The 144,179-nt window shown below is 35.5% G+C and overlaps 1 protein-coding gene across 1 annotated transcript; it reads left to right on the plus strand.

The window, feature by feature from the left end:
- The first annotated feature begins 21,706 nt into the window (after positions 1-21,706).
- Positions 21,707-63,597, plus strand: mdfic (MyoD family inhibitor domain containing). Its single transcript, XM_006633454.3, has 5 exons — positions 21,707-22,031; positions 22,308-22,465; positions 29,298-29,429; positions 52,843-53,106; positions 61,079-63,597. The coding sequence occupies exons 2-5, from the start codon at positions 22,369-22,371 to the stop codon at positions 61,324-61,326; spliced, it is 741 nt and encodes a 246-aa protein (XP_006633517.1). The 5' UTR covers positions 21,707-22,031; positions 22,308-22,368; the 3' UTR covers positions 61,327-63,597.
- The last annotated feature ends 80,582 nt before the right edge of the window (positions 63,598-144,179 follow it).

Raw genomic sequence — 144,179 nt, forward strand, 5'->3', positions numbered from 1 at the left:
TCCAGGAACTCTGGTTTCCTCGCACAGTCCAAGGATGTACAGGTACAGTAGGTGAATTGGCTTCTGGGAAAATTGGCCCTGTTATGAGTGTCTGTGTGTTTGTGTCTGGGTGTGCCCTGTAATGAACTGGCATCCTGTCCAGGATGTACAGTATCCCGCCTTGTAACTGTTGCCTGTTGCTTGGGCTTAAGCTCTAGTTTCTCCACAATTAAACTAGTAAACAACCATATGTTCATATTATTATTGATATTATATGGGTTCATGCAGTTGGTATCTACCTTAATGGTCCATTTTGACTATATTTTTAAAAGCAGATCATGGAGAAAGTATTGTATGGAATGGTATTAAAGACGATTCTAGGGATGGAGAACCATGTTCATTTTGTTTTGGAAACCTATGCAGACTTTTTTTTTGTTTAGTGTCCTCAGGATATACAACCATGGTCTTGTGTTTGTAAAGAGTACACCATCTCTATCAGAGCAACACCTATCTGCACATCTGCATGTGGTACAAAATGTGTTTAGGTGTTTGCCCTGAGCATCACATAGGACTATAGGCCTCACAACCCTGATGCAATTGTTGTTCTTATTGAGCCATAAAAAGTAAGAAAAGTAAATTAGTGTATTTTTCAGACCCAGACGTACAATAGATGCAAAATATCCCATTTAAATCCATCCTGTGTCAAGGAAAGCTAACCCCAGGAGAGACGTGCATGACACAACAGTGAGAAGAGACCAATTGCTTTTTAAAATATGGTGAGGGCTATTCTAATTTATTTATTTATGATATTTATTTAAATATATTTATGAGGAATGAACCCTCAGGGAGTGACTCCCATTTTACTAATGACATGCAGATGGAATCTAATGTACTATTTAGATTCTACAATTTTGTTTTGACTGAAGTTTTATCTGGGTTTTTAGTTGTGTGCAGCTGACTAACACAGAGTAAAAGGGTACAGTGCAGTATGTTTAATTCAAGTGCTGTATGTGGTTTAGGAAATTTAGGACACAGATTCCAGTGAGGAGTTAAACAGGCCTTAAAATAGATTTGGAACCCTAAGATGGTTTCTCAAGATTTGTCAGAGTGACAAAAAAGTGTAAATTGAAACAATGATTGAAACAAATTCCCTACCTTTTCTGGTTTGTGTTTTGTTATTTTTTATGGAGACACCAAAGAAGTGACACTTTTATATTGTGCATGAGTGAGGGTTCTTTTGTGTCACAGATACATTTTGCTCCATGCTCCTGTGCTTGACAGTACAATTTATATAAGCAACTTATGCGTCTGTCACTCCAGTATATGTTGGTAAAAATGTGCAGTATATACTGTACAGTATCAGTATCAGATTTTAATTTAACATATTGGAGAATTGCAAACGTGATGCTTTTACAGTATGTCCTTGTCATTCGGCATTAACGAGATGCAAACGTTGTTACCACTGGGAGACGATCTTAATGATATTTTTTTCTGTTTCTTCAATACGTCTGTGTTACTGAGGTCTCAGGGTGTGGTGTCAATCATATGCCAAAGAAATCCAGCCTGACAGTGTCTCACAGTTAATGTATGTGTCTGTCCAGGACAAACCAGCTCAAAGGTGGTCTTATTGGAAAAATGAAACAACACTATCTTTAGATGGTCACATGCACTGTAAAAGGGGTTATGAGCTATTTGAAATAAACATGAATCATAAGCGATAATGTGAACAAGAAAATCAAGCAATATGTTTCACGTGGATGAGTCTTAGACACATTGAGTTTTCAGCTGTGTATAGGATTTAAGAAACAAAACTCAATAAAAGTGTTTTTGTCAGTGCTGGAATTGTGGAGGTAAGAGAAAGCCCTGCCTCTGATCATCTATTTTTCAATTCAGAAGTGCCCGTTCACCTAAAGTGTAGCTCATGTAGCATTAGGATCTTCACTGTTCGCTGTCTGGACACCACTTCCACTTGTGATGGCTCGTTGGACAACCTAAACCATGTAGCACCATCCTACATGGCAAACAGTCAAAATCATACCCAACGGGTCAGAGCACACTGTAAGGCAAGTGCAATCTGTTTGCATACAACTTCACAATTCCTGGGTTTAGCAGTTGTTTGCAAATAGTAGAGGGGCTGAGCACAGCTTCACTGCCTTTAGGTAAAGTCATCTTGCTTCGATACCACCAAAATGCTATCATACTTTGGAACAAACTTTGCCTCCCAGCTTAACAAATAATGGAATTTAACATGGGTTCTTTTAACTTTTGGGGTTATCGAGTTATTCAGCCAGCCTCCTAATTAATCAATGCAGACGAAAAACAAAAAATTTAGAGACACTGCCTTTTCTAAAATAAAAAATCCCCTTTGTGTTTGAGATGTGCTTAAATCATAGACCTTTGAAACAGGCAGGTTTTCAAAATTTAATTAAGTAATCTGGGTGGCACAGTGGTTGGCATTGCTGCCTTGCAGAGCTGGGGTTGGACCCTGGGTTCAGTTCCAGACTTTGGGTGCTATCTACATGGAGTTTCTCCCTGTGTTTGCATATGATTTGTAAAACTTGCAAAAATGTGTGTTTGCATTTCCTCCTGTTGTTCTGGTTTCCTTTCACAGTCCAAAGACACACTGGTAGATTAATTGTCTTCTAGGAAAACTGGTCCTGGTGTGAGTGTATGCGTGTCTGCCCTGCAGTTAGAAAATGGATAGAATAATATAATCTTAGATAAATATAAAAAAGCAACTAGGTAGCACATAACCTTTAATCACAATTTCTGTTTTTTGCATTTATTTTTTTAAATCAAATTTCTCACCATAAATTGCTTTAAAGCATAAGAAATATAATTTGCTTTAAAGTAAGAATAAGAATTTTGATTTATTTACATGTATTAACTTTACATATTGCAAAACCGCTAACATTTGTTGAGTAAATAACAATACCAATTTACCTGAAACTACCGTCACACAGTCCTAGAAAATCCCTACAGTTTTCATTAAGTTCTTAAATCCATTGAATTATATATTTTTTCATCTGTGTACACATATAACCTTCCTGTTGCTGATGAGGCATTATAGCATCATGTCATTGAAAGTAATAGACTTGTTTTTCAGCACAAAACCACATATGGACTAATTAGACACGCATTATGAAATGTATTTTGCCAGTACAATTTTAACAGAGCATATAAAGAAGACTATGAATACAGTGATGGTGATGATGATGATAATTATTTTAATTATTTATTATTACTGTTGTAAATGACCTTAGTACGTTTGCTCAAATTTCCAAATGGTGTTCATACTCCCTAGTACACTTACCCTTTCTTGCTTCATAAACCTCAAATTTTCTGATTTCATTGCCACGAAGTTCCCTTTAATTTTACTGTGTCCTCAGGTAATACAAAATGTGGAAATGTTAATTCAATTGCTTTTCTGTGTTTTCACTTAATATATTATTGTTAAGGTTTTTTTTTTAATTCAAACCAACAGTATGGTTCTCTTGTCCCTGAGAGAAAGGACACTCCAGGGGAGACCATCTCCTTTGTTAGCACTGCCTCCTGCTTTCCCTTTCTACACGATGACACTTACACATGGCCACCATTCTTTCTTTAGTTTCCATGTGTCAAGATGTCAAAGAAAGCTTTTCTCTTGTATAAAGAGTCCCCATACTACCTGTGTCTGAAATGCAGTTTATCAACCTTATCCATCTGAATTCCCTTTTAAAAAAATGCAGGAAGAAGAATCTAAAACATAAATAAGACAGTACTGAGTTCTTTAGTTTTATTTGAACCTTTGTTCTTTCATCTAGGAAGATAACTCAATCGCACAAAGGAAATAAAGGCATCATGCTTTTCCCCAGCCCAGAACTGCTGAGGTTAGCATGCATTCTTAATGGGACTCACTGGATAACATTAAATATGGAAGCCATACCAGGGCCTCTCACTATCCTGAGGAAGATTCAGAATAATTTTTCAGTTAAACTCCATCCTTTTTTAATTCTCGCTATACAGGGTGCCGATGAGCCGGAGCCTCACCAAGTAAACAGAGGTCACAAGGCAAGATATCTAACCTGGATAGGGCACAGTCCATTGCTGGGCACAAACACAAATGTCACTTACACACAGTGTATAGGGCCCAACACTGAGATTTACTGTAGAGAGCATGCATTTGGATTGTGAAAGGAACAAAATGCCGGCAGGTAGAATGGGCAAATTCCGCACAGAAGGTCAGAACTGAACCCAGGACGCCAGAGCTGTGAGGTGGCAGTACTTGCCAACACACACAGTTAAACAAGTTCCTTTTAGATGTCAAATATGAGCCTGTGCGAAATATGATACCTTGGAATGCTATTTCAGGCACTGAAATGTTGAGGAAAATACAGTAATGGCAGTATATACCAATCTCCTATCAAGTCACCTAATTATTTACATCATTAATCCTCTAAATGTCAAGTTAACTACAAAGTGTGTTGATTTGCATAAGGTAGAGATCAGCTAACAATGCCAAGCATAGTCCAGTTTAAGATTTCTACCTGAGGAGGTCTGGCTGTCAGTCTAATGGACAATTATTACTTCCAAAAGAAACAAAGCTGACACATACAGTACATGTGCCTTAGCCATGAAAGAGTGGGAAATAAGTCTTATTCAATCACAGCCCTGCCTGCTCTTCCTCTTATTGTGCCAACTTTTTTTTAAATATGCATATGCAAAATACAGTATATGATTGTCTGCAATATACAATGTAAACTTTATTACTAAAAAGTAAAAATTAACATTTTTGATTGGTTAGTTGATTCAGTTGACAAAACTACTGTATGTACAGTACTTATCAATCTTAATGATTTACATGTCAGGTCCTGTAAAATTCACTCATGAATGGAAAAATTACATGAAAAGTATGTTTTCAGTTCAACACCCCAAGATATTGCTCAAGTCACTAGAATGAAACTGATCTGAAGCACTGCCTTATATAGAAAATCCATTGCTAATATAGTTAGTTTCTACAGTGTTTGTGACCATTTACACGGCATTGCACTTGAATAGTCCAAACATTTAGCTCTTGCCAGCCTGTGTTCTGTGATGCACAGTTTAAAGGTTCAACTCTTGTTGATTCCAGAACACTGTGAGAAACCTTTGAGTTTATCAAGAGTTCCACAGGTTCACAGCCCATGTAGTTAATAATCAAAATACATTTATTAAGAAGAGATTTTTTCAGGAAAATGTGCTCATGTACTTTTCATTTTATGATTTAATAGGCATGATACAGTAGATACAGTAGGTCACCAAAGTATGTGACTGATATGGTGACTTCAGTCCCTAAGGCTCCTATGTGGATGTAACAAATTTTACGGTTCTTGGAGGAGGCTTGTTGTGTCTCAGGACAAGGAGACAAATGCTCGAGATGCCAGATAGAGACAGAAAATGCCAGATTTCTGGGGATGAGCTTCCATATGACACTGGAAACTCATAGATGATTCCTGCTGCTTTCCTTTGCTCTCACTAAAATTACGTACCGGGATTCACCCTGTTCCATTAAAGGTGTTACTACTTGTATTTTTCTCTTTCAACTGTTTAGTTCTACATTCCCTCGGGAGGGGGATCAGAATACCTCCTGGGTATCCCTGCCTGTCGTAAGAGGCGACTAAAAGGGTTGTGTCAGGAAGGGCATCCGACGTAAAACCATCTTGCCAAAACCATGGTTGCAAAGAACACAAAGCACATACCGGATCGGCCGGGGCCCGGGTTAACAACGTCCGCCATTAGTGCTGTGTCCCAACAGGGTACTAATGGAAATTATGCTACTGTGGGGAAAACTGTAGAGTGGGGGCTACAGAAAAGAAACAAGGTGAAGGGGCCTGGAAGGAATGTTAAGTCAATGAGAGTGGGGAGTTGGAATGTTGGCACCATGACAGGGAGAGGGAGAGAATTGGTTGAAACTATGGCAAGGAGAAAAGTGGAGATCTTGTGTGTGCAAGAAACCAAGTGGAAAGGAAACAGCTCAAGACACCTAGGAGAGGGATACAAGATTCTATATGCTGGAAAGAGTACCAAAATGAATGGAGTGGGTGTGATAGTGTGCAAAGACCTAGCAGACAAGATAGTGAGGGTGGTTAGACACTCAGACAGGATTATCAATGTACAGGTGGCTTTTGAGAGTGGGTTATGGAATATCATCTCTGTATATGCACCACAGGTAGGAAGACCACAGGAGGAAAAGGATAGCTTTTTGGAAGATCTCGAAGAAGTGGTTAGCAGAATCCCAGGAAATGAAATGGTGGTAATTGGAGGAGACTTCAATGCACATTTAGGAGAGAAATGCCCAGATTATCCAGATGAACATGGTCAGAGAGGGCTAGGAGAGAGAAATGAAGAAGGAGGAAGGCTACTAGAAACACTCCAAGCTCTTGAATTGTTTGCAGTGAACACAGGGTTCACGAAGAATTATGAGCAAAAGGTGACATACAGGAGTGGAGGCCATGATACCCAAATAGATTACATATTAGTGAGAAGAATTGATAGAGCGAAAGTCCAAGATGCTAAAGTCCTGCCCTATGAGGCTGTTACCAGACAACACAGGCTACTGGTGATGGACATCACAATATTGAAGGAGCGAAGAATAAGGCAGAGGAAACACCCAGCACGAACAAAAGTGTGGAAACTGAGAGAAAACAAAGTAGATTTCAACAGGCTGGTGAAAGAAATGAAAAACAACACAGAGGAAACAGAGGAGCCTTCAGTTGAAGAAGAGTGGACTGAGATGAGCCACATCCTAGAAGAGGCTGCTACCAGGGTTTGTGGAAAGACAAGAGGAGGCAGACCGAGGGAAAATGAAGAGTGGTGGTGGGATATGGAAGTTCAGGAAACACTGAAGGAAAAGAAAAAAGCATACAAGGCACTGAAAGATGGCACTGGAGAATTACAAGAATATAAGAGACTAAAGAAGGTAGCAAAAAGAAGTGTAGCAAGAGCAAAGGAAAGAGCCTGGAAAGAATGGTATGAGAAACTTGAAACAAAGGAAGGAGAGGACCAAATCTACAAGATTGCTAAACATAGAGCGAGACAGAAAAAAGATATTATCCGGGTGGCGGTACTCAAGGATGGAGAAGGCAGAGTCTTGATTAAACAAGAACAGATCAAGCAAAGATGGCTGGAGTACTTCAAAAATCTGTTAAATGTAGAAAATGAGAGGGAGAACCTAGTGGAGGCAGACGTAGTGTGTGGACCAATCCAAGAAATTTCAGTAAAGGAAGTGACAGAAGCTATCAAAGAGATGAAAGTGGGCAAAGCAACTGGACCATCAGGAATAGCAGCAGAACACTTTAAGAACCTCGATGAAGAGGGGATTCAGTGGCTGACGAGATTGCTAAACAATATTGCAAAGGAAGAGAGAATTCCAGAAGAATGGACAAAAAGCAGTATGGTTACCATCTACAAGGAGAAAGGAGACCCAATGGAGTGTAAAAACTATAGAGGAATAAAACTTCTGGAACATGGATTGAAAATCCTGGAAAAAATTCTGGACAAGAGACTCAGGAAGATAATCAGGATCCACAACTCACAATTTGGATTCTCAGCGGGGAAAAGCACAACAGATGCCATTTTTGTGATGAGACAGTTACAGGAGAAGACACTAGAGAAAGGGAAAAAGCTGTATGTGGCCTTTCTGGACTTGGAGAAGGCATATGACCGTGTGCCCAGAGAGGTGGTGTATTGGTGCTTGAGGAAGAAAGGAGTACCAGAAAGCATGGTGAAGTTAGTCCAAGCAACCTATAGAGATACAACTACAAAGATGATAACACAACAGGGAGAGACAAAAGAGTTTGAAATCACAGTTGGAGTACACCAAGGATCAGCACTAAGTCCTTTCCTTTTCATAAACATTATTGACACACTGACAGAGGAGGTAAGAACAGAAGTGCCTTGGGAACTCATCTTTGCTGATGATGTGGCACTGATGGCAGACTCAGAAGTAGAACTACAGGAGAAAGTGTTCAAATGGCAGAGGAGTCTGGAAAAGGGTGGACTGAAAATGAATGCAGAAAAATCTGAAATAATGGTAATGGAGAGAAGAGGAGATACTATGACCAATGTTGAGGAGACAAATGGAGGAAAACTGAAACAAGTTGATGACTTTAAATACCTTGGATCAAAACTGGTAAAGGGAGGAGAAACACTGGAGGCAGTAAAACAAAGAGTGAAAGCTGGATGGAACAAGTGGAGAGAAATAACTGGAATAATCTGTGACAGGAAAATTCCCAGAAAGTTAAAGTGCAAAATGTACAAGACTGTGATTAGACCTGTATTACTATATGGAGCTGAATGCTTGGCAGTTGGAAAGAGGGAAGAGAACTTGATGAGAAGAACTGAAATGAGGATGTTGAGATGGATTCTGCAGATTTCAATGAAGGATAAGATCAGAAATGAAGAAATCCGTAGACGATGTAGGGTGGTGGATGTGGTTGAGAAGATGCGAGAAGCGAGGTTACGGTGGTATGGACATATCATGAGGAGGGACGTTGAGGAAGTAACAAAGAGGGTAATGGAATTTGAGGTGGAAGGTAACAGAGGAAGAGGCAGGCCTAGAAAGAGATGGATAGATTGTGTGAGAAAAGATATGGAGGTATGTGAAGTGAGTGAGGAAGATGTGCTCGACAGAGACAAATGGAGAAGAGCAACCAAAGCAGCTGACCCCAGGACAGTCTGGGACTAAGGCTGTGAAAAAGAAGAAGAAGAAGAAGAAGAAGAACTGTTTAGTTCTACGACATCAGGGGTACAGTGGGTGCAGGATATATTGGACTATATTTTTCATGATTTATGGAGACTTGAGGTTATTCACAGAGTGTCTTCAAACCCTACATTCAACCAAACTTTCAGTGGGCTTTAAAAATGTGTATTCTAATCAAGATGGTGGCCTAGTGGTTACAGCATTCACTCCATATTCAGGCCACCAGTCTTTAAATCCTGTCAGATGGCAAGAAAAAGAACATTTGAGGTCTTTTCCCTTCACACACCAGTGCTTGATGCAGGAATAGGGTAATGTTTAGGGAAGAATGTTTACTGTTTGATATTGAAAGATACAGTATTTCTTGGCTTCAGGTGACACATTGTGCAATCTACTAGTGTATGTATTAATATAATACATATACAAATATTTAGTTATATTAATATATTAATGTACTACTGTACATAATATGTATATTCTATAATATACACTAAGCTTAAAATGACCCTTGCTTAGTTTGCCGCAGCTGTCACATTTTCTTGCTGTGAACACAGTGATTTTAAGTGTTCTTAAAAAAAATAGGACTTTTGAATATTTAATTTCACACATAGCATGCAACCATCTTACCTCAGACACCCACAGTAACCTAGATTAGCACAAAGTTTCCTTCATATTTAAAAGCATAAAAAGATACCAAGTCACATTGTGTACGATAAGATGGTACTGCCTGTTCCAGCCAGCAGAGCTTATTGGAATTCAACTGTACAGGTCAGTCAGTCCAAACAAAGAAATGTGGGACTCTCAGGATATTTGTCTACTAAAACCAGTAGACATGAGAGGAAATAAATAGTATAAATAAATAAAAAAAGTTATTTAACTAAGACACATCAAGTGTTGATTAGCCTCAACACTTGAGGCCTCTTTTTTTCACGGCAGTAAAGTTTTGAAGAGTTTTACCTTTGCTTTTCACATACTGTATGGTCTAGGTTTTTTTTAAAAAAAGAATAATGTTGATTGGAATAATCTTTTCATAGGTTGCTTAATGTTGTTTTGTTTCTTTGTTAAAAAGTCACCCTGCTAGTTTGATTTGTATGCTATTAGACACTAAATTATTGGAATAATACGGCTGGAGTTCACCTTTAGAAGAGAGACGTAATGTTAAGTATGAAAAATTTGTTTGATCATCACTCTACAGCAGCGCAAACCTATGGGATGACATTAACCATTATACTTTCACTTCACAATTTACTTCTGGGGTAATGAAGTCAGTCTCACCAACTCTGCTCACAGGCCACAGATTTCCCAAACATTTAATGAAAGTGAGAATCAAGTATGACAGAATTGTGACGTACTGTAACATCTTTTTAAAGCATTAATAGGATTTTTTGCCATCTTCAGGCTGGTTAATAGCCTTATATTTGGCTTTATCTGACCAAAATGCCTTTGCCAGGCTTAAGTGATTAAAGTTTTATAATCCTTTTGCCATGTTAACCTTTTTCATGTCTTATTTCTTACTTTACAATTATTTAATCATATTCTAACTGTTCAGTACTGTTGTAGATACTTCAAGACATTGTCAATGCAAACATATACAGTATATTTACTTCTTAATTTCCCATTTTACAAAATGTACTGAAGCAAACCAGCTAATTAGTAAACAAAAGACAGAAGGCGAGTACTCACTGGACAGGAAGTTCATTTCAGGGCACACAAATGGAAGCACACTTAGCTGACTTAGATACATCATTTAGCCTTGCCAGCATGTCTCTGGATGGTAGGAACAAATCAGAGCACATACAGTATTTAAACATACAACATCAACATAATTTCACATTTTTATTACATGCTCTAATCATGTGATTTGCTTACATATTTTCTTAAGTATTTATGCAGTAGTTTGGTTATTTTTTTGTAGGGCATATTCATTATCATTGACAGATGCCTCTGTTAAAATGACAATTACTGTACTCCAGGCTCCGCAGTGTTGCCCTCTCATTTTTAAATGAAAAACAATTCTGCTTTAGGTTTGATCTTGAAACACTTTAGTTGTAGAATAGTCATATCTATGCCCTGTTACTGAATGTTTTATAATTTGTCCACAGTTATTGTGTCGATGAATTAACCTGTAGACCACTCTTGTCAAAGTGTCCAGTCTAGCATATAGAGAAAAAGCTTGTTAGGACTTCTTGATATTCATCTTATTCCAGTTAAGCTGTGAATCTTGCTGGGCTAACCTTAACACAGCAATAGACAGCCAACTTATATACTGTACTAATACTTCCCTTTGGTAATTTATGTAATATATAGAGAACTAGAAGAAACTTATCATTTTTTAAGGGTGGATGTACAGTAGCAGAGCAATACCAACCAAATCAAAGTAGGTATATTCCTTTTTTTCTTCCAGTATATTCTCCTTTGTTTGGAACTGGAAACATTTCTTCTCCTGTGACTTTCGCCACTTCATACCTATTTTCCAAATTAGGATTTTACGATGACAAGTCTCTGTTACCGCACAAACAAGTCAAAAGTAAAGTATTTTGATTCCATTTACAGAGACAGTTACACTCCTGAATACAGGAGTTAAGAAATAATTGTTTTATTTTCTTTAATCGTTTCTTCTGAGTCTTTTACCAATTTTATTTTACCAATCTAAATCCTCATAAGGAGATGATTCTTATGCCTTTGTATGTAGCAGTCCAGTCTTAGTTTTAAAAATTAGCTAACTTTTCTTCCCCTTGGGAATTGAAAGATAGCTTTTTCTTAAATATAAAATGATGTTCAAGGTTACAATTTCATTTTCCTTTCTCAATCACTTCTAAATTTTATTTGGTAAGAGCTTCACCAAAATTTGTAGGAAGCATTTAGTACATACATACAGTAAACCAATGTCCAGTAGTTTATATTTTATATACTGTATCTCACTGTTTTCTAAAGAACTAAAGTGCAATCCGTTCTGATTATCCTGCCTGGATACATCATTCCAGAAATAAAGTGATAACCCAGTTTTAGCCAGGTTTATCTTTAATTATTGTCAGAGCTGCATATAGTGTCTACTTCATCAACTAGATAAATATTTGACTGCAATTCAATAAATTGCATTAGTTTACTTTAACTGTGTGCTCAGTCTTACCCCACCATCATACATTAGGAAATGCAGTGGTAGATCGCGTCTCCACAGGTGACCAGAGCTATTCTCCATATGAGGTAAATTAAAACTCATATTTTAAAAATTAAACATTCTTGCACTTCATGATTTCAATATTTAATTATAACCTATGTCAAAGCCTAATCTCTGACTTAGTCAGGCATTAAATTAATCAAAATAGGCAAAAATGCTTAACATTCTTTAGCAACATTTTAATAATGTATAGGTACTCCAGTATGTGTGTGATGTGACTTCTTTTATCTATCTCTACCAATTTTTATAGTAACCCAGGGGTAAGCTAACTGGACTCTGGGGTGTAAGTCTATACTACTTCAAACTGCTCAAAGATGGACTTAAATTGGTACAGCTATTATCATTTTTTGTTCCCTCAAAACCAGGTGAGGAGTAATAAGGATACCACACTGTAAAATAATATTGTGTTATCATGAGCTGTCCATTAAAATCCTGAATCAGGAATATTATTTACCTGTAGAGTTGAGTATACTAACCAGTATTTCATTAAGACCTTCCTCTACTAATCCCTAAGACAGAAATATTGGAAAAATAGATTTTATTTTAAAATATTTTGTTGTATAATAATCATTTTTTTTTATCTAATCTAAGTCAAACTCATTAAGAAGTCCATTTTTTGTAAAGATATATAGTCATTGGAAACACACTGATTTGCTTAATAACAGACACAGTACCTTCAGTTCTTCACTAATGGTTATGATTCATTGAAGAGCAGCCTTCATCTTGTTTTTTGTTTGTTTTTAGTATAATGACGTGACATTACAGTTATTTTAGTTACAGTTCCCATAGTCTCAGATGTCCCTGACATGTTCATTAATATAGTCTACAACTGCAATGAAAACTGGAGGGGGGGTGGGTCTGACAAGGAACATACCAGGAGGCAGCTCTCATGCAGAAAGTAAGAGGCACAGAGCTTCAGAGCTTCTGCACAGTTGCCAATCAGCACTTTTCAGAGACCTCCTGTTCCATTTTTCCCTCACATTTTTATGCAAGAATAGAATGTAACTACAGTAGCGGCATTTAAAAATGTTGTGAAGACTGTAATATATTGTGCAACATAAAAACCACATTGTAGTACTGTTTTTAAATTGTATAAAATGTAATATTCTGATTATGAACATGACCATCATAATGCAGTACACATGCTCTGTGAGCTTGTTATTTATTTATGTTGTTATATGAGCATGGTGTATGTTACATGTATTGGACCTGACTGTTCCCTGTATCTGTATTTACGCTCAGTTTAATAGGGTGGATGTGTTCCAGTGAAACACCTGCTGTTATGTTTTATGCTCACAGCAGCAGACAAAGACAGGTTGCCTGTTTCTTTTATTTGTTCAAGCATCTTCTTAAGGCGAAAAAATATTGCTCCACGTCGAAAAAAAGAAGAGGTGATAAATTGCCCTCATAATATTGTGCTTTAAAAATTAGTGTAAATCATCAAGTAGCGTGTGGTTATGGGGATTATCAATTGGCTCAATTTTCGTTCTCACACTATTTGTAACTAACCTATACATGGTCTTTTGAAATCTGAATATTTTAAAGCATATGTCAATTTTCATAAGCTGTCGAGAAAAAAACAGCACTTCATATGTGTGTCCCAATTTGATCTGATTTTGTTCAGAAAATCTGTGGAACAGAAACAAACCAAAAGTTGGTTCAGTTTCAGTCAGTTCAATTCCAGAGTGAATAAAGATGTGCTGTTGAACCACTTTGTCAAGTCTTCTGCTCCATCAGGGACAATCACCAACCTTTTCTGTTCTCCACACCACTAGCCAAAACAGGGATTTCTGTTTACATGGCTTTGTCTGGATTCAAGTGAGCAGTAATCCAAAACCCTGCATGCCAGAAGTCAAGATGGAGCTCCTAGCCTTATCAGTTTACTGATGTTGTATGAACCTTACCCTTTCCAGGTCTGTTCCTTTTAGCCTTCCCATTTTACTCAGTAAATGTTTACAAAACACACAAAAAGTAGTCCATGTTTTGACCCCTGTGTTTGTCAGCTGACTTTTCACAAGTGAACTCTGCTGTGAAATATCAGGCTATACATTTTCTTCTACTGACAAATCTGGGCTGTCAGTAGTTTTCTTCACAATTTATTGCACTTGAAACATTTTCTTTTCTATGTATAAAAAATACATATTTATGAAACCATGAACAGTTGATGTGAACATATGTGGTTCATTATGTGCATTCTTAAGTGGTACCAAATTCTGTTTCCAGATGTGTAAACGCAGCTAGTGGGAAATTGTATTTTACATTTTTCATGTATTTATTTTCTCAATAGTTAAGGATTTTTTGTAGTAATAAATATGGAATTTATAATTATAGAACTGGAAAACCACATATTAAAACACTGATATTTTTGTGGGAGGTGGGTGGCATTTTTCATCAGTTTTGTTTTTGCACTTTTATTTATTAAAATAATATTTTAGAAAGTACTGTATGAATGGCTTCCTTCACCACCCATGTAAGGACTGAGCCATTTCTATTAGTAGTATTGATCATATGGGCAAAGGAAAGCATGTTGTAAAAATAACTGTAATTCCATGTCTCATGTGGAGCATCAGGCTTCATCCTGATTTATAGCACAGCTTGGAATTAGAGTTTTTAAACTTCAAAGCTTGACTTATTAAAGTCTTTTTTTTTCTTTTTCTGGCGAGACATCTATAAGAATTCTTTGAAGGTTTGATCAGCTACTGATGTGTATTGTAGCTCTAGTTCAAAGTGACACCTTTCTTTTGCTGGCCATTATCGCTCAGACAAGAAAAAAATAAGTTTCATAATTCAAGTCACTGCACACAAGTGAGAATAAGCAAATTAAGGCTAACTAGAAAATGGTAATACAGTAGGTTTTCAAGAAAGGCCTGACCAATTTACTTTAAGGGTGAACTGTGAGTAAACTAAAGGGGAAACTTGAAAATACATTCCAAGCTTCAAGATCATTGGCCAAACGGTTTTTGAGGAAGAGCAGTTTGTGGTACAGGGTGTGTTTTTCCAAACAGGTGGTGATCTGGTGTGAGTTTAAAAAGTATCACCGCAACGCATATGATGCACGTCTGAAACAGGTGTGATAAAACCTTCCAAGTTTCAAACCAAGAACTACAGTAGATTGAAGTTTGAGAACAAAATGGCAATCAGATAGCTGTCTTCGTGTATACTGTACAGGAACTATTTTCCAACATACGTGAAGTATATGTCAATTTTTTCGATTTAATTGAAAAAATTGAAATAACTGGCCAAATAGTTTTTCCTCAGGAGCAGTTTGTGAAATGAAATGTCTACCAGCAAGAGACCACAGGCAGGCAGGGGAAATAGACTCAGTCCAGATTTGTAGTCTTAACACAACGGGTTGGAGGCAAGTAAGCAATTTTCATTACTGAGTAAATCGTAGCTCAAAGAGAATGTCCAGGAGATGAGGTCTAAACAAAGAAAGTCAAGAATCCAGGCAAAACATAAGACAGGAAACTAGATATGTACAGAACTGTAAAACTTGAGAGGCTACAAGCGAACACTATCACAGAGCCCAGAGCACTGCCGGATCGACCTAATTGACGTAATTGCCCAGTGATGAAACAGGTTTCCTGTCTGATTATCTAGCCATGGCAACAGGCACTGACAGGTGAGTAGAGGCATGACTGACTGCTGTGGTAACTCTCCACAGTGTTTCAGCGGGGGCAAGCATGGCAACTGTATTGTACATGCATTGTAACTAGAATGATACTGTAGATACTGTACCTAAATCTGAACAGTGTGAGAGGAGAAATTATAAAAGCTAATAATGAAGTACCTGCTTGGGAACAGCTGTGACAGTTGAATGCAAAACTTGTGAGTTTCATCAACACTCAATAGGATATTTCACAGTTTGACCCAAACTGTTTTGAGTAATCCAGTAGTGGGTCCTTAAATATGAATAAAGTGTAAGTTTTGGGATCCTTTTATGATGAAAAGTGCAATAGAAAGCGCAATAAAAATTTGATGAATGAATGACTCAAACTTGCTTCAGGTTTCACTTGCTTTGTACATCACAGATTGCAGTGATGCACTCATGTTCTTGGTGAAACACACCGTGTCATGTTTGGCTTCTTAGGCATCATTCTATTTACAGTACAACGACAGTATGTTGATACAAGGCCCGTAATCCAAAGCACTAGTGCTTAAAACGAGTTGATGCTACATTGCTCTACTTTAGTGTATCATGACACTGGGACATCCTTTAAAGCATTCAAAAGTGTTTGCAGATTTCTAGTTTGATTTTGCACTTTACAATTCAAATCAATTCGATGCAGTACTATTTCTGTAGTTCACATTTTATTTACGCATTTCAATAAATGGTCCCTGAATTCTTTATTGACCCAGAATATAATATTTCCAGTATACCATAGATGATAAACGTTTAGATCTAAGATTTGATTTGACATGTTAAGAAAGCAAGCTGTAGTTAAATTAATTGCTAGCTGTAGTTGAATCAAATTTTGTTAGCTGTTAGTAAACTGTCACAAAAATATTGCAAAATGAAGTTTATATCTCCATTATAACTTATCGTTACCCAGAAATAATTTTTGTGTATCTCTCTTGCATCCCGCCTGCCTCTCCATTTTCACCCCTGCAGCTGCTCCCAGGCTCATTCCTTGAAACAGTGAGGAGGCTTGGGCAGCCTTATCCTCATGGCTAAGCTGCCTTTCCCTCAGACACCTGATCATGCCAAATACTCTCTACATAGTTCAGACTTTTATCAGGATCTAACTTGACTGTTGAAGTAGTTTTTTACCAGTCTTTCAATAACCTTATTTTCCCATTCAGACAAAACTCAGAAATTAGATTTTTTGTGTAAAGAAGGAACGAGTGTTTTATTTGTAAAATTACCCACTGTTGATGACCAGCCTTTTCACAATCAGTTTTAATTCCACAATTAAAGAACAAATACTAAAGTTTTCAGGAATGTCCTTGTAGATGTGGTACTGTAATTACATAAGATCCTCTGCCAATACTACTTCAGCAATCAGGCAGGGTACCCAAGAGCATCAAAAGGATTCTGATGGAAACATTTCTAGAAGCATCACACAATCTGAACATGGTGAAGCATCTGCTTGAGGTTGTCAGTTTTAACTAAAATTCCAAAGGATTTCACAAAACGCAGGTTTTGTCTTCTGTAGATTACCATAGCTAGGCAGCATCAAGGAAAACAATCAAACATAATGTATTGGATGATTAAGTTGGGTTTTTTTTAACGGGAACCAAAAATAACTACTAAATCATGAACTTTCTTTTTCATAAGTCTAGGTTCCAAATATTCACTAATTAGTTGGGCTCCTTCGCCTACTAGATGCCAGATGAATTTTGGCTGCAATGCATGAGTGCAGAAATCAATACAGCGTGAATGCTCAAGCGCCTGCAAGAATGCTGATTACTGGAGGAAGTGATTTTGGCAGGACATCATTTAAGTGACTTAAATATGCATACCATCATGAACTGACATTTAAATTAGCCATGACCCAAAAATGCAATGCAATGCAAATTTAGATTGTTTAATTAGATCTTCACTACTCTCTTGATGTCTGTGGTGAAGACTTACTATGGAAGCTTTAAATTGACCACTATACTGGCCTTAGAGTCCTTAGGGATAGAATTTAACATTGAAGAGGGGAGATTTCCCCATAATCAGTCTGTGACATGTCCTGGTTTGGGGTGTCATAAAACAGGAACTTTGATAGACAGGTCAGATGAATCATCACACAAGGCATCCTTGTGGTAAAAATAAGTTTTTTTCGCTACCTTCACATAATACTCTGTACTTGTCTACATTAAATTTCATCAGCCAGGTGTTAGCCCTGTCTTGGATTTGGATATCCTTTGCTAGTTTTACAATGCTAATCATCCTATTTTGGTATAATCAGCAAAATTTGACTAACTATACGAAAACCTACAGAACATCAGTGGTCCCCATCCCTGTTCCTGGGGGACTGCTGTGTCTGCAGGTTTTTAATTCCAGCTGAGCTCTTAAATTATAGGTGCTAATTAATGCCTTTAATTGATCTGCTTGTTTATTTAGCTGTTTCTGCTCTCATTCCTTGGTGTCACAAATACTCTATTTCAAGCAGTTTCTGACAACTTCAGCACTGAGAACACTCTTTCCCCAACTTGCCTTTTGAGCTTACTCACTGTAATTCCGACTCTTAACAGGAAAACAATTTCTGATGAACAGAAACAGGTGGGAGTGACAATGTATCAGACATGTCCATAGTGAGCAGTTTTGAGTTTCTCCAGAGGTCTACTTGATTACTTTTCAGGCACAACACCTTAAGGAGGGAAGGTCTGAACCTCAGAACTGTTATACAAAGTATAAATCCCAATCAAATATTTAGAAGGTGAAACCAATTTAAAAAATGTACCTCAAAATGACAACCGAAATCAATTAGCATGTGATTAAGAACTGGTTTGAAGAAGAATGGTAGTATAGGAGCTGTGAGCTCTGGGCATGCAGCTGTCATGAAACACTCAGGGGGAAAAGAGAGAATGTGAATGGTGAAACTACAGGTAGTTGAAGGACTTGAGTGAATGAATGCCTTAACCACACCCAGTAGGTGGGATAAATAGGAGCAGTTTCCTGTTATTTTGGAGTACAATTGCTGTGAGTAATGTAGGTTAAGTGCATTTCTTTCTGTTACATTATCTTATATTAATAAAACTGGTACACACTGTAGCTTATTTAACTCAGGTCTGTGTCCTCCTGTATTTGCCAATTACAATTATGCTTAAGTGTTATGGTTCCTTGACAATATAAATTAGTGAAGGTAGTTGTCCTAATACAGATCCCAGTGGTACTCCAATAATGGAATCCCCTGATTTTAAACATTAACCCTTTTTCTGTATTCACAGTTTCCCATCCATTAATCAATGCTTATTTCAAAGATCTGTGCTATCTTGACTGCCTGATACCTACTGCAATTAAACATTAGTCTGTTGTGTCAATTGTTATTAAAAACCTTCAGAAAGTGTAAATACTGTATATTGTATCTAATCTCTGTGTGTTCATTACTGTTGTTCTTGGTTCAAAGAACTCTAAACTGCAAAATGTACCACCTTATAAAGTAGACATGCCTATTGTAAATGAGCCGTGCATCCAGAGAAACATCTCTTTATTTCTGTATCTATATTTTTATAAATATTAAGTACATAAATTTAGGATGTTTATCTCATCTTTTGATTAATTGTTCATTCATGAGTGACCATGCTTGAGTGACTTTGACTGTTATATAAGCACCAAATGACCTCATTGGTGAGAGGGATGATTGGGAACAGGTTAAGAAGTGATTTAACCTGCTGAAAGTCGAGTCTGGTGAAAATGAAGGAAGAAGAACATGCAAAGGAACCCAAATGTCCTGCTTATTAAGAAAACAATGGGTTCATGGTACTGGTAAATTGGAGGCTGGACTGAGTCACTTTAGGTGGATTTTCCAATAATGGTGTCAACTGTTTAGCGATGAATCAGCGTTTTGTGTAGACCACCTTAATGGATGTCAGTGTGATATACAACAGACTAATTGAAGGGAGGCCCAACTGTGATGGTGTGTGTGAGATTGGCAATAGTGTCTCACTGCTACTGGGACCTCACTTGCTGTTATTCTTGTGGGTTTACCTGGAAGTAACAATGCACACATGTTCTCATGCTGCTCAAGTAACCATGGGTTTTTTCATGATGAGAACGTGACAGCTGTACTTACAGATGCCAAAATGTGAGCCCCATTAAACATTGTGGGATGAGTTGGCAGGGTTTCTGAGTACACTCAGAAAACAGTGAACAGGAGCATGCTTGTCCAGACTCTTCAAGAGTAATGGGACAGCATCTTTAACCTGGTGCAAAGCATGCATCACAAATGTACAGTTTGTACTGGCACCAACAGTGTCCTCAGCATAAGGAATTTACCAATGTCACATCCATTCAATAGTATGATAATGTATGTTCTAAAAACATTTGACCATTTTCTTGAAAATAATATGAATTTGTTGCAGCAAAACCAAAAGGATTTAATTTCAGCTCATTGTATATGGGGTGATGTCTGTATTAAAAAATGTGAATTACATTATGTAATATCCTATTTAGTGCTTTTTCTACAGTTTAGAGATAAAAACATCTTTGAAAATAAGGATGTAAAGTACACACATAAAAGGATGCTATTCTGTCCATTTTGCTCATTTGGTTTTTAGTTACTAAATGATCCAAGGATATTGCTACTGTTTGAAAGAAGCAGGGCTTGACTACATACAGTAGGGATAGCGTGTTCCACGTTCTGGCAATGCCCGTCTCTAAACCTCCAGTGATGAACTATTCTGCTTTGGATATTCATTGGTTTTGTATGAAGAAGACTGAATTTAGTAAGATAATTATTAAGGCAGAGGCATTTAATAAAACTGTCATTTATCACAATGCAGAGAAAAAAGACGATGTACTGTATGTGGATGCATTTTATGCATGTGGATATAAGCAATTCATAACAGAATTTAGAGAAGCTTGCATAATAGAAATGTATGATTTATGAGAAATGTATTATTTCCACTAACATTGCAAAATTAGGGAAACGTGTAGTATTGTGGAATGCTGTGTAGTGCACCAGACTGCAGGTTGTTGGTTCAAATTGTGTGTGGGATACTGCTGCTGAACCCTTTCTCAGGTTACTTCACTCAGATGTCTCTCACAAATGCCCTGCTGTGTAAACTGATGCTCTCCAGGTCATCACTGTAATCAGAATTTTTCCTCAATTGTCTTATCTGGTTAAGTGGTCCTGCGTAGCTTTACACAAGGTCATAAGTGCTGATGATAGATTTTCCCTTTATCTGATATACTGTATTTTTACCATATTGCTCCTTCCATACAATATTTACAAAGCCTATTCATTTACCACTTCTGCTCTTTCAACAGGCAGCAGTTGATTCTAAAAATGAATTATGCTACATTGTGATTGAAGTTTAACATTTCATATGGCCATTTTTTTAAGGGCAGTGACTTACACAGTACAGTACTGTATGTAGTCATGGTAAAAAAACAACTTTTATCCTGTTATCCCATCCTGTTGCAGTAAATATCTACTAAAAAAAGAATTATGAAAACTCAATTATAATGATTTACTGAAGAGTTCGTGTTTATATTTTTTACTCGAATTATTTGCATTATTAATAAAAAGACAATCCTTGATATCAAGTGTGACACCTTAACCTTCAGCAGCCGGGAGTGATAAACTTAGATTCTTTCAGTTTGCTGTTCTACTCCGATATCGCTAAGACATCACTGATCAGTGAGACTAAAGTGCAAGACGTTTATCAGTTTTAGTGAGTGGTGATTCTCACACTATATTGTGCGTCTCTAACGCTTCCACAGCGCACACACAGCTTCAGAAAACTTAAGTGGTAATCGCCGTTTTCAACATCTTTCAACGAGATAAGTTTTCTGAACGCCGGGAACAGGTCAACTGTTAGCACTGTTTGGCAGTGTTTACCCACGCTTTGGTGAATAAATTGTAACTTTTCCTAAATGCATACGATATTGATACACAGAACTGTCTCATAATTGTACTGATAACTGTTAAAACAAGCAGGAACTCAATAAAATAACTTTTTGGCTTTTTTTTTCTTAATGTGAACATCATCTAAGATTGCAAATTAATAAAGTATTTTTCATTCCCGTTACGTCGCACAGAAAAAAAAAAAACTTTTTTTTTCTTAATAAAGATGTCCAACCTCGTCAAGTGTCTTTTTTTCCTTCTCGGGGGACAGGATCCTCCTAACAGCCAGTTAATTTGCATATCTAGCGGTCTGCAGGACCCTGCAGGAACCGTTTTCTCTCACTTGAGGCTGGAAGCCAGAGCTAGTTGTTTTCGGAATCCGGAAATGATGAAAAATGTTTCAGAGCGAAAAAGTCTTTTTGGTGAAAGAGCAAAAGTGACGGAATGGAGAAGACTGGGGTGATGTTGCGAAATTCGTGAGAGCAGCAGCCCAGATTGAGTGTAAAAAAGGATCTGGGAGGGGAAAAGCAGAAGAAAGATTTCTTTCTTGCGCTAAGAAATTAATGAAGGAGGCGCTAATGAAGTTTCGCTGAAAGGAAAAAAAATGAAAATGGGGACAAGGCGAACTTGAACTTGGAGCAGTTGACATGTGTGAAAGGTACCTATGGAGTGGGTCTTATTGGTATAACAATGGTCTTTTTGCACAAAACAGTGTGCGATAATTGTTTTATTTTCATGTTTGTTGTATTTTCATATATTGCCAAGAGAAACATCTTTATATTTTCCAAACTTTTTAAAGTGTGTTATGCAATGTACATAGTTAGCCGTTGTTGTTGTTGTTTTTTCTATTTTAGCGGAAAGTTTTTAACCATGTACACAATGTGACACGTGAAGAGGGCTCTGTAAGCTGAACTGTTACACTGTTTCGCTGTAGGGTCGGAGAGTGACTTTCTTGCAAGGTTTTTCACTTGATCTCAAGGAGAGAGACCTGGCCCATGTCCCAGGAGACAGACGCGCCTCCTCCTCTTGGGCCTGCAGGGCCGGGGAAGGAACCTTCTCAGGAGACAGACCTGCTTCTTTCCAGACCACAGGGTAAGACCACCTCAGCACCCCGCCTTTGAGCGGACACTCGCCTCTTCTTCTTTTACCGGCCCCCTCAGTTTCTAGCAGCTACAGTACGCGGCTGCTCGGCTCCCTCTCATGATTAGATCGCAGTTTATGCTATGAAAGATTTTATTGAAATGGCGTTCTATAGAGGGTGTTTATACCTGGATTAGACAGGTGTGTGTGTGTGTGATATTTCTGCATAGTAATTTTACAAAAGGAAGCAAAACGTCCAATATTGTACCACTCAATTCTTACATGAGTAAAATGTAAGAATTGAGTGGCAAATGAGGAACGGAGGTGGTGGGGGGATTAGATTAACGGACTGCGTATGCATTTTAAATTTGCCATATTTTAGCCTGGGAGGCACAGTAAGTTAGAAAATATAATACACATTGTTGTACAGGACTGAGGCTGGTCATCCCACTGCATCCATTAGCATCAAGGCTCTGATACTCCAGTAATATTAATATTGTAAGACTGAACGGTTCAAGACTTGTGTTCACTTGGTTGTCACCTATATATTTGAATTAATCTGAAAACTGGAAAAATCTGCAGTACGAGTACGTTTACTAAGACTTTATGAAATTAATATAAATTTTCAGTAGTGTGAATCATTGTTTTCATTGTTGCATACTAAAGATTTATAAGTGGATACTTTTACATTTCTTGATTTTAAATTAGGTAATTTTCAGTACCTACTGTACCAAGCAAACTAGTTCTAAAATTGCAGTTTTAGAACAATGATGCTGCAATTGTTTTTTAAATATTGCAGTTAAAGCTTAAAACCTACACTATTCATGCATTGAAGTTTTCTTTTGTTTAAAGGATTTTTTATGATTTTTGCAAGCCACAATAAATGTTTCAACTACACTTTTATACTTTTCTATTCTCAGAAAATATTGTCTTCTTCTTTTTTCTGATGATAATATTTACAATGAGCAGCTGGCACTAGCTTTTGCAATAGCTTTGTGTTTATTATATCAAAGGTATCTGAACTGTCAAGTTTCAGGTCTATATTTTACAGATTCAAACTTTTACAGCAGCATATGACATGAGTTGTGAAACCATGTTTTTGATCCACAAAAAACATGAATTCTCTCATCTGTCTTAAATATGAATCCTGATTGTATCCACTTATTTTTATCATTTTCTAAAATACTGAAAGGCTTGTTCATGAAGTTCTGATTTTGCCCACTTTTTATTTCTTATATTTTGTTTTGTTTCATTCAAAATGTTTTTGCAGGTCTCTGAATTTTTAAAAGTGATTATAAACCATGCTTTTGTCAGGCCAAATTAGGAGGTGCCCTGATACTGGTACAGCTTTTCTTCATGAATGTAACTGAGAATCACTTGGTGCTTCTTTGCAGGTTCTTAGAAATGATATTAATATAGTTTTATTGGTCTACTGTACTCATAAACAGGCATTAGGCATAATAATGTTTTCATTATTTCAAAATACAAATTGGAGGAACGCCTTGGTGCCTATTAGCAGCAGCCACAGCCAATTATAGTTTTTAATTAACTTTCTAGTTGCCTTTAAGATTATCTTATGCAAAATAAGCTTGTCCCCATTTTTAATCAGTCACTGAGCCATTAACCATTCTGTATATACGGAGAATCATTACAGCACTGTCAAAAATAGTAAAGCAGGACAAAGTAAGCAATCATTAGAGCTGATGGCAAATGGATTTTTGCAAGATCATCAAAGGTTCACATTTGAGAGTGGTTTTTACTTTTGAAAAACGGAATGTTTTGAGAACAGACCCCTAGATTTTCAGAAATTATCGCCTCATACTGCATATACTATACAACACACACTTCTGTTTTAGCAGTAGTCTGAGTTCACACAGAAACCATAGCACCGAAGTAGAAAGCTGCAGGAACCCTACAGTACCTGTTGAAGCTGCAGCATCAGCTTTGCGGAGCCTGTTCTGATCAAGGGTGTGCACAAGCTCAGTTTCTGAATACTAATGCCCAATAGTAAAATAGTGAATTGTGAAGGAAGTTGTTAATTTAATAAAGCTATGTTTCGAGCTTGCAAGTGGGACGTCTGAAACTGTTCGTTACAATGGGGCATATTGACATGAATTGGTTGTATGATGCAGATACTCGAATGGTATTTTTCCAAAGGTTACTTTTCTGTTTTTTATTGCTGTTTTGTGTCTGAAACAATAGAGAAGACAGACAGGAAATAACATGGAATTTGTTTAATGTTCTGAAATCTGACTTCCTTCTTTACAGCATCCCCTCTTAAAATGTAATTGAAATACTTACAGTATATGACAGATGGCTTTTAAAAGAACAACACACTCTTGTTGACATCAGTAAGTACAAGTTAACACTCACAGTAGTGAACATCTGTAATGATAGTGCCAATTAATTTGCTTAATTGTGTTCAAGAGGATACTATTAATGTGGGTTTCCTGTCTGAATAGGCACAGTAGTTCAGAGTTTTTTTGTTTTGGTTCATGTTTGTTTAACCTATGTGCATAGTACTACATTTATTTGTATAGCTTATAGCAATGATTAGTTTGATTTTATTCTGCAAAAAAGCCCAGATTTTTAGAATATCAGGACAATCTTAATATTAACGAATTCTGTGGAAGTTAAATGCAAAACAAACAAACAAAGACCAATCTGCCTCTGCTGAGCCTTTGAAGAAAAGCTGTCATTGCACAGTGCTAAATTCAGTGTTTCAAACCTGAGAATGAAGTATACAGTATGCAGAATGTTTCAGGGCCTGTAGGCACAAAAAAACAGGAGCCCAAATTGCAAAGTGGGTTTTGTAGAACATTATTGATAGGAGTATTTCAGATTTATTAGCCCCAGCATTGAACGTGTATTATTTGTCTCAAACAAGAGATGGAAACTAATATATAATGGGACATACTGTTCAGAGCCTATAATGTACTAGTATAGGTTCTGATTTTTGTAAATTGTAAAACTAATTTCTTACAAGTGTGGGTAAATAGAATAGGGGGTGTGTAACAGAGAGTACCAAGGTCTTTTCTAAAAATAAGATCTCTCCTGAGAAACAGGGATTAAATAAAAATGTCCAACCGTCTGCCAAGTACGAATTCCAAACAGGATATTTGATGTGAGTATGCTGTTGGGTATCCACAAGACCACCCTTGGCAAACCACAGGTTAATGAAAGGTGAATACTTCTAATGTATGTTTAACAAGCAGTTTGTTTTGTGATTTATCATTGTTTTTAAACAAACTTACCTATCTTTAAAAAATCGGAATTTTGATGAGTTCTGTCCTTTTAGTTTATAGCTTTGGCAGAGAGCTCTATATTTGGCTTTAAATATTGCATCTGATACTCCCACAGTGTTAGGCATGCATTCTGCACAAAACTTTATCTTTTTTGGCAGAACAAAACTTGTTTTTTTGTGATAGGGACCTTAACAGTTATTGCAATTCTAATTTACCTCCTTATGCACTATTTCAAAAACATTGGATTTCAGCTTATTATAATATCTATGGTATGCATGCTAAAAATATTACCTTTATTGAGTTGAACACTTAGTATCATAATACAAACCATTTAAAATGGTTTTCATTTTATTACCCCATTAAGGTAAGGGTGTTACTGTTAAGAGTTTGAACAAGTGTAACCCCAAGGATTCTGGTATTAAATGTTATCCACTAGACAGACAAGTACAAAAAGTGTATTTCCTTATCTTGAAGTATATGACATCTCCAATAATAAGAAAATGCAGCTTTGTTTCAGCAGTGATAATTATTTTGACATATTATATTTCCATGAGATTCAAAGCTCTGTATAGTAGTGCACAAAATATACAACAAAAATAATGAAAGTGGAAGAAAAATGCAACAAATTACTTTGTGAACCTAAGAGTAAGACTAAATTACATATTAAAAGCTTTTGTAAAAAGATAGGGCTTTAGGTGAGTTTTGAAAATATTGACAGTCTCTTAAGGATTTGAGCAATAATAGTATTACCCATTTTGTGGACCCCAGTTTTCAGCTGAGTAAAGAAGGCCAGAACTGGCATATTAAATGTTATGAACCCTGTTCTATTTATTCAGTAAAATAATCTGGGACTAGACCATTCATTGCCTTCCATGTTCTGTATACAGCAGGTGGAATTGACAAAGGACAGGAGTCATGCTGATGAAGAGTATTTTTATTTTATGTACCTATACAAAACCTGTTCAGCACCTTAGAAGATACCACAGGAAGTAAGGTGTGAGAGTGCTTGAATCCTGATGAAACAGAGGTATTTATGTTATGTTGTCATGCAAGCAGTGCAGGGGACTTAACTGTAACCAAGTGGTGTCATACAGGTGGAGGGAATCTTTTATAACATGAGCTTCAAATGACAGAACAAGATCAGCATTAATACAAAGGGTACTTCTATCAAAGGTAGTGCTGTCAAAAACAAGACTGAAGACCACAAATATGTCAGAAGCCTATGAGCATAACCTTAGTCATATTATAGTATAACTATTTACAGCTCTGTTGCATCCACATCTTAATATTGAGTAATTTTAAAAGTGCACAACGTTCTATCTGATTTAGTCTGCAAATAAAACCGAATGTCATTAGCATAGCAGTAAAACCCAAATCCATGTTGGCAAATACTCTCACCAAGAAACATCAGGTCCCAGGACAGAACCCTGTGGAACTCCATAAGTGAGGAAAAAGTCAGATGTAAAACAGCCCAGATGTATGAATTGGTTTCTGTAAATCAAGAGCCAAATCAACAAACAGATACCTCAGTGATTCCTAGGAAAATTTACAGTAATCCAGTATAATGCACCAGGATACTGTGATTGATATAATCAAAACCACTTAAATCCAGAAAGAGAAGGTTATTAAGTGATGTATAATCAAAAGCCATCAGCAAATCATTAACTGCCTTAACAAGAGCTGTGTATGTGCTGTGTTTCTCTCCTGTCCCTAACTTAAAAGGTTCAAGAGCTCATCACTTGGTAATAGAAAAGATTATAATTCATCTGCCACCACCTGTTCTACATGTTTTTTAAAAAGAAATGGCAAATTGGAAATAAGATTGTAGTTAGGTACTTGGGAAACCTGGCCAGTTGTTTTTGACACAGGTGTGAAAGCAGCACACTTTATGCCTGAGGACACAAAGCAGACTTTCAGGCATGCATTGATGGGATTAGTAACAAATTCATAGCAAAGAGCAGTGAGGTGGTTCTGTGGCTAAGGATCTGCTCCTGTGGCTGGAAGGTTGCCTGTTTGTATCCTCCAGCCAGCAGAGGAATCCTACTCACTTGGGCCCCTGAGCAAGGCCCTTAACCCTTAACCCCAGGGACGCCGTATAAATGGCTGACCATGCGCTCTGACCCCAAGCTTCTCTCCCTGTCTGTGTGTCTCATGGAGAATAAGTTGGGGTATGCGAAAAGACAAATTCCTAATACAAGAAATTGTATAAGGCCAATAAAGTGATCTTATCTTAAATAGTACCCAGGACACAGGTATTAGGTCTCATTTAGGTACCAACTCAATTAAATAAGCAACATCAACAGCTGTAAAATGAGGGCAACACAAACCCATGAAAGCAGGGGAGGGTGAGGTTGTTGTGAGTCCATGACGTGAAGTCAGTTAATAGCTATTATAGTTATGTACGTTTTTGTAAAAGAATTACATGACGTGTACAGTACATGTAAGGCTTACATTGTTTAGAGGAGAAAAGCAAGCCTGTTGGCTAGCTGAAGCATTTAAATTGATTGTGGAGAAAAGGAGTGCAGGATTACTGTGACCATTCTCAATGAGACAGAATGTGGCCAAAGGCATCCATATAGGCCTACTGATGTTGTTTATAGACTTGTAAGTAAATGTTCAGTGCCATATTTCCATGACATTGTCCTTCTCTTTTCATAGGACACAGATCATTTGTGCAGCAGGAGAAGAATGAGACACATTTTTGTAGAAGTTAGGCTACCGATTACTTCTTAGGGTGTTACTGTAAATAGTGGCAGCATGGCCAAGCCAAACAGAAACAGAAACAGAGCTTCATTAAGGGGGATTTTTGTCACAGTCGGTTTACTGTTGGTGGGAAGTGGAAGGAGTGTTCATTTTAGTAAGATGGCATTATAATAAGAGTTCTATGGGTCAAAGGCCAAATCCACAAAAAGCTGAGTCTATAATATGAGTCTAAAAAAGTCTAATGTATGGCCGCACTTAAGTGGTGGGAAATGAATATGCTAAGCAAAGCCAAAACAACCTAGAGTGGCTAGGAAAGTGACATTAGTCAAGCCGTTTGAAGAATCCATATGTATATACAGTTCTCCAAGAAAGTAAAATACTTGCATTGGTTGAGCAAAAATTTAGTAGAAGGCTAAGGAGGAAGGTAAACCTCCTGCCAGCAGAACTGCCAGCAGAGGCTAAGAACCCTTCACGTTGAAAAAGAAGCAGTGGGATACAATGTGACATTCCACACTGGGAGTGTGATGTGTACAGGAAAACTAAAATCTTCAGTTTGTGTCACCATTATTGGGAAATTATTATTCAGTCTTTTCTATTCAATAGTCAATAATTCAAAATGACCACTTGATCATTTTTAGTTAAGTCCTATGTAATGTCTAGAATAAGAACTTAAACCTAAAAATATTCGTTACCCTACATAGTAAATTTTGATATTTTTTAAGTTTAACAATATGACATCTTTTGAAGGTAAATTCTGTTCTGATGCTTTCCATTATTTTCAGTGTTTCCAAACGTTGTCTTACTTTTTTTTTCTCTAGTACAAATCCCGTTTCAAAACTGATTTTTTAGACAGTAATGTGCATGTCTTAATTGCATATGGATTTCTCTTCTTTTAGATGCATCTGACAGTCCCTGTGAACCAGGACACCAAAGGAAAACAGCAGAGGCACTGATTCACAGAAACCAGGCTGCAGATGGGCAAGGCCAGGTATCTTGGGGTACTTCCACCAATGGTGATCTCATTCGAAGTAAGTGGCAACTAAGTCTCAATCAAGTGGCCTATTTAAAATCACAGCTGTCAAAGTACTATGTGCTTCTCTCTAGCAATGGTTAAGCAGACACTGCAATGCCTGTAAATATGATTAGAAGGAAGTTATCTTTGAGTGCATTAACAAAAAACAAATAATTATTTGATTTCATGTAGTTACAGCAAATATGGATGCGTCCTGTATAAATGGATTGTAATTTCTGCAAGGATTTCTCTCTAATACACACTGATGTTATAGAACTAGGACATCCAAATCCATGTCCTTTGAGATCAGAACATATAAATTATGCACCGTCTCACTGAAAGACTTTGATCTTGTTCAACTTTGGTATTATTTACATCTGCACTTGAAAATCAGATTTTACCCTGTATTAAAGTTTTATTGAACTTTTGATTAATATTTTTGGTAGATTTCATCTCTGATTTATAAGTGGTTTATTCAAATATTGAAATATTTAGTGCTAAATCACAACCAGCATCTGCATGATTCAAACTTTTTCTTATAATAAAAGATTAAACATTGATGAAAATTTTGTGTATATTATAGCGTTTTCTACATGTTATATCATAATCATAAAAAATTTAATCAAACATAAAAGGCATTGATTTTCAGGCCAAGCTATTCTATACTGTATATTTCTGCTTGCAAATCATGGCTTGAAAGGATTTTTGGTGGATGTGATTTTTTTTTACAAAACATCTACTGGGTATTTCAGTCATTGTTTCTAAAACGGTAAAAGCTGTTTGAAGGACTGTAAATGGTGTCATTGTGAGTTAAAATATTACCAATGTACCTGTCTGACTTATCTAATTATTAATTACAAGTATTATACAAGTGCTATTTGAATGGTTTTATTGGTACTCAACTAATTGCATTTACAAATTGTCCAAAAAGTGTTGCAATGAATTGTCCATGCTATAGTTTTGATTGTGTGATAATGTTGACGCTACAGAAGCCAACAATGCTCTGGTTAGTAAATACAGGTGAATTTAAAATGGTGAAAAATGGCTTATTGCACTTAAAATTGGGTGAATTATAGCATGTATCCTGAGCCTTAGTGGAAGGATTTATTTTTAAGCCAAGACTTGCCTTCATATTCCACTCCATTGTCATGTGGTGGATGTGTTGTGAATACTGGCCTCGCTTACAGAGAATCACCATTTATTTGCTTAAAGGAGATCTTTATCCAGGTCCATTTATAAAATATACACTAGTAAGGGGAAAACTAATCGCTCAACTTCAATTAAAAAACTAAAAAAAATGTATTAAAGGACAAAGCATAACCTTTTTTGCCACACGGCCTGTGGTTCTGCACTTTTCTGGTAGTCGGGTGTCTTCTTCTATGGCTCCACTGTGCCAGATTTCAGAGCAGGCTGTCTTCCAGTCTTCCGGGCCTTTCTGGGCAGCTCTTTCCGAGCTGTCGGCCCCCGCTCACTCGACTCATGTAAGACCAGATGCAGTGCACTCAAGAAGGGGCTGCTGCCGCCGTGTCCCGTTTCCTAAGCAGCAACAGCAAATTCACTGCTCACCATTTGAACCCCAAGACCTGGAGGGAGGCAGTCGGAATTGTTCACTTTAATTAAAACTGATTTTTTTAAATGCAGATTAGCATGTCATTAGGCACTCTGAGGAAGTGTTCGACTTTAACCGTGCATTGTGTTCTGTGCTCAGACACTCCAACTCCAAGGTCTATTTGCTCAAACATGTAAAACATGACATTTAATATCATTATGAATGCAATTTAATTCCTATAAATTGTGGTTTGCGTAAACATAAGCGATACAATTGATGAACTTGTCTGTATATATTCAAAACTGTTAATTTTCACGTTTTCATTTTTTCAAAACATTTTTTATGAAGGTTCTCTGTGGCCGATTCAGACAGAATATGTTTCGGCACTAATTCAGCTTTTGAAGTTTTGAAAATGTCTTTACTGGGTGCTGAAATTATTTCAGGCTGCAGATTCGCTTCTTCCTTAGGGTATAAGCTTCATGTTATATTAACAGAAAAATGGTATGATGTGTCTCATGATATGAAAATTCAAATAGGTTGTTTCTGCACAAAATCTATGATTGCATTTTTTTTTAAAGTTTGTTTTCAGTCTAAAGTTCTATATACATATATTACTCTGACAAAATTAAAAAAATCAATATATTTGCTGCCACCATATGCATTCCAGACAGATCACTTAAGAAGGGTAAGAAATCCAAGCGTACCAGAGTGACTTGCCTGGTCTTGTTTTGTAGGCCTCTCTTCTCTCCCATACACTTTATAAAAAGTTAATGTATTCATATCAGATTGTGCCTATGTACAGTACTATCGGTCAATGTCTGGACTCGTGTGAAGACAACAAAATTTGAGCATTATTTGGTTATTAAATGTTTTTTTTTCATAGACTATTATATGTCCTTGCTTAAGTATCTGTTTCCCTCTTTGGCTCGAGGTCCCTTGTCATTTCTGTGAACTTTGCATTCTGGAGAGCATGAATGTTTAATGAATATGCAAATATACCTGTCCGAACTGCTGCATAAAAGTTGTTACACAACACTGATCTATTAATTTATCAATTGACAAGTGATTCTAATGAAGGAAAAGAATATACTTCATTATTCATAAATGGAAGGCAGAAATACAGTATGGCAGCATTCAGCCATTCCTGTGTTATCCTGCTTTCTGCCTTAACCTTACTATCAGCACACACCCTGAAATGCCTTTTAGGGCATAATTTTGAATTATATTCTGGTCTTATGTCTTCACATCTGAATAATGTGCTTCCACCACCTCTAATACTTAGTGAAAATGTGTTGTATTACCTTTACTTATTAGAAAACGAATAATTGGCAAAGTAAGAAAGGAACATCGCTCACAAAAATAACCATATCAGTGCCGTGCACATCATCAAATACAAAGCTAATAATTCACTGGTTTCTGCTGCTGTGGGCTTTAATCACCAAAAACAATGAAGCAAGTGGAGGGCACTAATCTTAAAATTAGCATTTTTTGCAGTTGGGAAAGGGAATCTTTCTGTTGAGCAGTCTTTAGGAAGGAGCAAACCTATCACTAATATTAGGGATACATGGTTTAAAACGTGTCATCCCTTTTGAAAACTTTCTGCTGAGTTTGGTTTTTATTTCAAAACTTCACACTCTGTTTAGCTGACAGTAATCAGTTAAAAGTTCATAACTGGTGAGCCAAGTTAGAAAGGTTCTACTTTCAGACTCTTTTGATTTTTCTCTTATATACTGTAGCAGTAACTATTAAATATAGCATTGTTACCACTCACAGCCTTATTTTTCTCTTATTCTTAATAGAAGTGTATCCTACCACCTGTACATGGTATAAATTAAAACATGAAGACCTCTTGCTAGTTTTTATTTCATTTTCTATTATACTATCTACAATACTGAAATTTATTTCCATAGACTGTTTCACAGACGCATCTCCTAATGAACTTGATTGAGAATGTTATAGATAGCTGTAAAAGATCCAGTTGATTTATAGAAATAAAATCAGTTTAAGGAAAGTACCGGCAGGAATGATTTAACATGAAGAAAATTCAGGTTTCAGTACCTAAATGAAACTTATGTGCTGTTCCCTGAAGTAATTTGTGGTGTCTAGTAATGGCAAAATATTGTTTCCGCCCACATAGTTTTTAGATGATTGTTTGTATTTCACACAACAGCTCTTTGTTTCTAAGTTGTAAACTTTTCCAGTTTGAGCCTCATTATATATCTTCTTTCTACCAGTGACGTGCTGTGAATTACATTTTTAAACAAGCAGTGTTGCCAAACCAGTCGAGCCAGTATTGAATTTACTAAGCCTTACTGAACTACAGATATTGATTCTGGCAGAAAGTATAATTTAAAAACAAAGAACAGCAAATAAACATTTCTATTTTCCTTTAGTCTAAACCTGTTTATAGAGAAAATAGCACCTTTGCATCAAGTTTTTAAAATAAAATAACATCTTAAGGACTCTTTTAGGGAAGATCATTTTCTGTTTCTAACTGAGAAAGTGTGACAGTATCACAAATGACACAAATGATGGTACACCATTCTGAAAGAGAATGAAGTTCCAATATAATACACCCCATGAAATACTATAAGTGTTTTCAAAGAGGTACTGTAGTAATCTGATTAAACGTTTTTAAGCAAAAAATGTTATAGTGTATGGTTTAATGCTGAAGAAAGGTTAATATATTTGAATGCACATACAAATTGACTTGTATTTGAAGATATAACCTGAAAATAGTGTTTCACAGAATCACTTTATTAATAGGAAAATGGATGGATGCATCATTATGATTTTCAAATTATTATAATCGTCAATCTCTAAAACTTCTGCACTTGCCCCTGAGTTTCATGTTTCTGTTTCGTGTTGATGTACAGAAGGGATGTCAAGATGGTACGTTTTCCAGTTTCCAAGCTGAAGCCTGTACACAGGGTCTTATCTTGTCATTCAGCGAGCCTTATGGCTTATGGAGGGTGTGTCTGCAGAAACATTTTCTCATGACGACTGAGGAGATAAAATACGGATAAAAGAAGAAGTTGACATAGAAAATTGCTTAGTAAAATACTAAGGATTCCGTGTTTTTTTCTTAGTATGAATTTATGTACAGTATGCAGCTGTTTAATTTCCTTTTTTTCCACTGAATACGACCACATGACAAATAGCCTTTACCCAAAAAAATAATAATATCTAAATCCTGAAAGAGTATTTAAGCAAGAAAGTTCCAAGTCAGTTTCACCACTAATACATTTTTATGAGGTTCTGTACATTGTGTTCATTCCTGATTAGGCAAATTTATATAAACTTTCCAAGCTATTGTTTTTATATTAGTAATTTTCACAGTCCTGAAATGTAGATAGAAAATGTGACACGAAGATAAACTGTAACTTCCCTAGTAATTAATTTTAATTTTTAGGCAGAACCATAGAGCACCTGTCACTTTGAAATCAATTATGGTTGGCCTGTCCATTTTTTAAATATTTAATAATAATAATAATAATAATAATAATAATAATAATAATAATAATAATATGATAATAAACTTTATTTTATACGGTATAGCGCCTTTAAAGGTGGCTTCTCAAAGCGCTTTACAGGATGACAATAACAATAAATAAGAAGATACAACAATAAATAAGATGATTTCACAAGATAGGGCACAATTATAATTACTACAATACAACAATAACAATAGAGGAGACTGTGGAAGTTGGTATTAAGAAGAGCAGCGGGGTGAAGAATGGAACCAGTTAAGTATAGGCTTTTCTGAAGAAGAAGGTTTTGAGTCTGGATTTGAAGGAGTTTGGAGAAGGTGACTCTCTAATATCCTTGGGCAAAGAGTTCCAGAGCTTGGGGGCATAGCAGGAGAAGGCCCTGTCGCCCATACATTTTAGACGGGCTTGGGGGACAGTAAGGAGGGCAGAATTTGAAGGAGGTTGCGAGGTGGGGAGTAGGGCGATAAAAGTTCAGACAGGTATTGAGGTGCCAAGCCATTTAATTTCATTATTGATATACTTAAATAGGTTACATGTAAAGTATATACATATTTGTTATGTAACTTTATAGACATATACAGCATAATTGTACAGTATATCTACAGTATATGGATGAAAATATACATAGAAACTTGTATTTTTGATAGAGTACTCTGATTTATTCTTGATGCAGAAATGTACTGTAGGCTATTTTGTATTGTTATCATTTTGTGTAACAGCTCATCTGAGCCTGTTTGGTGATATAATACTCCCTAGGAACCTCAGCAGCTTTGAGCTTTCTTGCATCAGGGGTCTGGTCCTTTGGCATTGTGGAATTCACTGCTACTGTATTTGGAGGAGGACCTAGGGGGCTGGAACTTTCCGAAGGATTGAGTCCTACCTACAGTATGTCTGAATTATAACATGCCTCTGTTACTGTTCTGAACCTGCAGAATGGTTGCATTGACTTGAAACCCCTGGATAAGAAGTGGTACATATGCATGGAGGCCATTCAGAATTTGGAAGATGTAGTTCTAGAAATCTCCGGAAGCTGCACAGGATACGGCCCATGACACTGCTTTGTGCCTGGTGCTGTGATTTTTGTGGACATTATAATCTGTGGTAATTTACAAACAACACTGAAGGGGAGGAAGCCAATGGGAAGCTGTGTGTCAGGATTTTAGGGGAAGTTTAACAGAACCCATGTCAACATTTTTTAGGTGACTCTATCATTTTTTTCTACAGTATATCTCTACATTTGTTCTTGGTAAATTTTTGTTTTTGTAATTACACTGTTCTGTTTTTGGTTCTGTCTCTTGTTAATAGATTAAAAAAACAGTTATATCAATATAAGGAAATTGACTCCTAAAATGATTCCTTAAATTTAAATGTAAAATTAACAAGACATTATAAACCTATTATTCCATAGACTTCTGTTTTTCAGACTTTTTTTTGTTTGGACTAATTTGTTTTAGCAAATAACAGTGATGAATGAGAAAAGAGTTATGAGCAAATGGCAGTTAATGGGGAAGGTGAAGTAACAAGACAATATGTACTGATTAAAAAAAGAAAATGGAAAGCCTGGGTAATACAGTATGTACACTGTAGGAAGCTTTGTCAGTGGTAAAGAAATTGGTTGACACAATTAAAGCCCCTTTCAAAATTTAAAATAAAAAAATATACTGTATATACTGATTTAAAGTGAAAATAATAGAAGATTAACACTCGTATGGCTTTATTTGTCCCATTTATCCGTGACCAGCTTGTATAAGTAGAAAAACATTTTAAAATCCATTCAGTTATATTTATTTTTAAGAAATGCACCGAAAGTTTCCACTTGATAGTGAAAAGCAAATACAAATAGATACCAGTAATGCAGAGATGCAGATCTTGCTATAAGCTTCCCTGGTACTGTATAATAACTGTTTAGGGATTTACCATCATGTTATTTATTGAATTGTTAATACTTTTAAGTGAAGTGTTCTTGTGTGTAGCAAAGACCATGCTGAAGCACAGATATTTTTATCCATGGAAATTTTGAAGGTCGAGTAATGTCTTCTTGCACATTGCAAAAGAAATTAACCTGCTCCTCGTATAACAGAGATTGTGCGTTTAATTTTCAAATCTCAAGGTTGTTTATTTAGCTGTGTGGTTTCAAAGAAGATATGTCCTAAAGTATAAGATTGCTATTCAATGACAACAGTTCCCTTTTAAGATTGCTTTAATGGACTGATAAGCAGAGCTGTGAAGAATTGAAATGGTTTCAATATGTTAGTTGCACATTTTTTTGTGGGTAGTTTTAATGTTTTTGTAGATTTGTAATGGGTAGTTGTGATCTTTGTAGAATTAAGAATTTTAAGTTGTAGATTTTTTTTTGTGGTTTTGTACTCAGTACCAAAGTGGAAACTACTGTATTATATGCACAGATGATTCCACAGTCTGCACAAGAGTATTCTGAGTACCCTTTCATAGTAGTTAGAAAAGAGTACCAGGTCTTTCGAGATTCTTTTGTGTTTTTACTGAAATCCTCATTTTCTTACAGCTGGGCTCTCCAGATTCAGACTAAAGGGTGACTTGGAAGCAGAATGCCAGCAGGCCTAGAGTAGGACAGATGCAAAATGAGAATGAGGAAGTTCAACTTTATTAAGTAACAACGTAAGAACTTCCCTTGGCTGTGACCATGTGCCCTCACAAGTGAAGAGAAGAACTAGAAGGCAAAGGGAATTAAGGACAATAGGGCTATTCCATTGTGATTGATGTTCGACTTTTAACAACTCAAGGTGATTAAGTCTGAAGTGGCGGAGAGATGTGCTGCTTTTAATGCTTCATCACTAAGGACTTCCTCTGCTTTATGGTGTTGACATTTTGTTCAAGGCACAGTCCGTCAATTTAAGAATGACAATTATTCGTATATGTACATCGATCCACTTTAGAATTGCAACACACATTTTCACCCTAATTATTCATTATTCAACGTCAACCGATTAACCTTTTTGAAAGTGATATTGTAAGAGGTTGTGATACAACTGTAAAAGATGTCACGGCCCCCTTTTGTACTCCCTTGTTCTCTTCTGCTTGTGAACTGACGTGTGCCGACCCACAAAGAGTAAGAAACCAACACTTGTGAGTTTGAGTGTGCCAAAGCTGTGCTCATGGACACAAAAGGGATTTGGGTTCACCAGTTCTGCACAGAAGGTCATTGGAACAGAAAAATTACATGGGAATGTTGCTGGCAAGAATGTATCAATGAAAAGGTGCTTGGGCATTCAGGGCTCATCAAAGCACCATCATCTGACATACTTCAAATGCAATATAGTCTGTGTGTCAGTTAAGACCGCAGATAGAAAGACATCAAGTCATCCTTTATGGTATACTAAGACAAGACAAGCCATTTAATGTAAATTTTTGTGTGCATTGTAATTCACCCTGAATAATGGTGTCTGCTAAAGCAAATACGTATTACAAATAATGATGCGTCTGGTATGTATATCACCTAGTGTGTAGGCCCTCTGCACAATATCTCTTGAGTGGGCTGGCTTGAAAAATTAGTTTGGCAGGTTTCAGTGACTTAATCCATTTATTTTTTGATAAGCTTTATAAGTAAATGAGAACTGTTTATTGGGCATCATAAATGAATTTAATGCAAGTAATTTCATTAACAGGATTCAGCTTAATATCAGGGATGTAAATTTGTCATTTTTGTATTTCTGTTGATAAGTGTCTGAAAATAAGCAAATGTTAGACAGCCATTCAGGAAATGTACTTTATATGTAGTATTTTCACAAAAAAACTAGATATTAGTTAAAGATTAGATTAGATCTAGATAAAATATTTTGTATTAAATGTATTATATTTGATTTATTTTAAGAACTTTCTCAGATCGGAAGCTTCTAAGATTTTCATAATAGAACCTTATAATCAAAAACTATTGGAAAAGAAACTTAATCGATTACTTTTTTTAGACTGTTTTGAGTATTCAGTTTGTTCTGATTAAAATTTTAACGCAAACAATTCTTTCATGCAACTGAAGCTGATTTTTGTCGTACTAGAGCATAATGTCTATTTTTAATCTTCAGACCCCTGGTACCACTGAAATCATCTGTTAAAACTAAGAGCCCATTAAGAACAGAAGGAGTAATTTTCAAGTGATTACTTAGCAGTAGGCCATAGAATCATAAACTGTATAAATAGGGTGAAATGCTAGTACAGGGGTTGATTAAAATGGCATTTGTAATTCTACCTCTGTGGTAATTATTTTCTCATCGTTTTGTTATAGATCTATTTTATATACAAAATTTCTGGGCATGTTATTACTATTCTCTGTGGTATTTGAGCCACTACTAATTTTAGAAATTAAAAAATAATTGTCACAATGATTAAATATGATGAATATTATGCTACATTTCTATCATAGTATCTCAATATTTTCATTGTTTTATAATCATTTTTGCTTATTTGTATTTGCATCAACTGCAAATAAGTATCTTCTATTAGACAATGAATATGCAGTGCCATCACTTTGAAGTACAGTACCACTGAATGTAATTAATATAGAGTCAGTGTCTCTGTTCCTCCTAATACTAATTAATAGTAGCTGTACTACTGCAGTGTATAGGAAACTTTTGAAGAAACCTCTTGTTTAGAAGATGAACTAAAGATATTTGTGCATCATTGATTGATAGCAAAATTAAAAAATAGACATAGATTGCAAGCAGGGCTTCAAATAAGATGTCTGAACATGAAGATACAAACCAATCTTTTTGAACCACAGCCACCCCAGACTTTAGTTTTCATTCCATAATGAAACAAGGAGGAAAATGTGTATACTGTAAGAGTTGAAGTTACTCTTCAACTCTTCCTTTATTCTTAAAAAATATTTTAAGTTCTGATTGTAAGGGTGATGACAGAACTGGAAGAGATTTGTGTGTTATTTGGTAAATGTGTGTAACTTGATGTTTATCAATTTTTCTCAGTGTTAACATGCAAAAGAAATGTGTTGATAAAAAGTTGCTTCCCGTTGTCTTAGAACTATGTAGCAATTGTTTTCAGAGTGTTTTGGAATTCTTGAAACGGAGCAGGTGCTTTCAACATCCAAAATTACAATAACTGCATATAGTGTGACACTTCTCATCTCATCTAAGTGTTGAAAGGGGGATTTGTTGTGCCGTTCTATTGCAGTGGGATGTAGTGTGTAGTTTTCAGCACCACTAAGCCTATCTGTGTAGGGCCAGTCTGGGCTACAGATTAGCAAATAGTGTAGGATTTTTCTGCAGTTATTTCTGGCAAGGTTAAATGATGCCAGTTTGCATCTGTGCTCTGCTGCTTTTATATAAGGATCACACAACATTTCAAATAATGACTCAGTGAACCAGCATTGTTACAGTGAAGTACAGTCACCTCTGAGGTGAACACAATAGCTGTTCTCAGCCGACACACTACCTAGAGTACTGGGACCACAAAAATGGAAATGGCGCGTCGAACGAAAAAGATCAATAGTTTTAAATAGCAGTTTAAAACCTTTCACTTACAGAAATGTTCATATAGCTCCCCACTGCCCCTTCCACGTCAGCTGCTTATCTGGCAGGTCATTCTGTGAACATCACTGGTCACTGGAGGGTGGCCAGAAAGCACAGGGTTGCATGATGAAGTGACAGTGAACAGATGCATTCATTCATCCTGCTTGGATCAACAAAGGAAGGGGCTGTTAACCTCCACCCCATACACAATATAGTCTCTAATCAAAATTCAGAATATGATGAATTAAACATAAGAACATAAGAACTACCTGAAGTAAAGGAGGAAACTTATAAAGTGTTAATTAAAGTTTTTGGGATGGGCACCTAGAAATCCTTTACATTAATGACCTGTTATATGTAAGCTCAATTCATTTTGAAAATTACCATGTCTGTCGTGGTGGTTAATTCCATGGAATTTGTCCATTGTTAAAACAAGCAAGAAAACTGGAAAACAAATCCTTCATCTGCAGCTCACTTATTTTTTGCTCAGATTAAAATATGGTGGCACTTAAATTTTGGATTCTATTGTCTTTTCAGCTCTCAACCAAGTTTATAAGTTTATTTTTACATTTCTAATCAGTGCATTAAGATTTGGTTCATTGTAAAAAATGTAACTGCCACACTCTTTAAGGTTCAGGTTGTTCTTAAATGCCCCACCTGGGGATGAGATATCTGGATAACATTAACAGGTTTGGGTTTTGTGATAAAAAATATTAACCCTGAAGTACAGATCTTCAGCTCACTTTGGATATCTGACATTTGCACAGCCAAAATGAGTAAAGGAGAAATATAATATTAAATTCTATATGATCTTGATCTGAAATATCCAGCATGATGCATTAATCATTTTCCACTCTGAGAAACAAACAAATAGGAATCATTTATCTAAATTTTTATTTTACATTTACTTTTTTTAGTAATTTTTAAGAATGAAACCGTGTGAATAGCTTGACTGTGTCTGTTTCTTTGAAAGGAAATTGTTCATTGTATATTATAATAATTTGGGTTAAAGGCAGATTTATTAATCACGTAAATGTCCTGTTTTAAAATCAGAATATAATTGATGATACTCGCAACTTGAAAAACTGCTGAAAGGTTGAGGTCATAAAAATCAAGCTTCACGTTTCAAGTTTGCTTCTTCACTGTAAAATGTAATTAACCTGAACTGGGAAGTCCAAAGGGGTTATTTTTTCCACTCAATCAGCAGCAAAATTGCCAAATTTGAAATTAGTAAATCCCGGCAGCCCCACATTCTTTGTCATTGTTATCAAGAGAAAGGGTTGCTTGGAATATTAATAGCCCTCTCGTGTGTCAGATCTCTGCAGAAGGTTGCATTTAAAGGAACAAATTTAAATGATTGTCATAAAGAATTAAAAGTATGCCATGCCATGTATAGCTGAGTAATACTGACTGCAAATTTATTACTTGAAAAATTGGAAGAAAATAAGATGTGAAACTCTGGATTTCTTTGCAATGAAATGTTATACATTATGATCAGAAGGCTGGAGGTAGGCTGATAGAGTTATAGCTGTTCTGCCAGGTAACATGTCTTCTTTGTGATGCTGGCTTCTATGCGACAGGACAATTGAGTTCTGACGATCTGGACGGATGGCCTGCTCTACGTAACGTAAAAATAAAGGTCTTTTTTAAGTCTTCCACTAACGACAATGTGAAGAGTTCTGTTTTGATGGAACTCACTTTTGCTGGGGAAAAAAATCTATCAGGGCCGTAATAACATTCACGTCAGGATGCTGGATAGGATTAACATTTTCAGTTGGACATTCAGTCCTAGCAGTGTTGTATATCTTTTCAACATTCCTTAATGAAGCTTATTATTGAAATGCTTACTACAGTTTTGATGTCTTTGTCTGCCTTTTGTCATAGGATGTATTATCAGTATACATATAATCTAGTAAATCTGGTTGAGCCACTTAGCTGCTGCAGTGCATTTTCAACTCTGTCCAATAGCACTGTTACTTCAAGCTTATTCCCAGCTCAACAACAATTCTTTGTTATGGTGTTTGAAGGTCATGGTTTAAATGAGTTAATGTAAGCAAAGGAAAATTATATGGTGAAGTATTTCTGGCTATACGTTTATTATATAATTTCAATATGTTGTTGTAACTATAAACACTGATGATAAGATATGGTTTGTAATATAAAGGGAGGTATGGATTTTGCTTTGAATTGAAACCTACAGTACAATCAGCCTATTGCTGTTTATTAACGAGAGAAACAACACCTTAGGGTGTTCAGAGGACAAAGAATAGTCTCCTTGTAGGTCATTGCATATTCACAATTTTATATTCCAACAATACAGATAAACCAGGGAAGGATTAAAGAGGAATTTATTTGAAAAAACACAGTTCCAAACAAACGAGCAACAAGCCCGATACCATAGTGATCATTTCAGAAATAACTGTGTCTTGTTTCAATAAATGCCGACATATACACTAATGCACTCTCTCTAAATTCGGTTGCAGACTATCTGTAAAGTCCATGTTCTCAATTACAGAGTTTTCTTTATATAAACAGTGCACTGAGGTTAGTTTTAAAGGCTGATGTTGGGTGGGAATCAAATCTTTGTTCTTTGATTCCAAGAGCAGATCATTAGGTAAGTGTTGTGGACAATGTCATAAATGGAACAAGCTGAACTCTTTAATGGAAATACAAAAAACATCTGCAGAGCTTTATTAAAATGTGCATTAACCTGTGGAATTGTGTACTTTTTGGGACAGAATCAGAATTTAACTTTGAGAACAATAAAGCTACAAAAAAGGACATTAATTAATTTGTGAAAGTAAAAAAGTTATTTTGCATCCATCAGTTTTCTAACAGCTTCATACAGTATGGGGTCATGGGGAAGAAACTGGACCACTTGGTGAAAACCCACAAAAATGCAGGGGGGACATACGAGCAACACTCCATGCTAATAGCACCCCAGGCCTGGAATTGAACCCAGGGCCCCAGTGAGGCAGCAATGCTAACCACTGTGCAGTTGTGCTAAAAGAAGTGATTTTTACTTGTGCTTATTATATTTGTAGTGTTTTTTTCTATGTTCATAGCGGCCTCATGTCTTGCTTTGTTGTTCAACAGTTCATTTTTTCTGAAGGATGAACTGTAGAATTATTTAGTATTCTATGATATGAATAAGAAAAGTAATATAAGTAAAATATTTATAATTTTATTTTCTTGTTATATGCTTGTATGGTTCCAAGATGCTTACAGGCATGTGCAGCCTTTAATAATTATTCTTCAATGTCAGTATGCCCGGTGACAAAGGTTCTCTTAAGGATACAGAAACAAGTCAGTTCTGTGCTTTAAGATACAGAACTGATTAATAAAATTGTCACAAAGGTATGTTTATTGCATGTGATATGCTACAGGTTTTACCTAAACAATTCATTATTTTCTTGTAACCTAATTTAGGTTTTCCTGTTTTTCACAATACACCAGTGTCATACATCAATAATTGAAGTAACCAACTATACAGTGCTGCTAATTTTCCCCTTGATGTTATTTATTCCTAGAACTTCAAAAGGGAAACCAACCTTGAGCTGTTTAACTTGACTGAATTATAACACAAAATGACAATGTGAGACCATAGCATAGACATCTGACTGCAAGAGCTATAGGCTGCTTCCTTACAGTGTTATATTGGACATTTTGGGCTTCCCTTCTAGGGTAACGCTGCAGTTCTTAAGTAGTGTACAGTGTGTGAATGATACATTTTCTATACGTTTTGTGCCCCTTCCTGGTTTCATTTTCACGGTCCATTTAAAATGAAAATATGAAGGTATGGATGCAATTATCTTGCACAGTCATCATTGTCTTCATCTTCTTCAATCTACAGAATCGCTGTGATGAAATAACAAAACTCATTATCGTCCTGATTAACAACACATTTGGAGGGCAATACTGATGCACAGGAATACGAAGCAGGGAAGTCGTCATTCCAACACTCCATGGTCAACTTACCATTTCAACTGTGAAAACATTGCAGCTCATTTTAGTGAAATTTTAGTATAACTTGATAAAGTTAATAATAAACTGAAACCGTTTTTTTACTTGTTACTTGTTCAATCTATTTTAAACAATACTTTATGAACGTAAAAATTAAAATGATTTAATCATGCAGAGGCTGTATCATGTCTAGATAATTGCTGATAGCATTTTCCTTCTGACCATCTTACAAGTTTTCTGTTGCCCAGAAAAGGCCAGAAAGACCAGATGTTGTACTTAAGACTTCAACAGTACTTTTTGACAGAAAACACAAAGACTTTAACAGTATATTTGGGCCTGCTGTTTTCTTAATAAATCAATGCAGCTTATTATTTGAATAAGGTGGCATTGAAAACACAAAAACAGAAAGAAGACGACGTTGGAGAAATTTAAGAATGTACAGATGCTGATATTCAGCACCAATTCCCCGTTATGTTTCTGGTTATAGCTGGTGAGGTAAATGTGGGGTTTTGGCAAAAGGGGAGCTCATTCAGAAACTCATTTAAAGTACCAAAGAGAAAATTAAATATTTTTTTTCATATTTTGATACATGTAAAATTAAACTTGTTTTTAGGAATTTGAATAGATATCACATTTTACATCTGATATATGGTTCATTTTGCTTGGGATATCTAACATGTTTTTTTGTTCTCATAATGTCATTTTAAATGTTATCTTGAGGTGGTCTATGGTAGTGGGGAAACATTTCATAGAACTGTAGAGCTGTGTTTAACTATTTTATTCATTCATAGCTTGTTGTGCTCCAACTAAATATACTGATATATACATATGGCAAGTATCGAAAATGCATGTTACCTTGATGTAATTGCATTGTCCCTGTGTGGGGTGTTCAGTGAAAGCTTGTGACAAATGGCAATTATACTTGTGTGTTCTTCATGAATCCATCAAATACTGGCCTTTTGAAAACGTTCCCAAGATATTTGAGCCTGTCAAAATACCATGCTAGGAACCAAATTGGGATGCCACTTACAAAGATCTTTTCAGTCATCCAACACTCACACCCTAACCCCAGTACATATTGTATTTGCTCATTTATTTGAAGAAAATGTTTTTTCTTATTCAGAAATAATTGAACACTTTTAAGGTATAAAAATGTATTGCTGATATATTCAAAGAAAAACTGTTCAAACTGCAGCTCATTGAAGCCACTCTCCTTATGCATAGTATTTCATCTTGATGTGCATGTGGATATACTACTGGAGCTACTACAAGCCGCTGTGGTAAACCACAGTCTTTAAATTTTCATGATTTATAATTCCTTTAACATTCAGGCTATTCAGGTGTCGTGTTTTATTTTTGTGAAATGTGTTGATGCTTTTAAATACATTAAATCCTTTCTTTCATTTATAGAATAATGCTACTCTAAAGAAAATGAATTTCTAGATTTTAGAAATATATATATATTTATGATTGATTGACAACCATAAAAAAGTACTAAAATTCTTTAGTATTTAAAAATTACACACACAAGATGCATTTAGTGCCTTAATTGAGCTAGCAATGAATTTACATAACAGTCTCGGGTAGTCTGAAGTTATCCTAGCAGTGCACATCTTTATTTTAGAATGGTTGCACTGATGGAATGTGTTATTTGCAGCTAGTGGTGAAGGTGTTCTATAGGGCACTTTTCTATCCCCTGAAACACCCAGGAAAACAACCCAAAAAAAACAATTCTCACAAACTAGCTACAAGAAAATGGTCCCATGTGTGATGATCCAAAAATGGCAGCTTCTTGAAACCTACAAATACAGTAGGAGACTGGATATAAACTAGAAACATTATATGTAGGAGCACCTTGTTTGTCATTTGATTCAAGTGTCCTTTAAGTACGTTAACTTTGATATATCTTTGACAGATTTACTGTAGCATTCTTACACTTTAATTGTGGTTTCAGTGTATGAAAAGGTCACGATGCCCGGGTCCTCTCAAGTTCTGCAAAGCATGGTGTAAAAGATTCTCTCTGATGCTGGTGACTATTTGTGTTTGTCAAATATTCTCTTAACCGTTTTTTTACACAGAAGCTGCCTAAAACTGGTCATGATTTTGTTCAGGTGTACTGCAGCTTCTCCTCCTGCTTTTCTTGTACTTTTTTCATTCCTAAATTAAAATGTCCTAGACCATAAATGTTTAAATCTGGCATCATAATGGTACCTACAAAAAGCTGCTTGTGTTGGAAACTGGAAACTGTCATCCTTAAACCCAGTTTTCACTGTTCAAAGTGTTGGCATAGAAGAGTTAAAGCAAGTACAAAGTAATCTGTTCTTTGCATTTGTTAGCTTGTCTTGTACTTAAACCAATGTTTGAGACTGTCATATGGATTGGAAATCTGAAATACTGCTTGTGTTTTCTGGGATTTATGTGGTGGTTTTATAATAACTATTTATATATTTTTTAAATTGAAAGCTTGACTTACCAGAACAGGAAAGGTAATAATTCTGCCAGCCTATTTTAGCTTGTCTTTTATAGTGGATTCTGTGACCTCGGTATAAAAATAAACTGTTTTATAACAAAATGCGTTTTGGGTAATTGCTTTTATAGACAAGTGTCTTTGTCATCTCGGTGCACTGTAGGAGCCCAACTAGGGCAAAAATAGATCCCCAAAGCTCAAATTCAGTGTATGTAGGAAAAATAGGCAGTTCTGCAGTGCAAACCATTAGACTCGTTGTTGCTCTGCTAATATAGGTAGTGGGAAAAAAAATTGAAACACCAATATAAAGTCACATAATAGGAGTAGGGCCACCACATGTAGCCGGTATGACCTGTTGTGCTTTAGCATAGAGTCTATGCTTCCATGAGAAAGTCAGTCAACTCATACGTGGTTGATGGAGGTGGAAAACTCAGTTTCTGGTGTTATACTAGACCAGTGGTCCTCAAAGTGTGGTCCGCAGGCTGACATAATTATTTTTCTTAAAGGAGGTCTATGCTGTTTAAGTCAAAGGAAAGAATATTGTAGTATCCACTACTAAGGGGCTCCCCCTAGGAGCACTGGTAAGAACTGCAAGCTGTAAATAGTAGAAGGATGGACTTGTGTGTTGGTTCTAGGTTTTGGGGTTTCACCGGTCGTTAAGGGGACTGTAATGGTCAGTAATGTCAGTAATGGGGCGAGCATCAGCCTAGTCGTAGGCTTGGCTGGCTTGAGGGTCTGCCAAGAGGGCAAAGTTTCCATTAATTCTCCTTGGCTGTACCCTTCTGTTGCCTTTGTGTTTTGATGAAGCTTGAGTTATGGGGGACCACTTCGCTTCTTCATTTTCCCCATCGGCGCCTATCGCTTCAGTGTTTTAGTTTTATGCACCACGAATTAAATGATGTCACAAATTGAAAACGAGACAGTCAGTCTGGCAGCAACTTCCTTGCCGCTGTGCAGCAGTCTCTTGTCGTTAGTGATGCACGGGTCGGCTTTTGTTTTTACCCGCACCCTCCTAACCCGATTTAAAATGTTAAGTACTGACCCGATGCCGGTCCTAACCCGCTCTATTAGAAATTACACCGAAGAATATTCGAACATTCATTTGATCAACATTTATTGAAACAGCATATCCACATTCTTTGTTTTAAACAGACTAAAGTAGCCTAGTCTCGTAACTGTCATTTTTGAAAAACTGTTTCACAATCGACGCAGATAACATAACCTGTGCTTTTTTGTTCTGTCGTGCTGATTAGCTCGCCAAACTTCTCCCACCTGGCTCTTTTGTCCGTCTCTCTTCTTTATGTTTATCTTGCTGTTCTTGAGTCGTGTCCTGATCTGCTCCAACAATGTTGCCATTATGTTTTTTTCTTTGTAATACACAGTTGTCTACTTCCGTTTTCTCCCGCTTTACCTTGTGAAACAACCAACTGGGGCTTAAATATGGTAAAATGTCAGTTTTAAACCTTAAAATCAAATGATCGGTTTTCTGCTCCATGTACGATCCAAGTGTGTGACATACAGTAGCTCTGAAGCATCTATTACCGTTCCCAACAACCTACACTTGTGAGCTTGGATTTTCGACACTTGTTGGACTGAAAACAAAAAAGAGAAATCGTCTGGACGTGGAGCAGGACATGAGACTAAAGTTGTCCAGCTTGGATCCAGATATCACTTCTCTAATTGCTCAACAAAAGCAGCTCCATTCTTCACTAACTTTTTAAGTAATAAAAACATTTGCAAAATATGCAGCTTTGTTTGTAAAAATATTAGTACTTTTCATAAAATTGTATTCAAGATTAGTTATTTTTAGTACATTAATAGGTGATGATTTTCACAGGGTAAGAAGTGGACATAGGCATAGACGGTCCGCCGCATCTGTGACTTGGTGTAAGTGGTCCACGGACAATAGAACTTTGAGAACCACTAACATCTCGTAAAAGTTCAGTTGGGTTGAGGTCTAATGACAAAGAAGGCCATGAAATTGGGATAACATCAGTGTCGTGATCATCAAATCATTGGGCAAACACATGCACTCAGTGGTTGGGGGTACTGTCAGTCCTGAAAACACAAATGCTGTAAAAGGCGTGAAAGTGATCACTCAATAAGTACTTATTAGCATTGACTTTGCCTTCTAAGGGATTAAGTGCACCCACTTTCATGCATCCTACATTACAGAATCACCAAAACCCTTCACTGCTGGAACTGAGCGCTCAGGGCTGTAAAGATTTTTAGTCTTGCATCACACATACACTTGTCTGTCTGTCAAGAACATGATGAAGGATTATCCACCTGACCATATTACATTTCTTTACTTCTCTGTAGTCCTAAACCTATGCTCTTTGTGCTACTGAACAAATGTGCATTGAAAGGTGGGAGGAGCAGTTTGTACTCTCCAACCTGACTATGGTGTCCTGTTCTTGTTTTCTTCAGGGACTTTTTTTGGTGAAACTGTCTGATCACACCCCAGTTGAATTTTTCAGTCAATTGATCTGCATTTACTGGCCTGTTTTGGTCTTGCACTTTACAAGTTTTGGCCTTGACTTAATGCAGGGATGTCATGATCCTAGAGTATGCGTTTCCACCCCCTGTTGCCCTTGATACAGATGATGTGTTAGCCATAATTATAGACAACTAGGCCTGTCCAGCATTTTTAGACATGACCCAAAGCTTGCTCCGATATTATCTGCTTAACACATGAGCCACACTTGTGTAGGTGCTGTTGCTTTCAGTTTATTGTCCCTCAATAAATCTGATGTTTGTAGGTTTTTTGTTCAGTACCTGTCCATTCAGCTTTTTGTCTTCTGTGTTTTACAGAAATGTCCAATTTCCTGTTACTTATACTGTGCTGTACGTGCTAACATATAGTACATGTGAGTTAGTTCTTAACTAAAAGATGCTTTTTGAATATCAATATGACTTACTGACTAGTAGATTAGGACCAAGAGGAAACAAAGTTTTCATTGCCATTTTGATCAGTGAGAAAGCACTAGAAAAAACGATGGCATTTGGAAGATCTGCTGAGTGTGAAGCACATTTGAAAGTGCAGTGGAATTGCATTTAAATCTGAGAATGGGGGTAGTTCTTTATACAAAGGCTTATGGGAACATGGTGAAACCACCCAGCCACGTTGCTGAAGCCAGTACCTGGACTTTTTTCAGTAATTACCTGTATGAGGTCCTCAGATCAGTCAGCTACTAATTACCAAACAGCCTAGATGGGCCAAATGGCTTCCTTGCATTTGCCGTCTTACTGTATGTTCTTAAAAATGTGCAAAGAATACCCGGTACATTAACAGCCTATAAGTGGAAAAAGTACTAAGTATTTGCAAGTAGTGTATCTATTATACCCATTTTATTCCGAAAGCATATAATCTCTGTAGGAAAGAGGCAGTTGTCAACCAAATTCCTCTGATGAAGACAGATGAAGAAAAAAATAATAAATGTAAAAAATAGAGAACAATTTTTAAAATTATTAAAATTATATTTTGAAAGTTTTACATGTCCTTTTGTACTTTAAGGGTAATGTAGATGATACTTTAATTCAGTTTTTATCATCAGAGGTTGGGAACTCATGAATGGAAGTAACACGGGTTATGAACTAATGAATTAGAATCATTTGTTAACCTGAGACTATTTTGACACTAAGTGGAGACTTAAATTGTAAAAGATTTATTTTATTTTACTGGTTTATCATGGATATTGAAGAAAGATAGATATGCCTTTATTGATCCCAAAGGTAAATTGATGTGTTACAGCAGCCCAGCCCAAGACCAGCCAAGACATATCAGAATAGATGAAAAATTAAAATACGTACAGTAATACAAAATAAATTTAAAATAAATACATAGGCCTGTGCGAAATATGCTCATAGTCACTGTAAAAACAATAAAATATGTGCAAAATATGTTACAGATTGAGTGTCCAAAAAAAAGTACAATGGTGCAACATACTGTCCATAGACGAGCAAATGAAGGCCTAACAGTCCAAGCCTAGGGCAGCGTTATACACCCTGACAGCTGCCGGAAAGGAAGGAAAGGAAAGATCTGTGGTTCCCTTGAACACCCTAGCTGGAGCAGTCTATTGCTAAAAGTGTTCCTCTGCCCAGTAACAGTCCCATGAAGCGGATGAGAGGCGTTGTCCATGATGGCTGTGAGCTTGGTCAGCATTCTCCTCTCAGCCACCACCTCCAGGGGGTCAAGGCTCATCCCCAACACAGAGCCAGCCTTCTTGATGAGTTTATTGAGCCTATTTGCATCTTTTGTCATGATGCTGCTGCCCCAGCACACAACATCGTAGGAGATGGCCTCCCCCACCACTGATTCATAAAAAATGTGTAGCAGTGTTCCACACACACCAAAGGACCTGAGTCTCCTATGAAAATAGAGTTGGCTCTGACCTTTCTTGTACAGAGCGTCAGTGTTACCAGACTAGTCCAGCTTATCATCCAGGTGTACCCCTAAGTACTTGTAGGAATGTACACCCTCTATGTCCTCACCCTGGATGGAAACAGGGTTCAGCGGAGACTTATTCCTTTGAAAGTCCATGACCATTTCTTTAGTCTTGCTGGTGTTGAGCTGGAGATGGTTAAGATGACACCACTCCACAAAGTTGGTAATCAAGCTTCTATATTCCTCCCCCCTCCCCTCACTAATACACCCTCACTAATAAAGGAAGCACATTTTATAATGTATAGTTTACTGTAACTTTCATTTTTAAATATAGTAGTATTTGTAAAAGAAAGGTAGCAGAGTATTCAAGTAGTGAATTTATTTGTTTTATATTTACTTTAAAGGTTTCACTGAAAACAAGCCACAACTGTTTATAAATAAATGCATCTTTCTACAGATTAAGAGATCTTCTGTGTTTATTTTTATTGCATTGTTTTACTTTCTTATCAGATGCCTCTTGGGTGATGTGTTATTAAAAAGCGTGGGCTAGGTTTTCCTTTCTTGTTAACAATAATTGCATTTGTTGGTATGTATGCACAACATGTAGCACAATGTATCTGTCTAATTTGAAAAGTTCAGGTATCTTATAAAACGATACTTTCACAAGATATGATCTGTCAGAAAGTTTGTAGGTGCTTATTATTGTGTGTTATTATGCGCTGTAAAATGCAGAGTTTGTAAAAAAAAAAGAAAGAATCTTGAATATACAGACAAAAAAATGAATAATTCAGAACAACTCATAACTTATACCTTCCACTGTTCCTTTTATAATGCAGATGGAACATAACGTGGAGTTCCCAGAAGAGCTGAATGTGCACAAGTTACACTTCTGAAAATGCCACTGTTTCATTTTATCAGATGGTCCATGGCTGACGTTTCAGAGCTGTCACATATGTAAAGACTGTGGAATAGGGGACATAAGGCATCATGAAAGGAAAGCATCATTACACAGAGAGTTGAGGCCCTTTAACTCACCTGAACATTGTTGGATGCAGGAGATGAACAGCCTGGTTTCCTTTTTCTGTAATGGTTAAAGAGCGGAACAAAGAATGTTGAGTGATTGCTTACTGTAAAGAAGCTTTGCTGGAGTATTATACAGCTTTCTTTGTGTGTCCTCTTACAGAACTAAACGCTTATGACAGTTCTCAATATTGTGACTGCTCATGTTAAAGAAAAACTCTTTATATAAATCTGCAAAATAATAAAGGGAATACAACATGATATTAAAATTCTAACTGCAGAAAGACTATAAAGTAATACAATTTATATAATGTGAGAAAACTCAAAATACCCAAGCACTGCATTAGGATTGAAAGCTCAATTAGTTAGAAACCTTTTTTCATAACGCTTTGTATTTTCTTAGCTGGGCTATGTTTTGATTTTTTTTTTAATTTTGTCCATTTGCTGCTGAGGTTCAGTCCAGTCTCTAACATTTGTTCTTTCAATAAGTGTGTAATATTGGATCCGTTCTATGTTTTTCTTGATTTTCACCTCGCTTCTTTCAAAAAACAACTGGATGAGATTTCTTCCATCCTTACAAGACTTGATATTCAACAGGTTAAATCCCCTCACCACCTGTGCCCAGTCAGCTCCCTCATTAGTGAGGTGATATAGTATTGACATGGTATAGTATAGGTGATATAGTATAGTAAATGAGTGACTGTGCAGTGGACAGTTCATGAAAAGCACTCCAAAATCACTTAATATCCAAACTCCTGACATGATATCTTTCTAAAAACATACATGTTTTGATGCTCACAACAGTTGTAAAGCCCTTTAGATACCTGTAAATATGTGCATGTATAAAATCATATTTTCTGTGTTAAAACTTTAAAAAGCGAAAAAAAATACTGTGTTCAAAAGTGTAAAACTCAGTGTTAGTTAAGGTTTGGCTAGGAATCTATGGTGGTAGAAAAGAGGCATTAGATTGCAGTCGGTAACAATGGCATTGTTTTAAGGGGTTTGTTTGGCTGGTGGAAAATACACGGCTCAAAAATAAACCGTTTTGTTTTGTCAGCCCAGCCTCCACCGAGTGTTTCAGCGCTGGAGCGAAGTGAGGGAGAAGTGGGCAGGCCCCTAAAGGGCCACGCAGGCCTGAGCAACGGAAGTGGGGTTCACAACGGGGTCACGCCCGCCAGGCCCGAGCACAGAAAACTCCCCTCTCCCGTGTCTCAGAAAGTGCACAGGAAGCTGCAGGCGAGCTTGTCCGTGAGCAGCGACGGCAGCAAGAAGAGCGCAGCCAGCTCGGCGAACTCTCAGAAGCCAGGATCATCACCTGAAGGTAAGGGTGGCCTAGCAGTCCGGTGGCCATATCAAGACACTGGGGCTTGAGGTTTTACTTTCTGATCATCGCCTTGGCCCTTTCCCCCTTTTTTGTTTTAGAAAAAGTGTGTCATCCTTGTAGTACTGTATAAAGTTATGAAAATATCGTCGAATACCAGAGTTTTCCAATTAATACATGATCAAATAACAGTGCCCTGTAGAATTTGTAGATGTCTAAAAGGCTGTGATGACACCCAAATCAAGAAAACAGTTCTTTTTGAAAGTCAAACACGAAACACTTTCAGAAGTTTTTTTTTTAATATTAATGATTATGATGAAACCTCAGTACAAAAGCAAACGCGTCTTTCGTTATTAATTCACTTTACCTCTCTTTTTAGAACTGTCCTTGGGAGCACAGCATTTTGCATGTTATAATGAGATCTGTGTTATAATGAAGGGGATTATTGTTGTTAGTCACCAAGGTGTGACCTTATAATGAGGTTAGAGTGGAGGGCGCCTGTAGCGTTCTCATACTACTGCTGCATATGCCGTTCATTTTTAATAGGGGCTGATCATTTAAAATGAATTTCTCATTATGTTCATTTTATGAAATAGTTGGAAACATTTCACCTATATTTAAGGTTCAGCCTATTTTCTTGTTTCTCTTTTCTTGTTTCGCTTATTCTTTTTCATTGTTTTAATTTCCTGGCTACAGTGAGTACACAAAAGTTGTTGGTCCTATTGCATATTGTAAAATAAATCTAATTAACATTGTTTACTGTAATGTAAGGGAAAAGATTGGCCTATATTTTCAAAATAGTGCTCTTGCATTTTGTTCAAAGTCAAGAATCTGAGTGATTATAGAAGTACTATACATCGCAAGGTAAAAAGCTTTTAAAATTAACATTGAAACACTATTTGTATGGAACCTATTAACAAGTAATAAATGAAGAAACGGCTTGTGCTAATGAATGACACCATACCAGGAGAACTGTTATTTGTGGCTAAAAGATTGCTCGTATTCCTGTCTTTCTAATTTGAAATATTCTTGAATTCTTTGACATTTTTGCACCATAGAAAATTTGAATTTTTATGCTCTGCAATTTAAAACTGCAACTCAACACCTGTGGTTTTCAGTAAAAAAAGATCTAGAACAGTCTAGAACAACAATTAATTTTTACATTTGAACGTGACAATTTGGTATTCCAAATCTGTTAATTTTCTACTTAATGGTCATTAAGCTAATAAGATCTATATGCCCTTTAAGGACAAAATGGTTGCTCAATGAAAGGAACAAGCTTTATGTCTATAAATAGAATTTATCTGCTCAGGAATACAAAGATATCAGTAATTCACAAATTAGTGTGCAGAACACTGAGAAGTCTTGTCTTTAACTAAGGCTACATGATTTGTTGCTTCCTCTAGTGCATATGGGTGTGTTCGTTACAATGGGATTGTCTGATTTTTCTACTGTAAAACATTAAACAAGGTTCTTGGATTGAACTGTAATAAGTTTTGAATACAGAGTAATGGGTTGGATAAAAATCAATGGAACCATTATTAGGGGCATTTTACTTTCAAATAAAAAACAGATGTAATGTTTAGGATTTCCACCTGCTCCAGTTACCCTTCTGACTTTTTCAGGCGTAATGTAACGCATTTATTTTCTAATTCTGTTTACTATTTTTTTACTGTAGATTTGTGGTGCAATGTGTCGAAGGCTCCATGGCCTTCTTTTTTTCAGCATGGAATAAACCTATTACTTGTTCCTAATACTGTACATACACTATGTAATTCTTACAGTATATGTACTGTACATATAGTATATGGATTTACAGTATTTGCAGTAAATGGCTCATTGCTCAAGAAATGAGAAATAATTAAAGGGAAAACATGTTAGGCCTTCTCTTTTCCCATGGACCTCCTATGTTACAGCTGTTGTATGGCCTAGATAAGCTTCCAAATGGACCTACAATGTTTTAAGCCTGCTAATAACTAGTGGATTTTAAGGAAGGTGGGGCTCTCAACATGCTCAACCAGGAAAGACGCTCACTCAAGTGCAGGGTCTATGTGATTACGGGTTTGGACCAGGGTCATATCACTGTGGCCATGATTTTCACTGGCAGGGAGAGACCCAGGCAGCCTCCTGGCAGCTGCCAACTGCCGTCAGGAGGGATGTGCCTCTCTTTCGATTGACCCCAGACCTCTGGCAAGGGCTTGTGTTGCCAGTCTCGTGTTCAAAAAGACGAGTGGCTGAAAGGATTCATTTCCTCATTCTCTCCTGTGCACAGTCACAGGGAGTCGCAGCTGCTGTCAAGATGTGAAAAACATAGTTGACTGTTCCAAATGGTGGGAAAATGAACCAGTGGTTCTAAAAAAAGAATGGGGGTAAGGCAGGAAACTGGTCGTGGTTGTCTGCAGAGCAACAAAAAAGAGTAGAATGGAAGAAAAAAGCAAAGTACATAGTCCACTAAAGATTGGACACAGGTTTCTTGCAGAGATGGAAAGTAAATTGAAATAGCAGTCTTGCATTGAGTTTTTGTGCATCTCGTCTTGTAGATCTTGTTAAATCGTGCTGAAAGATTTTTGATTGTTGGAGCTAGATGAATAAGGAATAATGGCATATTATTAATCCCTGTAAGTCTGTTATATCACAGTTATTTATAGCCATCCGTTTTCACATTTTGCTGGAGGGCTTTGGAACTGAAGGGCTGTTTTCATCCTCAATTTATTGTCCTTTCCTTCTAGTCTGAGAAACAAATGTGTGTGAAATCGAATATATTTGGGAAAGTGGTGACATTTCTCTAGGTTTTAGAAGAGTACTGAGTTTTGATGTTAGTTTGAACTTACTGTAGATGTGTGCCCCTGTCAGCAGTTCAAACTTAGGGTCCTGAAACAATTTCATAGGTGCTGATTTGTCTGAAATCTGGCTTCTTCTTGGTGTCCCCAATCTCTAGCTTTAAATACAATTAAATAATCAGGATAACATTTCAAGTAAAACAGTTAGTATTTTTGAAATAATAAAACAACAAATGAAATTGACTGTACACTGTATAGTGTTAAGTTAAAATTATTAAAGATTTACATTAAATAGAAATTAAACATAAAATAAAAACATGTCTATGAGTGTTCAAAATCATTTTTTTTTCTCAAAATATTCAGTATTCAAAATGTCAAAGGGTGTCCAGTGGCCTAAGGTACATTAACCTGATTTTTAACTTTCCTCACCTTGTGTTTCCTTTTAACAATCCAAATACTATAAATGGTGTCACTAAAATGCAGTTTTTTCAAAGGAGTAGGGTAGAAAAAATAACCTTCGTCTGGCTGAAAACAAGTAAATTTAAGTGTTCTTTAAAACCTTATTTAAAACAATTTTCTGTTACAGACATGTTGCTCAAATTAGTCAAGATGAAGTGGATCCTTCTATTGTCCTACAAAGCATTTAACATTGATTTCAGTGATCTGTATTTATCTGAATAGCCTAATACAATAACCTGAATGACATGCCCAGACGTAGGTTTTGTGCTCAAGGGCTGTTGCTATCCTTGTTTTTCTTGATAGAACACGGAAATGGATGAAGGTGTAATAATTTCAACATTTCTATTAAATCCTAATCCTAGCTAGAAAGGAAGGAAAAATAAATGAAGGAAAAATGTAAAAGTCCATCAGAGTCCTGCATATCAGTAATCTTATACAAATGTGATGCAGCTTACAAGAAAACTACTGTACAAATTGAATCTCACTTAATTGCCTTTATACTTTTAACCTCAAATAATTAGATAGTGTTCAAAAAGAATCTTGCAGTCTTTCATACTGTAAATGATATGAATCATTGTGAATGCGACTTGTTGCACTAATCTTATGTAAAATTAATTATGCACATATGTCTTTTTGTCTTTTGTTTAGCTATCTCTAACAGCTTTAAGGCAACAGTTGTTTTGCGCTTCACTAATTCATAAACCTCAAAACCTTATTTCACTAGAGGAAGCCTTAAAGTAAACACTTTCTCATACCAGTAACCAATTACACCACAGCAAGAAATACACAGAATTTGAAATAGCAGCATTTTTCATCAATAATAAAAAGAACTTCACCTTTACAGCTTCACCTCTTCTTGTCCGGTTGTTTTTATTTTTTTGTGTTGGTGTTTCTGATTGATCTGTGTTACCTCAGCTGCGCCGACACCTGTTGATCAATGCAGTCCTCTTGTCCACGTGTTTTTGTGTTTCGTGCTGCCTCTGCTGTGCCCATGCGTGTTGACCAGTGTGGCCCTCTTCTTGTCTCTTGTCTGTGTCAGAGCGCTGTGTTTCTTTGGTTTGGCCCTGTCTCTTCTGGCAGTGTACCGAGCTCGCCCTTGGCCTCCTGGAGGCCGGCTCCTCCTGCCTACATGCAGCCTGCAGCGCCTGCTGTGCCTGCTGCTCCTGTTGCTGTGTGGGCCTGAAGGAAACCCCTGCTGAGGACCTCAACTGCCACATCGATTGTGATTTTGCCCTCTTTGATTCTTGCTGCGAGACGGCTGAGTGCCTGGAGATTTGTTTCGAGTGTTCTGAACTCTGCCAGTATAGCTAGTTTAAAAAGAGAAATGGCCAAGGTCAATAATCTGTAAGTGAACACATTAGCCAGTACAACAGTTACAGAAACCTCTGTCATGTATGACCTCTCAGGGCAACATGAAAGCTTACTGAAATATTGGCTAACTTCCATATATAAACCAGCTGGGGAGATGTATGTCTCACAGGACAGATAGCTCTTTCCTATTTATCAGCCTACTTAAGCATACTAAAACAGCTGATGAGTTCATTCGTCACAAGTACAATACAATACTTGAGCAGCCTAACGCAATCTTCTGTTCCTAAGGAAACAAGGATTTAACTGTGGAGGCTTGTGTTCCAGGGAAAATAATATATGTTCAAGAGTTAAACACTCCTAACAGTATCTGCTTGTCTTTAAAAAGGGGTTGGGTTCAATGAGCTGTATCTTTGTGCAGAACTATTCGGGGGGGAAACTAGTAATATACAGTATAAGGACAGTAGCATAAAAAGGGATAGCTGGATCTGCAGTGCTTCCTGATAGATTGTTTTGCTGAAGGAAGTATATGTAATTTCAAAATATTTTCATACATCACAGCACTTGTGTCAGAAAGTTGACCAGTGCTTTAACTGCTAAAAAAACCTCCAAGTGATATATGTACAATTTTTTCCAAATTGATTTCTTTGAACTTTTTTTTTTCTTGCAGCTTGCATGCTTTGATTCTTCTCGGGTTGAAAGGTTTTATCTTGACTTCCCCAGGACCGCGGTACTCTTTGAAAAATGTTAGCACTTGCCTTCAAATGCTTGATTGCGTGCTCAAGCCTCATCTTATTATTAAGACCCTACAGAATTCACAGGCGAATACGAATGACTGACTAACCTGGTTTTCAGTGTAACTTCAAGATGGTAATCAAGCTACTTATATGAAACTGATCCAAAGAATAAGTAATCAGCAGTTAATTATGAAATATCCCCTCATATTGAGATACAGTTAAGCCTATTTTAGTTTGAACATTTAAACGGTAAGACCTTGCAAATGAGAGACTTACTGCCCCCAAAAGACTCACAAATAATGGAGATAATAGAAAGTATGAAAAACAGTAATTTGCCTCAGACAGACTCTTTTCTGTGCTATGTATACATCCCCTAATGCACTCATCATTACATTTTTTAAACTTTTTGTTTGATTGACCCTCTCTTCACACCAGACATATTCTTCACTAGTTCAAATTAAATTAAAGATCCTCAATACGAAAAACACATCCTGTCTTAATTGCATTTCTCAGTGCCATCTTATACTTTAAGGTGTTTAAATTGATAAAAGTACCTTTTAAGATCAACTACCTGATCTTGGACACAAGTTACGTCAGTTTCCGCAGAGTTAGCTGAAATAATTTCCCTTCATATCTGAGTGCGTTATCAGATGTTTGATTTAATCTTTTCTGCCTGATACTTGAACATGTTAAAACTGTCACATCCTCTAATGTTTCTTTCACAGCTTTATTTTCTGTTCAACAATATTGGAAGCCTTGTGGCCTGGTCGTCCCTGTAAGTGACGTGATTAAATGAAGAATAGTGATGAGGATTGTCATCATCATCTGTCATAGAGTGTCAAATTTAGTGCTACCTTTAAACATACCAGTTGTAGAGTTGCCTTCTAGATGATTTCCAGATTAGAGATGGTGTTTTTGACATTTTGAGTGTTGCTGTATTGAAAACCCGGTCAGTCATTCACATCCACCTTTGGAGGAATTTGCTGCAGCAGAAGTTGCACATTGGCCTCCCACCAAACAGACTTTCCTAATTTTAAGATTTTTATGCTGCTCTTTGGTGTATAGTTGTTCCCTCTTATTTTGTCATACTGTTCTTCTTTTTATATTAGCTTTTGGGTTTTCCTCATGACTCTGTTTAGTTTCCTGACTGTTGCTGGAGCTTTCTAAGTTATTCTAAAGTTGGACTTTTTCTTGAATAGCATAGCACTCAACTTTGATGTTCATAGTGTTTGCAATTCCTTATATGTTTTCTTATGTAATGTGACACATTTTTTGTATTTATTCACAAATCAATAATTATCTACAATCTCCTCATACAGTAGATGTTTTGTGTGAGTTATAGTATCTATAGCCACTTTTTGTGTGTCTGAGTGCAAGTATGATTTTGTGTTCTGCTTTCTAGGAGAATTTTAAAAGAATTTTAAAATGACCATATTTTGCTTTCTCTTTATGGATTGCTTCTTTTTTCAAGTGATGTAAACGTTTTAATGAGCCATTTGTTTTATGAGCTTAGCTTAATCCCAAAATTCACTAACTGTCCATGCAGGATTGAAAGATATGTACATGTATACTGTATTTAATATAGATAGACATTTAAATATTAAAAATATTTGTGCTGGCAACATTATTACAGACAGTAATATGTTCAGAATTATTATGGTAGCATGTATTTTGTAAGAAACATTTCTGGGTAAAACAATGAAGCAAATGATCCAGCTCACACTACACACATGCATATATGGTAACAGGGATATAAAAAATATCTTCAGTTTTACCTAACAACAGAAATAAAGTAATTTGTCATTACACTAAAAAAACACGTAATTCTAAAATGAGGTTAAATGTTAATCAAAAAGGAGAAAAACATCAGCAGTAGTGCAGCAATTTGCTGCTGAAATTTGGGACATTGTTAATCAGCTTTACATGATCAGCTAGTGCGTTTGCATGATAATGTCCCCATTATTAGAAAATTTGCTAATCAGTCCCAAAAGTGTAATTCATTCTTTTGAAATGATTTTCAGATGTCGATTCTTCTGGTTTTCCCCTTCTTTTGTCCCCTTTTCACTGCAAGCTTAAGATTCATTTCAGGAGATGCAAGTTTTCTGCCTTTCGTTCTGTAAATATTATGCATTTGTCATCTGTCTCCCTGTCAGAGCTCTCTTCATACTTCTGTCCTAAATCTTTGTTGAATGTGTCAGTTGAATCACTAAGCTAGCATATAAGAAAGTAAAAAAAAAAATCTTAATGTTTCAGTCTAGTTTAAAAGGGAGATAAGAGAGCTGCTACCTTCTGCTTACCCGAAAGCTAGTGGTGTTCTGTCTGGGTTAAAATAACCTGTCTGTTACTTTATCACATTTCATGTAAAGTACATTGTACTGCAGGTGCTCATAACAAACTGAATTGAAGAGACTACTGCATTTTACATGTCTATGCATTCCTAACATTTTAAAAAAACAACACAATTTTAAATGTCACATGGCCTGCATCAAAGTAATTTGAGAAATATTTGATGAGTGAAAGACCTAACACTGCTTTCTGATATTATTTTATTTTAAGACAAGAAAATACGTTTATTGGACCCGTTTTTCAGTTGTCATTAATGCTGTCTTCTTCCATATTGTTTTCCCCCCGCCCCGTTTAAAAAAAATGGCCAACTGTTTGCTCCCCACCCCCTGGACCCCGTGAAAGACTGCTGTGTTCACTGCATCCTGGCCTGCCTCTTCTGCGAGTTCCTGGCCCTCTGTAACATTGTGGTGGCCCAGGCGTCGTGTGGTACCTGTACCTCGGAGGCCTGCTGCTGCTGCTGCGGAGATGACCTGGGGGACGACTGTAACTGCCCCTGTGACATGGACTGCGGCATCATGGATGCCTGCTGCGAGTCGTCAGACTGCCTGGAGATCTGCATGGAGTGCTGTGGAATCTGCTTCCCCACATAAGCCGCAATCGACACATTCAGCCCTATATAAAGGAGGTGGACAACTAGGGTGACCAGCGTTACAGAGAGATGTACACAGTGAGAGTTTAACTGCTGAAGCTTCATGCATCCTTTTCCTTACTTCATGACATGGACGCAGATTTCAGAAAGGCCTTTGTACTGGAGAGCACGCAAAAGCCGTTTGTGTACGTGGAATTATGCGACAACGTAAAATCGACATGAGCGTACTTTAAAATTGTTGTAGAGTAGTATTACCAACTATGCAGAGCTGAGGTTAAATTTAAGAAATAAAAAGTAATGTTTCAAGCTGTAGGCAACTGTAATTTTAAGTTAACACAGCTATCTTGTCTCTGAGGTTTATTCCGATGTGCTCAAGAAGATCTTTTATAGTACTATTGGCACTTTCACATTATTCTTTGGGTAGGCTCTTTTATGGAAGGGTCTGGAGAGTATTGTAATTTTTTTTTTACACAAATAGAAGGATTGAGCAGGATTTTTGTCTTTCGTTGCAAAGACCATCTAAATACCAGTAAGGTTTTCCAATGAAATGACCAAAAGATGTTCAGGTGGCACAGAGGCTTTGTGATACTCTTATCAGTTAATGCCTTGAGTGCTTTAGAACCCACTGAGTTTCCTGGGTCTTATTTCTAACATTATTGTTAAATTCCCAGGCTTAAAAAAACAATCATAAATGTAAAATATACTGTTTTTAGAAGATTTATTTTAACATTGTCTACTGTAGTTTGGTAAACAGGTTATCTTATGTTTTTATATTATTTTGTATGAATGACAACTGTAAAACTAAGAAAAATAGAAAATACAGTAAATTTATAAAAAAAATGCTTAGAATTTTTCTGTGTTCTTCCATGCTTCTTCTAAAACTTTAACATGTTTTTGAGTGTGTAAATTCTATAAACGTAAATATTCACCCTTATGTGTAAGGGATGGTAATTGATATAGTACCATCTTTAACATTTTCTTTTTAGTTTCCACAAACATTGTCTAAGTAACACCATCTCAACACAATTTAAATTTGATCAATTGTTTATCTTTATAAACATACACATACAGAACATTGGATGTTTGAAAAAATGCTAAGTCTGGTGTGTTCATGAAACTTTTCTAAAGGTTTCTTAAATAGTTTATAGTTAGGAGCATTTTACGTGTGTTAAATATGTGAATAATCATGCTCAACTATTTACAAAAGGCAGGGATACTCGTTTCCTGGGATTGATATTGGATTTGAATCAATGTTTGTGGATTACACAAAGCTGTGGATGTATGATGTATACTCTTTGCTATACAGAGTGAAGTGGGTTTTTTTTTTTACAGTTTTGTCCCACGCTGCGTTTTTGTTTGCTGTTGAGGAGTTTTCTGTAAACTCAGCAGCATTTGTCAGTGCAGCTAACATGCAGCCCTATTATTAGAACTTCTAGTTAAATACTAGAGGAACTTGGTCTTTCTATTCAGCCGATTTCACTTTTTCACTGAATATCACTTTTTTGTTGTTTGCATTTATTTCCTTATAAATATAATTATTTCAGGTCATATTGATTTAAACTTTTCCCCTTTGACTGCTGTTTAGGGTTAGGGACTGGTATTAACGGCCCACTTTTTACAAGCTAAAAAGTGATTGTTGAAGCACTATGGTATTACTGTACATCCTACCTTCGTTACCACCTTGTTAGGCATGTCCATTATTGTATTTGATGAAAAGACTATATAAAGGACCAAAACAAATATACATCTGTGATTTCACACAGAAAATGTCACCAAATTTGAGGAAACTCTTAAGAGGAGATTTAACATGGTGCTTGATATTTTTAATGACTGCTTTACATTGTCTTCTGTGGTCAGTTTCTTTTGTTTTCCTCCATAATATATTAGCACAAAGTATTTGTCTCTGAAGCAGAGAATGTTTAGTAATGCATACTGTATAGATGCTAATAGTATTTTCTACTTAATCTATTCTGTCATTTGTAGCCATTATATTTTTCTACTGGTAGAATTAACATTTAAGTACCATTTATAGTAGAAACTCTCAAACTTAAATGTAGATAATGTGAAAGTACTATTTCCATTGATAAAATATTATTTATCTTCTCTAAAAGTACAGTTTTAGTTTTATACCCTATTAGACTTCAGTGTTTTCTTTTTCTGTTTTGTCTCACTGATCCCCCCCCCAGCATATGCCAAACTTTACTGTGTGTATAACGTTCGGGTGTAAACTGTAAAACTGAATACTGTTGAAAATAAAATGCATAAAGACTTATATTCAGTGTTTTGCATTTTATTTATCTATCTTCAGTGTCTTTATGTTGAACTTGCATTCAGTTATTACAGCCGCTTAAATGCAGACATTCTTTTGTACTTGACTTCCTGTTATGCCCTTGTCTTTGAAAATCGGAGCTGAATCCTTTTGCAGTGGTGACTCATCATAGCTACAGTAAGTGCGTGCAAAACTGAAACTGATTTGGACAGCCACCCTCTATTTGCGCTACGGTTTCCTGTAAAGTAGGAACTTGTAAGGCAGTAAGTACAGCATTGGTCATCAAAGCCGTCTTTACATACTGTACTGTAAAGGTGTGTGAATTTCTAACGCAATACAAAAAAGAGAGGGATCCCTGTGTATCCAAGGTTAGCTCCGAGATCTGTTTAAAATGCTTTCACGTAGACAGTGCTACACAGAGACACCCGTGATCACTCAGGAGGACATATGCTACCTGTTCTCAAGAACCAAAACAGCTCCCCTGCTGGGTAATGCTGTATTCTGACCTTTGGCAAGAACAACCCCCTATTAACCTTTCAATTAACCCCAACACTGTCCTATTTGGCATACCCCCTGCAAGTCCCAGCAAGACATTTCCATTCCTTTTATATTTTCTGCCTTGATAAATTCTGCTCAGAAATTACCATCTTATTTCACTAATGGCATTTGAAAATATTCCCAATGGCTATCACTCTTTTTTAATCGCAAGGGGGGGAAAAAACATCTCCAGGTAAGTGTGCTGTGACCTTTTGCAAAGTCACCCACCTTTATCCTTTTAATCAATTTCCCTCAGTTCATTTCAGCACAAGTGCTTGTAATTTCCTGATTAAGAAAATTCCATTGTTTCTGTTTTCAGTCTCAAGAAATTTAGTGCTGCTTGGACCTGAGGTCATTTCTCTTACAATATTAAATAAGTCATTAGAGGAGCATTTTTTTCACTTCTCAGTCGGATGTTACTCAGGTCCGCAAAATGAACGTCTGGTGCCCTTAGCTACAGAAATATACACATTATAGCTTTTGAATTCTCTTCTTTATTATTTAATAAGGACATTTGTTTTAATACTGTGTTTTTTCCTTTTGTGCATTTGCTTCAAAGCTTTTTGTTACTGTTAACTTAAATACTGTATACTGTATATACACATGATTTTTAATTCCCCAGCCCTGAATGGCTTAATAACAATTTACATTACTGAACCAGATGTGATTGAATGATTCACAGAGTGGTTATGCACAGATCATATTGGAAAATAACTGTTGGTTTACAAAACACAGAACAAAAAAAATTCCAGCAGAGCAAATATCAAGTGGAACTAATTCAGTTTTGGCATTGATTTAGACCAAACAGTTCTACAGTGCCAGTTTGAAAATGGGAGCAAAACCAGCTTTTTTTATTCATTCTCTGCAAATTAACATTCAGATGTAACATGCATAAGAGCTGAGCAACTATGCATTCTAGAGGTTCATTAGGTACTACCAATTTAAGGGCCTATACTTTGCATGTGATGCATAATGTAATAATATCCTTTCTTCTCATTCACATCAAAGTTTGAAGGACTGTTGGTATCTTCTTGAAATCTGACTTGCAGCATGACATAAAAAATAATATGAATAGATCTTTCAGTGGGGTAAGCACAAAACTAGTTGGAGTAATGTCACACTCAATTAATGTACTCAGGTGGTGCCCCCATTAAAATTCCCACTTGTGGGTACAGCTTACTATGCAAATGGGGTCATTACCTGGAGATTTTAATTGGGTATGACATGGGGAGCAGAATGTTTCCTCCTTATATTTATTTGCATGTACACTTTTTTCAAATATAAGTCACATTATTATATACTTTCTTCATATATTACCCCTATTTTAAGGAAGGTCATTTTGGAAAAAATCTTTGATTGGGAACCCAGCATATTGTTGTCAGTGTAGCTTGCTCTTACTTATTATCTTGAATGCTTAAATTGAATAAGGTCTCTATTATAATTTGTGGTTGTACATGTCATCATAATAGAGAGTCCCAGTGGGTTCTGAATATCATGAAGACAAGCTTTGAGCTTATTTAGAGACAATTGTGCATCAATCCCAAATGCAAATTTCTATTCTGCTGATAATGTGTCATTATTATTATGTGTTCAGCTTTTTATTTACTTATTTCTGGATAAAGTTATCAGTCAAATACCTTTTCAGCATTTTGTTTCTTTAAACAAAAGAATCACAGTGGACTGTACTCCTTGAATATATAAAAATATTGAATTGGTCTGAAAATCTGAAACAAAAAATGTAGTGCACATAAATATAAAGTCTTCCTTTCTCTCAGATGTTCTATCTTCAAGATTTTGTAGTTGCATACAAAAAGATTTTTGAATATGGCATGAGAAAAGTAAATGATTTGCTGGTCTTTAATCTTACCTACATGGCCTATTTCAGATTTGTTGTTTTTAAGCATGTCTCATTATATTCAGTTGTAATACTTAAATATTTAAAATCCCTTTCCTGAAACCTTTGCCACTTTACAAGTTCACCTTACCGTGTTTAATCTCTCTGTTACCTTAAGGTGCTACCATGATGTTGTAAAAACCAGCAGGCAGCATTTTGAGAGATCTTGGAAAGAGCAAAGAAATCAGTTCCTTAGTTTAAAGTACTGAGGAAGTTCAAAGTTCCTGCCACTCAGGTTTGAAGTTTTGTACTGACAATGAATGACTTGAAAATGAAAGAAAAAGACTTTATATCAGGGTGCTTTAATGCTTCTGCTTTTTTTCCCCCTGCTCGTGCTGCCTGAAACAGAATTTTATGTGTGTGTAGTATTTTTAAACATCAAGTGGGATGCAAATGTCATGGCTGTGTCTAGGTTTGTGTGCTTGCTTGTTTAGGTTAGAGGGGAAAATGGCTGCTACGAGTAAGACATCAAAATAAAGTGATGCACTTCTAAACTTTTTTCAAAATTTAATGGACCGTGGTAGAAGCAAATTGAGGAGGACATGTGGGTAGAAAATTTCCTGTTTATTTGCTTGAACATGGTCCTTGAACTATAAATTAGATGTCACCATCATTATTTGTCAATTGATAACAGGAATGTGTTGTAGCTAAAATAGCTATGATTTGATTTTCCTTTTTAAAATTACTTAAATGAGCAAGTTGACTGGCGTGAAGTTATCCTGACAGTTTGACAATTTTGTTATTCACAGTGCTTTCTTGTATATTCTTGTATATATTGGTATATACAGTACGGTGACATAACGCTGTCATGTTTCACACAGTAAACTTAATGAAATACACATTGACTTTTCAAGTTTTCAAGAAACAGTTCAAATAAAAACCCTTCTCTTTTGAATTCATTATTCATACGCCATACTGTATGCACACTGAAATATTTGTAATGCCTTTTTGAATTATTATATAATATTAAATCTGGCATTTAAATAATAAATGTTTATTATAAATAAAGAAATAAATGTTTTTGACCTAAAATTTTATTTTATAACACACTGTTTTGTACTTTATCTTAGGTGTGTTTATTGTTCTAACATTAGGTGTGGGTTGCAGCATTATGTAACTATTTTTTTTAGATAAAGGAAGGTCTGTCCCTGTGTTGTTGTGTAAACATGTTTTTATTTTAAAATGAGTGTTGGAAAGAAATAAAAAATATTGAACTTAAATACAGTACTGACAAAGATTGATGGCAGATTGTTCGTCCTGTATGTTAAATGTTTTGCTTGAAGATGTTCTGTATTATTGAGAATACAAAATCGTTTCCGATCGTTTCCCACAAATTTTTAAACTGAACAGTGAAAAATTCTAGACATTAATCATAGTACACATAAATTGCTTTGTATACCTCACCTGGATTTCTAAGAATCTAGGCCTGCTAAGGAACTTTTTTTAGAATCAATCATAAAACTCATCACTTCATAATAATTTAAACATACCTGTGATTGAATCTCCCTGAAGGGGAGAAGAACCGGTGTTAACATAGTCTGTGCCTCAACAGAAGAGTTACAGTAGATTATTAGGGATTTCTGGAGGGAATCGTAAATATGGTACTGTAAATTAACTGATCCTGGACATGTTGCAAAGTTCAGGACAAGGTTGCTCACAAATTTTTAATTTAAATAAGTGTATTCTGTTTTTTATCCGTAACAGTTAAAGTGAACAGTTGTTAACCTTGGTGATCTGGGAAGGATTCAGTTTTGTGAAATCAAGCATAACCGCAGGTCTCCCCGTGACAGGTACATTCAGATAATTCTATCTCTGGTGTCTAAGCACCAAGCTTTCTCAGTCTAAGTCAATTGCCCAGTTTCAGGCAGTGGCAAGTTTAAACACTCTTAAGTGAATGATCTAGGGGAGTGATATCACATACTGTAACTTGAGACTTGTTGCAACACGTTTGACAAATAATATACAGTATGTTCAGACAGAATATTTTCTAAAACAGTGCATTGTCTAATAATACATTATTCTTAAAGTGAAATGAATCAATCAGTGTTATTTTTAAAGAATAAACAGGAAGAATGGACACAAATATAGTGAAAAAGGACAGCCCTGACAAATCTTTTATTAACTAAAAAGAAAGCATTTGTATCAACACTCTTGAGTTCACTTTTGACTTATTAAATCCATACTCCTACAAGACTCTAATGCCCAAGGTATGAGGCTGCCAACTGATGAACTAACCAATCAGAAAAAGCATTCTTCAAATTTTCTGGCGGATCAGCCAATCGGTTAGATGTCTTGCAGACAACATGTGTCCGACCTTGGATTTTTCTCTGTAGGAGCAGTCTGAAGCCTGCCACATTCCTGCTGCTGTTGAAGTAGGAGAAAGAAGGGACATGAGGATTCGAGTGCTATCATTACAAAAAGAAATCCCAAGCCATGATGGTAATCTATTGTTCCTCATGACAGAATACAGATAATGCTGGTAAAGAGGGTATGTGATAAAAAAAGCCCTAGACCTTTAAGTCCTAGAAATTGTATAAAATTAAAAGTGCAAAGTATATTTATACAATTCAATTTTCTGACGAAAGGTCGGACTCTTCAGGCAAACTAGGTCTGGCTGATGTTGCTAATTCACTTTGGAAATTAAAAACAACACAAAGTTCTTCTTCAAAAATGGTTTACAAATCCAAACAAACTGGCAGTATACCTCAAATGTGACTCATTCAGATTGTCTAGAGTATGTTCACGTTTAGTTCAGTCTTTTTTTACAGCAGCAGTGATAAAACAAACCTTTTCTCCAAATCAAAACTTATGTTTTCTCCCTGCTGTACAGTTCTGAAGTCAATTTATTTCAACAACAACAGATCCTGATGGAAGACAAACCTCTCTCATCTCACCTCATCCAATCTCTGCCTGTCGCACAGCCATTTCCTTCTGAATCTTTTTTTCCTTCTCCTTCCTCTTCCTCTGTGGGCCTCTCCTTCTCTTTCCTGCCTTTTTGGCTCTGCCACCACCCTCTCCATCTCCTCCTCTGCTAAAAATCCTGCTGTGTCTCTTGATCCCTCCCTGCCCTATTCCCAACACATAGTCCTATTCTTATCATCTAAAAAGCGCTAATGCCCCCCTTCCTTATCAGCTGATCTACACAGCTTCTGGTGTAGGCCATGATACTCTCCTGCCTACATTATCACACCTTAGTCTTTCTGACCATCGGTCCACTCTAACTCATGGAGAATTTTGCCAGTTGCCTTATGTTTTCCCCTCATTGTTTCCCTCATGCAACTCCTTGACTCCAGTCTCTCTGCCGGCTCCTTTTTGCATCATGATTCAAAACTCTGGTTCTTATCTGCCATCTTCTCAGCCACTCTGCTCCTGCCAAATTTCAGTCTCTCATCCCTCCCCTTTTCCAGAATCAAAAAAGTAGTTCATAGGTGATCCTCCTGTTACTGTAATTAGAGATTATTATTCTTTGTTTTCTTTTTAATCTCTTTCCTGGATGATGTTTTTGCTAAATGCATTTGATAATGCATTTGATAAACTGTAAAAACTTTACAGTTCCAATTCTGTTCCAATTCATATGTTTTTCAGCAATTCTAGCACCTACAGTTCATAATTATGTGCAAGCTGAGAGGAGTGAACAAAATAAGTCAGATGATTAATTTGTGTGCTTTATTAAATCCTGTAACTTTTACTTTTATTCTCGCAAAAAAAACTTTTATAACATCCCTAACAGAATAAATGTTTCTTATAAAGAAACACAATTTAAATTATAGTTGAAACTTGAAGCTTGCTTTTTTTAATGAAACAAAAGACTATTATTTTGTTGTTGTAAAATGATATTTTTTCACTATCTTTCAAAGGTTATGGATCCCACCCAAGGTCAAACCTTTAGACTGTAAAATTTCAGATATTATGTTTGTTTGGAGGACAAACATAGTAGAGGCTGAATCAAATTAAACATACTCTAATATTTACATCATAAGATAATGAGAATGAGGACTAAAAATGAGCTGAGATTTCCTTCACCATTTGGATCAGAATATACAGTATATCTGCCATTATGGTGTCTGTTGTAGCCTGAAAGAAGAAAGGATGCCAGACTTGCACCCAATACTTTCTAGCCATTTAATCTCTAGAACACATCTGAGTTCAATACTTAAAAGCAGGGCGGATCCAAAACAAAAGTGTTCATAAATAAGTAAGTGTTTTGATTTCTTTTGGCAGGTGTTCTATTGATTTACACTGTCAATTTTTTTAAAACGTATTAGAACTTTTCATTATTAAAATATTCACAAAGTGCCAAACTTGTATTTTTATTCCCCACTCGAAGTACAGTACATTCACCATTACTGGAAAAAAAGCAGTAAACAGTATCAAGGCACATCATATCCTCAAGGGAGTTATACATCTTGAGGTATCCATTAAACAAAACAGGACTTCAAAAGATACTAGCATATAAAACAGCACATGCAAACTGTAATTGCTTTGTTGTAAGACACTGTAAGAAGTAAGAAGGTAGCCATTGTCAGTTTTTACTGTTGCCTTAGACTGACACATGTGTGAGCACTTCTAAGCTTGACTGTGAGGCATCTTTTTTAAAAATGATGACAATTTGCATTTTTCCCATGCATGCCAGGGTAAAGAATTATCCTTTCAGATGATGGTAGTACAGTATATATTGAGCCTTATGTTTAGATACTGCAAAGCTGAAACAAGCAATCAGGATCTGTCATTGCCAGAACAACAGCGAATACAAGCAGGAATATTTCAATCATTTAAATAGCATCTCTTTTATATGCCAAGTTTATCGGTGCATCTTTTAAACATGCATTTTACACCTTTATTTCTTCTAAAGCATACAGGAGATGGAGAGTTAGATCACAACTATGCCTTTTTATTTGACAGGGTCCTTTGCAACTGCATGACAATTATTATAACCCCAAATTTCATTTCAGTATACTGCACTGTTCACTATTATTATTATCATTATTTTAAATTGCCGCTTTCCTAGACCTTTAAGAAAGTTTATTTAAGAGGAGAGAATTCACACTATAATTCTTAAATGGATAATATGTGAAGATTATTCTATACCCCAGTAATTGAGTGAAATCTGTCAACAGTTTAGCCTTACATACCAATTTTATGTGTGATCTAAATTTCACATTAAAAAAAAAACATTCAGTAGCTAGTGAAGAATGGTAGAAGACATAAGTTGCAAACATTTGCTGTAGACTGCTTTCTTTAATTTCTGTTCATGTTTAAAGTAGTACAGAGCAGGTCTGCAACCACAAGAATCTTCAAATGTGGAGAGTAGGTAGCAGTGCAGCCTTGTAGATAATCACTCTAAAATTATTTCATATTTTGGTGATCTGCTGTTCTTTATTTGCTTAGCTTCTCTGTAATCCATGCTGCAGCAGCCTTCAGCTGTTTGTTTTAATGGTCCTTGCACTTCAAAATGCCTCTAATCATTGTTATTGTTGTGAAATTGATCTCTAAATACTGTAGGTCAGCTGAATTGCCATTGTACATGCGGGAACTGGAGCTGGAAAATTAGCAAAAAAGTGTCAAGGATGCTTGGCAAGGCCTTTCCATAGACCAGATCAGGCTTTATTTTTATTCATTATCTTCTGGAACCGCATTCTTTTCTGTGTTTAGCAGGATGTAAAAATAACCCTTTATTTTGGTTATTTTTACCAAAATAAATGGTAAAGGAGATATCCAGCAAGCATAGTGAATGACCTGCACCATTCCTTGGTGATATGTCTTCTTCCTAAGGTATATATAGAAATGTCTTGGTAAAGTACAGTATATGGAAGCCTGCATGCTACTGTATCTCTTTGATGGATTAAGATAAAACACAGTGGATTAGGGTACTAGTTATTTGTAGTCCAAGACTTTATGTGAGTGTTTGGTACATAGAGAGCAAATAACATAAGTATCTTAAGCCTCATAAGCCTCTACTATGTTTGTTCTCCAAACAAACATAAAATAGTTTTGTTATTGGTACAGTACTGAATTAACAGTAATCAAGGGCTAAGGTTATAAAAATAGGGAGTCTCATGGACCCTGTAAAATGTGCTAAAAACTAATTGAGACATTTCATCGGGTTACATCTTGCCCCTTTTTGCATCAATAGTCTGTAATTATACACATTCATTATGTGACACCCTGATCAAAGTTGTCTTGAATATAAATCATTTTCTTTTGTCACCCTTATCCCCCATTTCTCAATCCCCCAAAAATATAAAAAAGAAGAATCACAAGCCTGACGAATATTCATGATTCTGTTTCCAGGTTAAAAATGTATATGCTAATTTCGTACATTAGAGCATGCACTGGTTGTTAATAAATTAACACATGGCAGAAATAATTCAGCTTAGCGTGATGAATTTCTGTAAGACCTGTCAAGTGTTGCATTGTACTGGCAAACTGTGACTTTGAGAAGGCAATATACACTTCGAACTGCTATGTCTAGGTACGCCTACCAAGGACTTTGAAACAGTAAAACACAGCTAAAAATTCTGTTTTCGTCTTATCTGTAAATCTTCAAACTTATTAACAATGACTTAGAAACCCATTATGGCACGTCTGTCATTAAAAATCTGCAGTACCATCACTTTGTTAGGGATGAAACAAGTCCTGCAATTTTATTTTACGTAAATGTCATAATAACATGCTTTTATAACACGTCAGTACAAAATGTACTCAGTTTATACTGAAGTGCAAAGGTACACGTACAGTAGGACCTTGGGGTATGAATTCTTTTTACCTACAAACTAGAAAAAGTAAGAGACAATTGACTTGTATTAATTTTGGCTTTGAAAGGGAAAATAAGTGGACATAACTATATTCCACATTTGTGTGGATGTGAATTTTAGTATTTAAAATGAACTGTGTGTCATTTTGAAACAGTAGTAACTAGCCATGCTTTGCTTTCCCTACTTTTTATTCATTCACTAACCGTTATGAAGTAGAATCCTGGGATTTGCACAGCTTGACGCTGTTTATCTAATGTTAGTTGCATAGATGTTAGATGTCAAGTGACTGTCAGTAAGTTTTACTGAGCAACATTTGTTCAATCTGCTCTTTAAACACTTCCCCTTAGCCATTCTTAAAATGTATTCTGTAATTTTTAATTAATTCCTTGGTTAATACAGTATGGCCCTTAATTGACGAATCAATATATGTTGATTTCAATAGCTATTTTAGCTACTTTTTATTATCACAGATATTTCAAGGTTTTTCTTAAGAAGTCAAGCTTGAGCAAAACACATATTAACTTTATTACAAACCAATCACCCACCTTAAATATGCATGCCATTCATCTGATCTATTTTACAAATTTGAAATAAAATCCAGTTCTCAAATTGACAGTATATTTTCTTCCTAGATTTATTTTTAATAAACGTTCCTTTGATGAAGCCATTCTTTGAACTTTAAGTTAAAATAGTAGAAATGTTATTTCTTCCAACTTGCTTAAAAAAGCTTGCCTGCATGTAACATTTTCCAGGAACACTGCCAGATTTTCTAAGAACAATTAGGCCTTGTCATTCCATTCAATGTTCCATTAGGGTGTGAGTTTATATTTTTTCCTGAATTCTGTCGGATTTATCAAAGTTTAATGCATTTTATTGCAACAAACTGTGCTATTTATATATAGCTATAATTAATAATGCACTTGTGTCTTTCATGCAACAAAGAGCATAAGGCAACAAGCCATTTATCACCTGTTTCATTTTTTAAAGTTCCAACTCTGATTTTAGAATTGCAAGTACACCTTCATATAAACTTTCTGATATAAATCAGGTCTCATTTCAAAGATCAGTATCATAGTATTTATACTGTATCTTAATTGTTTAATTATCATAAATATGCTTCTTTTTTGAGGAAAAAAATAAAAGCTAAAGTGATAAGGAACCTTTCAAGGAGAATCACAATCAGGATCCTTAAGAAATAGTGTTGTGACAAGCTGACTAAATGAAAACAAAAATCACCACAGCGTTTCTCTCTCTTTTCAAACTTTAATTGTCTCTTTTCTGTCTGTTCAGGTTGGTTGCTTCATCCAAATTTGCCAAAATGACTGCTGCCCTGCTTTCATTGGAAAATTACAAAGCATTTACAGAAAAGAAAATGTCTTCCTCAGTGGGAATTCTCAACCCAAAAGGGCCAAATTACGACATCTGAAGGTAGTGAAACAATGGAAAAAATGTATCACATAACTTTGATAGGAGAGCAGGTTGTCACCAACAGCAAGGTCTTGTAAACAATGATTCATTCTCGCTGTGTAGAAGAAGGCAGAGCTGCTGTTCACCCCCACGCAGGAGTGTCACTGGGACTGAAATCGAAAGACAATCACAAGTTTGTTTGCTGGTAGACTCCCAGGGAGTTGAACACAAAAATCCAATAAATAATTAGCTCTCCTGTGACAGGCTTTGGAATTACTGTGATACATTAATTGGGCAAAATTAGCATGAATTAAGCCAAATAAGTATAACATGTAATTTATTACTTACCAAGCATAGTTTAGCAGTGGAAGCTTCCGATTTCCCTCAAGATTGGTTTAACAGCTATAATGCATTTCTTAATTTACTCTGTGGAAAATCAATTTTTTCAGAGTTCATTAAGCACCAATATGTTACAATGCAGCTCCCCTGAGCACACAGCTACAAAACATTATGCAAATTCCTGCCAATGTGTTACCAGTATGTAAATAGCAGTAACACCAGTGTCAGCTTTCTCTGGAAAGCATTGTTAGTGAAACCCTTTGTTGCAGCACACCAGATTTTCGATCATATTGAAGAAGCAAATGCTTCAACTTAAATGCACATGAAAATATAAACAGCTACTGTGACAAATATTAGCCAAGTCTTAAAACACACTTTCAAAGACTTTGGGAGCCACCTTGGCCTTAGAATGCTAATTATACTTTATTTTAAAGTCCATATTGCCACCTGTTTTATTAAAAGGTACTTAAATTGCTAAAGGTAAAACTTAAGACGGGGACATTGTTTAATCACTCATTCTTACAGCCACAGTAAAACAGCTAGACTTATCTTAAAAAGAGCCCACTGAGTAACAACTTAATAAGCTTATACGGTGTCTTGAGCAACGTGTTCCATTCATAAATGTACTGCAGTTTTTCATTTGAAGATCATAATCATAATGTTTAGTTGCGTACTTAGAATAATTCAGCTAAATGTCTTGGATTTGTCGGTCCCTTTCTTAAATTAATTTACTTCTGTTTTCATTGTAGGTGAATCGGTCATACTTTGGTGCCTAATGGACAAGCAGAAAGACACAATAGAGGATCAGTATTTTTCAATTATTTATTGGAACTTAACAAAGGACCTTACTTTTTCTATTCTGAATCCAGACTTACTTCATGTTTGTACTGTATTAATATGTACTTTAACTTCCCTACACCCTGCATACAGCATATAAAATTCTGGAACTACAGCTGGTCACTTCACTGATGTTTTGACTGTGACACTGCTATTAGGCATTAAGTGTCTCATGGTTTGGAATATAACATTACAATGTTTGTGTGGCTTGAATGTACAGCATATTCCATGTTTGTGTGGCTGTGAACATCAGTATGTAGGTATGACGATCCACTACAAAACATTGCTATTTATGGTACTCCAGTGAACAGAAATGTTTTAAATAAATAACAAGGATCAGTCAAAAACTAAATGTCTTAAAATGTAATATAATAGTTATTTGTATGTTCTTTTTTTTTTATTTCTCTACATAGTGTCAGAATCCAATTCACATACACACCAGCATTTCACTCATGGATTAACCATTCTCTTTGAAACAACAAACATCTATAAGAGATTAATTTCTGGAACAAGATCCATTAAATACAGTACAATGTTTGATTCCAAAAGCAATAATAATCCATTATAGTGCAACAACACTAAAGATTCAAAAAGACTCATTGAGCAACTTTATTTTGCTTCACATTTAGAGGGGTTCATTGCAGTGTTTTCATTTCAATTCATTGTGTATTAGTAAATTTATGTCATGGTAATTGGGCCAATTTAGTCACAGTTATTCTTAATTCAGAGCTATTAGAATATATTTCCTTTGCCAGTTAGTAATAGACAAGTGTCTATTTCCATTTGTTTTCTGGAGTGAGCAACACCATACACCTGGGCATTCTGCCCAGAATTTGATTACTCCTAGATAGTTTGAGTTTAACAATATTGTTACTGGACCTTTGGTTGTAATTACATTCAACAGGCAAATTACAGCAATAGACAATCATTGTTTTGTTAACATGATGTAATATGGTTGTACTGGGCTTCATTTGTTTTGTCTGGCTGTAAATCAGCATTCAGGAAATTGCTCAAGAGGGAGTTATTTAACTTATTAGAAGAATTTTGTCTTATTTAAACAACATAATGTCAGGCCATAAAGGTACAGAACCTGTTCCCCATAGCTCTTTCTGTTTTTGTTTGCCTGAAGTTCCTTGTCTTCCATCCAGGGAGTTCAGTAACTAGCCTTTGGTCCCTCAAATGGGCCTCACTCACAAAGAGAAAGACCACTTTCTATATTGCCGAGAATCAGTCAAGGGTGTTTATAAATACAACAGTAATTACTTTGCATTATGAAGCAGCTGAAATAAGGTTTTGGTTGACATCCTCACAGTTACCCTCCATTGCACAGTAAAGCCAGTTGTAACAGGTAAGTTAAAAGATTTGATTGTCTGATCTGCCATTCTTGAAAGAAGGCTCACAAAATGCCTTTGCTTTGCTTCTTTATAAGGGATTATCTAAGTGTATTGAAGAATGCTGACATGTAGGTATTCTCTTCTTCCCTTGCTCCCTGACTTAAATAAATAATTTATTTCAAAATAGAATTAAAACCAGAAAAATGGTCAAAACAATGCAAATCACTTATTTGATTTGTTTTTATTCGGGAAATCTAATGTATTTTAGGAATACTTTTTGATGTACTTCTACCATTTTATTTTTTAATTATAGTCAAATTCTTTAAAAATTGTGAATGCAGTAGCACATTTTGTGAAAAGAAGCACTGTTTGGAAGCCAGCAAACCAACTGTTATGAATAATAGCAACAAACGGTGAAGGCAAAGGCTTTGCAAGTGATTTTCAGTGAAACATAGTAACTTGCTATGATGATACCTCATGATTTAGACGTTGAAATGTGTCAGATAAAATCGTTCAATACCTTTTCTCAAGACAACTTGCTTTGGAATAACGCAAGGAATAAATCTGGGGCCCGCAGAAAGGCCTGTGTAGTGCAGGTTGTGTAGCTGACACCAGGATGATATTCTTTAGGGGTGCAGGAATTTAATGCATTAATCTGCAAATTCATCTGACATCTTGGTCATTTACGTATAGGTACACTGCACGTGAAGATTAGTTTATTTGAATTCAAAACACTTCTTAGCAGCACAACAGCTGCACTGAATTCTTGTAAAGTAAAGCAGGTTCGATTCATTCTCCTCACAAACTATTCAAGTTCCATTCCAGGATCCTGATAGTTGTGCAACACAATAACAAAATCTGATTTTAATTCTTACAAATCTGCCAATCAACTGAAGATTCAGGTGAAGAGTTTAGAGAAGGAGATTATTTTACCTAGTTTCCACTTAATCTTTTATATTATAAGGCAGTTACAGTACAGGTCAACTTTCCACTGGAAGCTGAACCTGGTCTAATGGCCTGAGCCATGAAGTTTACAGTAGGATGGCAACGTGTCTGAGTCATGTTTGGGATTGAAGAACTGTATGACTGAGGGTATTGGGAGCTAGCTCGCTGGTACTGTATGTTGCTTTTGATGTTACAATTCAAACACATCTTCACAGAAAAAAAATGGCGTAAAGATTTTGGATCATTAATCACATCCTTTGTGCAAATTCCAAAACAAATACCTCAGTAGCAGTGAAAAAGTTTGTTGGAGCTGCTTAATCACACGTTACAATGGAATGCTGTGTCAAGAACCATTAACTTACCAGAACAAAAAATAATAAAAGAATTCAGCTGGTGCCTCTTTAATCACTCCTGCGTCTCAATTAAACCTGAGATTGTTTTTTTTAATATGCAGTCTTGTGTTTCCAACAATTAACTGCCTGTAATCACTTCTGTAAATAAAGTTTTATACTAGATACAGTACACTTACTGTAATTACAATTACATATTTTATGTGCATTTTACAAATCCTCGTTGTAAATGAAAAGCTAAGGTTTATTTTTTAAAGCATACATTGAATTTTACACTCTTTCAAATTCAACAGTGTTGTATATTTCAACTTATTTGTATAATTTAAAACCTGTCAGGAGCAAGCATCAGTGGTCCACCCTGAAGCAGTTACTGAAATCATGGATGTTGGTGGAGTATGAATTTTAAGAACACACTCTCGGATTTTACAGTTTAAAAAGTAAATCTGTAGATAAAACATTTGCTGATCCATGTTACAAAATAAATGCAAACTAAGTTTGTATTTTGTTTTTACATTAATAGGAATTGAGAAGCATCAAAAATCTTTTGCCTTTAGGCACTTCAGAAATTGTGTGAAATACTTGTCCGATTTATTGTTTTAGCACTAGTGGTTGTGTTGTTAAGTCCTGGAAGAATGTTTTTGTGCATGTTAAATTTTGTTTGCCATAAAATAATGATATTATAAGGAGGTGGTTTGGCTCATGCGAGTTACAGCTTTAAAGAAAAAAAAATCTTTGTTTCAATAATTTTAAGGAGACTGTATATCACTATTGTCAGTATTGGTTTATGTTGGAGAAAGCCTTAAATAATTAAAAACAGATCTGCAGTAGCCACACTTAATTCCTAAATACTGTATTCCAGTAGATCAATAAATCAATCAATGGAAATGCTTTAATATACAGTACATTGCACTTGGGTTCCTAAACTAATGCTAAGAAAAGGTGAATAAACTGAAAGGCAATGAGAGAAAAAAACAAACAAAAACTAGCTCCAAAGGACAATCAAGGTTTATGTTTAGTAGGCACACAGTATGCAGAGTATAACACTGTTCCATGCATGTGACATCAGTAGCATGTCTCTGGCTCTCTGTCCTAGCACAGTCCCAACAACTATAGAAGCCTTGGAGTGCATGTTTTAATAAAGGTGTTTGTGGCTAGTGATGGGATAAGCTGTCATGTTGGTGTACCTGTAGGTAACAGTTAAGCAGGTGACAGCCACTTATCTGTAACCAACTTCTCACTCAAATGGACACTTTGTTTCATGCTGAGAAAGAACATTTAGAGAAAGTTTTTATTTTGTCAAGTAAAATAGCTTAAATGGCTCCTACAAAACTAAACATCTTAAGGAAAAGGCATTGTGCAAACTAGACCCTTAAATCTCCAGTGCTAATTGGTGCCTGCAACTGACCTGTTTACTGGCTTGGGGTGATGCTTGTCTGCACTCAGTCCTTTGCTTCAATACCCCAGTTAAAATGCAGAATTACCAGAAATTTCAACACAAAAAACTTTATACAGTCTGTCCTCAACTTGCCAAGTAAGAAGTTTCTTCCTTATTTCTGACTAAACAGCTTGAAATGGGCGATCAACTGATGAAGAGCAGACACAGGTGGGAATGACACTGTATCAGACACTACCACTGAGTCAGTGTTTTCCATCTGCTTAAGTCCGATTGGTTATATTTGAGCCTGCACAACTGCATGTGGATAGTCCTGAAACACACTAATTAGCACAGGACTCATAGCGATTACAAAAAACATTCAGCTTTTCAATAGCTAAAAGAAAATGTAAAAATGGCTTTAAAACACAGGATAAATGACTCTGTTTTGACTGGAGCAAAAACTAGCAGACACAGGAGTTACCCAGGACCAGGACTGACAACCACTATTATAGACACATTTTGAGTCTTGTTCAACCTCTGAACCATTGTACTGGGGTGTTTCTGAAACAAAGGCCTGATTACAGAAAAAAAAAACGCCTAAACAAGCAAGCAGATCAATTACTGGCAGCAATTAGCACTGGTGATTAAACGCCCAGTTGGAACCCAAACTGGCAGACACAGGGCTCTCCAGGACTGAAAACCACTGTTATAGACAACTTTTATTTCATGTTCCCCATCTCTTAGCGTATTGTTTTATTGGAGGGCAGTAACGGCATGTTTGTGTTCTGTATGTATTGTACTGTCACCATGGGGCATTTTATAGAAAGACAGCTGCTGAGGGGAGAAAATGAGGAAGCTATTTCTTGAATACACTATAAGGTGGAAGATCTTGAAGTATTCTGCTGTTCAAAGAGGATCTTAAGGGAGACACACTGGCAGTGTCGAGGGAATGACTGTGTTCCTTTTTGATCTTAAGACAAGAATTCCTTGATGAAATGCCAAAATGTCGATTCTTTTTGCCCTTTTTCCCTTTATCATGAGTACTACTATGTACAGTGTTTATACAATGAAAATGCATGATTGAACAAATTCTTTAACGTGGCTGTTATGAGCAATTGTTTCCTTTTTCATTTCTTCTGTTGATGGATGTAACATATTTTTCCCCTCAGTCTGTTAAAGATTTTTTTTCAAATTGCATATAATGATCTTTTTTTTGTTTCACAGTACATATTTTAAGAAAGAAAGTACTTATATCAATAATGTATTTTGTAGTTTGAGCAGAACTGTTAAAATTCCATTTTAAAAATGATGATAATTATTTCCTCATACAGTATGTTTAAATGAAACTCCTTTAACAAATATATTTTGATATTACTTAATATTTGATTGTTACTGGGTGATTATTTAAAACAATGTTAACTACTGTTCTTTGTCTATAGCAAAAATCTATTTGCACTGTATTTGTATTGACTGATTGGTTTATTGGTTGATTAAAATCAGATTGATGAATCTTTATCGTCACACTCATTGGGTATTTAAAGAAAAACACATTTTGATTCTGCGAAAATTTGATTCTTCATTCAGGGACATTTTCTTTCTTATTCTCCCGAACCTCATTTTCTGTGGCACTTTTTTTCTTACACTTAAGCATGCTGATCCATTGTATGGACAATTTAGACATGCCAATTAACCTACTGTATCCAGCCATGCCATTATTAAGTGGGAAGAAACTGGAGCACCCAGTGAAAACCCATGTGAACACTTGACAGCTCCTCACAGAAAGCACCCTAATCTGGAATTAAATTCAGTGACTAAAAGCTGTGAGGTAGCAGTGCTAAGCATAATGTCACTGAACGGTCCACCTCTAAATCATCTTCATTTAAATTTGATGTACAAAAGAGATGCAAGTGTTTAATCACCAAAAGTAAAAACTGTACATTTTGAACACTTATTTCCATTATGGATGGCCTTTCTTAAGTATTCCCCATGAGAACAGATTGTGTCATGTGAATCATTAGTTTAGCCCCCATCCTTAGATTTTTGATGCATTAGGAAGAAATGTTATTTAACGAACTGGCAGCTGCATCCTTGTCTTCTAAACTGGAGAACAAACTTAAAAAACATATGCAGTGCAAATTAGGATTTGTGGTCACAATTGCTGGTGCTAATGATTATGCCATCACGGAAGTCAATGTTTTTTTCAAGCCGATATGCCCCCAAAAATTAACTGAATAAGGTACAGTAAGGGTTTTTTTTTCTTAAAATGCACATATAAAGCATACAGATGGTAGCATTTATTTATATGAAAATGTGCCACAAAGTAACATCTACTAGTCTGATCGTATACTGTATACAGTATATAGAACAGAAAACAAAATTGGAAATAAGCTTTTAGATAACCCACTATGTCACTTCGTAGCAGTAATCCATTATTTCATCTTAAAAATGTGCTTTGAATAAAGTTTAGCATTTAAAAAAAAAAGACATTTCTGAAGTTCCTTGACAACGCTTGGGATTTGGAGTTCTTATCATTTTGTTTAGAGTGCATTAGCAACCAGTGACATTGCTTTGTCGGAATATTTTTTCTTGTTGTCAGTGAAATGTCCTGAGGCAATAACAGCCTGATTCTGCTGCAATTCCCTGTTCGTTTACTAATACGCCAGGGTCTAATTTTCCATCAGTAAAGCATGAAATCATGAGAGAATGCTACACAACAAGCATGTGCGTATGAGAATCACTTTCCCCCTCATAAAACTGTCTTATCTATTAAATAAAGTTTAATTCAAATGCTTTAGTTAGGGGGGCAGGGTGTTTTGTTAAATCCGGATCCATCTAGAACAATCTAATACTACTTAATGGGAAAACACAGCACAGGAGTTCCAAATTTTCCAGTATGAACAAATTAACATGCTTATACAGTATATCAAATAAAGAAAAAAATAATTATTTCAGTAATGTCTCTGGCCAAATTTGGAACGGAATTAACTGAATTAAATACATATTTTTAATAAGCTTCCAAACATTTCTGTGTGTTTTCTACTGTACATATTCATAATAAGTTCAATGAAGCACTTAAACAAGTCCATAAAGTATGCTTAATCTTTAAAACATTACCTTTTCATTTTTAAAAGGGACTCGATGATATATGTGAATGTAGGCACATTCTTTCTGCAATTGATTTCTTTCATATTTGTTTTGCATCCAAAAATGTCTGAAGTTTCAGGTGCAACTGTATGTCTATAATTTATCGGCAAAACTTAATAGTCAAGTACACCAGAATCCTGATACTTAATATGTAGTGAGCAGAAGTGGCTGAGGTTAGAATTGGACTGATCATTATGTCAGGATATTTGTCTTGATATTAATATCTATCCATTTTCTAAATGCTTTATCCAATTTTGTTTTGCAGGGGAGCAGCCAGAGCTTATCCTGGCAAGCAATGGGCTCAAGGCCAGATACTTTCTGGATGGGACACCAGCTCTTCACAGGGCACAGACAGACACACACTCACACCAGGGCCATTCTCCCAGCACTCAATTAACCTACTAGTATGTCGTTCAACTGTATGAAAAAATTAGAGCACCCAGCAAAAACTGGTACAAACACAGGGAGAACACACAAAAGACACTGCACACAGATGCACCCAGTCACTCTGATATTAGATATTATTTTTTTGTGGTTGTCACACGTCTGTACTGTAAGTTAAGAAGTCTTTTAAAATACAGTATAGTACTACAGACTTCCATTTATATCAAGAATTCAAATTCTTGCTTGTGTTAAGACCTTCAAAATTTCCGTCCACTTAAATGAATTTACAAGATTATAATATACTACGCATTGAATTATACAGTACACATGTATTAGATCACAAACATATTTCATTATTTTTATTGATGGAACATTGAATTATTTTCTGCTTTATATATTATTCCTCATAAAGTATATCTTACTGTTGCACTAATATTGTGTTCTAACAATGAGAACAGCCTTTATAGAATCTTCTGAAATTTTCTGATCTGAGTATACTGAATACTGAAATTTATCAAAGTGAATACATTTCTACCCCTTTTTAACACTGACATGTGTCCTTTGGCATGTTTTAACTCTACTGTAAAGCAATGTACTGTATATTGTTCTCTTTACAAAACCACCCCAGTTCCATGTCAATGGCTATTCCAGACAGGAGTGAAATATTGAAAAAGAAATGTATTTTATTAAGTCGTGTTTACTGCTTTTATATGTTAATATTTTGAAATACTGTACTGTATATTGCTCACCCATTAGAAAATTAATTAGAAATGCTGCATGTCATAAATTCTGGCAATTCTTTGCAGCACACACTTTTAATAAAGTTACATTGACAGAAAATAAAATAGGCCTTAATCAAATTGATACAATATCATTATACATGTATAGTACATTGCATAATGTGTCATATACAGTACTTAAAATAGATCACCCACAGCTAGTATTTGTTAACAAATAAAGCAAAAATGTATATTTTTCCTGCTGTCCTGTATGACTTCAGAAAATGATATTACATCTGTGTCTCAAACAAAAACCCTAAATCCGCAATGATTTTGACTTTCTTTCTCTCATACAGTATACAGTATGTACAAAAATGAGGAACAGATTTTCCAAGTACATCACTACTTTTAGAGACATGGTTATTAAGACTTGCGACAAGCTTACAAAAATGGGCTTAACTACACACTTTCCTAGCTGAATGACAAAGAAGCAATGCAATATGCATGACAAGAACAAAGAACACATAACAATCATGAGCACAAGGAAGGCGATTTCTTAAATAATGAATTTCCATCATCATAACAGCGTTCAAGAGAATCTCCAACTGAAAATAACTTCTGTTATTTAATAATGTGTAGATAAAGTTAAAAACCTGTATCATCATTCAGACATTGCCTTGCAAGGTTTATCGCAAATATACACATCTCTGGCATCACATATCTTCATGATCCTGGGAGCACATGATTTGACTTGATCTCTAGCCTGAGTGATAGCTTGAGTGAAAATCTATACCAAGTGTGTACACGTACAAAATTGCTGAATAAAATAAGATAAAGTATGATAGGAGACTGTTTTCTTTTCCACAGCAGTCTTCATTCAAAAGACACAGGAGCTCTTTACTTTAAACACACTTCTTTTATCAACCAACACTATCAGTTACAATTCAGAAAATGTTTAGAGGTGTGCGGTCCCGTTAGAATTATAAGATACAGCTAGATTTCTAACATGAACTGAGATTCAGTTGAGTGAATAAGGTACAAAACATCTACCCACCCACCCCCAAAAAAAGATAATATGGATTTTAGGTAAAATTCTGAAACAGCCAAAGTCCATTGAATGGATTAAAAATAGGGACAAAGAGAGCTTCAACAGGTATAGCAGTGTAGAAAGTTTTTGTACATTTTTTATTCTATTATTATTGTACCATGGTCTCAAGTTTGCCATAATAACAACAGGATAAAGATTTTATTAAGCAGGAAAAAGTGCTTTGTGGTATTAAAATGGCTTCATTTCTATAAGTAAAGAAAGGTGTTGTTTCATACTATTAGAAACAAGACTTTAAAGCTTTTCTAAATTGGGTTTGGCTTGAAAATGGAAGGCAAGGTTTTTAATGATGTTCTTTAAAATCATTTTCTAACCTCTTCATCCATTTCAGGGTTATGGGGGAAGCCAGAGTTTATCTCAGTAAGCAATGGGAGCAAAGCAGGATACACCCTGGACAGGACACCAGTCCATCGCAGGGCAGACAAGAAACACATTCACACCAGGGCCAATTTTCCCAGAAGCAAATGAACATACTGTGCCAGTATGTTTTTGCAATGTTTTGCGGGGAAACAGGAACCTGGGGAAACCTACGTGAACACGGGGAGAACATGAAAACACCATGCAGATTCTGCAGCACCCCAGGTCAAGAACTGAACCCAGGGCCTCAGCATTGTGAGGCAACACTGCTAACTGCACTCTGCTACTGTACCATGCCCGCCAATCTTCAAAATCATGAAATCATTAAAGTTTTTACATTGAACTTAATGGCAAAACCTACAGCTCACAGCTATACCACAATCATTGCAGAACACAATAAAATAAATATCTTTATAAAAATAACAACAAAACTTTGTTTAATGGTGCATGTACAGTAAATCTCAACTTCAAGTCCAAATGCCATGTTAAGAATAGACATTTCTTCCAGAAGGTTGTAAAGTAAAGAATTTGGACAGTCTACAATGGGTTCATTATTTTCCTGTATTTCAGGCAATGAGCTGTAAATACTATCTTTGGAAAGTTTGATAGCAGAAACATCATTGAGCTGCACTGTCTCCCTACATGGTAAACAGTTTCTTGCTGTGGCTGAAAATACATATGATCAGGATGAATACTATTGCATGTCAGTGAGGAGCTGGAGGAAGATGCACAATGGTCTTTCTACCGAGATCAGAAAATGTCACTACAAAAGCTCTGTGTCTCAGTAGTCCCAAGGGTGAATTCTATAAAATGTCATTCTTAATGATTATTAGAAGTTTCTGTATTCTTAAGTGTGTTATGATTGAACACAGCATTTTCAACTTTCTGAAATAACAAATGCCCTTTCTCTAGTTGATTATATGACTGCATACGGTATGTCACTTACTTTCTGAGGTTTGAATTGTGTACCCTGCTGATTCTAGATCTGTAACCGTCACTTTGAAAGACATTGGAAAGCAGTCTGTACGATAGGCACTAGAAAAGAAATCTACCTGACCACATTTCAAATGACACAGAGCTATTGTTCTTCTGCTGGTGCTCAGTGTAAGCTCTCATCTTCACACAGAAATCTAAAAGTCTATATATAGGCTATGTATAAAAGATTGATTCCTCTGGGTCCCAAAACCAGCCTTTAACAGAAACCTTAACCTCCTAATTGCTTAAAAAACAAGATCCCTCACAATTTCTTCATGAGAAAAAATAAGGGCATCACTGTTCTGTTTTAGGATAATGAGGTGGATAATTAAGTTTAGAAAACTATATTAATGGAAATAAATCAAGATATTACACATTTCATATAAAAACACTGACATATTCATTGAAATTGGAGGAGATTCTGGTTATATTTGCAAAATTATTCTAATTGTTTTGTGGGCTGTTTGGTAAACGTTACCAGATATGAAAAACACAACATCAACTAAAAAGTAATTTGGTGAGAGAGGTTTCCAGTTTCAACAAGATATTATTTTTTTTGCTCTCATTTGCTCTTTCTGTGCGACAGCTCTTAGAATTAAATAAAGTGTCCAGCAGCTTCAGAGAATTTCAAAGATTAGGATGAAGTTTGTCGCCTTCTCCATCTCCTCCAGAGGGCACAGATGTTGGATTTTACACGGAACTTTTGAAGAGGCTGGTGCTCTAGAAATTTATACCGAATTCTATACACTGTAAATCCCCCACCTACCATAAAACAAAATACTTTTATAAACAGAAAATATTATACAAATCTGGAGACTGCCAGGGGAAATCTATAATATTCATGGGCAAACAACACTTCAGGGCAGAAACTACTGTGGTCTTCTCCAGGGGAACAGGCACATTTGGGCAATTCTCACAGGTTTTCATTCCAAGTACAATTCACGTGAGCACTGTCAAAAGAGAAGCGCACCTGTTAAAGCTATCAAATGTATTCAAATATAGGTCAACACCAGGATATGAACCTATAATGTGAAGTTGTGCTTACATGTGTAACATTGCAAAGCATTTACTATAGAAAGTCAATTTACTTGATGTCATAAAACAGCTTTGTGGTGCCATAAGTATTGTCATCATCCAATTACAAGTTCAGGATTAATTTGCAGTAGTAGTCTATGTACTGTAGTAATAAAAACCTATACAAATGCAGGAAAATAAGACTGCTCTACACCCCTGAGAGATGTTGATTTTTGTCCTGTGTCAATTACATTAACTCTGTAAAATCCTGGCAATATTCTCTCAACCTTTTTTCATTCTCTCGTAATTCAAAAAGGAATCGGATTCCATTTTTAAATTACAAGTCAAACCACTGCCGATAAAGAATAACACTAAAATTACCTTTCAGCTGCAAATGTTAACACCCAGCAATGACTATATATATATGTGATTTTTTATTTTTCCTTAAAGGATTAAGGGTGGTTCTTTGCAGGGACCAAGATAAAAAGGACCTCGGGTTTTTTAGGTCTCTTGATCTCACAACTGGACCCTTAGTTTTAGACCATTTTTAGCTCTGGGCTCTTAGATTTCATACACAGTAATTCATCTTGCCCAGATGAGGACCTGTCAGCAAACACTTGGTTTCTCTGGCTGCAGCAGGCAAGCTGAACAGAGGCCTAAAAAACACGGTGCTTCAGACTGACAGCTGCAGGAGATTCTTGCTGTCAAGTCTTTCCCCAGCTGTTTCATTGATCCATCAGCATTTATTCTGCTGTCAGTCACTAGTTTTCAATTGTGTGGGGAAGTGCTCGCTTTTTGTTATCAGTAACACACACATATATATATAGATCCAATATCAATAAAGAAATTAAAATTACAATTAAACATCTAGCAGAGAAATTCTTAAACAATAATTTACCAGTAATGTAATAAAGATAACATAAAAACAGAATAAATTAGCATGTTCATAAGCATAATAACATTTTCATTCAAGAAAAATGAAATTATTTAATATGCAAATTATGTGACACTATGACCAGAGTCATCAGAGGCCATTAGGGACTTAATTTATCTAATCAACAAGCTATACAGTATCTATATTAATAGATAAAACTTTAACTTATCCAAGATAAAACTTTTGCAAATAGTTTACAGTAATCTCATTCAAAAATTTTCTCGGATAAAAAAAATAATTACAATTTTTTTCCCCATGCTCCACTTAGTTACATTTGGTAGTTACAGTAGTAGTTAACTGATCAAAAGGATCTCATCCAGCCATTTCCTCAAAAAAGTCAGGGTAACGGCTTCAGCAATATAGCTGAGTAGCTTGTTTCGTATTACCACAACTCGTGCCTTGTGTCTCGCTGTTCTGTAAGAAAAATGATGCCTTGTTTGCACATTTAAAGTCTAACACTTAATCACCAAATGGGAGAGCAGAAAATTACCTTAACTGTTTATATGGTAAAGTATAAATTCAAACAGAAGAATTAATTGTAGCAATGCCGTTGACACTATTATTTTTTAGAAAAGGCTAGCCATGATCTCATCAAACAAAAAAAAAATGATTTGCTTCAAGATCTGTACAGATTCAATCTTCAAATCTGGACAGATTACAAGAAGAATAAAACCTCTTATTTTACTTGGTTCTTTTATGGGTAGATTCTTTTATACAATTCTTGACTGAAGAAAAAAACTCTTCGTTATACACAAGAGGGAATTGTTGTTTGTACAATAAAGGGAATGCAGGAACTGCATTTATACAATTGAATATAGTCAATAGGGATATTACATGTAAAAGGTCTGATGTTCATTTTTCCCTGTGCTGGCCCATAGCTGCATGTAGGTGCTAGATGCCATGTTTCTGGGCACAAGGAGACCTGATTCGCTCCTTAATATCCATTCCAGCATGACATTGCTTTAAAATGGACACATTCCAATTTACCACTGTTATTAGGAGGGACAGTTTAGTGCTCCTCAATGTACACAATGTACTGTATACAGTATATACTGTACAGTTTCTGCTAAAGAATGTTATAGACAAACGTAATTATTAACAGAAATAACACTGAACCTATTATATTATATAAACTACAGTATTTTTTTATATCCTGTATCTTTAAAACCAAAAAAACTCTGCCTTAATGCCTCATGTCACTAATGCTTAATGACTATAGTTATTTCACACTTCTGACCATTTGTCACAAAAAAAATCACATGAACCCAGATTTGGAGAAAAGTGCCCAAAAACATCTATAACAAAAGCACTGATATAATGTTCTGGAAGCACACATTCTTCAATATGTGAATTCCAAAAGTCAAACATATGGATATGGGCAAGATGAAAAAATATTAATGTTTACTGTTCCAGTAGCACCACCAGATCTTATTACAGCACCACTGTGAATATGAAAAAATAAATAAAAAGATCAGTCTTTTTAGAAAAGAGGGAAGAAAAGTATTTCTTTAGGTTTACTATTTCCACTCTTTCACTAAAACAGAATCAACAATAAAAGGGTGTTGTTTAAGTCTGAATTTGAACCCTTGTGAAAAATATGTACCGACTTATTTATATAAAGGCCAATTCATAACCTCATATTAGTTTACTTTTAAACACAAACGTCTAAGCAAATCTTTAAATATACTGATCTGGAAAGGCTATGAACACAAGGACATATTTAAAATCATCAGAAATGTTGTTTCTCTTTCTCTGGACTTAAAACTGTCTGTTTTAAGGATAAGTTTAAAGTTGGCACAAAATGTTTCCCCCCTGTTCTTTGATAATGTACAGTAGCACTGGAAACTAGGTCATTCATCTTCAGCACTAGGGTCAAAAACAAAGAAAAATGTTCGATTGAATGATGAATGATTTAGAAGTCAAAATTATCAAATGAACAGAATGAGTGAAGGCAGTCAGGTGAAGCTCACCCTTATGGGATGGATTAAGCGAAGCTGCCCTGAAATATATTAATGTGATCATCATATATTTGCAAAGGTAAAATATTAATATGGGCATAAGACAAAGGTCCATTCCATTAAGAATTAAAACAAGGTAAGTGACCAAGATCTATGGCACACCTGAGTTCACAAGACTACAGTGCTGTGCACTTGAGCATTGTGTTACATTACCCTTTCCCTTAAAAGAAACAGAAGAATCTTATAATTTCACTTTTATGGTTCCATTTAAAATTTAAAATTGCTGTCCATTCCAACTCAAAATGGTAAACACAGACTTTGAAAAATCAATGGCAGACTATGGTAAAACAGAGAATTGTTGTACACACTGCAATTTCAAAACAAAGACAGTACTGCTAAAGCCAGAACCAGAGGTAGCCACAGTGCTATTGACACTATGGAGTCCTGCACACAGACACACAATATTATTGTATCACTTTATTGCCTGCCACAAAACGAAGATCCACCTAATCTCCATTTCAGTAGTTTGGTTAGGTCCTCATGAATGTGATAGCCAGCCAAAATTGTTTAGATAGTATTTGGCCTGACTTGCCTAGCTGAGGGAATAGCAGCCTAGCCATGAGCATGAGGCTACCCAAATTTCCCCACGATTGTGAGGAATGAGCTAGGGAGCTTCTACAAGGGTCTAGATGGGATGATGGGAGGCACGAGAGAGATACGTGAAGGGAAATCCTAGGTGCGAGATTTATAAACTTAGGCAAGTGGAAGTGTGCAAGATTAGGACCTAGCCTTCCTCCTAACCTTCTGTTATCAACTCCATTAAAATTTACATTCTGGAGTTTGCTCTACATTCTCCATTGTATCCCTCTACACTCCCACTCAGGTAAGGAATTGTACTCAATTAGGTACAGCTGAGAATCAAATACTTTACGATGTATATTCTTTATAGAATTTTACACAAAGAAAATGTTTCCATTTCCATTCTACCATAGCATCTAAAATTATCTAAGGTAGGAAATAAGAAAGCATTTTTTAGTTTTAGCACTTAAATGTATTATTCTGTCAGTAACCAATATGGTGTATTTTTCGAAAAAGTACTTGTTTTTCATCATAGTATAACAAATTAAAACATGTTAATATTTTTTTAAAGCTTGTGGAAAAAAAATCAAATTTACTTAGGGTTGTACCACATTACATAATCTTTAATAAATTGAAACGTGAGGTAATAATCTAATACACTGACCATTAGGTGTTGGATATAACAAATTGTAATACAATGTACTGTATTAAGAGCCATTTCTGAAGGAAGCCAATTAAGGCCATGTAAACTAATGGAAAAATGAAATCAAAGTTCTTTCTTGTTATATCTCCATAGGCAATGGAACCAAAATATGATCATCTAAATTATTTAAATAAATTAAATAGCTCAATCTTAGCAGTAAATGATCAACAAATGTATGCTGTTTATCCCAGAAACAAATGCTTTGCAAGAGTGAATCATTTCTGGAAGATCTAGAGAGCTAAAGAGCTAAAAATGCAAAATTTCTCCATATGCAAGGCAATTAAACAAGCACACACAGCTTGTCCTCACTTTTGTAGAGGGTCTGAGGACTCCTTTGACTTCAGTAAGTCTGTTATGCAGTATTATGAAGTTAATGCAAGTTGTGGTACAGTAGGTGTCTCCCTCAGCACTGGCAACAACAGGCAGTATGCACCTTAATGATTACAGGCCTGAGACACATCATTTATCAAGGCTCCCAACTATAGGGGAGGTGACTCAAGGCAAGTAGGAGGTTGCAAGGTCATTGCAACAGAGTCATTACTTAAAAAGCCATCTGCCTTAAAGGTTAGAACATCTTGCTCTCTTGCTAGAATTCTTATAAACTTTATTAACTGTTACAATTAACTACTGTACATCTTACTCAGCAGAATTTGTGTCAGAAAGCATTGTCTTCCAGCACAGTATCATACACTGCTTATTTGTGAATTTCAGCAGCATTGGAAGTGGTTAGGACTTAAAAATACTCATGTTTGTTTAAAACTATCTCTGTGTTCTAAGCATTTGATTTAATTCATACCTGATTTTTTTGAAAAAAGTAAAAAAAATACTCAACATTGAGAGATTTCAGGGAATACTAATTGTTCTACAAAAAATAATATTCAGAACTAATGACATAGTTCTTCTTTCACCCATATACTTTCTCATTTCATGGTTTCACACAGACCTGCAATGATCTACTAACGTGCTTAAAAACTATTACATTATACATTACCTACTGTACCAACTACTACCTGAAGGCATCATTACTAAACAACAAAAAAACACAAATGGTGAATAAATACACAGTATTTAACACTGGCAAAAGCAGGAAATGTGTTCCTGATGCAGGACTGGGAAACATTTAGAGGAAAACGTATCACAGGACAAATCCTCTTTAATTTACTGCAGCTAAATATAGTCTACAAGCATTACTGTTGCTTAAATATCAGTGCAAGATGGCTTAAACCTGTTGTCTGGAAAAACCCCATCCATTTTTATGGGTCACCTGTGTGGAAAATGATTGGAAACACCTGCAAATTATTAATAAATTAAGCAAATAATCTGTGCAATTAAAATTAATTAATCTGGTCTTTGGGGAGACTACAACAAAGGTTTTGGTCCCTAGTGATCCTTAAATTACTTCATATCTGGGTTAACTGATCAAAAATAAAATAGTTCCAGATCTTCCAGAAACTATGTTTTAAGAGTGATCTTCAAAGCTACTGAATTGGAGCTTTTGGGGGACAATTGGTGACAAACTCTGAGAGGAGGATAAATTATACAGTATGCATTAGTAACATACTGTAAATTAGTAGTCAACCACTGCTACTTACTGTATGTGGGTATAATTGCTGATCAGGCATCAACTGTGACAGCTGTGAAGTCAATCACAGTGGGTAAATTGCAAGAAGTTTGCCGATTTTTGTACAGATCGTCTACTAGTTAGTTGAGTACTAACTACTACGGTACTATCTCAGAGTCAATCATCCACAGCTTCCTGCATAATTGCAAGGAAAAAAAACTGCAGAACAAAGTAGGAGACCAGTATGATGCTAGGAGTTACTGTAAGATGTTGTCCTACCAACATGAAGGGTGCTCTCTTTTGGAATATTATAATTATTTGTGCTAGTAGAGTAATATATGGGCTGCCATGAATATACATGTATTACTTTGTTTTATATTTATCTGAATGCTCATGATAATTTAAATTTAGTTTTAACAAATAATTGTATGTATTCTAAATTACTGCAAGCAAGGGCACATAACTAGCGATGTTGATATCAATTTCAACACAATTTGGATTGAATTTGATAATGTGACGTATCACAGTGGTTTAATTTTCATTGTTAAATGGTGCAGAGACAAACTAATGTCTTTTAGATGCTTAAAAGAATACATTTGTAATTCTTTTTGATAGTATTTAGTCACATAAATGTACAGTAAACCTGTTAGAGTAAATCTAATGCACACTCGATTCTGCAAAGATTAAGCTACTGTAGTAGAGCCTCAACGGCAATTTCTAGAATCTATCTTTTACATACCTGTAGCAAAACTGCACTTGGAGTCATCAAGGGGCGGAGTCATTTTATTCAGGAGAGCCACATTCTTCGGATTCTCACAGGAAAATCACGGAATTGGCTGCACCTGGTGACTTCAGCTCCCTCTAAAGGCCGTTCCTGAGGCAGTCGAGGTTGCCTTTCTACAGAGTTTCTACATAAATCTTTAAGGGTTGATCAAGCAGGGAGCATAGCAGGATAACATTGATAGCAGCCTTGGTTGTATTCTGGGTTGGGGCGTCAGTAAGTTAGAAGATGGTTAAGGAGAGCACCTATCCAACCAGAAGTGACTGAGAGAGGTTATTGCCACTGCTATCTGGGAAGAGATGGTTACAGGTTATGAAATGAGAAGGTTGTGGTTAATGTGGAAACCCCCTGGCCACACTCTACCCCAAAAAAGGGGGATTGTCCACAATACCCATTACACTTAACTACATAAAATAACACCTTGTACCCAATATAAACCTGTTCCTCAATATCCACTCTTTCTGGACAACTTTCTGTCTATCTTTGAAATAATACAGGACTTGACCAGAGCCCACCAAATCACAAAAATGTATTTTCGGAACCATAGGACCACCTGTCCCTGGCCAAATACATACAGTTCCAGAACAGCTGACAATAAGCATGTAGACCATTGAATGAAATCTTCTACAACTCAACACACATTTGAATGTTTTTGACTTTTGTCTATATATTTCCCAGAGGAAAGTGTCAGCATAAGGTTATTAACCTCTCCCTTATTAGCCCCGCCAGGCCCTAATGATTGGAATGTAGACGAGTTACACAACACACCATTTTGAGAGCAGCAGTCTCTATTTATTGTTTTTATTTTGTCTTAATGAGCTACAACAGTGTAGAATCGAGTTCCATATGGCAAGAGCACTGTTATTATTAGAAGTAGACATTTAGCTTTGACAGGCAAGTGAGATAAACCCTGCCTAGTTCAATTTCAGCCCGCCCTGCTCCTTCTGCATGTAAAGTCTTTCCAGACATATCCAGCTATTTGGCCAGTAGCCAGGGCTTGGCTTCTGTTCTGTGCAACAGAATGCTGAGTATTCCCAGGTGCTGAAGTATTTTTATACCCAACCGTTATTTACAGTTTTCCTGTGTGGCTTTGAAACAGGAACACTTCCAAGTCATATCACAACAGAAAGTTTCTTCTAACTGAGGTAGAATGCATACCAAGGTGGACTTTAGAGCTGTGCTCAGAGACATCACTGTGTCTGAGACATCTTTGTAATGGAAATTTTAAAAGCCTGACCACCTGAGAAATGGTATGATGTTCAGTATTAATGTTATAAAACGAGGCTGTACTCGTTAAAAAACTAACTACACCTGACTAATATAGTCCTTAAATTCACCATTTCTGAAAAGGTTTAATAAAACATCGTCTTAAAACGTCACAATCTGACAATACGGACACATATTTCCCTCTCCTGAGGCAAAATGTTTTTCATGTGAAGAATAATTTTGTCCCATACTGGAGCAAGGAATAGTGTACATACACAAAATAAGCTGGTTCCTGTTTTGTTTTTTTAAATTACTAGGTTTAGGAGTAACCTTTTTTGTCAGCACTATAAACAGTGGTCAGTTAAAGCTTATTACAATGATCAAGAGAATGTGTACCGTAAATGTAGTCTTTTTAATTTTCTCTGAGATCTATGCCTGGAAAAGGTTTTTATCGGAATGGGAGGGGAAAAAAAGAACTATTATATTCTAGCGTCTGCCTGTAGTATCCCACCTAAACATGAATTCTTGCTAGCCTCCACAGTGTTGAAGTGTGAACAATTATAGTTGAAAGCGAGGCAACAGGCAAAGTGATTCTTTCAGTAAAGTGATTCTTTTGTTGCTGATCATTTATCTTAAGGGAGCGTTGTTCAGCTCCTTGGGAGGCAGCCATTCTTAGCAGTGTGCCTCAGTTCTCAGTGGGAAGACACCACTGTTCACTCAGAAGAGACTCGTTCCAGCAGAAAAGGACCCAAGTAGTGATTACAATCATTTAGCCTTAGCGAGAAGGCAGTATGAAATTGCTGAACTGAGAATAGTAAAGACCAGATAGAATTATATACAGTATAAATAAATTTCACTTCTACAGATAGCAAGAAAATATCGCCTTTCAACTTTATTTCATGGTGGTGTTGTTTGTTGAGGGGTTCTATTGCAGAAAACATGTGACTTTTAAAACATAATGGGAAGGTTGTATCATTAGAAAATAGTTTGTTCTTGTTGGTATTTGGTTAAAAGTTATTTTATCAAGATTTTTAAATAAATGCCACAGTAAGAACTTATTAAGAAAGTTTTTCAAACATTTGTCTCTTAATGATTATTCCAAGATGTTCCACACTGTATACTAATGATCTAGGGTTTAAACAATACGTACAGACATTAGTAAAGCAAAAATAACTGCATAATAAAGAAGGCTATGGAGCTTCAACTGGTACTGCAATTAAAGGTTATTTTTATGTCTCTCAATCCTTTATGAGTCACATTTATGCTATTTTAATACTTTAAGGAAGTATGTATTTTCTTTAGATAGACTTATTCAGCACATATTTATCCTTTTCATGAGGTTTTTATCATCTTGTGTTAAATGGTATGTTACTGTAGGCCAGACAAAACCAACCAACACTGCATAATCTTCTAGTTTAAGCACAGCGGTTTGGTGAGCCTATATAAAAGACACATTTTATCTTTATGCCTGCATGGAAGTAAAGCTTAATAAGGGAAAATGTCTTGGACAAGTGATTTAAAGATATTTTGCTCCATCCATGTGAACTCCGCAGGTAATGCAGTGCCTTCCTTTGATGTTGAACAACACAGAATTGCATTGAGTGATGGCTTCAAATATGGAATAGTGAGACCTGATTCCGTATAAGAAGCTCATGGTTGAACTACATCAGAAGAACTGACATCTATTATGGTAAAGAAAGACAAGTGTTTGAAAAGGAATTCAAGTAGAAGTGTCAGAATTTACAGTGCATAGTTTTTTTATAAGGTGGTTTAAACCAAGCATGTCTATATGAACCCGGCAGGAAAGAACAAAAAAAAAGGCAGCAGGCAGCTCATCATGGAAATAGAATATCTCTGAAAACATGGCTTGTTTCCACAGCTTATAATAGGGAAAAAAATAATTTTTGAAAACTTAATTTAAGCAAGTTCATTTGCCTTGGTAAAGATAAAAATGTGAATGAATAAAAACCAAGTAGATAATGGTTTCATCTCCACAGCTTTGAAACAGTGTGCCAAGTCTTCAACCAGTTTCAGTGGATTAAAATTCAGTGTAACATGAAGTGACATTCCCCACAACATTCACAGCAGTTCAAGGTTATAGTGCTAAAATATTGCCAAAGGGTTTGCAAAAGTACGACATTTTGAGCTTGATAAATAGTAACGTGTGAAGTATTAACTGCAAATGACTGAGGTTCTGCAAAGATCCTGTTTTTTTTTCTACAAAGGCAGTATTTGTTTTGGTGAAAGCAGTGCTAGGAGTATAAGAAACACAAAGTATATAAACATCATCCTTAATGATAATCACATGGTAACCCACCTGTCTGGGCAAAAGTTGAGTGATCACCTCTAGGTCTTTATTGTATTTTGCAAAAGAAAATGGGAAACAGTTGAGGTATGAATAAGGATTTTGCTATGTCTTTGTCACTGAGAAATCTGAACCTACTGTCTATTGTTCCGCCTCACGTCCAGAAACCTTTGCAGTTCTGTAACAATATTGGCAAGAATGAAAAATAGCGAAGGCAACCAATCACAGGAGGTGCTACCAAGGAATGAATAGTCCAGAATTGTTATACAGTTATGGTATACTGTTATACCGTATTTTGTCCCAAAGTTTTTAATACACAAAATTCTACTCTTTTCTATTTATTTTAAAATCTGCACATTGGTATTTATCAGAATAAGAATACTGTATGTTTGCAAAAAGTGTAAACCCTTTATTTTTCAATTGTATTTAGGGATTGTAATAATATGCTTTTTCAAGTGTGTTGTCAGTTTCTGCAAGTTGTGAATTTGTTAGATCTGAGATCGTTAATGGAAACTATGGCTCACTCAAGTGATTCTACTAGCTGTCAGTGGATGCAATACAGTATTGCTCTGCTACCCCCAGGTGAAATTGCTTTCTGCTTCTTCTGTATAATTTCTAGCTTATATATAAACTTGTCTGCTACCATATATTTTGCTGGTTAATAAGAAACTTGTTTAAAAGAATCAAATGTGCAAATTATTAGTTACTATAAAATTATTAGTCTTGGTGCTATTCAACCTTTTGTGGAATGAGTAACATTGTTCTTATTATATTGTGATAATTGTGAATACATTTTGCATTGGGAAAAACTCATTGTAACCAGCCCAATAATTAAGTCCAAGTAATAAAATATTTCTACATTTTTCTTTTTTAAAACCTGTTTAAAAATCTAGAACCATGCTGCTGTAAAAATTGAGAGTTTTTATCCTATAGAATACTTGGTGAAAGAAAACAATTATAAAGGTAGGGAGACAGGCACTGAGAAAAAGTCTGTTACATGTGTACATTTTGGTAGTAGGTTACTGGCCACAAGAATTGTAACTGGGAACATTTGAAAACCATTCTTCTGTAGACATCCATTTTTGTAGACTATTGCTGAATTGATCAAAAGCAAATTATAAACTACCCATCTCTTCTTCCTTATACAGTACCTATGAAAAAAATACAAATATCTCAATAAACACATTATGTTTAATGACTCAATATATGTACCATGTTGCTAGTTTAATATCTGAAATCCCTTTAATCCAGGTTTATTTTTTTATTTGCACTATCAAAATGTCTTGTGTAACTGGGTGGGATGAAAAACAACACTTTTATTGTTAGTTGCAGCATTCTTAACATACCACAAAAAGCTGTGGTTGTAAAATGCTTTTCAAATGTCTTGAATTGAAACACAATTTGGTATTATAATATCAGAATTTTTAATTAAGATATAAAATGTTGTGTCTCATTGTACATAAGTATTACAGATTTAAGGTTTTGATCTGTTCATTATTTGTAAATACAATACTGAAGGTAAGCACACTAGATACATCTGAGTTCACATATCTACCCCTTTTCTCCATCTTAGTTGAAAAGGTTTCTGTATCTGAGTCTCTTTATACTGTAGATATTACATACTCTGATCTGACTTCTTTATTTAGTTAATCAATTTAATTTTCTGCTGCATACCATCTCAAAACAGCTTTCTATGAAGTCATGCTACATTAGGGAATGGTAATTATCAATTAAAAATTACATGAAACTAACAAACCATTGACACGGGACTTCCTTAAAGACATTTGCTTTAAAGAATTTCATTATTTCTAATGAGACGTCTAAAATATATCAATTTACAAGAAGACAAACATCTCTGAAATGTGATCACTCTTTCTGTCATACCATTTAATCACTTTCTCACAAAACAAAGCTCTTCCCAAACAGGCACCAAAATCATTAGGCTTGCCACCTGTCAACTCTTTACATATTGTAACTCCAAACCCTCGATTGCTTCCTTGATTACTTCAGTCCAGTTACTCTCAGCTGGTAGCCTACATATGTATTCATATAACCAATTGATTGCTGCAACAAGAACATCTGGACATTACTTTAATAGCCTACACTGACAGGCTAAAAGAACTGAACACATTTTGTCTTGAACAGAAATGACTACGATGGGACCTGATCCAAGTATTCAAAAATCTCAAAGACCCACCCAGGACAGGGGGTGAAACCAGAGTATACCAGTGGGGAAACTATGGGAAAGTTCACTTAAAACCAAGAACAGGGGGCACTTCTTTTCTTAAAAGATTGTGGGAATGAGGTATTCAGTCATGTTGTTGATGCCAGTACCCTGGCTTCCTTCAAAATCAGTTGGATGAGATCCACCTGATCAATTCACCACTAACAAATGGACTAGAATAGACTTTTCTCATTTGTAACCTTTCATGTTCTAATATGAGAAATTACCTATATCCATCTTTGTTCCGGAAACAAGTGTTGTCACTTTAGAGAAGATTACTAACTTACTACAGTACAAATATCACAATGTTTCCATGAAGGGTTGCAGGTACAGTAGCAACAAGCAAAAGCTGGAGAAAATACTGATGTCTTCGATTTTTTTGCTGGTAGTAAAGGGAAAAGGGGCTCCTGAGTTAATATTTGATGTAGCTGATGGAGCGTCCACTTGGCGCATCTCTAGAAATCCAGATTCACTTATACTCAGCTGCCACATAGGAACAATAGGGGTCAGTAGATCAAAGAGGTAATTGAAATTTCATCTACGTCTGAAAGGAGAGAGAAGGGTCTTGAATGCATTACTCAAGAGAAAAAAGGCAAAACACTATCAAGTAGGAATGTTTTTTTTTCTAGTTAAATGTACAATGACATTTTCAGTGCAACCAGATGTGAAGTATGGTATCAGTTTTAAATGGGGAAAATGTTATTTCCTTACATCATATTTAGATGGAGGAACCTCCAGTCTATTGAGCTGAAGTGCCCATTTAAAAGCATGAAGAGCAGGATGTCTGTGGTTTATACTGACATTGCTGAATTCATTTTACTCATTTGTTCACATTACAGAAATCCTCATGTATGAAACAGATGCCATATGTTTTGTGTAAGCTTTTCTGCTCTACCATTCTGCAGTAAGGCACATCTTCCTGAAAAGGTGAGAAAGGCCCCATACTCCAAAGCTCAATCATAGGTCTCCCTGGGTTTAGATTTGAGAATGATTGTTAAACTGCCACACAACATGGAATGCTCTGCTGCTTCTTCAGTCACTCATATGACAGTTAACAGCCTATTCTGGTTAATGATTTTCTGTCATGTTCAGCCTGGAGTGTAACTGAGTATTAAATACTGTCGAACAATGGACTCGTCAGCTATTAACATGGCCTGCTCTGAAAAATCTTTACGTTTCTGATGGCCATAGCAAGTTTGAAATAAGTACAACTATTCCCAATTTATACTGTTTGTATATTCATACAAAACACTTTATAAAATGGATCTGAAAGTCAGAGAACTAAAAACTTAATGCTAGGGTTAGAAATACTAAGATGCAAATTCTGAATTTAAGTGACTTGATATAATTTTATTTACAGTGCCATACAAAAGACCCTATGGACACCCACTTTGTAAAATTACAAATTGATACATAAGCATTTCTAATTTCATATTTTTTTCAGAACGTGAAGGCTTGAAATGAAGATCTCTAAGGGCAATAATTCAGAGATAATACAGTAGCTGCAGAATCTAAAGTGAAATGTTGACTGCATACAGTAAGTATTCAGATGTGTTGTCTCAACATTTTGGCAGAAGTAAATGTCTGTTTGGGTAAGTCCCTACCATTTTTGCATTCTGGCTTGTTGCAATGTATGCCCATTCTTCATGGCATATGTGCTCAAATATTCTCAAGTTTCAAGATTAGAGATCACTTATGGACACTCTGGTGTGGCTTTTGACTTGTACTGTGGGTTAATGTCCAGCTAAAAAGTAATCTTTTCCTAGTTTGATGTCTGATGCAAGGTTTCCTGTAAGATTTGTCAGAACATTGCATCAATCATGTTATCATCCTTCACCTTGACAAGCTTCCTAGTCACTGCTGATGAGAAGCAGAACTAGAACATAATGCTACTATCACTGTGCTTTAAAGTATGGATAGTGATGGGTTTGATAAGATAAGATGAGATCACTTTATTGGCCATATACAATTCTTTGTATTAGGAATTCATCTTTTCATATACCCCATCTTGCTGTCTATGAGACACACAGACAGGGAGAGAAGCTTGGGGTCAGAGCGCAGGGTCAGCCATGTACAGTATACGACACCCCTGGAGGTGGCCCAATGGAGTAGGATTCCTCTGCAGGCCAAGGGATATGAAGCGGCAACCTTCCAGCTACAGGTGCAGATCCTTAGCCACAGAGCCACCGCACCACCCCCATAATTTACATAATATGTAATGCTTTGCATTAAGACCACATTGTTCCAATTTTTTCTTTTGTGATCTCAAAACCTTTTGCTGCATGTTTGCAGCATTACCTACTGTAGGTTCTTTGTTGAATACCCCATGTGTAATTTGAAATGTTTTTTTTCAGTTCTGTACAAACCCCCTTTGTGGAGTGACAGGGATATTTTTGATCCATGGACATTTTCTAATATCTGCCATTGCACTTTGTAGTTCATTCAATGTCACTGTCAACCTTACAGTTGTATCTCTAACCAGTTTCTTTATTGCCCAGCTGTTTAATTTGTATGAACAGTATGATCTAGGCAGTGCCTTGTTGCCTTCCACTTCTTAATGATCGACTTCAGCATGCTCAAAGAGATATTAATGTTAACAAAGAGATATCAATCTTTCTCCTGATCTATGCCATTTACAACTTTATCCCCAGGTTGTTTGGAAAGCTCCTTAGTCTTCATGATTGAATCTTTGCTTGAAATTCACTACCTGACTGAGAGTCCTTACAGGAACATTTATTATGAAATCATGTGAACTACTATCATTACACACAGAGACCACAAAACGAATTGCGTGGCTCATTACTAAAATTTATCTTTCTAAATTCATGTTTGCCACAGTGAAGGGTTTGAAAACTTACGCATGACTTTTCTATGTTTTATTTCATTTTAATTATCTATTTATTTGAGTATTTTTTCTTGCTTTCCATTTGTGGGCTTGACTGCTACCTCAAAGCTTCATGACTGCAAACGTTAAAGGAACAGCATGAAAACGGTGCAAAGCACTATATTCAGGACAGATGCAGATTCAGGGGATGCTGTGATTTAAAGCTCTTGAGGCTAGCCTTCATTCACTAAGGTTATGAAACTGAAGATAATGTTGGTATTGGTGCTGAACAGCAGCAATTTATAGTTCCCTCAAAGTCTTAACATTCAATTCACTTGTTCTACTCTGAACTTGGATTCCTCATTTAAAAAATGAGATATTACAAAAGTGATCTCTAAGCTGTTACAATCCCAGCATCCCACCAGTAGGGGGCACCTCAACCTCTAGGGCTTACTTCTTCTGTATTGCAGAGGTGCAGATCAACCAAACTGCAATAGCCAATCCCTGCTCGCCTAGTGTCTCTTCATTGCCACGTCTCCCCTCCCCAAACCTATTTAAACCCTACTCTTTGAGTGGGTGGTGCTTAGTATTGTTACACTTAGAGCTATGGATTGTACCTGTGCTGGAAACACCCTGGACTCCTTGCCTGACTTCTGGTTTAAGGCCCATTTCCTGATCTTGATTCTTGGTTTGTATCTCTGGTGCTTGATTTCTAATCTGGCTTATGGTTCTGGGCTTTTGCTTGCCTTTTGACCCTGGGCTTGGATTTCCATTACTATTGTACCTGGATTAGGATATTTGTGATCTTGAAACCCGCATAGGGTCCTTCCTTGTTTTTCAAAGCACTGGGCCAGCTTAACATAAACGAATGAATGGATTTGATATGTCCATAATTTCTTATTATAGAGTATATTATAGAGTATATCCTTATTTCAGCACACCTCTTCAGTTTTGAACTTGCTAGGTCTGTCCTACTGTATATAAAACTGTATGTTTCCTTCAATATCCAGGATTGGGTGTTTTATTTTGCATGGAAAGAATAATGTCATTTTGTGAATTGGCTTTTTTATTCAGTGAAAATGGTATCATTGAGCAGCATGGAAGTCATTAATATTAGGTGCTGAAAAGAAAGGGTGAATACAATACTTATAAGGGCATAGTGAAATTTAAATGTAAAGAATTATACCAGCTAAAATTCCATTAGCTGCTGAATTGTAGAAGAACACTGAAGGTGCCCCAGCTATGGCTGAGTTAGGGAAGATAGGAATCGGTAGGAATTCATGCACAGATATCTATACAGTACATGTCAAGGCCCATAAAAAGGAAATGGCATTCAAGCCAAATATACTCATGTAAATGTGGTATGTAAAACATAAGGTGTTATTTTGTAATGTAATGTGTAGATGAGAAGTGAAATGATAGATTCCTATAGAAATATCTAGGAGCCACATACTGTAGGAACAATGAGTGGTTTCAATGTTTTACTCTGAATGGGTTCTCTATGGTAGAATAGTCACATTTATATTTAAGCCTTTACCATGTCCATCATACATCTAATCACTCTCATCAATTTAAGGGCAGTAAATACAGTACATATGTCCCCATAAGACAGATCAGTTCTGATACACCTTTGCATCATGACATAGGTGGCAGTATGTATTTTCCAAATTATATAACTTACATTACATTACTTCTTTTCAAATGGCAGGAAACATTAATTTTGATCACTTAGTACATCAAAGGATGGTTGCAAATGAACATACAAGCCGCTCTCATGTCTATAGCCGTCTGTGGAACATATGGTTACCCTTTAGATTCTCCAATCTTTCTCCCTTTAAAATCTCCAAATCATGAAAGGGAAGAGAGGAGAAGATGGTGGTGTTACCCTAAAATGAAAATAGTTTATCCTCATTGAATGTTTCTCAAATTCCAATACCAAGCTATGATGATGCATGTTGGATATCAGGACCATAACAGAGGTGTGTGATATTTTGGAGTCTAAGTAGGAATCAACAACAGCCTGTGACAATTCATCATTTTCATGCAATGGGTGCATGAAAGCAGGGAACAAAAAGATTAGACATCCTCCAGCCATCTGTGTCAAATGTACTGTATTAAGTGATGCCATACACTAAATTAAATTTAAAAAAGTAAATACACCTCCTTAAGATTTTGTTTAAAATATTTAGACATATTTGACCTTCACCTGGTCCTCACCAAGTACTAATAAATAAAACTAATCTAATTTGACAAATAACACACAACATTCTATATTGGCATTATTTATTTAAAAACAACACAGCTGACATTCAATATATGTCTGTGGGGGAAAAGTAAGCACGTCCCTAGTTCTACCACTTCAATTAAGATGATATGTAGAATCAGGTGCACCAAAATATGTACAAATGATTAGACAATCATGAGGAAGTGATACCACCTGTGTTTAAAATCAGGAAATTTGTCAGTTTGGTCTTAAGCCCTCAGGTTTGTGGTATATAAAAATACAAATCATAGCCAGATCACAAGAGATATGTGATAGTCTTAGGGAAAAAGTTGTTGCTCCTTATCAGTCTGGGAAGGGTTACAAAGCTATTTCCAAACAATATGAAATCCATCATTCTATGGTAAGAAAAATCATGTACAAATGGAAAAAAATCAATAGCATTGCCAATTTACCCAGGAGTATACTCCTAGAAGTCTCAAAGAACACCAAAATAACACTCGAGGATCTACAGGCCTCTCTCGCTATGGTAATTGTCAATGTTCATGAGCCCACCATCAGGAAAAGATTGAATAAGAATGGCTTTCATGAAAGGGAAGCCAGGATTAAAAACTTATATTATTCAAGAAGAACATTGCTGCACAGCTTAAGTTTTCAAGACAACACTTGAATGAAAAACAAGACTTCTGGAACAATGTGCTCCAGACAGATAAGTCAAAATGCAACATGTCATGTTTTTCAGTGAAAACAAAATACTGTCTTTGACCAGAACTTCATACCACCATCAAGCACAGTGATTTTGGCTAGCTTGCCTCAGGACCTAGACCCCTAGATATCATCGAGTCTACCAATTCTACCATGAATTCCACACTATACCAGAGTGTTCTAGAGGGAAATGTGACACTATCTTTCCAACAGCAAATGCTGAACTGAAGGTGGATCATACCACAGGACAGTGATCCAATTCAAATAACCAAATCTAGGACAGAATGGCTAAAGAGGAAATTCAAGAAGTCAGAGTCCAGACCTAAACCCCATATAGATGCTGTGGTAGGGCCTAAAGAAAGCTGAGCATACAAGAAAGCTCCCAAACATCACAGACTTGAAGCAATTTGGTAAGGAAGAGGGCCAAATTTCCTCACGGGTAATGTGAGAAAATAATCAAAACCTTCAGAAAATTTAAGTTATTGTTGTTAATTACTAATTTACTTTTACACACAAAGATATTGGACTTTTTAAAAAATTAATAATGCCAAAATACATTTTGTGTGTTTTATGTGTCAAATAAGGTTAGGACTTGATTTGGACTAGGTGATGGTGCACTATATTGGTAGGGCTAGAGAGAACATGAGGTTTTCAGCTGGGGACTTGGAACATAACAGGGACAATGATTTAATTCATTGTCTGGTTTCCCAACTTATTATGTGCAATATCCTCTTATTTTTGGAATGCAGCAGCATTCCACCACCATTCAATAAGATGTGTGTTGTGTGTACCAGTATACTGGTTCATACCACTACTCCTTTATCTTACAGAACGGTACTTTGACTAGAGAATCTGAATGATTAGTGATATTTTGTCTTATTCTGTCAAGGACAATTTTCTCTGGTGAAGCGACATGCAGTACTTCCTTCCTGACTTCCAGACTGTGGTTTACACAGTGAAATGTCTGATCTTTCAACCTCTCACCCTACATAATAGTACATGTAATGTATACTGTAGTCACAGTAGATCACTTTATTTTTGTGCACTACCTAAATTTCTTGTTAATTTTATAAATAATTCCTCAATTCTCACTGTTGGTGGGAGTTCTTTCTCCTTGTCTTCACCTTTTCATATCCTCAAAGTCATGACATATAAAGAATAAGAAATATTAATATTAATATTGCATCAAACAATACAAGCTTAGTATTTTTTTCAATAGGCAAAATGTTATGATTTTCATACATACATTGTAAAATAAACATATGAAACGAAACTGCATTCATATTTTAAAGAAATAAGGAAATAAAAGATTAACATTTTGCTCACCTTTCCAAATTTAACTTGTATTGTGCACAGTATTTACAGTACTGTATGTGACCAGTGTTGCTCTTCCTGCCCAGGGTGGGATTCGAGCACACACAGCAGATACCCCTGCCACACTAAAAGACTGGGTCCTCTGCTGTGGCAGAGTTTTACACTTCTATATTTCGGGGTTGGGGGGGGTAACTTCTTCACTTCTGCAGCTGGCTCAGTACATGAGCCCTGTTACATTTACAAACATTAGGCTTAGTTCTTGATTGGAACCAGTCGAAACCCCCATTTTACATTTACTGCTCACATACTGTTATATGAGAAGACTTTACAGCCTGCTTAGTTATTCCAAATACAATGACTGGATCAATCAGGGTAAGGATTTTCTTTGCAGTACTCTTAATTGGACTTCAGTTGGTGGTTTGTGTGATAGATAGACAGACAGACAGATTGAGCTATACTTTATTAATCCTATGAGGGAAATTGCAGTTCAACAGCAGCCTGGCACAGTCAACACAGCACAGTGTAACGAAATGATGCAATAATACACAATACAATACAGTATGTACAGTCAGTGAGAAGTGCAGTAAAAAGTAAAAAAAAGGAGTATACAGAATTGCTCACAGTACAGAAGATACAAAACAAAAAAAAAGAGATGTACAGTATTGCACATTATAAATATATTGCACAAATTCCTAGCATATATTGCACAAAAATCAGTTGTAAACAGAAAAAACAGCTGTAAACAGAGAATTCATGTTTAGTCCAAAAACAGATCAGTGTTGCCCCTGCCCAGACACACAGTGGATGAGTTGTAGAGTCTTGCTTTTAGACTTCTTCTACCAAATAACTTTGCTTTCCTGTTCTTCTTAGATTTTAACTTGCATTAGCTATGCTGCTGGACTTCTTGCCAAAAAGAAAAGGTTGCAAAATATCATTGAGTAAAAGTCTTTTTTTTTTCCCCATTGTCTCAACTAGTTTACATCTGTGCTGCCCCAGTGTTTGCTTTTTAAATGGTATCATGTCATTGTAATGTAACAAACTGGCTTGCTGAGGAATTGTCATTTCAATTAAACCAGTAGTTGAAAAATGAGATGATAATTATGTGGCAGAAAACCAGCAGTGAATGTACACTGCCACCATCCTTTTCCTCCTTAAAATGCTCCTTCTGAATAACTATACATTTTGGATCTGATAGCTTTTCAAAAACATTAGGGGATCCCCTGTTCTTAACATAAGAGTTAAAATCGTCCTTTTTTTAGCTTAATTCCCAACTATTTTATCAACAGCACAAATGTATGACGTTTCTTTAGACGAAAAACAAATAGGAAAAGCTTGTCTCACTAACTAGAAAAAAAAAACACTTTTAAGCCAAATACACACACATTTCGAATGCCCATAGGTCTGAGATTTTAATGCCTATCTCCATAGATCATCAAACTTATTCCATGTACATACAATATTTATTTAAGACTTTAAATTAAACTTCAAGGTCTGGTCATTTGAAAGTGCTGGCAGTCAGTGATTGTTTCTTGTCCTCATAAAAGAGAATATTTCCCATACACGCTAAGAGACAGATCAAAACACTCTTTTTGATGACTGACACTCATAGTCATACAGATGCTTTTTATGTGTCAGACTCATTAATAAAGCAACACCCATGGGAAGAAAATAGAAGAGAAGTAGTGTGTGTGTAACTTTCAACGTTTGAAATGTCAGGTGCAATTTTGGAGCTATGATCTTCAGATAACAGTGTTCAATCACACCATTGTATTGCTCTTTATAATTTCTTTGTACTAGCTGCAGTATATGTTAAGGACCCCCATTTATATTTAAAGGAGAAAAGAAACTAGCCAGCAGTGAGGGATAAAGAAGTCAGAAAATCAGAGAGTGAAAGAAGTAGAAAATATTATGATTTTCAGAGGATTATATTATTTAAACTTCTGAGGCATGCAAGCTGCTGTTGAATAAAATGATGCACACTATGTCAATACTCTGTAGCTTCTGATTGAGATCTAATTTAATTAGCTGACATTTCGTAGCTGCTGTTTTTAATTGTTACTAAGTAATATTTTATCACCTCATTTTGAAAGATTAGCATCATTAGTTTGCTTACAAACCTTTAAAACATGCTGCCTTCATTTGTTACAACTAGAGCATGTACAGTAATACATAATTTGGTTTCTTCAGTGAGGATTCAGTTGAAAAATGTTACCTTTAAAAACATTATAAGACTGAAGAGTCTTTTAAAACAATGCATTTTAAAGAGTGAAGTACTCAGCTTCCGCACTCCTACTTTTGAAAAATTACAATAATTTTTTCTAGTAGGTAGCTGTGCTAACGTGCGTAGGCTGGAAAGGAATAAGTTAAAGGTTTATTCAATGCTGAAAAGAAGAAACACAACGTTTTAGCTGTGGAGGATTCTTCGGGTTTCACCCACAGCCTAAATATTGTTTCCTTTCTTCTCTTTTCAGCAAGGAATAAACCTTTAACTTGTTCCATAATTTCTACTATTCCAGCAAGTAACAAGTAAGTAAGAGATTATTTGGTCCAACTAGCTCATTTGTTTTTGTTGGGGAATCAACCTGTTAATGTTGGTATGCTGTTCACATGCTGATACATGTGCCTGACTTTAATCTCTATGAAGACTTTAAACGATCAGTTACTTCTTCTCCGAGAAACGTTAAAACGTTTAAAGATTGATTTTAGAATGATTTAAGTGCAATTGTGTTTCTCCTATGAAGAGCATGCATTGTAAGTAAGAACTTTGGAAAGTTATTCATGTAACTTCACTGACTCCATCTAGCTATGACTCAACAGAAGGACTAGTTGCAGAGTTGGAGCCACCATCTCCTTATATAATTAATACAAGAGTGCCTAAGTGAATAAGGCTCAGTGGTGCATTAATAAAATATGTAAATGGCATTCATTTTACCCTTTAAATCATACGTATTAGTGCCTTTTCACAACTGATTTTTATTTTTGTCATCGTCTTAAGAAGTTTTAGAAAATTGTTTTTTTATTATTCATATATCTTAAGATACTTTTACAAAATAAATATAATTCAATACATATAAATCGTCTTATGAAAATGTTAAAACTGCATGCACTCAAGACTTGCCACATGCATCAATGCAAAAACTTAAATTTCCTCAGCGTTTCCAATATTAATGTTTTTATATTTGTCAACTAAAATTTCATGACGAATTCATGAACAAAGCTCTTAAAGAGCTTGCATTGGGATTTGTTTGTGCTTCACATACATTTTGAAATGATCACTCCATTAGGGCTTATCATTCATGATTTAAATTCGTTAAAGATAAATATTTTGTTTAATAAATTCTTTAAATATGCAACTAATAAACTATCACATTTCATGCTCAGAATAACTGCTATAAAAAACAAATGTACTTCCATGTAAGTGGCCCTTCTTAATAATTCAATTTGTGCTCAAATTATACAAAACTAAATTATCATCTAAAAATTATTTAACTTTACCCCTTTTTTTTCAGTTTTAAAAATGACTCCTACAGTGTTGTTTTTTGAAAGTGAATGTGCTAAATTATATTTTAAAATTAATCCTTATGGTAATGAATTTATTGTCTTTCTTGTACTGACCATATTTGGGTGTAGTTAGTATAGTTCCTATGGCTGTCCAGCTGGGATTGATACAGTATTCATTCATAGTTCAGGAGTTTGTAGCTTTTACTTTAAAATCTAACCGGTGACTGAAATTTACAGATAAATTTTTAATGAACATGTGAGAAACTTTTTCATAAAAATATTTTTCAACAAACTCAGCCTAAGTTTGTTGTTACTCAGCCTAATGCTACAATACATTTTAGTTTCATTGTATGACATACAGTACCTTTGGAGTGTGCCAGGGTCTTTCAATTGCATTTAGTGATTATTAAGAAAATGATAGATATCTCATCAAAATTAGTTCTGTTTGGCTGTATTTTTGAAAGATTTGAAAAATGATCACTACTTCTTACTTTGTTTTTTTTTTCCAGGATCCCTTATTCGTTATGTACAGAACCCCAGCGTAGTATAAACACTTTTCAATTGAAAGAAAAGGTAAGGTAAAAAGTTACTTTTTCTCCTCCCCTGAATCAACAATGCAATTCATAGAATTCTAAACAGTTAGCATTGGTAATGCCCAGGTTCAGCTTTCCCTAGCAGATCTATTACTGTACATAAAAAAATGTTTTTTTATTTTCAAAATCTTTAAAAATATTTCACATATTTCAGTTTTTCCACCAATCACCAAGAAACATACAAATCATAGATTTTGGCATTTTTAAGAAATTGTCTTGTCCATTTGTTTCTAAAGTTTACAGGTTAAAAGATTAAAAGTGCAAACAGAAAAATAGTCTTTGGCTCACAGCAGCCATTTATAGAAATGAATAACCTGTAAGTTATTGTAAATAAGCATACATCATGTAATTTAGACTTCGATTTAGATTTGATTGTTCGTTTTTCTATGGTTTTGTACCATCAGACCACACCCAAGGAACACCACATTGTGAAGGGACTGTCGTCTTCAAAACCTGCAGAAAATGAATGATGCACAAAGGTATTTACTATCAGAAACCTGGGCAGGAGGAAAAGGCTATTGACTTTCTATCCAGAATGCAAAGAAAGCCAATGTTTGGGAGCTGCTGTATGTTTTCCACAGCAAATAAAAAATAAGATGGGATTTTCTGAAGGGCAGATCTCAGAGACTTTTAGGCAATAAATTCTAAATTAATGTTAAGTTTGAAAAATTTGCTTATGGAAATTAAACCTAATGAAATATCCATCTGAAGTGCTCAGTGGTCCCTGGCAGCCATTGGTTAAATGTATTTTTTACCCAATGTGATAATGCAAACTAGAGTGTATATATCCAGTGCCCCCAAAGAACTATCTCACTCTACCACTAGTAGCTATTCCACAGTTTTTCTTTTACTGAAACTGTCATTTTTACTGAAAAGGAAATAAAGATTCATCACTGTGAGCAGTAGTACTTTCAGAAAGAGTATTTTTACAGCACCCTTTACAAAGGTATTGCGGAGCACTCTACAGAATTAAAAACAGGGTAGTAAAGCTTGTGATCACGGCCACTCTCAAAAACACACAATGGTAAACATGTAATGCAAAACTGACAGGAGCTGAGGCTCAAAAGCTAGAAATACAGTTAAGAAGACTAGACTAGAGTTATTTTTATACTGTAAGAATAACTACAGGAGCCCCCAAAGGTCTTACAGAAGGTACTTTACAGCTGATGATCCCAAGCTATTTTGTGATGTTTTTCAATAGATTTACGTTACATGGAACAAATATGTTGATTTCACACTGAAAAATGAAAAGAAAAACCACAACATTTTGACAGCAGAGTCTTCTTGAGCTGCGTGGAGGAGAAAGGGAAAGTGCAGGACTATGCTATACTTATCTCAGTAGTAGTAAAATCTGGATTTGTCATAGGAAATACATAGATGATTTTGACAAATTATTAATTGCAAAAAAGTACTTGGATGGTCCCCCAGGATGCACAGACTTGGAAGTTGCACCAACAGCCATTACCATTGTAAAAAAGACATGATTTAATTCAAGTTTAAAGAGAAAAGAGTTGGTCTCAAATTTATTAAAAATAATAATTTGGAACCCAAAGAATTGGAAAAATTGTAGTCAATCTGGTAGTGTGCTGGGCACAAAATCAATAAATCTTTTATTAAGCTTAACATATCCTTTAATACCAATAAATACGTCTTCACTTCACAGTTTGAGCAGTAAGCTCATTTTAAGCTATAAAATGGCCTTTTCCATTTGACTTTACCTTGTGAATGTGGAACAAGATAATATAGTACACCATAAATAAAATTATGACCACTTATTGATCCAGGCAATACTTCAGAGCATTTAACCTTTACATTAGCAATACCAAATATGAAGTCCTTTATTGTATGTGTGTTTTGATTATAATCTTCTCTAGTGACATCCCGAATCAATAGTATTAAATTCATTGGTAGAAAGACCTCTGAGAATTACTTCACCACTTAAATTCTGAAACTTCTATAAAATAATTTTACAATCCACCCTGCTAACACTGCCAAGCGATTAATTCTTAAGAAATTTTTATCATACTATAGAAATGTATTTATTTAACTTAATTGGGTGGAAGTTATGAATACTACATCCATTGTGAATTGAGAATAGAAAAATATTTCTTCATTTAAATTTTTTAGATAATTGTTTAGATTATGAATTGAGCTGCATTTTTAACTTATGGAGCCATTTCACTAAGCCTTTATTACAATTGAAACCAATTTTGCATGTTTTTACTGTATAGCTACTATAATTAAAACTGGCAAAGTACAGTAACTTACACAGTATTTTGCAAACTCAAGAAATAAAAGAGTTTTCTTTGTGGTCACATCAAAAAGTAAATTGTGAAATAATGGGTGCACTGTTCCATACATTTCAGGAATAATCAAGGAAAAATAATTGAAGTAATTAGTTGACCGAATTTAGAAGATAAAGTGAAGAATTAAACACGGAGAACGTTAATCATGACACCAGGTGTACATTTGTGGTGCTCCATTTTTTTTGTTCATGTGTAAAAGGATTCCTTCAGATTTTCTTCCACTGTTGGTGACATGTTTAATGAAGCGCAAGGCTCTAGCACACGGCATTATTGGATTTGCTTTAAACCTGCAAGTGCTCTGTCCGGTTCAGCATGTAATGACTCAGAATGATTGCTTAGGTTTACAGGGTTTTGTGAAAGGGCTTACAGGTCACACACAAAGACTTGGAGGGCAGCAAGTGGTCCCAGGGCCATACTTTGAATGTCAGTGGCATGGGTTAAGGAATGAATCAAGTGTAAATACAAAACGATATCACACAGCTGCTCAAGTCTCAGAATAACAGCGGTCACTGAGCCAAGGTTAAACACCGTGTGTACTCCACAATAATAGCCTTTCAGTACATAGCACAAAAGAAGTTACTACCATGCATAATTACAGCTGAATTAAGGTCTAGGAAATCATTTAAATCAAATTGTTTCCTTTTTTCATTTATTTAATTTTTTAAAATTTTGTCATTCCTGTATAACAGCAGGGATGGCACAGCGGTCAGCCTTGCTGCTAGCAGTGCTGGGGCCCTCGGTTCAGTCCCTGGGGTGGTATCTCCATGAGTTTGTATGTTCTCCCTGTGTTCATGTGGGTTTTCTCCAGGAGCTCCAAAGGCATACTGGTAGGTTAACTGGCTTCTGGGAAAATTGTCTGTGCGTGCCCTGTGAAAGCCTGGCGTCCCGTCCAGGGTGTATCCTGCCATGCGCCAGTTGCTTGATGGGTTTGGCCCCATAAGCCTAAACTGGATAAAGAAGTTAGATAATTGAGTGGATGAATGTTTAACACCAGTTAAACCATAGGTGACAACATTAAATATTGTAAATCACATAAGTAATCAACTAATAACACAACAGAGTTTGCAAAATGGCCTTTATACTTTGTACTGTACATGAATGTCATCATTAAATCAGAACAAAACGATTGACTAACGCATACTGTAAAAGTGAGACAAAACTATGTTTTCAATAAACGATTCTAATTATATTTAGCGATCATATATCATACATGATTAGAAAAAGTTTAAAGGTCTGACAAAAAATACATTTTCAATCAACATTTCTAATCAAATTTAACATTAAAATATCTCTAGCATTGCTAGACCTTGACACAGAGATCTCTCTTTGGCACTTAAAGGCATCTGTAAAACATGCGTGTGTAACGGGACCATTTAAATTTATTAAAGGGGATTTTGGTGATCCACCCTAAATGGCTCAGTAACTGATTTCTGGGTTGCGACCCATAGCTGAAGAACCCCTGATCTAACCAAACGATTGAAATTTCAGTTGGTAAAGTGATATGTACTGTAGAAGGACTCCTAGCACATGATGGCTGCCATGCCTCTCAGGTGGTTGCCACACTGCAACGGTGACTGAAGTGGTTCCCCTTCTATAGATAATGTGCTTTGGGATCTGTTGGGATGAAAATTATTACATTATGTAAATGTAATTTGCCCCCAAATAAAATAACAGGTAGGCACCTCTGGATAAAGTGAGTATGCTAAGCACATCTGAGCATAATATTGAATGGAATGGCATGTTCCTTGAATGGCAAAGCAAAAAGCAAAGCATGTGCCTTGTGAGATACATTATGCAAGACTCTAAAAGTAACCATTTGAGGTGTGTCCAATTACACTCTATGTAATGTTTTCATTACAATATAATGTACAGGGTCTCCTGTTTTCTTGCCTAACACCATTGCAGAACCCATTCATGTTTTTTTAATAATTTTCTTGCATTTAACACTTATTAGAATTGCTGTATTAATCACTTTCTTTTTGTTCACCAGCCAGTTTTCAATGGCTCTTTGTAAGGACATTACATCCATCTCCTTTCCAAAACTGCTTGATATGTTTTCTCATTAAAATGTGGGCTGCAAAGCCAACTCCTGCGCTTCATCTCAGATAATCTAATTAACATCGGACAGATGGTTTGATAAGCGATATCTACACCATTTTTGTCTCCCAGATGCCTGTGCAGCGTATGGCACTACATCCTTTGGTTGTCTCCCTTCTTCTCAATGAATTGCTCTCTAGGGTTCAGACTATGGCCCTCTCTGCCTAAGGGCAACACTCTGAATCTAAAAAAGGCTCTAGGAGAAATAAAACAATGAAATATTTATTGAAGGGGATTGCCAAACATTACAGGCTCACTTTAACCCGAGCTGATTTAGTACTTAAGAGTTGGTCACTTTATTACCGATTCAATTGTTTTTAACCTTTGCTTTTCAGGGGAATACAGTAGGTAGAACTCTCATTGCATAGCATTTTCAGGTTTTGTGGGCTATCTGACTTTAATATGAATCTACAGCCAAGTACTGGCTGTTTTAAACTTATTTTATTTAGGATAATTTGCATACACAACTGTGGGGATTTCCAATAATTTTATATAAACGTGTTTCCTGCTTCATTGCATTTTTCTCCAAGACCCTGCAAATACTTCAGGTCTGGTTTGTATTCAGTATATATACTGTATTTAATGATTAGGTTTTGATAGAAACATAAACTGGCTCCTACTTTGAATTTTAACTTGATTACTAACTTGATTACTTGATTATTTAACTTGAGATGTTGCACCTAAATGTTACAATGTAGCTGTTATTGTTACTGACAGTAGCTGTGGTCTATAAATCATCCCAGTTCTTTTCTTTTGCTGAACATCCAGCATTGATTCTCCAGGACAATGCAAAAAGCAAGCATTATAAAAGGGGTATAATTTTCTGATTGAGTCAAACCACTGTTTCCTCTTATAGTCCTTCTCCTTAATAATAAGTGAATCAGCAGAGCATCCATTCATGAATGCTGAAGTGAATTCTTGAGGACAACTACACTAGCATCTGGAATCTAAGCAAATAAAAGAGAACTAGCACTCTCCTGCTGAACAGAGTGAAAGATATGCTCAATTAACTCCAGTTTCAGCATGGCTTTTTCCTCATGGCCAATAGATAGGAACAATAATGAGACAAATATTAAAATAAAAAAAAGATAAAAATATATCTTCAGAAACTGGAACTCTGTTTTAGATTGATTGTTCAAATTATAGAGGTCAGTCAGCCCAGGAAGCATTGCCAATCACTGACTGTGACAGAAAACTGGCTTTGAGTTTGTGTGCAAACTACTAGACTGGTCAACCCTTCCCGGTCCACTCTGAAATAGCAAAAATAGGACTTAATTCTTATGTCAGTCCAATGCTGAGAAAATTTGCACTGTGAAGGGAAAATAATGGGAGTTTTCTCACTGAATAGAGAGCCAACTGTTACAAAAAAAATCTAGACAACATATTTTTAGATGGGCTGATATCCTTACTTGTCAAATTATTTTCAGAAGCAAGGATAGCTACTGAGGTACAGTCATGGGGCACTGGATAAATGCCAATCTTTGGATGTTTATATGCTTCTGTATCTACTTAAAGTCATAATACCACCTTGTAACTTTGTTTTATTGGTTTTGAAAAAGCATATTTACTTTTTACACATTTCATGTTAATTGTGTTGCAGCAAATTTCACAGGAAATTAAGAAAATGTAAGATGCAAATGAAGTGGTCTGTGGCTGAGTTAATTAGGTTCCAAATTCTAAATTTACTGTTTATAAAAGAAAATTGATTATTACTTCATCAACAACATTTAAAGCATCATTAAGGGAGGTCTGCTCAAGAAGCCTCAGGTTAAAATTTTTAACAAGCACTTTAATGCCTAATCTCTGTTATTGCCAACATATGTAAACTTCCTGATGCTAATTGCATTCAGCTGTGAATCGAACAATATCTAATTGTCTTCAGGATTAATTATGCACATGTGCAGACTGCATTCCTAAACAAGGCCCTCATAAATAATAAGAGATACATCGAAGCAGATGGGAATTTTCCGACTAAATGATCTGTTTATCATGAATAAAACAAGTGACATGTTCTAGACTTTTTTTCACGTAAATGTACCACAACGTTTGCATGTTTTCATCATGAATAATTAGCATTATGTGTAAAATTGCCTGTTGGTATAGCACAGCACCCTTGGTACTCTTTCTGCTATATAATATCGGAGTATATTATTATTTAAGTGTATCTTGCTAATTGTTATGAAACACAAAATAATTATGAACCATTTCACAGTACAAAGTGAAGAATCAAAATTCCAGAGTGAGTCATGATACTGTATATCCGAAGCTGTACTTTAAGTATAAGAGCAAAGGAAACAATTGATATGACAGAATGCGAATACATTAAGTTAAATTCGCATAAAACTGGTTATAGGTTGTTGGAGTAGGGGCTGCTTACTTAAATTAAAAAGAATTATGATTTTATGCTGCTGATGTATTGTCCTTTCATGTGTTTACCATGAAAATCCCAGTTTCTGGTTTTGAACTCTGTGATCATTTTATCAAGCCATAAAAATTTACAGTATGTTTCATTGTGAAACCAATCAGATTAAACAATACTTTCCATCCAGTGAATTGGGAAACAGACACAAATTAATGTCATTTTTCAACGTGATCTAAAAACGTATTGTTTTCACTTCAGAGATCATGCATTGGACTACAGTTAGTTTCACTTTGTCACTGTAACAAATGTCATTTCTTCTATGGAAGTTCTACTGTTTTATAGAGGCATCACTTCACATTAATTTGTGTGCACACCTTAACTTTCTAAAAAACATCTGCTCCGTCAAAAACATAAAATATTGTCAAAATCTGAAATCTAATATTCAGACCTGCCGTAATTTTCAAGTTAAAAATAACCATTTTATGTAAGGTACTTATGACTGTATTTGGGAACTTTTTAAAGGTTTTTAATGGAGGTGATTTCAATGCTAATGTAATACTTTCATTTAATGTGCAGGTACTTGTGATATACAGTAGTTCTTAATTCTGCCTTTTTTGCAGAACATTTTATTTAATACAAATTTAAATGTCTCAAAAGCTTTACACAAAGGATTGTGGCAGCCTGAGCCAGGCATTGCTAGTCATGTTGTTGAAGCCAATATCCAATATATCCAATAAGAAGCAGCTGGATATGATCTATGGGCCAAATAGCAAAGAAAAGAGCTACATGGGACAAAAGCCTGAACAGCCTCCTCCAGTTGACAGCCTTTCCTACAGTATATTACATTCGTAAAGTACAGTATATCCTATTAAAAATTAAATACCATTCTTCTTTGATACATTTCTCTCTTTTCTAAAAAAAAATATATTTAAAGTTTCAAAAAAGTAAATTTAAGGTGAACACATTTTCATCTTAACATCTCCTTACCTTAGAAACGTTAAAGGATTCTTAAAGTATCAGTGCCAGTTACAATGTCAGATTTAAATTAAGTTTCTGTTGTCACTTGAGGATAGACTTTTTGTGAGAACAGAAAATTTTGATGTGGAAAAATGCTTTCACCCTGCTGCTCAATAAGCTCCCATTGCTCAACAATTAGTCCTGTTCTGTTTCTAAATGCTGCAGAAATTCACAGTTTCTGTATTAAAATGAATAATAAAATTGCAATATTGGAAAAAAAAATCTTGTGATATTGTTTAGTATAATCAACAGTTTGAATAGAGTTCTGATAAATATGACAAATGTGAAATCTATTCACTTCATCATGCCCCTTTGAATGTGAATGACAGCCTTGGAAAAGTTAAATTCTGTCTACAGTAGTTAACTCCAATACAGACCTCGGGTCAGGGTATACAGTAGGTGTTTATGTTAGTCACATCCTCCAACAATTAAAAGATCTGGTGCATCTTAATCTCCTCAATAATAATCAGTAATAATATAGATACAATTTAACCTTTCAAGTTGATATGTGTTTACATCGAAGTTTCTTTCAAACTCAGTAATCCATTAAACTGAGCATGCAGAGCAACCATGGGAACAGCCACACAGAAATAACCACGTTGATAATCATGGAGGTGTATGAAGTGCACAAGGGGCTTTTAAAATTTATTCGTGTTGAACTTTTAGAAGTGCAGTGCAGCCCTTACAAAAGCGCTTCAAATTAAACTTTGTGGGGACTGCAGTCAAGACTCAAGGCATGAGGATTCGCAGGTTTGCATAAAGAATATTAATGCTCATCAATTTTGTATTGACCTTTCCCATCCCTATTCTGCAGTACAAACAGCAAAAGCAATTTTTAATTCCCTCGATCTCAAAATATAGAATCAGGAGAGAGCCATTATTGTCTGAGCAGTGGTTAATGAAAAAGTAGGTGAGTAACAGTCTCTGTCAAACTAACCAACTTTTAAATACAACATATTAAAATTTTTCTTTTGTATTTTTTTTTATTCACAGCTTGTGTCCTCATTTTTTTCTTATTCTTTCATTCCCCCCCCACTTGTTTGTACAAATAAACCTTTAATCTGATTTATTATAATATCTCAGCTTTGAAGTTACTTTTAAATGAGTTGCCTTATGAGGGATTAAAGCACTTATTAAGAAAACACGATGCTAAATATCTGTGGAAGCTCCTTTGTTTTCTACTGTAGTGATGTTATTTTCACAGCCATTATTATTATAATATTAAGTCTTGTTTTCACATCTTCCTTTCTTTTATTCAAAGGTAACTGTTGATACTGTTTTGTTTTTGGCTTCGTTTTAATACAGCAAAACAAATGTTGCAGTGGCTTCTGCAAAAATAAAAAAAATAAAAATTAACAGATTGAATGAAAAAATGAGGTTACTAATCCTGTATTGTGAATCAATCTTAATGTTGGTATCTTGCTCCACTTAAGCATACTTTAAAAAAAGTTTACTTCTAAAATCTTAAAGAAATTAATCAGAAGCTAGCCTACTGTGACACACCTGAAGAAGGGTCCATGGACGAAACGTTGTGTTCTCTTTCTTCTTTTTTTCTATTACTTGTTCCTTTGTCTCTACAGTATGTTAATAATAGTGAACTTTTGTTAGCATGTGGCTATCATGACTTACCATTGACCAATGAAAATGCAAATGAAAATAACACTTCAAAACAGGAATGAGAAAATGATGAGTTTTGGATAAAAATATTTTTTCAGCATTGAAGGGATATGTTTCATATGCACTAGCTATTATGACTGTGTTGAATCTAACAAACATCATTTTCAGCTTTTGAGAGAACTTATGTATTTCTCACTTTTTTCCTGTTACTGCAGACTTTGACAATACAATCTCCTGTAACTCCTGTATCCAAGAAATAGTAATCTGAGAAATAATTTTATTTTGGTATTTTGTTCTTAAAATCAGAAAGCCATTTTTTCCTGTAAGAGTTATGGCAACCTGGAGCCTATCCAGGAGGCACAGAATACAAGAGAGGACTACACCTTGGATGGGGCAACTCACAAATTACGATTAAGTAATATACAGTAGTAGAAAAAGGTTAACTGAGCTGCACATCTAAATAAATCTCACAATCTACCTGTTGTCTTTGGAAAAGGAAGAATTTGCGATTCTAAATACTATACGATTATATGAGCTGATGAGAAATCACAATGGATTTATTGAATTCTATGGCAATCCGTATTCACACTGTTACAATGTGCCCAAACTTGAATGTGAAATATACATCGGAAGAAGGGTGATCCGAAAAAAAAAACATTCTGCGCTAAACCGAAATTCAGTATTTCGGCCATGTTCTAATTACAGTGAAATGGCCTGATGAATATACAGGGGTATGGTAGAGTGTGGCATTTACTTGTATGGCTCTAAGGTCAGAGTTGTCATAACTCAGCACACTGAGGAAGAATACACTAGGGAGGAATAGACCAGGGAGACAGCTGACAGAATGAAGATGGGGTGGTTCAAGAAGTGTTGGACAGCAGGAAAGTATTATAAGTAACATTGCTGAAGTGCAAGATTACACTTTGACCTCTTCCAAAACTTCTGTATAACAATACCATTTCAGTAGTTCAGTCAAATTCTAATTACAAAATAATGAGTCCAAGAACATAAAGGAATAGAATACTTACTAAACTCTTGAAAACGTTTTGGCTGTATGGTACTCTCGTTGCATCCCCCTCTTAATACCAATCTTTTGTTTCCCTTTTCCTTCAATGACAAGATATTTTCCTGAATAGGAACAATTTTTTCAATGTTTACAGTACAAGTAAGGCATATTACTTTATCCAGTTCCCTCCAAAGTGACGTAGATTCTCTTCTTGAACTCTCTCCTGATGAAAAAGGTTTAGTATAAAAAATGTATTCATTGTTTCTTCACTATTTTCATTTTTTATACTTTTCTCTCATATTACAGATCTTGAAATCAAACCCACTCATTTTATTGCTATCTTTGGTGTGCCACTTGAAAACTTCACCATATTAAAAATACAATCTGAAAGTTTGGGTACTTGCTAGGTGTCTTATCCTCTTCAGGTCAAAGCAAGCTGCCCCACCCACAATTGTTCAATATGATGCAGTTTCTTGAGTTGGAGAAAATTAGATACACTCTTAGTGGGTCCAGAATTATGTTTTTAATGCTTAGTTTGAGAATGTGAGCATCCTTTCTACACCCTTGACTTTAAACTGTTGCTAATTTGCTTTTTAAATAAAACTTGATAGGAAAGGCCTTGGTTAGAAATATACAGTACTGCATACTGTATATATACTGAAAAAAGATAATAAAGTTGTATTCCAAGATGGGTGTGTTGGAGGGGGAAAAAGTAAAGAAAAAAATAAAAAATACTTGACAAAAAAAGAACTGCATATGATGCAGATGATGGAACACAAATCAGAGAATAGGTGGTACTACAGACACAATAGTCTAGATTGTTGTAAATTGCAATTGTGTGGAGTGCAGTTAAAGACACTGTACCAATTAGAAATAGGACAGGATCAAGTAGTGAATTACTGCTTGTTTATGTTTGCTAGAATGGAACGGATAAGGACTTATTCAATGTGGAACTGCAAAAATAAGAAGAAATATCAGCTATGATAGCAAGTAGAAGTATGAGGTGGGGGAAGAATCAAGGGCCAACAATGCACCAATTGGACACCAGCTCAGGGGGGTAAAGGAGGAGTAAACCCATTTATGTGGCTGCCTAGGCGGGCCCCAGGGATGGTGAGGGCTGTGCTCAAGGACCCAGTACAGACTGGTGAACTTGCACATTCAGGGTGGAGTGGGTATCAGTGAGAGTGGGAAGTCCTACAGGAACAGGTAAAAGGAGAACTGGGGAAAAGGAAGATCCAAATCATGAAGACAGTTTCAGCCTGTTGATACAGTGGGTTGAATGCTCAAAAAGAAATAGAGATAAAATGTCATGGAAGAGAATGGGAGAGGGGGATAGCTGTTGTTATTCTGGAGTTTCTAGGGGGCATTGACGACATCAGGAGAACTGGAAGTAAAACAGATAGAATGACAGGTTATTTAGAATGGCAACCTGTGAAGAGGTTTAAGTTGATGAGTCGCTTGTTCAAGAAAAGGAATTAAAGTAATTCCTGTCCTGGCTTGGAGGAGGTATCTGGTGTTCTGTCCTCCAAGCTAGAAAGGCCAGTGAATGTGAAGTGATGATTAAATACAGGAGCAACAAAGATGCAAAACAGAGCAGCGCACACAACTACAGTATGTATGCAGAACACAAAACATGTCTGTTTCCAATGTAAGTGAAATGCTGAGTATAGAAAATATTTGCACAGAGTTGGGGACAACAGGCAATTATTTATACATAAGAGAGTGGAAATGTGAGATTTCAATTTGACCTCTTCCCACACTTCTGCTTAACAACACCATTAGGAATGTGAAACACATTTTTTACTTCTGTGTACTTTACCAAAGATGTCCTAGTAATTCAGTGTGCATTGAAAATGTCTTAATTACATGAGAAAATATATACTGTATATAGTCTGAAAAACATTTTTTATTCCTTATTGCTTATTTGTTCATCAGCTTTACATATGCTAGTAAAAATGTACCAGTGATGTGAAAAAGAAAGTACACCCTGTTAAGATTCAATGAGTTTACCTATTTAAACATATCTGACCTTCTCCTAGTCCCCAGCAAGTCCTAACAGTACATAAATACAACCAAAAGTCAAAAGTAGATATTTTTTAACATATTCATGATGTGTACCTCAAACCTGAATACTCCAGACCAAACTGGTGAAGTTTCTGATTTTATTTACAGATGAAAGCACTTCCTGATGATAACTAATCACATGAGGTTAGATTTACGTACTGTAAGGACATAGTGAGGACTAGATGAAGGTCAGATATGTCTTAATATGTAAAACCATATCATCGTAAGGGGCTGTTCTTCCTTTATCATATCACATTACTGTAATTTGCAACCCCCAATAACTAATTTAGCCTGAAAATCGAATTGAGAAAATAAAGCATTGCTCGTTACAGCAGAGTTACTCACAACAGCAGTTTCTCCACTCCTGGCGACCTACTCCTGGGCAAAGATAAACTAATGTGGTTTGACAATGACACACTGTTCCACAGAAGTGCAACATGTACAGCTTGTGAAAACTAAGATCACAGACAGCCAGGAATGATTTGGTAGTTTTCTCTCATGCTGTGAGAATCTCCAAAAAGGGGAAGTTTGAGGAGTTGGGAATGGGAAATATGAAATAACCAGATTCCTTTCATGAAAAAGTCAAATAAGATACACAGTATAAAAGATTTGTCACAGTGATTGTTTTGTTAAGGATAAAAAACTAAAGCCTTCCTTGGATTGCATTATTCATTTATACTGTATGTAAAGATTATTTTAAAAATGAGAAAAAATCTTGAAAGAGAATAATTATAAAATAGCCACATTATAGTAATTTCTGCATTGAAATGTTATAATAGTAAAACAAACTATAATATTGAATCTATAAGTACATATAATCAAGGTTTTATAAGTGAAGGCACAGCCTTGAGAACATACTGTATCTTAGGAATCTCCTGTGCAGTATTCAAAATTTTTTAGCTCTACAGAGAATGAAAGATGTTATATAAATGTCAGTTGCATTTATTTAATTAATTTTAACAGTAGTTCTAAAATAAATGTCAAAACTGTCACTAAGCTAACAGTTGACAATTCTGTATCTATTATTTTGAAAATATGCCTTTCCATCAGAGGTGTAACACAATAATTTTGAAATTTTACTAAAAGAAAGTTACAATACAATGAAAATATTTGATTTTAACAAAAAAATGAAAATGCCTGCACATCTAGACACATTGTCCCATATTATTACATCATTAAATCTATATTTACTTTCCTGTTTAATGTTTTCAAGCATACAGGAATAAAGCAAAAGGTTATGTGACTAAAACAATGACAATGTTTTAACTTATCCATGCTCACTTGTTAAATATTTTGGTACAGCTAGTTCAGAAGAAATTACAGTTCTCCTTTGATTTAATTAAATATTGGCCAAGAGTCACATATTCACACTATGAATATTTTGGCATAGTAATTATCTCCAAGTCTTATAGTCTGCATTCATGCATGAAAAGATTCAAAATGTTCATTTTCAGGCTTTAGTTTTGAGAGCTGTTTGCATACCATATCTTTATTATTGGTACTGTAAATGATACAAGTCTGTGGAAGTAGGGCTTACTCATTTATTACACATGCATTCAATTTAATTAGAAGGAAAACTACATTATGTAAGTTTGCACTGTAAAGGTATTAGAACGAGATACCTTTTCTGAATTTATGGTCTTTCCTGGGGTAGCAAAACCCAAATGGTTTGGAGTTACACTGTACAAATTATGCAGCTAAAAGAATAAAAAAACACCAACAAAAACTAAATTCATAATAAAAAAACACAATGGCATCATTACAAATACATGCTGTATAAAATAAATTACATTATAGTACTTTTTTTTTTACTTTTCTTCATTTTATGCACTAGAAAGTGCATAAAATGATTTGCAAAAGGTTTTCATAATGTATCACTACACGCCATTTCAAATGTTACTTATCTAGATTATAAAATTGTAGACAAAAAATAACTATGAAAAAACTTTTAACAACATATAATCTTAAAATAATTCATTGTAACTTGAAAATAATTCTGAATCAATGTAATTTGTAAATAATGTCTAAAGAATGTGTACAGTATGTCACTTCAGATAACTGCTTGTGTGCAGGTTTTGCAGGTCTTTAACCTATACTGAATGTTGTGTATCTTACAGTACATTGTAATTAGCTGTTGTCATTCTATTTTTCATTTTAAAGAATACAGTTCACTGAGAATTCAGGACTGTGGTCATTCAGATATCTAGCCTACTACTATATACAGTAACTATCTATTGCAACTTGATATTCTTGGAATGTAACATACAGTATTAGAGGCAGTAGGGTTCTTTAAAAGTACTGTATATTAGCAATGAGGCTAGTAATAGACAAAAAAGTAAAAGTTAAACCATTTTTTGGTAAACTATGCATGTGGTATATTTATATTATTTATGTATATTTTTATTATTATATTATTAAAATATATTTATATTTTTGTATCTATAATTATTATATATTTTATCTACTGTAAAAATATACACCCTTGCCAAATTAATAAACTGTGATAATGCCTTCTCAAATGTCTTTTAGATATTCTTTCAGGAATTTTGAAACATTTGCTTATTTGTTTCTGTTAAATTCACCTTCAGCAGGTTAAAAAAATGAGTTTTAGATCATGAGTGGTCTTCACTATCTCCCAATGGAAAATGCACACCTATCAAAAAAGTCTAATTAGATCAGAAAATTATAATCAGTCAAACCAAACAAACGATTTAAGAATTATTAATCACATTTAGCATTATTCCTTTTTATAAGGCCTCAAATTACTAAGGAAAAATAAGAAAGTGAAATGTTGAGAGCAGGTCATTCGGTGTAGCAGTACTTGTAGATTCCCTGTACACTAAGGGATTCTATCATACTGTCAAACCAAAATGTGAACGTTTCCAGTATCCCTGTCTTCACCACAGGTCCTGGTAGTCAAATTCAATGCATTGACAGTTCTCTTTGTAATAAAATATTTTCTAGTACTAGTGTGAAACTGGCTTTGTTGAGACGGTCTCTGTGAACGTTGTACACACTTTTTTTGCAGAAGATGCAATATTTTATAAGATGGACATTTAGAACTGCTTTGAACTGTATTGGAAGAATGCTGGACACAAGGGCTACAATGTAATTCTATACTGTTACATTATATACTGTAGGAATGCATGTCATGAACCTACAGTAGGTAACCAATTGTATTAAAAGAAGTCATCTTTAGCAAATAGGGAGGTACTGTAGGAAGATGTGCATGATATTGGAACACTGGCAATCTTGTAGCACAGGGAAGCATGATAGATAACAGAAAAATATTTAAGGACTGTTCTAGTTTAATTACTTGGAGATACACCAAGCATCTCTGTGTGTTTCGCTCCCATACGCATTAAATAAAAACTTCTTTTAACTTCTGAGATGGACTCCTGACTGTCTTTTAAAGGAAAGTGGGGAAACATTTCTCCAACAGCTTTAAATAACAAACCAATTATATCCTTATGTTCTGGTCATTAAAAAACTAGCTACTGGGATTCACCTCATGAATTTTTTTTTTAGTGTGCTATGATGAGAATTCAAATCTCCCCTTAAAAGAAAAGAGTATGTTCCTTCTTTTTTTACACATCAGCCTTATTATGTCCTGGAATGAATATTGTTAATCTTCTTTGAACATGGTTTCTTTTGCACAGTTGAAACCAGGAGTGTGTAAAATAATTAAAATGTAGTGTAACTTGGGCATTGTACAGTTTTTCCATAACCTTCTATCTTGGCTTGTGACACACATTCCTTGTTGTGTATCCAGTGTTGATCATGTAATCTCAATTTAAGGATCTCTCTATCCATATTTAACTGATCACTATATTCACTAATGCTTGAGGTTATATGCCTGATCAACTTTTCATGCTTTTATTTGTGTATTTTTCCAGCCTGTATTAAATAAGTTGGCAAAAACAAGCAATCTAATTAGATTTGTTTCTGTTTACATGTTGTTCCCTGTCTTTGATTCAAATAAAAAGTGCTGTGAACTGTAATTATTAATAAGCCACACTTTTTTAAGATTGGTAAAAAAGTAAAAAAAAAGTCAGAATGTTAGCTTTTGGAGGAATAATACATTTTAAAGGAGGCATTTGTGCGCTTTCTATCTGATTATTTCACTTCATATTAACCCTCTGCCACTAAACAATCAGGCATGTTTGCAGTCTAATGTGTGCTACTTTATTCCTCCCAAGATATTCACTGAGTTAAAATAATATGACTTTGATTTTAGTATTTTTAGTATAATGCTTGGAGTTCCGCTTAGTGTAAGAGCCAATAGAAACATTTTCTGGCAATAAATTGAATTTTAATTAAATGGTGTTATAGCTTTCTTCACAATAAAAAGCCTTGTTAAGAAACCTTCAGCTGCTGTTTGTTTAGTTAAAAAATAGATATTTATGAATTATTAGCATTTACCATAGTAATAAAATGGTCTTTTTCAGCATGATGGCTCCCAAAATGAAAGCAATGTGGCTTGTTTTTAATGCAGGATACAGAGATTCAGTTTTTAAAATACTAAAGAGTAATTACTGTATATTTTATAAAGGTAGAGATTAGTCTTGTCTTTTAACCTTGTTTTCATTTTTGATCCATCATTCTGTCAGTATGCCTTCTTCTCAGCCCATTTTTTAATCGTCACATGCCTGTTTCACAAGCAGTGACAGTTCATGGCAGCCATAGCTGTATTTTCTGAATTCAATCTCTGTAATTTGTGTGGCAGACTTGCGTTTGATAGGTGAGGTGCTGAAGCAGTTTCTCGGGAGGGTGTAGCATGAGTTTTGAGAACGAGATGGAGGAAAGCACTTTGGATGTCACGGTGAAGAGTCTGGAAGAGACAGGCTGCATTTTCATGGAGCTGGTCACAGCTGCAACTTGTCAGATTAGTCAGCTCAGGGTTCAGAAAATCAATTCATAACTTAAATTTACCTGACTCCTACATAAGCTCACAGCTCTACATTGACCACCACTGGTATCCCCCTCTGTGAAAGCTGGTTCCAAGCGATAAACCATCAATTCTTAGTTAACACCAGAAAAATTAATCAAAGGCAAGACATGCACATAAGTGGACTATTATACACTCTTTATATATTGGCAAAATATACACAACTGACTAGGTTTTGCAACATGAAATCTCAAAACTATTGGGCTGCAAGATATTTGAGGAGGCCAATGAACAGGCATTATGACACATTTGTTGGAAGATTTCATATATTTACCTTCTAGAACTGCAGAGATTTTGTCTTTTCAATTTATAACCACTGTCTTATACAATGTGTTAGTAATGGTTATTGGCAGTATTTACTTCACAAACGTTTGATCATAGAGACTAAGTATGTGTATTCTAACTGTAAATAAAATAATAACACATCTTAAGTATTGTTATCTTTTGTTCCATTCAACACAGATATTTAATGATATATTGTTTTTAAGAGCATTTTTTGTTCAGTCTTGTCTGCCCAGTAGCATTTGGATTATCTCAGAGTTCTACTCTAAAGCAGATCAACTGCAAGTAGAGTGTATCTACAAAAACATATCCAGGAGTCATCTCATAGAAAAATATCTGATATTCAAATACCCTTTTGACAAACACTATATTAAGCATTATACTTCACTTTTTTCACCTAATGAATAATTATGGTGAAATGGTGTCATTAAAATTAACATATCTGTTATTAATTCAGAGGAAAAGAGGAAATATTATCGGAAATGTGACAATTGTATGTACAGTACTGTATTGGGATATGTATTTTTTACTGCCTTCAGTTTTACCCTCCAAACATCCATATTTTTTTAATTAGACAATGCAGTAATTCCTTGCTTTACCTTTATAAATAGCAGCTACTGTATATGATACAAGATGTGGTAATACAAGTTGCGGTCATTTTTTCACCTCTTTTTTCATTTAATGAGCAGATTTATGAGCTGGGCTCTTGTAAAGCATCGCCAAATTTCTTATTTTCTTGTATTTTCTCAGATAGTGAATTTACAGTACTTTTTATTTTTTGTTACATTTGAACTTTTTATATTATAAAGGCACGTGTGTTAAACGTACATGGTACAGGATAGTACCTAATGTTTATGCATTTGCTAACAACTGTAACTATGTAATAACTGTACTGTACCTTAAATGAGCAGGGGTCATTGTTTTTCTTCCTGTTGTTTATACATTGGGTATTGACTTTAGCATGTTACTCAATTAATTAACCAGGGATGTTATTGTTTTCATACTAAGGTAATGTTTTATGCTCTGTTAAGGAGAAGTTTAGGCATCTGAGGGAAAATGTTGAGTTCTGGAACCAATCAGAGATTATAACATGGGAAGTAATTTAATTTACAGTATATGAATTTTCACTGTATGATCAGGAACAAAATAATCTTGTATAACTAGGGATTACTGTAATGTTTGTCCTACTAACATTGAATAGACAGATTTTTCTGAACACATTTCTTGTTCTAATCAGTTTGTTTTTTTACTGCAGACAAATCTGAGTAGTATATGTGTATACTGTACAGATTCTGACAATACTGGTGAGTACATCTTCCCAAACATTGACCTATGTGGTTACATTCTTGGGTGAAGCTAATTAATTGATCAGCTATAAAAATTGTAACGATGCGCTATACAGGACTCTATGCCGATGGTATAATCCGGAAGTAAGTAGAAACGGACACTTGGAGGAGACGACGAGGAACTGGGCAGGTTGGCGTGACGACTGTGCACTGGTGCTCGAGGGAGGCGTGGCCATGGCGAACAAGTGCAGGGGGTAATCCATGGAGAAGTCAACGACTCCAGAACTGGATGATCCATCCAGGACAAAAACAAGACAAGGTTTAAAAACCGGAACAAGATGCAGGGATGGGGAATAAAAACGGGTTAACGAGGCCAGGCGCTCCAAGCCCTGGACCCAGATGGTCAGGATGCCATGATGAAGCCTATGCTGTCGGGTCTCTCCTGGACCCGCTAGAAGGCGGGCTTCCAGGCGTCCATCTTCTAATGCTGAGCCCAGAATAGTAAGAGCCTCTATCTTAAATAAGGTGGGGCTGGATAGGAGGAAGGTACACATAATCAACTAAAATGTGAAAGATCCGCAAAGTCCTTAAGAGGAGGGATTACGATCGTGACGACAATAAGGTAGTGTTTCTTGCATTCTCATGTCTCCATAACCTTTAGGAATGAAATTACTGTTTAACATTGACATCTATAAAGGAATAGGAGGTGGGTAGAAAGGCTGGTCTTGGAATAGACCGCTGTAAAGAGACGGAATGCTTGTTTGGTGAGAGAAGGGGGCAAGTAACCCAGCGAGGAGAAGAAATTATGAAGAGATCTAGAGAAAGATTTAGAGGAAGGCATAATGGGTCGTAGCAGAAGTAGGCTGAAGTAGTTCAAGTCGGTAGCTGCATCAGCATGTGTAGGCTGGAAAGGTTTATTCCATACTGAAAAGAGAAGAAACGACCTGAAGAAAGCTCCACAGCCGAAACGTTGTTTATTTTTTTCTCTTTACAGTATTTTGTTGTTAAATACAAACTTCTTCCTTAAAATATGTCGCTAGTGGGTGCCCTACTCCCGTACAATTGGCAAGCATTGATGCTGTTTAAAAGCGTGAGAGTACAAATCTGAACCATATGATCACAAGTCCTTAACAACACATAAAAGAGTCTAAGACCTTTAGGCACATAAATATGGATGTCATTCCTCAAGTCATTGCTAATCAGATGTATGGTAATAAGAGGAATTGTTTCCTTTTGTCAGGCTGAAGACTGGTTTACAAACGTTTGTCAATATGTTTATAATAAATTGCTGGACTTTCTTTAATTACAGCAGTGGAGACAGATTCATGTTTGATGTAGGAACTTGTCACAGTAAAAGATATTCTTGCCAATTCATGCAACTCACAAAGCCATGTAAGAGTGCAAGATCAGCATTTATTTATTTTTGTATTCATTTTATTCTGACAGTATTTAACCAATAGGGTGAAGGTTGGTTAAGGGTGCATACACAATATTCACTGCCATTTTCTGGCCTATTTTAACTTCCATAAGCTTTTTTAAAATCCTTTTTGTAGATTTTGTTTACTGCTAAGTACCATAAGTAATGTTCTGAAATGTCAGTGCTCCTCTATGTCTTAAGGTGATCCATTAGTGTAGTCTGTGACACTGTGGGGTCAATTTGTACAGGAGAGTTACTCTGTGATAGGTGATAGCAGCAAATGTTGGGCCAAATCTCCTGTAACAAGATTCATTTTAAATCCATAAACAGAACTGTTACAATCAGTTACAATCAGAACATGTTTTTAAGTTATTTAAAATGTATTCTATTCTGTGTTATGTCTGTTGCTCTGTGTGCTTTAAACCTACCAGTACATGAAAGTGAGTGATGAAAGTTCTGAGTTCCCATTACACAGAATTGAATTAAATTGAAAGCTACTGTTTATTCCCCATGTTGCTGCTGCAAAAATCAGATTTGTAACCAATTGATTTAAGTAGCAAGGTCTTTATGGAAGAAAAACATGTTAAGATTTCCACTTGATGGAAGAATATAAAAGGTTTTAAATTTGGTGTGTATTATGTTCTTTGCTCATGACAGTACTCAGCTCAATTCTCCCTTGTCAACACACACGTCTTGTTGAGCAGTCATCTGCAATTTGCAAACATGCCATTTGTCTTTTTCATATTTTCTGAAAGCCCTCGTTTTTAATCCTCAAGGAACATTTGCCTTTCTGCTGAGAACTTGCGCAGATGTGGCAAGGCACACAAATGTTGACTGTTTAGATGCAGTCATTTCATTAAAGGTATTGCTAACTAGAACCGTGAAGTCTTGACTAAACCAGGTGACATTTATTCTTTCTGTGAAGCTGGATTGTCATCTGTTTCTTTTGCACTAAAATAATTCCTCCTGTGGGGAATTGGCTACAGAATCATTATTCATCATCCTCACTTCTCTGATCCTGCTGCAGTCTCCAATGGCAGCAGTCAGTCTGAAATTCATTTATCATGTGTTTCCATTGCTCTTCATCTGCTAGAAACTTAATTAGCTGCTAAACATTATTGTAATGAATCATTTTTTTGTTGGTTTGCAATATTCATATTATAAAAATAACAGGGTTTTATGAAATTTCTCACAAGGAATATTGATGACGAAACGTAGTAAGTTAGAAGTAGGGGGCAAACTGTTGTAAGTGTAGCAGATTGGATGTGTAGTGCTCCTGCTCAGTAGACATACGGTTGTTGTGTTCCTCAGATATTGTAACAGTTCTGTCAAGCCAGCTTGCTATATGAGGCTTGAGGATTAACCCAGTATGAGGAACCTTTGTCCTCTCCAAGGAAGTGATGGGACTAAAATCTGTACTGCCCATAACAATGTGTAAGTCTTCATGTGACGAGGTTCACCAGAGACTTGTCAATAGACTGAGCCATATAGGTTCTGGCAGTCTTTCTACAGGGACAACATTTGCCTTGAAGTACTATCTTTTCTCTTCTTCAGTGTCAGCCGGAAGGCTCTAAGACAACATATGTTCATTTCATGTCTTGGAGAAATCGCTCCTGGTATCACAAATGTATTACCACATTCATTTTTTTCGCAAAGCAGATGGTGCATATTAAGGTCTCATACAAATTCCTTACCAAACATGCTGCACCCCATGATAGAAATGACAAAATCATTAATTGACATTTCATAAATTGGCAATGAAGAATATCATGCACAGCGTGAAGTCCTGTCTAAAACTTACAGATGTAAAAGATTAATCTCCTCCCTTCAGGTAGGTTACAGAGTAAAATCAATGCACGATTCTGACTATTTTGTTTGGAAAAAAAAATTACCTGGGGAGCTGACACGTGTTTTTTTTTTCCTGAGGAAATATTTTTTGTCCTTGAATGACACTTTTAAGACAATGAAGTTTCAGAACACAGCAACTACATTTGCAGGACAAATGGCATGTGAGGTAAAGTTGTAAAAAAGAAAGCTTTATAAAACACCATGTTATACTTTAGGATGCATAGTGATTCAAATTGTTTATAATGAATTTAAATGGACATTTCTTCTTTATTGAGATGTATTTATTGCTATATTCACATGGTAAAAATAATAATGTATTGGAAAAATGTACCTGAGTAATATTTTTAGAGATTTTACATTTCTACCTATGTTATCCTTCACTTCTCTGATATTTGTTACAGGAGTTTAATTTTCATAGCTTAATCTATTTCTGCTTCCTATACAAAGGTATATCACTTCTTGACAAAAAAGAGAATAAATGGCATTTAATAGTCTGTATACTGTATTTTGAATTTATGTGATGCTGTCTAGGACATGTCACTCATTTGAGTTATGCTAAAGAACCTGAAAGTTAAACAAGATCATACATATCCTGAATGTCCTCAAGGAGTATTTTTAATGTTAAATTTGAGTGTTAAACTGCATTTTTTTTTATTCGATACATTATGAATAGTAGATTTACCGTTTTCAAAATATTAGGCTAACCTATGGACTGCAAGCTGCTTTGTGGTTGTTTTTGGATACTAGTAGACATTTTTTTCTCTACCACAAATACAGCAAGTCTTTGTGAGGATCATAAAGCATTCATACACCTTTTAAAGTAGAGTATTAAATATCTTGCCTTACATGACTTCTCAAGTAATATAATCTGATTCAATTATTTTCCAAAAATCTGCGTTCTGGAGGGCAGTTCTAAACACTTTCCACTGTACTGTAAACATGTGCCTGTCATTTCAAAAGGTACAGTATACTCATTTGTTCTTCCTGAAGTTTTTAAAATATACATATAGTGTCCCTGAAAGATTATGAGTGCAACACGTATAGTATAGACTACATATAGTATAACATAGTATAGATTATACTGAGTGCTGCAGCTCTGTGCTTATTATAATTCTAATTATTTCTATGGTTAGACCATTTAAGAACTGAATTAAATTATGTGAAATTTGTATCAACAACATTACTGGAACGTTACCATATACATTTTTGTTTTTTACAGAGTGCCCGAAGGAAGGCATTGAAATCAGTTATTGACCTACAAAACTAGTTTTATCTCATAATTGTGTAGATGACTGAGGATGAGAGCTGTCGGACAAATTTTGAAATACAGCTTAGCATCTTATATTTATATTCACATTTTTGGTTTGGCTTTGCTTTTGTTTACTTTAAATTATGAAAGATTATGTTTGACTTTAATCGTGAACATTTATTGTGCATAAGAAAGTTCATTTGATTTGGAATAATATCTGTAGCAATTGTATAAAAGATAAGGCATTGCTCTTCCCCTACTGCATTATGTCACCATAAAAATAATAAAAAGGCTCACACAGTATATGCATAGTTAAATTTACTGGGTTCACAGTTTTGAGTCCTAATACTGTTGAGACATACTGTACGCGTTGCAATTGCATGTGAAGTCTCTGTGCTTAGATTTTTTTACTTACTAACTCTCAATTAATTACAATTTGATTTGCTTCCTCACACTTTTTTTTTGCTTTTAATTCTCTGTGTGTACAGTGCCTTGTCGCATCTGAAAAGGCCTCTTACATTTTTTGTCTTTTATTGCCATTAATCTTTTTTGAGGGCTTATATAATTTATCTCCCAAGCCATCAAAACTCCCTGAGGGTAAATTACTCCAGAGGTCTCTGTGCCCCTGCACTGTATCAGATTGACCCGCTTCTTGTTTGCCATTTTGTATACTACATTGCTTATTTAACAAGAAACAGAGTGACTGTGATTCCAAGAAGGTCCTCTGATAGTAGTTTTGACACTCTGCCTGAATAATGACCCTCATTATGGTGCCCATGACAGCCTCTGAAAGCTCTGATTTATGAATATGCTGTAAGACTAGGTCTATAGCTCCCCCCTGTTCACTCTTCAATGTGCTTAGATACTTTGTTACAGATATGCAAAAGGTATAACTCTGGCAAGAAGATACATATGTGCATTTGTATGCATGAGTTTTAAACTTGGACATTTACATTTTGTTTTTACAGTGTACAGTTCTGGGAAAAACCGAATATTTAACTGGTGCATGTAATGATTGGTGGTTGAATTACATTCAAGTAAGGCTCCCTGAAAGTTATCTGAAAGAACTTGAACTGTTAGAATAACAGTGTAACAGTGTAACAAACAGAGAGAAGTGTAATGTTTCTAAGATGCAGCCTGTGTCAATCTTCCTAGTCAGCCTCTTGAATTCTGAAACTAGCCAAGTGATTAAACTTATACATATTAACGAATATATATCAAATGATATGTAAATAAGTGATCGAAAAAATCATATTATAGATCAGCATAAGTAATGAATGAGAATAGATCAGAGTATATCAGAAGTACTTTCTAGCAGAGTCCTTACAGAATTCCTGGAGACTGCTTAAGTAGAGGCTGTGTAATCTAAGGAAATCTAGCAGGTACAGTATGTAAAAGTGATGGAAAACTTGCCTTGAGATAGAGTGATAGAGGACCATCAGACTTTAACAGCTTGGAAGTGATTTATGACTCTCTATGAGGGACTGACATACATACTGAAACCTTTGTACAAAAGTTATACCCTTTCTTTGACCAGTAATAGAACAAAGCACGTCAAAACCAGTGTACTGATTTGTGACTTTGCTCCTGTCATCTTAGTACATAGTGTGGAGAATAATGATACTGTATGCCACAAAAAGCAATTTCAGTTGCTTTTCTGTAGTCGAAAAATAACAAATAAAAATCAAAATGGACAAAGTTTTTTTCCAGCTAAATACCCTTTATGTGTTTTGTTTTTTTATCTTGGTACAACTTTCAAGGTATACATGTGTTTCCATGCATTATTACAATATCATTGTGAAAATCAGTGTTCTGGATGGTAGACAGTGTTATTATTAATTTAGGTGGCTGACAGTTTATCCAAAGTGACTTACATTTATACCTATTTATGCAGTGGAGTGTTTTACTGAAGCAATCTGAGTTAAGTACCTTGCTCAAGGGTACAGTAGCAGTGTTTCCATCTGGGATTTGAACCTTATAACCTTCCAGTTGTTCAGCTATTTAGGACAGAGAGAAGTTCCCGATTAGGAGAGGAACTTTATTAAGAGTCAAGGGCAACACACCACAGAGATGGAATTCAAGCTTTCTCTTTTGTTAACTACTTTTCCCATTTTATGGGTGATATATAATTGAAACACATCACAATGTTTTAGGTGTTATACAATATGTTTTCTCACACTTGGCCTGGTTTGGACCACACATTCATCTGAATTGAGTATTATTATTCATCAGTAGAATTAATATGATTCGTTTTTTACATATATAGCACCTTACATTCAGATATTCTGAACAGAATATTTTACATAAAGGTTTAACTCATGGAACTAAGATGAAGTAAGTACTTTTGCACGGTCAAAAAAGAAATACAGATCTAGAAAACCTTACTGGTTATTTTCAATATTTACACGCTGTTGTCCTCTCATGAGCCACTGACTTTTTCTTAATGGAAATTTCTTTTAATAAACTCAATAATTAAACAATTCTAAAGAAACTGAATATTGAATGATATGGGTGTTAGAACAGCATATATTGTCTGTACTGGTAAATCAACATTTTTTTACTTTACTTAAAAGTAAAGTAAAAAAAAGTTCTTAAATCTGTGAGGTTGCCATAGTTATGGTAATGTCACAGAAAATAAGTTCAAATCTAGGAATCATGACCAAATTTTAATTTGCAAGAAAAGTTTTTTTTGGCCTCTCTGCAGGCAGATACACTAGTTGCCTACAGCATGATCTCTTAGCTCTGTCCAGCACCCCCAGAGGCATTTCTTCATTAAGTACATCCTATTTTCTCACACAGGGTGTGTGAATTTAACCAATCCCCAAGAGCTTTAAAGCCATGCTCCCAAAGAGCATCAGCGCTGCCTATCATGACTTTTACAAGCATGGCTGTCAGTCCTGGCCGCAATTGCAGGCCAAATGCTTAAACTGTAGTTTCCTTCAGTCAGAGTAGCCCACACTGTCTCATCAAAGGGATTCCAATGTGTCCCATTCACCTTTATTGCTTGTATTTCAGTGTATTATGCTGCTAAGAATTAAGACCAGACTGCATTGTTAATATTAACATAGCTTTTCTTAACTAAATAGCTGAGGAATGATACAAAAAAAATTTTAGAAGTGCAAATCTCTTCTGATAATGAAATCTACTTTTTGTTGCTTTCTACAGGAATATGATTTAACTTTATTTAAAATGTTTAAGATAACATACATTTTCTCAGTGTAGCTCATTACGCTGTATAAATAAGACATTTTATTTATATGAAACAATTGTTGAATGCAGCTTAGTCAAGAAAGAGAATATTTTGGGTGTTATGTGTTTTATGTTTTATGTTCTAAGGGTTAATGATCCCTTTGCTGTCTGAACTTCTTGTGTCTTACAGCAATATATTGGTATATATATTGTATACTGCAATATAAAATAAATACTTCATGTAAAACTTCATGAATGCATAGAGTGTGTGTGTAGAGAGTTTGTGTGTAGTCAAAAGCAAAAAGTGCAAATACACAATAAATTTCTTTGCAAAGGATGAAAAAATGTGAGACAGCATCCTAACACAGATTGTTCAACTTACCAAATTTAGTTTTGACAATGAAGTACACAACTCATCTGTAGATTATCATGTATGGTGTGTGAAACTACTGAGAAAACTTTTAATATGTTTCTTAAGTATCTTTTATGTACATTAAAAATGAAGGAGTATTTGTATATCAATGTAATGGTTTTGTTTTGTTTTGTTTCAGTTGGGGGGGCATCAACCAGTATCTATTGTAAATACGAGATTAGACTAGAATTAATTAGAAATTTATCTGTAAAGAATTCAGACATGGCGTGATTTTCCTTATTGTTAAACCTTTTTATTTACTTTTTTTCAGCATTGGGCAAGAAGTACTTTGTTCTGAAGCCTGTTTCATTTCTTTAAAAAATGGTGAGGTGACTTTTGTCACAGCTCCTGTGTGCCATATTTCATGTATACCCAACTCAGTCACCCCAGTGCCCTCAAAACAGAAGCAATATGACACAGGATGTGTAACGTGTCCTCAACAATTTGAACAAGGTGCTTTAATCTGAGGGTTGATAATTGCTGTCTCTGCTTTTTTATTTTCTCTAGCCAGATGTGGCTCCTATTCATTTGAATCAAACTGCAACTGACCTAAGATTCCCCTTTGACAGCAATTGTTAGTCACAAAAAAGAGCTGTTATTGACACACAGTTGTCGTCTGCATGTCTAACCATCATGATTTACATTTTGCCATCCACTAGGTAAAGTTAACGTATTGTGCTGGGAAGGGTTTTTGCCAGATTGTCCCAGGTCCTTAACTCAATCCGTGATCTGGTTTTGTTGAAAAATGGGAAAAAAAATAAATTTCAGGAAAAGAAATGTCTACTTCCATTAAAAGAAACACAAAAAGAAGTCTTTAAAAGCTTTGCATGTGGAGTTTATGACCACTGCCTGGTCCCTGTTGCTGTTTTATGGCAGCACTGAAATGACTTTTTTACAAATGAGTGACATAAAAATATTTTTATCATCTAAATTATTTGCCCTTTATCATTTTATAGATGGGATTTTTATCTTTTTCACCACCTCAAGCTACCATTATTTAAATGCAGAGGCCAAATGAATAAACAGCATGTATTTACTCAGCATCATTACTTTGTCATTTCCACTGTTACTCTAATGGTTTCTCACTGTAACTCTATTTATGTGAGTCAATTTATACCTGTTATTTATTGTTGCAAAGCATTGTCTTTATTATCTCTTTGGCTCTGAGATCTCTCGATGTAGCTTCTTTTGCTGAATTTTAATTTCAGAACTCTGCCGTTATATTGTGCATTATCCCATCAAAGCCTGCCCTTCATGCTACACTTTCAGTGATGTATTATCAATAAGACCACTAATGAATGAGACTCATAACTTGCTAACACTTTTTAGGTGCAATTTCTATTAATTGTCTAGCCAATAATGCCTTTCCCTGCTGTCATTCCCTGAATTTATTTCAATATTGCATTTTTTTTATTTAACTCCCTATTGGATGAGTATACTGCAGTTGGTTCATTTCAAGAGGCTTTTATGAACAGAGATGAGCTGCCCATTGAAAACTTGGATCTTTTCAGATCTAAATGAAAAAAATGACTTGAGGAGTACAGAAATAGGACCCGTCATAGATGGATTATTATTGTCTTAATATGTACAAAGGAGCTGTTTAAAAATCAAAACATATTAAACATCATACAATGTCATGTTTTATCTTTCTATGAAGACAATTCCTTGAAGTCCGTTCATACACAGTATCAACATAATGATAATTGTGTTAAAAACGTTGGCCTAATATTAATACTAAGGTAAGGTCTCTTCATCAAACAGGATCTAAAAGTAAGCAATCTGATTATTGTGTCTTAAACTGACAGGAGATTATCTCATTTACATAACTAATTATATCTTATATTTTGTTTGCCATGCAACAAGTATTGGTTTAGTTCTTAAACCTGAAAAAGCCTCAGAATCTTAAACATTGTTTTTTTTCTTTCTACTTTTCAGCATAGAACTAACCTTTAATTTGCAGCAAGCACAAGCTGACCAAATGATAATTCACCACTTCTGTTATTTCTCATTTTCGGGGCAGTTTGACTCTAAAATTCCTACATATTTTCAAAATGTAGGACCTCTTCCTTATGCCACAGACTAGATACTGTTTTTTGTTACTTTCAAAAAATCTTTTATTAAAACAAATATATTTATAAAACAATCTATCGTACTTTGAGCACCCCAAAACTTACGAATGCATTTAAGCTGTACTGTATATGTATAAGAGCTAATAATGTATACTGTACATTTGAGCTCCAGGTCCAAAGGCAATGTGTGTAAGAATTCAATATATGCTCCAGCTGAATGACAGCTGGACTCACATTGCCTTAGTATTGTTTTTAACTAGAAAGGCGACCATGAGGTTTTAATCATGGGAACAGCATTTTCTCCTAATTGCTTCAGTACTAGACTGCTCAACATTGAGTCTGTGTAATATGGGTCTTCTGCTGGTCTCAGTCTCTTAACAGTGTATCTTTGGCAGTCAATATTGAAATATCATGTTTATCACAACAGAAGAAATCCAATTTAGATGAAGAATGTTTCCATCTGTTTCCAATAAAAACACATATTATATGATATTATAAAGAAGGCCCTGTCATTATCAGGGATTGAAAACACTAATAGTCTCTTTTCTCCTACATTTAACTACAGTAGTATTATGATCCATAATAACACTGGTTAGGGTGTGTTGTTTTGCACAGGAAAAGATAAGGTTAATTTCACATTGAAAAGTAGAAAGAAGAAAGACATTTAATGGCCTTCTTCTGGTGGCACACTGAAGAAGGCTCGGCAGGAGAAACATTGTGTTTCTCCTTCCTGCTTCCCAGCAAAAAATATACTAGATCCACTTGCTTCAAAGTTCAGTAATAAAATGGGTGACCTCTAATTACTGGTCATCTCTGTATAATTGATCACAATTCCTCTTTAAGAGATTATTTACTATATAATAATTAAGATAATACTGTTTATACAGTATAATATTGCTGACTATCCTCAGATAGTCCATTTAAATTTTAATAATATCACACTATGTCAAAACTGCATCTTTCAGACAATAAGTTTAACTAGTAATGCAAAAGTAAAAAAGTAACAAATTTCTTGCAAATCTTAATCCATGAGATTTGTGGATGTCAGCTTTCCACTATTGTAGATTTCATAGAAGAAGCTCAGGGAACCTATAAAATTTCAATGAAAAAACTGCTGTGCTAAATAAATTACTGTACAGTACTTACAATGTTCAGTAATAAAGATGCATGCTTTAAAAACACCATATGTCTTAGCAGAGCCATGAGATTCACTGCCTTCTCAGTTGAATGGTTATATTATTTTCAGGTATTAGGAGCCAAGAAAAGAAAATTATTTCAGTCCAAATACAGTTGTCAGTTTGTAAATGCAATGTGCAATTATCAGAGATTAAGATAACTGTGGGAATCCAAAGCACCTTTCTGCAGATTGTAAGTCATAGCAATGTGAAAAAATGTTGACATGAGAAGAGAAATTGTTCAGAAATTAGGGAATTTGCATGCACTTTGAAATCATAGTGATGGACAGAGGTTTCTGTGGTGTATCAAATCTTAATTGCTGTCTATATTATCAATATTATATCACTTGGTCAGTTGTTAAAAGGGGAACTGCAGTGCTATTTTTTATATTTTAGAATTCTAGATGAAACTTCAACTCTACAGAAGGAGATACAGTCAAAATTACCAATGGTAGAACTTACAACTACCATTGAGAGGTGTAATTCTAAAGTTATCTCTTACAAAAAGGAGTTGGAGAGTCTCAAATTGGAGAAATATGGAAGAGATACAATGGGCAATGTAATGGCAATGTTTATCCATGGCTGATAGGGCAAGTTCAATGAAAAATACCAAGTCAGCCAAGAGCTTCTTCCAGCAGTACCAGTTTGTCATTGGAAGACCCATAAACCGATTCAACTTCCACAACCCATTATTTTTAAAATCCAAAACCTGCACTGCCTGCACAAGCATCAGGGAGACGTGGTCGGGGTGGCAGAAGACAGGGAAGGGGAAGATGAAACACTAAGATGGTGTTTTAGCCTGAAAGTGAGTTTGGTCCTGTTATTAATCCTTCTATTGAAACATTTTGTTGACTTGTTGATCAAGATGTAAGAAAGTTATGTGAACACAGACCTGTGTTTCATTCTAATTAGTTGAATTTAATTTAGTTAAATTGAATAGATTGATGTTATGTGGGAAACAGGTCAAGAGAGCTTAAAACAATAATTTGTGAGCACAAAAGTGTTATAGGAAAGGACAAGAAATCTCTCATTGCCAGGCATATAAATTCACATGATCATATCTATCCTCTACAATGTATTACTTTTATAAAGAGCAGCCTGCTGGACTGATTTTGGAGTACTGCGTCCCCAGTGGGCCTGCATGTCTTTTTTTTCTTTGCCATTTTTTCTATAGGATCATGCAATATGATTGTAATTCATTTGTTGTTGTTTTTTCAATTATTTACTGTATATGCTTTTCCTGTTTTAATTTTGATTTGGATGGTTGATTTTGTTAGGAAGGTGATGTGATTTTGTGAGTTTATATGGGGAATGAATACCTTTGTTACATTTGCATGCCTAATAGATTATATGGGCCCCACACTCCAGCTTCAATTGCACACATCCAGTATAACAATAAAAAAGTAGAATCTGGCAATAATGACCACTTGCCTAAAGTATTTCAGCAGCATGCACAATACAGAATTAACTTCTCTTCATGTTTCTCTTCATATTTGAGTAAATATTAATTAAGGAATATTTAAAGTTTTTTTTAATTTAGAATAAAGAAAACATTAAAGTAACAATCCCTATTACTCACATTGTATATGCTTAACACTTTATTGTGATTGCAGAATATTGTAGCCCCCCAGTGACCAAAAATAGAACACCATCCAAGATAGCTGTACACCTTCATACAGACTGAAAACAGCATGTTTTCTTGACCCAGTGATAACAACGACTGACACATTATGTTGTTGGACATCTCCAAATTGTGAAAACAGTTGAACATGCACATACAGTAATAGCATTCACAGAGATATATAAAGTGGTGTAGTTGGAACTTAAGTTGGAACTGCAATTTTCTAGCAATTTTGTTCTGATTATTTATTCTAACCCCCATAGAACCTTAGTGTCAGTTATGGTAAAATTGCTCAAGTCCTGCTGAAATATTAATTTAACATGTTTACAATCCCTGTTTCAACTCTTATTTTTAATACCTTATTATCTCGTAAACCAAGGGTTTTGTTTTCAGCCTTTGTCAGAAACTGTACTCTTGCAGTCTCAAGGTTTCACTTGAAGTACCCCTTCATAGTTTCTTTCTGCCTACTGTTGCCACAGTTGCAATGAAAGGCATAATGGCCTAATTAACACATTTTCTTTCATGTGTTTAATACATAATTTCCAGCACAACAGAACTGGCACTATTACATCAGGACGTAATACTGAACAGTATTTCTTAAAGCTCTTAATTACAATTTTGGATGTGCATGTATTCAGCACTGTATTGTCTGGTTTCACAGTCTCTTATTAGTATTAATCTTGGACTCTATCTTACTTTTGGAAAAATAAGTCCAAAGCACAGCTAATCAGGGTCTGTAAAACCAGCTGTAAATGTTTACCATGTTACCTTATATCCATGTAAATTAAGAGTGCTCTTTATATGTTTACAACATGAATACAAGAAGATTACCTATATGGAAATTGATATGGTAAAAGTCTTGCTTAAATAACTTGCTAGAGTTTTTTAAACCAGCAACAACCATTATCAGATAAGGAATGAATATTCAAACTGGGGTAATGTAATTATTGGAGTACCAAAGAGATCTCATTTATGGGACTGAGCATTGTGAACTAATTTACAGTTTTTGATTTTTTTTGGTTTGGCATATCAAATTTCATTTTTTCAGTTTTTAGTAGGGTGGTATGAAAACAGAACAGAATGCATTCAACACAAACACTCAAATTGTGATGGTTCATGTTAAGTACAGGTTTTCTTTTTGCATTCATGCTCTTTTAAACACTTTTAAACACAGAAAAGAAACCCGCACTTAAAGTTGAAATGCTTGGAAAGCATTTAGGATAATTGGTTAAACAAAAAAAGAGAGAGAACTTCTTTTTTGTGAACAAATGTATATCTGTATATCCAAAATGAATACAGCACAAATATATTTTCATAAGAATAAACATGATAATGTTTAGGAATGAAAAGAGACTGTTTGGTAAAAGGGCAGCTGTCCAAAAGACAAGAACAAAATAATTTTGTTTTACAAAATATCATTTTCAGATTATTACCCTACCTATTTGGGGTATTTGACTGTTATAAAGCATCCCAGGCTGTAGTGAGAGAGTATATTTGAACAGTCAATAAAACAATAGGAACAAGTAATAGCTTTATTTCATGCTGAAAAGAGAAGAAAGAAAACACGTTTCCACTATCGCAGCTACCCACCTGAACTAATAAAACAATAGTATCAGTTTAATATATTGCGATACAATAATAGGTAATTAAACAACAATGTGGTAAAATGGTGATTAAGTTAAAAATCAAGAGCTACTGTACAGTATGTACACTAGCTTGCAGTTATTATATCATTACTGT

This window comes from Lepisosteus oculatus, chromosome 7 (assembly GCF_040954835.1).
Source record: "Lepisosteus oculatus isolate fLepOcu1 chromosome 7, fLepOcu1.hap2, whole genome shotgun sequence".
NCBI lineage: Eukaryota > Metazoa > Chordata > Actinopteri > Semionotiformes > Lepisosteidae > Lepisosteus > Lepisosteus oculatus.

What these genes read in the sequence shown, in the direction of transcription:
- mdfic (XM_006633454.3), top strand. Translation starts at nt 22,369, where the DNA reads ATGTCCCAGGAGACAGACGCGCCTCCTCCTCTTGGGCCTGCAGGGCCG. An exon ending in CAATGGTGATCTCATTCGAA is followed by an intron (nt 29,430 to 52,842) that starts GTAAGTGGCAAC and finishes TTGTTTTGTCAG; the next exon opens with CCCAGCCTCCACCGAGTGTT. An exon ending in GCCAGGATCATCACCTGAAG is followed by an intron (nt 53,107 to 61,078) that starts GTAAGGGTGGCC and finishes ACCCCGTGAAAG; the next exon opens with ACTGCTGTGTTCACTGCATC.